This window comes from Tachypleus tridentatus, chromosome 13, assembly GCF_004210375.1.
Source record: "Tachypleus tridentatus isolate NWPU-2018 chromosome 13, ASM421037v1, whole genome shotgun sequence".
NCBI classification, from domain to species: Eukaryota; Metazoa; Arthropoda; class Merostomata; order Xiphosura; family Limulidae; genus Tachypleus; species Tachypleus tridentatus.
The window spans coordinates 152,710,126-152,829,514 of NC_134837.1; the positions used below are offsets into that span (position 1 = coordinate 152,710,126).

Sequence of the window (119,389 nt, forward strand, 5' to 3'; positions counted from 1 at the left end):
ATATATGCATGTATGCACGTACAACGTACAAACGTGTAACACCACACTTCTTCCTATCATGCAGTTTCAATCAAGTTACAGTTAATTTTTATCGGAATCATTTTAAACATACTTTGAGCACAATATAACGTATAAAAATTGCCACAATAGCCGAATGTGCCTGTGTTGGTGGAAAACTTCCAAAAGAACAGTATAGACGTGTGTTATATTTTAACCATGCCATAGTGTGAATTCACGACTAACATCAGCCATCATGGCGTTAATATATTTTTCTTAAATAAAGTAATATTTCAACACAAATCACAGCATTTGTTTTCTTTACATTAGTTACTTATTTAATTATAAAAACTATGATTAAACAGAAATATATATGTAAAAACGGCTCGTTTGGGTTGAGAAAATATTTTACGTAGAAGAGCGAACAACGTTTCGACCTTCTTTGGTCTTCTACGTAAAATATTTTCTCAAACCAAACGAGCCGTTTTTACATATATATTTCTCTACAAGTGGGTTTTCTCGACATCACTGATTATGATTAAACAGTGTAGGACACTTGCTGCGTTTACTTAACTAATAATCACTGTTTTATTTCAACACCATCTATTGGTAATTACCTACAATGTATTTCATCAAATTAATTTCGGCTCAGAAGATACGAGCAGGTCGATCGCTTGGTGTATTGAATTAGTTTGTTTCTTTGTAATTAGGCACAGAGCTACACAATGGGAATTCTGTGCTCTGCCCACCACGGGTATCAAAACCCGGTTTCTTGCGTTTTAAGTCCTCAGACATAGAAGTATGCCACTTGAAGGAGTACTGAATGGGGCTGTAACGATACGCTTACCTCAACATTCAATACGTATTGCATTTTTTTTCATAACATACAAATGACTGTTAAATTGTTAGTATAGCGAAAAACAAAATTATCAGTACTGCGCTTATGAATAAATATGAAATTTATTTCTTAAAATGTGACTGTTGATCATAACACTAAAAACCAAAAAGGTACATTTTGATTCATCTAGGCTGTACTAGTCACCAAATTAAATGAAACCAAAATAAAACTCAAACCCATGGGATATGGACAATGACTCACCAGGTTTGGGGTAAAAAAAAAGGGCAAAGTCTTACCCAAATATTTTTATATAGCCCACCTTTTTATTTATTTTTATTACTTCTTGTGAAGACATCTGAAAAGTTTGTTTGCTTCTAAATGAGAATCTAATTAGGTAAGTAATTTAGTAAGTATAGCTTGTATTTTTCACGATGGAAAATTACACATTGTTGCAAAAAATTGGCGTCTCATTAGAAAGAAATAGCTCTATTATCAAACACGTTTTTCAGTCGAATACAAGACACTAAAAATTTTCAAAAAATTATTGGAAAATACAAAAGCATACTTATAAGAGCATAACAAATCTATCTGAATACAAAAATATACCGATTCAATTCATGTAAAGAAAACTTAGAGCAACTGCACACAATTGAAACATCGTTCAAAACTTCTTAAATATTTATAAAAATTAGAGAAATCTTGGTGGCGAACTTCAGTATTATATAATTTTTATAATGTAAAATTTAAGAAATAAATAACCCAATAAAAACAATGTATTTCTGTAATTTTTTGCACCGGTGAGACATTATCCAAGATCCTAAACCAACCCTCATAATTCAAATATTTATCAAGCCGTCCATTTAACTACCTTAAATTAACGGAACAACATCTGAAAGAAACTCCTTCCAGAAGCCAGATATACCCTGTTAGAAAAATAAAGCTTCGCTGAATACGGCTTCTTCCCCTACAGAATTTATATCTATGTCCCTTAATCTCACCATTTTCACTATATAATATGGCAAAAAGAAAATTAAACATCAATTTATAACAAAGTGTATCAAACATCATTCTCATGTTTTTTATTCCATAAGTGTTGCCAAAATACAGACGAGACAAAAAGAACAAAGTTCAAACTAGAAGTTTATCTCGTTGGATAGTACTGAATTAGTTTGATCTAATGAAGTTTCAGCATAAGTTTATTTGCTTTCAGTTCGTTACTCGTGATAGATTTTCTGCGGAAAATCGAAACTACCCTTTTATCCGCCCTAGACCCCCAAGTGGCACAGCAGAATGTTTGTTGACTTAGAAGGCTAAAAACCAATTTTTGATACCCATGGTGGACAGAGTAGAGATAGTCTATTGCGTAGCTTTCTGTTTCACTACAACCATACCTGCTTTGAAAACATATACACTTCAAAAAAACGCAGGTGTTTCTGAAAAGCCACATTAACAGTGGGTGCAAAGAATTGCACACGGGGTGAGAATTTTGCCAATTTTACTGCACTGCAAACATTATTTGGACTATCAGCTTTATTAGATGGTTAAAGATTAAAGACACAGGCCTATTCACTACACCCTTTATCATTTATATAACATAAAGACTCATTTCCCATTTCTTTATAAACTGTCCAAGTAATATATCTTTCAGAAGGTCCCAGAGTTCATCCATCACTGGTAAAGTTAGCAGAAGGAGCACGTTTCAGTTCTGTAACAAGTTTTATAGGTCTGGAATTACTACTACACCAAAATGACCCTTTGCAAGAATCTTGTGTCTTGGTTCCAAAATCTAAATCAGTTCTAAAGCCAGGATTATATACCACTTAATATGGCCTCATGCTTTAAGCTATAAAGATTCCAAAAACTATTCTCTTTTGTTTCAGCTGAGGAGCACTATACCCTTTAGTGTACACACTGCATGAAGATTGTGAGAATTTACTTTTAATTTCCTTCATTTGGTAGAAAGTATGATTACATTTTCTGTTTTAGGAGGGTGGCCATACCTGACCTCCATCTCGAGTATTTTGCATACCGTTTTCCAACGATCAGTTTTTCTGACTTAGGATCCAAATCCTCAAATCTCAAAATATTTCCAAACAGCTGGTTGGAAGTAAGAAGATGTGTCCTGCATTTTATGATACTTAGGTTTACCTTTTACTGAATAATTTGATATGCAGTATTAATTAGAAATTTTCAAGTCTATTCAATTAACTGGAAATTTTAATTTGAGCTTAGTAGTTAATTAACTGTTAATATTTATTAAGTTTATACTATTTGTCAACATGACTGAGACACAATTTCAGTTTTTACACAAATATATTTTGTGTTGTTAAAAATAATAAAACCTGTATTTAGAACAATTATACAGTATATAAACTGCATGTGAAAAGCAAATTTGTAATTTATGCTATTTAAAAGCACTTGTTATCATATATCATGAAAGGAGATCCAGAAAAAAAGAAAAATTCAACAGAACAGCAATAAAAAAAAGAACCATGGTGGGTCGTTATAGCCGTAATACTTATTACCAAACTGTGAGAAGATGTTTGAACCAATTTCACTTGTTTTCTGTATTATGAATTGTTTACTTGACAAATGATGAGTCATGTTTGTACTAGCCAAAGGCTATCTTCATGTTTTACATATCTTTAACAAAACAACATTTCATAAACATCGTTCCATGTGTTTCCACTTAGGAAGGGACATTCCAATCTTAAATACATGTGACATTATTTTGTGATACGAATTTCAAACAATAATTATAAGTACCTTTGGTGACCATACCTGACCTCCACCTTGAGTTGTTTCACTTCTCTTTTTACCATTCTTGTAGGCTCATAATGTGGGTAATTTCTTACCAAATGTTTATTGGTCAGGTACATAATTAGTACAAGGGTTATTTCACCAAAAGCTTGTTGAGGAGTAAAACATGTCGAGTGTTGTTTCAATTCTGATACCTTACACTATGGTTCAAAATATGGAAAACCTTTTCAAACACTTATAGGTCAATCCCTTCTTGTCCCATTAGAAAAAAACAAAAAAATAACCAGTTTTGATAGTCATTAGCGTGGAAGAATAAGACTACTGATAAATTATGATTTTGCTTCATCCTGGCAGTAGTAATTTTTTCCCATATCCAAAGGAATCTTCTTAGTTCCTACAAAATCCATTTTTAAGCAATATTTGTCACTGTAAAAGTGAATATCAAAATAAAATTAAAAAAAATAATTCTAGGAGAATATAAAGTTCCAGATGGTGACAAACAATCACCAACTAAGCTAATTTGAAATAGTAATCCACAATTGTTTATGGAATCTTAGGCCTTGTAAACTATCGTATTATACTACAACTTCACGAACTTGTCATCACAGTAACCAATAAAATACAATTAATAAAAAGTAGTCTTCACGAAAGACTAATGATAGTATCGTAATGAGTGGCATATCTTATACATCAGCCCCTATCTTAATTACTAATTTTAATGTACTTACATTACGTGACAACATTACTAGCAATATGGATTTTCAAGACATCATTAAAATGGCTTATGTGAACACAAAAAATTACATATTTTCAACAATCACTCAAATAATACATTGTAACATGACCAGTGCCTTGCAAAAGTCTTCTTCTCCATGTGCTGGTAATCAAATTTAGGTATTTTCTTGTGAAAGACATAAATCAAATGGCAAAAGGTATTAATTATATTAAAGCTCAGATCAGTTTCTAAAGATTAAAAAGATCAAAGGGTACATTGTTACCCAGTTTAGTAATATAACACAACAAAGTTTTGAAAATACAGGTTGCAAATGTGTTCACCCCTTCATTTTTTACTATCATTGATTGATATATACATCACAACCTTACTAAAGTGAATACAAGTAGTTCTGTACAACTCTATCAGATCCCAAAATATATTATAAAACCATGTGAAAAAATACTTTAAGTCATACAGATCCATCTGAACTGATTTAACCAGAGTATTACAGAAGTTAAAATTTGGTTTACTGTTTCATATTGAATGGATTGAGAAAAGAACTCTCTACTGACCTTCAGGAAAAGATTCTTCAGAAGCACAATTCTGGAGAAACTTATAAATCAAAGTTTCGCAATTTGCCATTACGTACTGTAAAATATGTTGCAAAGAAACGAAAAGAACATTACACTACCTCAACCTTGCCAAGAACAGATTGTTTTACTAAAGTCTGTGCTCAAACAAGTAGACAAATCATCAAAGAAGTGACTGTCAAATCAACAGTGACACTAAAGAAGTTGTAGACTTCAATAACAGTAGTTGAAATTACTGTACACATTCCAACAGTATCATCCACCTTACACAAAAAAGGCTTGTGCTTATATGGTACAATGTCAAGAAAGAAACTACTGACAAAGATGCATCTTAGATCTCAAATGGACTATTCCAAAGATGTTGGAGGTAAACAATAAGAAGTTAGCTGAAAAACTAAAACTCAGTCAAAGATTTACATTTTAATAGGACAGTGACCCCAAAAACTGATAAAAGGCAAGCCAAGAATGGTCTCAGAGAAACAAAACTAAAGACTTTGAATGGCCAAGCCAAACCCTAGACTTAATTAAATCAACTTAAAAATTCCTGTGCATCAAAGACATCCTTTCATCTTAAAATAAATGTATATCTACAAGCAGGAGTGGATAAAAATATCTCCATCATATTGTGCAAAGCTTGTGAGGATTAACCAAAATGACTTTCAGATGTCATTGCTGTCAAAGGAACTTCAACCAAACTTAACTGCATAATCAGGTTAGGAGGTGAAGACTTTTGCATCATGTCTTCAATATTTTGTGTTACATCACTGAAGTGAGTAACAATGTACCTTGTGTTCTTTGTAATCATTAGAAACTGGTATGAAATTAACAAATATTCTTGCCCCTTTGAGTTATGTCTTTAACATGAAAATGACAAATTTATTACTAGCACTGTAGGAGAGATAAAGATTTTTGCAAAGCAGTGTATACATGACAATGGAGAAAACCTTTTTGCCTTTCAGGAAGTTAATGAAAACAAATGAAAATTACAAAATATGGTTTTCAATGCCTATCTAATCTTACAATTTTCAGACATATCATTTAACTAGAATATTCTTCTGTTAGAATTTTTTAGTTCTCAGTTATGATGAACTTCCCTTTATCCTACTTTAGTTAAGTAATCCTCACAAAATATTTTTGATTTAAAAAAGTCAGTGTGCATCTACCTCACAATACATGTTCAAGTGAGTATGGTTATTTAAAATTAAATACTTAGGTTACAAAATTTTAGTGTGTTCCACTCAGTTTCTAAGATATACCTGTACAACTGCATTTAAAAATACCTAATACTGATTACACTATATGTAGTTAGATGGATTAGTTTAGAAACCATTATTTCAACTGAGAAGACTTTACTTATGAAGCAAAAATGAAAAAGCTGAACCTTCCTGCAATAATTTGTCTGGAATATAAGCTCAGAATATTTTGAATGTGAAAAATAAAAATAAAATCATTAAGTACTGTGGTACTTAATAGTAGGGATTGTGAAGAAATAACATGGCAGCTGTAAAAATTGCCCATTTAAAACCACCTTTGAAATAACTATTATTTGTTTGTTTGTTTTGAATTTTGTGCAAAGCTACACGAAAGCTATCTGCGCTAGCTGTCCCTAATTTTGCAGTGTAAGACAAGAGGGAAGGCAACTAGTTATCACCACACACCACCAATTCTTGGGCTACTCTTTTACCATGTTATAATGCCCGATTGAAAGGGCAAGCATGTTTGGTGCAATGGAGATTCAAACTCGCGACCCTCAAATTACAAGTTGAACCCCTTAACCCACCTGGCGATGCCGGGCCATCTGAGTATTAACAGTGACTATTTCACAGTATTGGCTCAGCAAATCTAATGCTAACTAAACGTAAAAAAATGCTTAACTTTCTACATACATGTTTATGGACTGAAACAAAATTTCACAATTTCAATGAATTTTCATCAAAGTGACTTTTCCAGACAAGCATACAGAAAAATTATGAACCTTATTACTCTACATTCTTACAGTCTGGGGTCTTAATGATTCCTTTCTTATACCAAAAAAAACCTAATATGCATGTATAAGGTAATAAAAACACTACTTTGGGTATACAATTACTTCTGAGGGTAGGTAAGAAGAGATCCTGATAAGTAGTGATATTGAATTGGGCATACATGTACTGCATGCTTGATATTGATGAAATATAGCTTATTAAAATGAAACAAACAAGTATATATATTTTTTAATTTTATAAAGAAAAATAAGAATTAATATGTATGTAACCTAGCTAGCTATTGTTGCACAGAAAGTTTTAATGCTACAAAACTGCACTGCTTAAACTTTTTTATCCTTACTTTGGCTCATGCTAACATAATTACAGTGATACACTTTCTAATAATAATTTTTACAACATAACTTTTGGATTTCTGATGATACAAAGTCACCAATTAGCATTAGTAGCCTTTTAAGAGAAAATACAACTTGGCATCAAGCCAAATCCAGAAAAGCAACTTTTATAAAAATGATTTGAAAAAAAGAGACTGGAAGGTGCTACAAAAGTTGTTGTTCATCATAATTATTTTCTGTAAGAATAACATTTGATTTACAGTAACAAAGCTTATTAGCCTCTTTCAGTCTTTATGTCACGTAGTTTACTACATTGGCAGAACTAATCTTTGGATTATTGTGTAATATTTTCTACATTTTGAATAATAAATAATTGCACATGTGCTACAATCAGTTTTTATGATAACAGATAAAAGTATAAATGCTTACAATTAAAAAAAACATTTTTTGAACAAAAATGTTTATTTATTTCTGACCAAGGAAACAAAATATGCACCTTGTTATACATTAATGAGATACAAACTGTTTATATTCAGAGAAAATGAAATGCCTCACTTATTCTTCTTTTCTGCCAATAAACTGTTATGAATTTTACAAACTTCAGGCTCAAACAAGTCAAAGAGTAGGGTCCCATTTTCATCAAACCAGCAACTTATAGACTTAGAGAGCTTCGCATTACGAGTAGATTTTGTTTTGGCATCCGTAAACTCAAGTACCAAGTGATAAGTATCATCAAATCTGTAAAAAAAACATTGCAATCTACATGTTAATTACATTTACAAATACTTTTTTATGATAGTGATAAAAAATTAAATGTACGGCATTGCTCAATATTTCTATATTTAAAAAAAATTTAAGTAAATATTAATAGTTAAGCAAAGTACAAAATAATACAATGCATATGATTTTCTTGTAAATTACAAGAACCATTCACAATGTGTTCTTATATAACTATCAATTGCAAAAAATTAGAATTAAGTTTATACTATGATAACTTACATTGTGATAACTTCATACATGTGTGTTCTCTCTCTGTTTAATTTTATTACAACAACAATATTCAAAGTGTAAATAATCTTGTAAACAACCTATACATGAACTAACAAAACATTTACTAACAATAATAACCTTTTCAAGGAAGAGCTAGCAGTCCAAGTGTTGTCAGGATCAACTCCAGCTGGATCTTTCATTAAAGCAATCAGAAAAATGCCTTTCTCAAGGAATGTAGTGTAGAGAGTCAGCACCCCCATCAGTACAAAATATGTATGACAAATTAAGGGAAAAAAATCTTCAAAGTGTAACCACATGCAACTACAAGATTAAAAACATGAAAATTTTCAGTAATATTTACACCACCTACCAATTATTCAAACAAAAATAAATACTTCACCTCAGTTTGCACCTAGTAAAGAAATATCAAACTCAGAATTTCATTTATCATGCCAAAAATAACAGCTTATATTAATATATGTATCTTTACTGTCATATGTTCTTTATATCCCTAACCCAATACACCTGAAAACAATTCTTTTGTTTTTCTCTTACAAACTCAATTATTGGCAATAGTTGCTCTTTTATGTACATGTTTTAAGCACACAAGTTCATTATAAAACAAATGTACATATAATGAAACTTTAAAAACATATATATATATTTAACATCTAAAAAAAATCTAAACAATAATTGTCGATTATTAATATATATATATATGTTAACATCTAAGGAAAATCTAATGTATGATTAATATATATATATATATGTATTTAACAAATAAACAATGAAACTTTAAAAACATATATATATATGTATTTAACATCTAAGGAAAATCTAAACAATAATTGTGGATGATCTGTTTCCAATGCCAGTGTAAAACCTCCAAGGTTATAATGTCACTAAATTCTGTTGTTGGTATAAAATTAAACAAAATGAAACTGGAAAAACATTTTTCAACTACTTATTTAATGCATAGTAATTAACTTTCTTCTATTATGCAATAGTCATCAAAACATTGATAAAAACATACGTTTCCTACAGAATTTGTGATGTGTAAACAAATTCTGTAATAAATATTCAGTCATACACAAAACTTGAAAAAAACATAATAAAGCACATTCTCCTCCTTTTAACTCTAATCACACCAGGATGGTTGCAACTCACTTTGAGAGAAAAATTCAACTACTTAATGTGATAAAATTATAGAACAATTAACTTTTAGTAATCACACACATTTTCTAAAAGTTTGAGTTGAAACTGATTTAATAAAAGTTTAATATAATTAAATATACCCATGAATATTTGAATACCACGAATACTGAACTTGCATTGACTTCAGTGTCTCTAGTGAAAAAAAAAAATTAATATTTTTGAATTTCCTGAATTTTTTATAAGTCCAATAAATTTTTACCAAAACAGTATTAATTGTAACTTTGTAGTTTCATTACAAATGTAATTTTACAAATTTTAGCTAATAATCATTGCTTAAACTCGGTTGTTATTTAACTGTAAACTTTGAGATGCAACTGGTCTAAAGAAAGCTCTTTCCCCAGTTTTTTTTTAATTTCAAAATTTAATGTACTTGATTGCTACTGGGCATAGTTACTTTTGGAATTTCACAAATGGAGGATATAAAAAAAATTGTTTTCAGCTTTTATATATACAGTTGAATAACCACATAATCATGAATAACTATACTTATATCATAGTATTCTCTTGCAATTTATTAAGCTTAATAACTAAGATGTATTTAGATTTTTAAAAAATATGAAAGCTCAAGCATACTAAAGACACAACCTACCTCCTTGAAATCATGGGTCAAAAAAGGTGGTAGCCTTTTTACAGATTAAAACAGCTGAGAAAACCACTAGGGGACATTCTAAGTTGTCGACTGGTTGTTCATCTCATATTTTGAAGTGTATGTGTGTATATAAAAATGGAGAGAGATTAATAGGGCCACTGTATTTGATTCAGTACATAAGATATATCTCAGCAAAATAAAAGGACACAAGATTTTTATTCTAGCTTGGGTAATTTGAGTTTAATTTGAGTGAAACTATATATAAAGTAAAGAACTTTTCATGTCCAAAGATAATCTTTCAGTAATCATGAATTTACATAACCTCCACCCAGGATATAGGTACTCCAGCTAGCATTAGTAATTTGAGTTCCTAATTTGTGTGGAATTATAAACTTTATATTTTGACATAACAAACATCTAATTTTAAACAGTACTGCATTCAACATACCACATGACTCACTAAAATCTATATTTAGATGTGTTCTATTCATATTTGCTTTTAAATCAAGAAATTCCCTCACATATAATATTAAAAGTTTGAATTAATCTACATTTTGATTCCAAACTTCCCAAATTCATAAAATAGTAGTTCAATAAAATTTTGAATGCAAGTCAACAAACATGGCCTTTAACCCTCAACCCATAGCAAAAGAGTTAATCAAGTACAACCAATTAACTGACTGTTTCATGAAACCTAGGTAACAGAAGTAGGCAAACATAGTATTAACCAGAAACACTAACTTCCCTTAGTTGACTGTTTTGGTGAGTTATGGCACTAATTTATTAATTACAACAACCAGTAATTAACATAAAACAATAAATCATAGTGATAATATTTTGTTACTTGTACAGTTGAAATAACAAAATAAAGTAATAATCAGGATTACTAATTTCAATCAGTTGATTGTTTTCATGAAATTTATTTAACTGTAATCATGATCAACTAATTACTTTATATAACACTAGTTGGTGTCATTGATATCTATAAGTAACTGATTGTATCATTTAACAGTTGAGCTCTAGATTCCATGTGTGCATGGAAATCAACAAATAGTTCTTAATAAAACTCTAAACCTTTCTTTTACAAACGTTCAGAATATGATAAACTGTATTTATGTAAAGGAACAAAAATTTCCCACAAGAAGAAATGTTGTTTGTTGATCCAGTGAGTTTTCTAAAAAAAATTCAAGAAATTCAAAAACAAATTTATAAAACTCTATAAAAATAGCCTAAAATTAGTGACCAATAGCAAATCAAACTGCAGCACTCACAAGATAAAAAAAAAATCTGACTACTAAATGACATGATTAATAAACTTCAAACATAAGTAACAAGTAGAAAAGCATATTACACAATTAACAGTACTAGAAAGAATGTTTAGTACATTTAATTTTATTATACCTTTATTATTATTTGTTATTAAAATTAATATGTATATATTTATTTACAACTAGCCTACATTTTCAAAAGTAGCCAAATCTCACAAGATGTTATTTGTGGTTATAATCAAATGTTTCATTAACAGCAAGTGTACCCAACTGTTAAAATACTGTAATCTAATCACAGTAAGATCTTAATAAAAGATTTTTATAATTAACTATTCATATTACAAGGTTGAATTTATGTTGGACTTAACAGGTAACTTGCTTTATCAAATGTTAATCAGAAAGTAGTACAATGACAAATTACACTAAAATGTCCAGGAAATATTTTCAGTATAGTTGTGAAAACAAAAAAATTAGATCAACTACATTTAATCATAAAAAAATGTATAACTTTAGAGTTAAATATTAAACTTTACCCACTGTGACAAGCTATACAAAAACACTTTTTTTTCCCCAGAATGACATAATATAGATTTAAAAATTGAAGGCCACTAATCCAGTGCTAAAAACACAGCAAAACAAGCAAGCACTTAAAACAAGTTTTGAAGTCTCTTTTTCTATACCATCACATACTGGAGTCTAAACTTCTAACACAATGGAAAATTATTATTAAAATACGGCAAATGTCTTAAGTAATATTACAAGTACTGATTAAATAGAAACATAACTGGTAAACAAAGGGCAATCTTAAGGATAATATGTAGTCAAGGCACATGTAACAAGGAAATGTAAAATATTCGAAGTTATGTTACTAAAACAGAAAAATCCATAACAAAACAATAATGTGTTGATTCACAAGTAAAAAAATCTTAACATTCATATGGTCAAATGAAAGCTAAGGTGATACTAAAACCTTAACCCTTTAAATTGTCCAAATTTTAAGGTCTCTTAAATATTAAGTAGTATAAAACTGTAATTTCAACAAGCAACTGTGCTGATGGATCAATTACATGCTCAAACACAATTAAGTACTTAACTCAATTAAAAATAGGCATTTTTCCAAACCAAAAGATAATTATCTTAAAGGTGATGACATGCTTATTTCATGTTTAGTAAGAGTAACTCTGGAATTGCAGTGATACAATATTTTCCTGAAACATTTTTAGTTGTGAAACATACATATTATTACAGAAGTTTTATTTTAATGCCACATTTTCTGTATGAAGAAAAGTATATAAATGGATAAAACACATTAAACAAATGTTGAAGTAAAATATTCATATAACTTGTTTTTAAAAAGGATATGAAAGTACACAGCAAATTAAAATTGGGCGAGACTCAGGAAAAGGGTAGAGATAATCCCACAGCAGCACAAACATAGCTGCTCCAACAGCTACTGTACAGATTATTAACCGTCCATCCATTAACCAATGGTTCTCCACATATTTGTATTTTTCTGTAAAGACCTGTGAAATAAACAATGAAATGAACTAGAAATTCATTATTATTAAAAATCCATTACTTAATAGTACAATGCTTCAAGTCAGAATGTATTAGTAATATTTTATACTGTTGAACACATAATTCAGCATGAATTGGGTAGTGAAATTCAAAGTCAAACCAAAGACAAAAATTAAAGTTAAAAATGAAAGTTGATTACTTTATTACTTATATAAATTTTAAACACTTAAAAATTCAAATATGTCAGTCACCTAGTTGTTAGTATATTAATTACAGCTAATATGTACCTCATTCTGTTATGTCTAATTTATCTGCTGTTACTATACCTAGTATGTTTACAGGTAATTAAGTGTTATAAAAAAATATATAATAAAATGTAATAAATTATGTGAACTTTTATGCCATTTACTTCAATAATATATCAGCAACAAAGATACTTTACATATTCTGGAGACAAATGCATTGTCCAGTTTTTTTTAATTTCATTTTTTACACTTATACATCTCATGATAAATACCAGTACACCAGACAACTTATTATTATAATTTAATGTAATGTATATTAACTGGTAACTTCAAAATGCATCATGATGTATCCTACATTTACCTCTAAAACATTCCATGTTAACTAGTGGGCCTCACCCTTTCATGTTCTATAGATCGTTTTTTTATTCTTTTTTTTTACAGCTTTCCTTTGTTATGTTACTAACTGTACAAAATTTCAGTATTTCAAAAACATTACTAAGGTTGTGCTTTTTTCATCATACAAAATATATTAAATTTGTATTATCTAGTAAAACTTAAAACACTCTGTCTTAAGAAATTGTTACACAAAGTTTACATTTCACCAAAGAGTACAAGTTTTCATACTTTAAGTAATTTTCTAAGCTTACTTCCACAACACAGCCAAAAATCTGAAATTATCTTTCATGTCAACTTTTATAGTAATTAACCCACCCTGAACAACAACAACATAAATTTTGCTATTTATATATATATATATATTCTATATTATACACTTCTTTTAGTGTTCAAACTTGGGCACAAACTGATTCATGTGTGCACTGGGGAGAAGGAGAGTCTGTGTGAATAAGCTATCCAAACAAAATATTTTATCAGCTCTACAGTTTACTTGAAGGACTTGAAAAAATACAGAATGGCACACTTGTAGATGGCTTGATACACAAACACATTTGTATTTAGTCACCAAGTACAGTCACTATAAAATTAGAAAAGTACCCACTTCTCACACAACTAGTGTAAATGGTGACAAATTATTCTAGAAAATGATAATTATAACCCAGGTTTATAACTTAATGAATTTTCAGTGTCATTCTATAATTTTTCCCTTTCTGAAGATTAAATATATGATTATCTACAATTTGAATTTTATCTTATTCTGACACACTGTTATTTGCTTTAAAAGTAAACAATTCTTGATGCATCAAGTTAAAACAGACACTTTGAAAATTTTTGTACATTCACATAAATATGGTTGATTTTCTCCATTCATACATCTAAGTGCATTATTCCAGCTGATTAAAGTTAACTCACTTCTAGAATAACTGCTGTATTAAAAATGAAAGGACAGGTTTTTCTTCTATTTACTGCTGAACTGTCACTATTCCTGCTAGTACACGAACAAAGTTACAAAGTAAATTGCAAAACTACATTTGTTCATCACTGATAATATTTGATTTTTTGTATATGAAAAAACAGAACCTGCTTTGATAAACTACTTAGCAATCTGAAACTCACAACATGCTTTCAAAACGTCAGAAGGAATGGATTCGTTATAAATATCTTCAACACAGCTAATGAAAGTTGAGCAATGGGGAAGAGTTTGCTGATCAAACTTCATAACATACAAATGGCAATGTACTAGGATAGAGCAGTGAGACTAATGACACTGTTTTGCAAAATATTTTAATTCAATCTGCTTGCCTAATGCAAGAACTGAAACTATATTTAAAACTTATTTCAAAACTACATATAGATTAATTTACATCATCACAGTTCCCTATTTTGAAAAGCAGACCAATCCCAATTTATTCAAATAAAGGGTTGGCAGGGACAAACCAAAATCCCAGTCTGCTCTATTCATAAAATCCATGAATCATGGTCTGCCATTAATAATAACTAGAAACATATATAACACAAAGTATGCCACCAGTGGTCTTGCAGAAATACCCTAACTCTACAGTGAGCACTAGAGTGAAATCAGTAAATAATGTGGGTTTAGGGTGATACATACCTGTCAAGGCAGCACCTGCCACAGAGTGTGATCCCATTGCTCAAAATAAAAACATAAATGAAAGGAGGTGATAAGACTTACCTCAGTCAAAGACAAAAAGATTTGTACAATTGCCAAAAGAGGGAGATGTTATCCACCAGAGGAAGATACAGCTAACAAATGGTGAAGTTTAGTGCAAATGGTCCACATTCCAGCCTGGATGATTTCCTTTATAAAATGGTGAAGGCAAGAAGCAAAGATAGGGTGAAGTGACAATTATGATGAGAAGAAAAACTGTGAAGATGGCAACCTTCTACGAATAAATCCAAATATATCAGCCTAACGAGTTGATAAACCCAACCAGTTAATGTAACAGGGGATAGAACATGGGAAATGGAAGGGTTCCAGGAAATAAAAGTCTTGAACATGAATCCTAAAAGAAGGCAGGGTGTACCACCTATCTGAAGAAGCAAATTGTTCAATAAGCTCATCAAGATTGGAATGGGAGAATAAGTGGAAGATGGGAATTTAAGGAAATAGATATGAATGCCAAGCAGCCTTCTCAAGCAGCATATAGATCTGAGGGAGGAAGTACTGTTCAAGATACAGTATATAATAAGAATGATACGGGAAGTGGGTAACACTGAAGGTAGAAATATCTGACTAATGACACCTGCAAGCAAGAAAACAAAATAGCTCTTGAAGGAGAGATGGTAAATGAAATACAAAGACAAAGGTTCAAAAACAGAACAAGAAAGGCATAAGGACCACAATGAGATTCCAATAAGGAAATTCAAAAGAATGTGGAAGATGCATGACTCAAAAAGAGTATGGAAAAAAGGAGGGAAATGACAGAATAAATCAAAACCAGATGAAACCTGGAGAAACTAGAAATGTTTAACAAGGCTGCCCAATCACAAGACAAGGATGAACTTTTGTTAACCTGAAGATGACCTAGGAAGGCTGAAATGTTATTCAATGCTTATCAATAAAAGTGTTAAGACATGGTTTCTAGTAGCAAAATCATAAGAAAAGGAGCCAGGGCAAAGCTCAGCCCTATGAACAGGAAAGTAATACACACATCAGTGATGTGACAAACCAAAAAATAATAAGAATGATAATGTACATAGCTAAAAATGACAAAAAAAATATTATTCAGATAAAACAATGAAATATATATTACTAGTAGTGATGATATATGATGTACAACTTATCTAAGCCAACTGAGATAACAAAGTGCTCATAAATATCAAATAGACAAATCATCTAAATGCATGTAGCCCACAGGGTACGTAATAATAAAGAACATGTAATCCAACAAAAATTACCTAGAAAATGCATTGATCATTAATACGAAACTTATAACTCCTCAAAATTACCCTAGACAATAAAAGGCATGTTAAGTCCTAAATCTTACACTGATGAAAATTACAATAAGACACAATGATGAAAAAAACAATTACTCAAATGGAACAATGAATCAGATGTCACTAGTAATAATGATATGTAGCTTACAAACAACCTAAACATACCTGTGTAAAGTACTTGTTAATAACAAACTAACAAATCAAAATCTGCCAAGTCTGCAAAGCATGTAATATTAACAAACATGCAAAATGATTAAATGGACTGAAAATACAAAGTAATAATCAGCATCTAACTTATAATTCAACCAAAGTAATTTAGATGACAGATGACACACAAATATCTAACTACCCAAAGTCTGAGCACTGATAACACACAAATTGTGCAAAGCCACACAAAAGACATTTGAACCTTGCCTACTATGGGTATATCAACTAGGTGTGAAGAATAAATGTAGAAAAATTTACCATAGATCCCCGACAAGTGGAAGCAACAAGAAGAAATGAGAAGAACAATTCTTTACCAAGTAAATGACTACTGGTGGAAGGCAAAAATTCCTAAAGACATATATTGTGTAACATACCAAAATAAGATGCCAGAGAAAAGCAAATCTGTTGTCATGTCAAAGAAAAGAAGAAGAAATTATTGGCTGACCAAATGAAACTAACTTCCTGTGAATTAAAGCCTGTATTAGATAGCCAAACCAGATTCCCGGGAAATCATATCAGTAGCATTTTCAACTATAACAGGAATTTCTGTAATTGATACTTTTTTTTCTTGTAATTTAATAACAAAAAAAACTTTGAAGAAAGTGAATGCCAACATATAAAAGAAAACAGTTCAAAAATTTTGAAATGGCAAAGAAGCACGCTCATAAATGGTGGCCACATGCAAAAAAATACACATCTAAACAATGATGTGTCAGTCAAGAAAGAGAGAATTGAATGGAAATTGCAGAGGGAGCTAGCTCGCCAATAAAAGTGCTCAATACTATTAGCAGAGAGTAGTTACATGATATGTACATGTTCAAAAATGAGGTACACAGGATGGTACACTAATCCTAAAAATGTTTTAGTAATGCTTAGAAAACAGAAGATCAAGATGGCTTTGAATGAAGGAGGTAAGACCCCATCAGAACAGCATTTTCATCCTCTTTTCTAGTCTCTTATTATAAATATTATATGTACAGTATTTTTTTTCTTTATCATGTCAGCTATGTCATTTTACAATAACATTAAGAGTACATAAAAATAACTAACCTTTTTAACAGCATCATCTAAAGCATTTTTCACAGCAGATCCATCCCATTTGTCAACTTTAATTGGCTTCTCATCTTCCACCTGAAATGTATTTAGTTACTTTTATATATAAACTAAAAAAGCTTAAGCAAACACATACTGGACTTCACTTGTTAATTACAACACACAAGTTTTTATGTTCTTATACCTTTATAACATACAACCAATGTTACACAATCTTCAAAAAACAAAGTGGTATTCTTTTATAGACTGTTTAAACAGAAAATTTACAGTAAGTTATTACATATTATAATTAATCTTGGACAAGTCTCTGATTCATTACATATTTTAACATATTACAATTTCAAATTACAGAAAGTTTAGAAATTAATTAAATGTCAGTGTGTATTAAAGTTATGATATTTACCAACAAGACTGATACACACAATTTTCTTTACAACACGAATATATTTGAATATACAAATAATAATACAATTTATAATAATGGTTATTACAAATTATGTTTTTTTATATACAAGAGTTTTTCAAAGCAACATTACACTGAATCTTCTATCTGGTCTAGAATAGAATATTTTATCAATGATCATGAAGAGCAAATTAATTTTATGTTGATACACCAATATACTTCTTCTGACAGCTAGCTTCAAATGCCCAAGTTTTCACCGACAACAATATATAATGTCCTCACAAAAATGCTGATGTCCAAAGTTAATTCACTGAAGCTAAACAATTTGTAATGTTTGAAATATTCCTGGTCAAACACCTGTAATTTTCCAATTAATAAGTGTTTATCACAATTATAACTTCTAAAGCTTATAACACACTGGCTGTAGCAGACCTATATTATTCTAACACTGTCTCTTGGCATCTTGTGATGGTTAGTTTTTACACTTGTTAGGTTAGATTCTTGAAAGTTCAACAATCACAACAATATTCAAAGATATGCTAGTGTTCATAAAACATATTGTTGACTCTTACCCTCAAGAATTTTCTACAAATTCTGATAACAGGAGGGACTTGCATAATATGTATATAACAATATGTTACATGTATTAAACTGAAACAAACATAGATATTAAAATATATGTATAACAGTACATCTGTTACAGACTACATCGGAAATGGGCAGTAACTGCTTGTTGTAGAACAAAAGTTAAGAAGGTGATGTTTTTGAACTCTTCCATCTTTAGTCTTCAGGTTGTTGTCCATTCCAGTGTCATTAGATGAATTAGTCACTTTGACAGCCAGAAAATAATCTTTATATTAACTGTAAACAAGTCTTACTTAATACTTCTTAGTCCAAAATATAAATGTACCAATAAAACATAAAATATAAGAATATGACATGGAGAGTGACAAAACCACCTCATTTTTCTACACTTGGTAACTATGCTTATAAATAGTTATTTACAAATTAAATGTATATAAATTAGCTACCATTTCCCTTCAACTATCAGGATGATTCCAGAACTACTGTCAAGTAAATGCCCTGCACATAAAAGCAAACTGCATTGACCAGACTCGTAATGTGCCCCTAACATTTTACTACTGAAGAAAAACATTCATTTAGCAAGTGTTTAATACAACATTTTGAATGAATAGGTTTTCAATGTCCTCTACAGAAAGAAAAAAAGTGTGTGCAGTAATGTATTTAAGATAACAATGGGCTCTAAAACTATATTCCAGCATAATTAAGCAATTCCCTCATCCACAAAGTAAAGGCTATGGTCAAGAAAAAGAACTCTCTTTCATAAGGCCAATACAATGAGCCAGTAATAATATTTACTCATACCATTCATTAGTAAATAAACAATATACAATAATTTGAAATTGATAAACACTCAGACTAGAAGTTCAAAAGTTTCCAATCATGTTTCAAAAGTAGTGACTGCTTTCAGAAAAGAATACCTGTAGGAATTAAATTACATTTAATCTCTCCAACCATATACTTGTTGAGTCTCCTCCTATAGGTTCACTGACAAAACTTTTGAATTATTGAATCACAGAAGTGCAATTTTTTTTTAAATGGCCCCTATGAAAATGTTATAAAGGGTCAGTTGACATACAGTTTCCCCTGATAATAGTTAAGTATGTTCAGAAACAAATAAATTATAATACACCAGGAAATAATTTGCTTATGCTATTCAGCATAAAAATCTATGTTATGCAACTGTTACACATGTTAAAAGGATAACATTTAACTGTTTTTATGGTTATCTGGCACCTTAGTGTTGGTGAACTTGCATATTTTTTATCATTATTGAAATGTTAGAAATTCAAATAACATAACTTACTTTTCACAAATTTCAACATAGTTTGAATTAACAATATACCATAGTGACTACTTTCTAACATACTACAGTTAGACATGTATAACAAGTAATGACCTTCAAGACTTATCAGTAGATCAAATAACTCTTATCAATTATGAATTGAGATAATTGAATTGGGCTTTCACCTGCTTAAGTGTTCTTTAAATTGTTAGACAGACTAAGTGGATAGTTATATAAGAGGAATGGAAAATGTATTGATATAGCTGTTTTCCAGAGAGGCCTGATATGGAGGAACATCTCTGCATGACCATTGTTAAGAAGAAGAAGAAGAAATATACAGAGCATGAGAACCAAGGAAAATATGACCATCAGTACAAATATGTTAAACTTTTCACAGACAATTTTTCTTTCTTTTTTTCACAAATCTCAGTTCATTCAAACATTATACTTGCATTAATTGTAAGAAAAATGTTGAAATGGAATAAAAGATGTAATGCAAAGTTTGAGTTTTATTGGATAGTTATCACTGTTTCACTAAGGGAAAATCTTGCCACACAAATCATTTGTCATTCTTTGAAAAGGTTACTGTTTATGTAAATAAGTTACATTACATGTAACTTTTATTTTATTCACTCTTGCACTCCTTCCCTAAGGAAATACACTGAACTGTTGGAAAGAGTTCAGAGGAGGGTTGCTCAAATGGTGCCTAGGATCAAGAGGATGGCATCCGAGGAGAGACAATCTCTGAAATTGTTTTCACTTGAAAATACGAGTTAGGAAGGATCTGACTGTGTTTGAGATTGTAAAGGGAATTGATAGTGCTGATGCATCATCTTTTCATACTTAACAGCGAGAATAGTAGGCCTAGGGGTCACAAGCATATATTTGGCAAAGTATAAGCCATCTTTCACTGAGACTGTTTTATTTTCCTAACAGGGTGGTTAGCATCTGGAATGGACTGCTTGTAGATGTTATGAAGGCAGTAAACTTAAAGTGAGTTTAAGAGAAAGTGAGAAAGTGTGATAATTATATGAATCATAATGGCTAGCTTTAAGATTTGATTTTATTTATTTGATAGTTATAGTATAGTTTAGAGAATGAAGCAGCCGAGGTAGACCAATAACTCTCTCGTTGTCCCTAAACATTGGGTTAATTTGTAAGTTGTACTTTGCATTTGTAGTCAACATTTTAAATTTAAATATGGTAAAAATTAAATAAGAGGGATACTATTATGTTTGAGACTTGAAACTGATTTAGTAGATAAGCCTGTTATTTGAATAAACACAGCAAACCTGGGATATTGCCACTCACTACTGCTAGTGATAATATCACTGCCAATAGACCGAACGTAGTTAGTATTTGGCATCACTACTTTAACTTTATTAGCTAATACATTTTTACATCAGATACAAGATATTTTCAAGTCAATAAACTAAATTATTTTTGCCATTGCAGAGTATACTGAAATGAACGCATAAAAATACTTACTTTTGAAGAAGTACTATCGCCGGTAGAATCCACCTTTTTTGATGCCATATTAGAAATAATGATACGTCAGCATTCAGATCGGAAGTGGAACGTTGAAAAATACCTTTTGTTTTTTTTTACATTTATTTGTGTAAAACGTGTTTAAATAAATAAATAAATAAATAAAAATCAGCCAACTGCATTTATTTAAAGCAAAAAATAACCGTTTAATGAACTATGTCCACCAATAATAAATTTAGTTAAATAGTATGTAAACTAACAAAATTAGAGCCGCAAACTCTTCATGTTCATCAGGAATTTTCAAAGATTTCAAATATTTATATACTTGGTCAGGTGGGTTAAGGCGTGCGCCTCCTAATTCGAGAGTCGCGGGTTCGCATCCCCGTCGCGCCAAACATGCTCGCCCTTTTAGCCGTGGGGGTGTTATAATGTTACGGTCAATACCACTCTTCGTTGGTAAAAGAGTAGCCCAACAGTTGGTGACGACTAGCTGTCTTCCCTCTGGTCTTACACTACTAAATTACGGTGATAGAAATAAACATACACACATTCCTAAACATCATGTTTATAAAGGTAAATTTCTCTTTTACCTGACTGTTCTTATTTTTCAACGTACTTAATTATAGACTGTTCGTTTCTATGAAATTAAGCACAAAGCTACACAATGAATTATCTGTACTCTGCTCACCACGGGTATCGAAACCCCATCTCTAGCGGTGTGAGTCCGCAGACACACCACTGTGCCACTGGAGAAGACTGGCAAATGATTTTTGAAAAATGTGTCATTGTATCCTCGTATGATATTATATTCTAAATTAATTAGAACGTTAGATGTAGTATCGAATATAGTATATAATTTTAGTTTTCTGTTAAATAATAGCAATACTTAAATCATTTGATTTTGTCTAACGTTTGTTCGAGTTGTCCAAAATACATTAAATATTAGTTTATTTCTAATTCTTCACTTAATTAAGTCATTCTTATTGTACATTGAAGTACCCAGCATGTTACCCAAAGTTAAATATAGAAGAGCTGTAGTAAACACTTCTAATATAGAAAAAAAACATCACGAAATTACAACACATACTCTTCTTCATAACTAAGCTGTATTTCCATGATTACTTTGTCAATGGAACGTTATAAATTTTCACCAACACTACTACTCCATGTGTGATGTAAGAATAATAAGAGCACTTGTTAAAATATTCCATGAAATATAGCAGAATTAGTATCTTTATTAAGGGCTCCAATTACCATTATTCATTTTTCTCTTAGACTTTAGATGATCGTTATAACATATTTTTTTTATTGAATGAAACACTTATCTTATTAATTTAACATAAGTGATGGCCTTGTTAACTATCTTAACTTAAAAATCACATTAATTCGAACGCTTTATGATCCTTTAGGATCTCAGGTTCCACGCGAAAACTTTGAAGTCTGTTTCCTCAGGTCACAACTTTGTTCTTAAACGTAAAAAAAACTATTAATGTTTAAAAAACATAGTAAAATTGTGCATGCTAATCCAAGTTTACAAATATATCAATAAAACACGTACCAACATCCACATTCATCAGCATGAAACGTGTTATATATTACCTATCTACTATGTTCAAGACAACATGACTATTTTTGTTCCCTTTTTAAATCTTATGACAAACTAGTTGTTGTGACTATCTGTAATGCCAAAATTATAATAAAAAACTTCACTATATGAACTTAAAATTTCTGTACGGTATTCGTTCCTACATCTTGGAGTACAAAATTTACTTTCTGTTTATCATAATTTCAAATATAAAATATATATTACATTAACCTCCATCATTATTCTATCAATATTCAAGCAGATTTAGTATCGAAATATTTCATAAACTCTAATACTTTGCTTAAATTTATTGAGTGTGTGTTTTCCTATAGCAAAGCCACATCAGGCTACCTGTTGAGCTCACCGAGGCGAATCAAATCCCTTATTTTAGAGTTGTAAATACGTAGACTTACCGCTGTACCAGTGGGTGACTAAATTTATTGGAACACGAGAAAGTGGTCATTAGGCAGCGTTTATGCCCACTTCCGCATGTCTTCACCAGTTTAATTAAAGTATGATTTCATGTGACAACCAGACGATCATTTTGTGGTAAACTTTAAAAAAAGGCATGCAAAAGTATTAACGTTTATTATACTGTTAATCTGAGTGAGTAAATGGCAGAGTACTTTTTATTATAATGTGTGCGTGTTTTTTTCTTATAGCAAAGCCACCTCGGGGTATCTGCTGTGCCCACTGAGGGGAATCGAACCCCTGATTTTAGCGATGCAAATCCATGGACTTACCCCTGTACTAGCGGGGGGCTTTATTATAATAAATGAAAGATAATGCATGTGGGACATCACAATCTAATTTGAATTATGAGTATAATTTTGACAGAAATAATTTTAACACTGTTATAGAAGAAAAACTTCGTGTTACAGTTCATTACTTTTTAAATATATCCGAATAGCGTGCTGTTACAAGTAGCAGAAAAAATAAGATTTTTTTGCTGTATCTACAGAAATGCCAAATACAAGTGTTAAAAGGTTATAGTTTTATTGTATAAAGTATTGGTTAGGTCTCATTTTGGAATACTCTGTTCGGTCTTAAGCTTGTTACCTTAAACAAAATACTGAGTTGTTAAACCTCGGCATGGCCAGGTGGCTAAAGCACGCAACTCGTAATAGGAGGGTCGCGGGTTCGAATCCTCGTCACACCAAACATGCTCACCCTTTCAGCCGTAGGGGCATTATAATGTTCGGTCAATCCCACTATTCGTTGGTAAAAGAATTAGCGGTGGGTGGTAATGACTAGCTGTCTTTATTCTAGTCTTACACTGTTAAATTAGGGGCGGTTAGCGCGGATATCCCTCGTGTAACTTTGCGCGAAATTCAAAACAAACCAAACCAAATCCTCAGGTTGCGAGGGAAAACAAAATCTAGAGGGGATATTAGAGAGGCGTTTAAGTTAGATCAAGTCAGTTGATATTTCTTAGTTTTAACGGTATTTTATCATTTTCAGTTTACTTTGACCCCAGATTATGTTCAAATTTACTAGATTCTTGAATTAACATAAAATTAAGTAACAAAAAATTACATCGCATTGCAATGAAATTACTAATTTTAGCACAAAGTTCAACAAATGTTTGAAAGAAATTTCCTTGTTTTAGCAGTTTCATCCCAATTGTAAACTACTGGGGACTATTAAGGTGATATATTCAAGTAGAACTGAGTTAACCTTAAAGCAGGGTAATGGGACAGGTCTGCATGGTAACAAGAGGTCAAATAAGATATTTATTATGAAGTAGTACTAATTTTTTGAGTAATTGAGTTTGTAAGAATTAAATATAGAGACTAGGCCAAATATAAAGTATAAATAAACACTCTTTATTAAATCACCAGCTAAACATAAACACTGAATGTAAGACATAGAACAGTCACTTGTAGTGCACACCAATATTAAGGTATGACATGGGATAAAATTATCAAAAAACTGCATACAGCCATCTTATAACACCCATACTAAACTAATCCCACTAAAATATTATGTTAATATATTACTATTAAACTGTAGTAATTTAACCAAGATGATTTGCTGTTTGTCTATTTCAACAATATATATATTAAAAGATGTGGCAAAACCTTCCACTTGTATTTATTTTAGGTTTATTACAAATCAGTTAAATAAATTTTATTGACTTTAATATATTGAGAATAGGTACTGTCTGTAACACACCTGTGAGAAACAAAACCCCATCAAAGCTAGTGTGGGATCAACTATATTTATAATTTACGATACATGTAACCACTTTACTTACACAATAAATTTAAAATAATAATAGTTTCTTGGCAATTACAAATAATTATATTGACTATCTTTATAGAAGGTTACTTATTTATTGTAAATTATTATACACATGCAGTTATACTGCAGTACAGTGTAACCTCTCTAAAGCAGCCACCTTTAAGACTAAGACAAACTGGTCTGATTAGAGGGGTTCCACTGTACATAATTAGGGATTATGTAAACAAAAAAAGGGACTGTGATTGAATGACCACTTTCAAGGGGAGACCGAATTTGAGGGGTGGCCGCTTAGAAGGGTTCCACTGTATTTTCTTTTTTTATGCTATTTCACAGAACTCATTTACAATTTAAATAGCCCCTGCCTCTGGTAATTTCATTTTTACTGTGGTTTTTATGGGTCTGTTTTACTGCAAAGTACTGGAAATGTTTATTTTTAAGTTAGATAAATAATGAACTTTTTTGACATATTATTTATGATTGCACTTATTTTATCTATGATGTTCATATGTACTTATGAAATAAAATGTATGTCTTTAGCATTTTAAAAAAAATTACATATTCATATATAATATGTATATTTGTACCACGTAAGTATACATAATTTGCTTGATATAAAAATATTCAATCAAATTCAGTAATGCACTTTCTTTTTTTTATAATTTTTCTCAAGAACAAGGAGAGACCACAGTTATGGGTGGCTAGGAAGAGAAGAGAGAAATCCAAGACATCACACAACAGTAGTATGCTCTGTTTTCTTTGCAGACATACTATGACAAGTCTGGCCAAATTGTCAGACTGCAATCAGGGGCAGCACTAAAAATCTTGAACTTTTATCCAAATATACTGTAATAGTAACTTTTAGAGTAAGCAAGTTCTGATTTTAATAATTACAACATTCCAACCAGTAGTATTAAGTCATCATACTTGAAAGTTACAATATGTAAATTTTATCTTATGATGGCTTGATAATATGGCATAAAATGATGTAATAACTAAAATAAGAATTTTCTCACTGCAAAAATTGTTATTTTAGAAATAATTATTCAATTCAGTATGTTCTTCACTAAACATTAACCATATATGCATACTTGGTTATAATAGAAATAGTGATCCAAGTTGATTGTTACAAATATTGTCTTGCATATACTGATATTATGTTGTGACTACATACATTTCAAATAAATGTAAAATATTCCAGTTACATTTTTTTTATCAAATCTGAATTATAATTTGCTCAGTTTTCAAAAAACGAAAAATTATTTAAGTGTTCTTAATTGATTTATATAATACAATGCCATTACACATTATATGTATGCAATTTCAGAAAGCAGGCAGTTACAAACCACCTGCAACAAGACAAACTGCATAGCTATACAAAAATCCACCAAAAGCAAGATAAAGCTATCATCAAATTTAAGACATAAAAGTCAGTTGCAGACCATTAGTATTGCAAAGCAAGCATTCAAACAATGAAGAGAAAGCTTCATCAGATTGTGGGTGCATTTCAAGTCTTCAAAAAAAAACACCTAAAAATACTGAAGCTAGCTGAGCAGAAAACCAAGAGAGTACAGAAGAAAGAAGAATTTCTGGAAAACATTTTAGACCATATAAAGAGCTCAAACATGATTTCCAATTCATTTACAGACATGCTGGAAAAGACCTTTGCCAGAGTAATGATGAAGTGTATGTTAAGAGTTAATGACAAGACATCAAGTGAAGAATATCATACTATCCTAAGATCCTTTGTCTCAATACTCCTTCTTTAGTTATGTCCACAACACTTTCAACTTGAGACCGCTACATCCATCCACTATCAGGAAGTGGTATAACATGATTGATGGAAGTCCAGGATTATTTCATGAGATATTTCAATATCTGTTGTTCAAAGCCCATGAAGCCAAGAAGAATGGCAAAGAGGTGTCGTGTGCAATGATTCTGGATGAAATGGCTATCAGGAAGCATGTTGAGTGAGACAGTGAAAAGACAGTAGGCTAAGATGACATCAGTTCTGCCAGCTCAGATAATCCTGCACTACTGACAAGTAAGATTTGGTCTTGTTCATGATCACTGGAAGGTTACAGTTAGCTATTTTCTTATCAACAGCCCCTTAGGTGCTAAACAGGTTAATTTAATGTTTCAGGTATTTAATAAAATTCATGTCTAGAAATGTTTTATAAAAATTTATAAATATCTGGAGTTATAGGTTTAAAATGCTATCAAAAATTTAATACAAACCCTAAAACATTCATAAATCAAACACTTAATACTTTATCAATATGTGCACATCAAAACTACTTTTATATTCTGTTTCACATTTTATTTGTGTTTGTTTGAATAAAATGTGGATATTTATAAACGGTATAGATGGTGTTACTATAAATGAAAATTAGCAAGGAATAACATAATTACATACAATGAACAAAAGTTACATCTTCTGAAGTACATAAATACATTATCACTTTTATTTAAATTAATATATTACATAAAAATGTCACACAGCAGCAATTATTTTTTTCTTGAACGTCTAGGACATCTTTTCTCCAAAGAATTAGGATTCCTAGATCTCGTATAAAGTGTAATACCACTATCACCAAGGTGCAGACTATTCAGACTTTGGGCAAAGTACGTTAAAGAATTCCCCTTACGTAACTGTGGTTCCATATCCTAGAAACAGATTAAGCAAAACTGAGCATGAGTACAGTGATAATAATTTAATAACCACGTTAAATTTATACCAAACAAAATAATTTAAAAAAATCGTTATAAAATAATATTACCCTTTCAGTTCATTACTGTGAAAATCAAACATCTATTGATCAATCATATAATATAAATGTAAATGACCAATCTTTCTCTCTATGTTGTATAAAAACTGGTCTCACACTGTTTTTCAAATATCACTTGCATAACTTGAAGGTGCTTCACATTGTTCATAAGCTATGGATTGACCTCAAATAAAATATCTGGATGTTTGACTCATGTGGAGAGCCATTACTTAGATATATGGAAGTTGGTCAGATTACAGCAGATAGTTGGAAGATGAATACAAATGTTTAAAAGTGTCCTTTCATTTATTTAAAAACAAAACAGGCTAATTTCCACAATATAGACATACAATACAGACACATGATAGCTATATTTCAATTCTGGTTCATCCCAATCATAAAATACCTGCTCTGAGACTGAATTATATGTTCACAGCTTCATCTAGGTGGTGTGTCAATGTAGAGTGTTAGTAAAAATTTAGTCTGAATACCACACAATAAATGAGATACACTCTATTCATTGTAAAGAACAACAAAGGTATAACCATGGAGATCAATATTCTTTTTGTAGGTAAGTTGTACTTCACTTTGGAGACAGGTACTCATTTGTGTAAGAATATAGAACCACTTTAAACCTAATTTTTATAAATGAATAAATGTCGTATTTATGGTTGTGGTAAATAATGTATGGGCAAGAATAAGTATTGATAATCATACCAATTCCTGCATGCTGTTGAATAGTACTTTTAATAATATCGCAAACACTGGTGCAAATCACCCCCATGATTTTAACCTAAGAGATGATAAAACCCATTCCAACTTGTACTAAATTAGCCAACATAAGTCTTAAAAAAGAGAAGATTAAAAAATGGTTACTACTTACCAGATGTTTATCTCAACAATATGAACTTTTTGTACAATATTAAGAAATGAAATATCATAAACTTTATAAACAAAGACACCTTTACTGAATATCTATTTAGAAATATCAACTGAAAGATCAATCATTTGAATTTCAAATCTCGTAACAAATTAAGAATGTCTGATCTGGATAAAAACTGAATGATGGGATGATTCATAGTAATTTATAATAGTGGTTTAGTGATTTTGCTTTGTCATAGCTAATTCTAGTTATTCTTTAGTTACTTTAGAGAGTTAGTATAACAAATAAACAAATAACAAAACATAACAATTTACTCCACAGTTCATAAATTAAGAGTGAACTTACTGAAGAGAAGTTGAGGTCACAACAAGGTTTGTGACATGCTTTGATACTAACCATGTTTCTCCATGACAAATATTTTGATCCTTTTTCAAGTTTCTGCTGAGATTTACTAAGGCTCTGTTTAAGCTGATCAACCTCTGCCTCAAGTTCTTCTCTTCGAAATCTTTCTTTTGCTAACAAATTCTCTAATTCTGCACATTTTCTAAAATGTTATGATAAGAAAACAAAAATGTATTTAAAACATTTACAAGGTTTAAGAAACTTTGGATGTACAACTTTTTAAGTTCTAACCTTAAAAGCTACACTACTTGAGATATTTTCAAAATTATTTCAAACTGTAAACTGGTGTAGTAAAAAAATAATGTACACATATGTTAAGGATTCCTTTACTAATTATAAATAAAACTATTTTAATTAAGTTGTAAAACAAACTTGAGTACAAATTAAGTTACTCAATTGTCTATACACATTTATTTAGGGCTAGTCAAATTTGTGCGACCAGTAATATATACAACACCAGAAGCACAAGTTATTTTTAATGTCTTAACTTATAATACCATATTAAAAAATAGTGTATTTTTAAAGAAGAGAAGTGGTTTATTTATTTAGAAATGTTTACATACCATGCAGGTATTTTAGCAAGATAAAAAAAAAACAAATCAAAGGAATTCATACACATATATATATGTATTAAGAAAAACATTTCAATTTCCACATTCAAGTTTTTTTTTCTTCCCTCCTACAAGACTTGCATGACATAATAAGATTTTTAGATAAATTACCAATGTTAGGTAACATGTTACAAATGACTGTCTCAAAGGAAATAAATTTCACTAAAAGGGCACCAAGATTCATGAATTTTATCTAGAAAAATTTGATTCCATGGCACAGGATATTTCAAAAACTATTACAAAATTTATTTGTTATGTATGATTTCCTTCATTTTTAATGAAGCTACTTAAGCCAATACCTGTATTATTAATTCATCTTTATATTCTTATTTCTATATCTAATATCTATTTTTAGATCCTTAAAATTCCCTGGGTTATTTCGACAGGAATATTCTTTGAAGTGGGTAACAGTCATAAACTCAGTGATAAAATTATTAAATATTTTATTGGCCATTTTGCCTGAATAAATGCCTCATGATTTAGTCTTATATTGTCTGTTACAAGTTTTTTAATAAGGTTATTGATGTGAGGCTTTGCTTTGTTTCATTGGACTCTAAGTGTTCTTATAAACAAATGTGTAAAAAAGTGATTCAGTTATTTAGAATAATATAGTTTTGATGTTTGTTTGTTTTTTGGAATTTCGCACAAAGCAACTCGAGGGCTATCTGTGCTAGCTGTCCCTAATTTAGCAGTGTAAGACCAGAGGGAAGGCAGCTAGTCATCACCACCCACCGCCAACTCTTGGGCTACTCTTTTACCAACGAATAGTGGGATTGACCATAACATTATAACGCCCCCACGGCTGGGAGGGCGAGCATGTTTTGGCGCGACTCGGGTGCGAACCCGCGACCCTCAGATTACGAAGCGCACGCCTTAATGTGCTAGGCCATGCCAAATATAGTTTTGAAGCACCTTCTACTGTGTTCAGAGCCTCCTAAATAAATTTATGATTTTAACATGTTCCATATGAAATTTTGTTTCCCAGGATTAAGTAATTCTTAATATATAGTCATTTTTAAATATTTAATCAGGTAATCACCCAATATAAATACATATAGATTAAATTTTTTATAGCTAACAAAACATAAATGCATTAAAAAAGAGAGATGGTGAATGCCTACTATTGTTTTACATTCAAATTTGTTTTTACAGGGAAAATATATCACAACAGGTATTCTGCATCAGTCATTACTTTTTTCTATCACATTAATAAATTCATATATCCCCATAAAATTCATCCATTATAATGTTACTTTTCAATTATCTTTAAAGCTGAATTTCAAACTAAATAGTGAATTTATGACTGAAGAAAAAGTTAAATCACAGGTTTAAAAAAAGCTTTTTTTTACTCCTTACATTTTAGCAACCACTGGTAACCTTTTTCAAATGTATTCAGTGATATAATATGTAAATGTTCATCATACAGAAAATAAGATTATATAAATTACTAATTCTTTAAAATAAGAGATAACAAACCTTTGCTAAAATACTTTACCTTCACTATGCATTTGATTCAGTTAAATACATTATATAAAGTTTCTTGCATCTGGTTCTAATGTTTTCAAGCATTTTATAGCAAATTTAAAGTGAAATAATTATTCCACAACAGTTACGTTGATTGGTTTGTGAAGATGAGACCATTTCAATAACTAAACTGGCTAGAAGTTTATTTTTATTTTATTAAAAGTAATTAGATAAATGTTTAATAACATGTAGACTTTCCAAAGATCAAACTGTAAAGTAAATGTGATATATGTTACATTAGCTATAATTTGTTATGGGCATGAAATAACTCTTACTGTTTAACTTGTTCATTTTTATGCTTTTCTTTATCTTCTGGAGTTTCTCCTCCTAAATCTTGAAGATTTTTTATGGCAATTTCAAGCTGTCTTTGTACATCCTGAACTCGGGCAAATGCTACTTCTGAAACAGAGAATCGTAATAAGAACTATAATTAATAATGAAAATAGTTCATAGACTTATGAGATTATTGCATGCAATTATTCAGCATGTATAGCATCTTAGCAAGCTGCAATATGATTTTAAAAGTGGTGTAAACATGCTACAATAAAATGTTTGTTAGTTTTATGAAAAATAATACAGTAATTAAAGCATGAGAATAATTAAGTTTCATAAGTGTTGTGTTTTTAAAATTTTAAGATTCAACTATTAACAATAGTTTACATGTTTTAGGCATGTGATGCACATCTTTTAAGAGTTCATCAAACTATTGGAGAGAGAAAAAAAAATGATGATTTTGCAACAGTCCACAAAACTCAGAATAGTTACAAGAACACAGACATAAATTTTGACAGGGTAGGTAGGAGTCATCTTCAGTTAAGACAGCTTTATTTTTTCTGAGAGGATGGATGGCCTTTAGAATAGGTTACTTTCCAGTGTAATAAATGGTTACTTTAATGGAGTTAAGGAAAAGCTTGATTGATATCTGAATCTTTAAAATTAAGTTTTGAATTTTTAATAAACTAAAACAAAAGTGCACACAGTAAAATTATCTACTTTATGTCATTCTTAAAGAATATTCCAATTTGCAACAAACAAATTGCATCAAATTAATAGTATTTATAAAATAAAAGATGCCATTGAGTTACCATGATATAGTATTCACATTATTTATTTCACACTTATTTCAATCATTTGCAATAATAAAGAACTCTGAAATTAGGATAAGCAAGCCCTATTGAAAAATTCAGGAAATATTCATTTAATATTTGCTTTATAAAGCCAAAAACAAAACAATAACAAAAAACTAATATAATAATTTTTCAAACAAATCTGAATCACTTAAATACCATAGAAACAGTGAAACAGTGTTAAAGGACAACAAAGAACTTTTTGGTCCATCTAGACCACTCTATTCACTAAATTAAACTAAACCTTAAAAAAGACAAGCTATCCCCTATCATTTAAATTAACAGTATTTATCACATCTGAAGGAAACCCATTTCAAAGGCCTGTCAGAAAAAAACTCATTTACAACAGTCTTCTTCTTTCTTCCCTCTAGCCAGTTACCTATCAAATGAACCAGCCTAATCACATCACTTATATAAATATTTATTTTAACACGTTGGCTCCCACATGACCCACAGGTGAGTTGTGCTCTGTTTTCTTTTTAAAGGGCCACTTATTGACTGGGACACAACAGCTACTTATACAGATGAGAGTTGGATATCAGGACAACATTTCTTTTCTAAGTCCACCTATTTTTTAAGTTTTTTTATGTTTTATTAGCCTGATACTTGTATGCAGTATATAAAAATAGATTACACAAATAACTTTATTCAGATATAAATTAATACAACAAAATAAATTAATTTTTTTTAACAAAACTGTCATTTTGACATAGTGAATGTAAAAAAAAAATTTAAGGGAAATGTTATGTAAATTTTATAACATACTCTTTCCAAAAAGAGATTAAAAACAAATAAATCAGTTCACCATGAAAATAAAAATAATGAATAGTAAGAAAGCAATAAAAAGAGACAGTCATTATTATAGATATAATTTAAAGTTATATGACGTAATGTCTTTTACTGAAACAAATAATGCATAGAGCAGGGCTACCTTCACATTCATCACAGTATGTGCGAACTTTCTGGTCTTTCTGTCCGCTTCTTTTGAAATCATTGTCTTTCTTATTACACTGTAGCAGGCAATGCATCTTTTACAAATTATTCTGTTAGATTTGTCTATTTCAGTGTAAGTCTTCATAATGTGCTGTGTGTTTGCTCTTCCTGCTGTTTTCATTGGTGTTACTGCTGCTTGAGCTTTTACTTGACACAGTAATTCAATAATTGATTTTCAAAACTCATGCATTTGTATTTTTTTCTGGTGTGATTTATTGAATAATACCAAAACATTTACCATTGCTGTGTTTAGCAAACATTCAAAGGCAATCTTATGCTACCATTTAATACTCTTCCTTTGTGGTGAGAAATAACTGTACATTTGATTGAATATTTTATTTTATGATACTGTAATTGAGAACCATTTCTGGCTTTCTGACATCCACATTATTGATTCTTTATACAGTTTCCTTAATTGTGTTTCACTCACAACATAAGAACATCACGTTTGTCCTTCCATTTTGCAATCACAATTCCACCTTTTTGTTAGCAATCTACAATTTCTCCATTCTTTAATTTTGTACTTACAAGTTCCTTGGAATTAGTTACCATTTGTGTTTGCTTGTAATGTTCCCACAAGGTGGGTTTGATGCTCTTGCAGCTCTTTTGCTAAATTGATTAATGTATAGAAATTATCTGTAGCAATTGTGCTCTATGCATCTAGATAGCCTTATAACAAGATTAAGGACTATTTAAATTGCATGGGTAAATTCATCTAAGGGATGCCCTCACTGTTGCTGTGATTTATCTTTTCCAGCAAAAACACTGTTGATAAAGGTGTAACCTTGGGGATCATATAGTTTATACATTTTCAAACCATATTTATGTGTCTTCCCAGGATTGTATTGACAAAATACTAGACGACCTCATCATGGCACCATTGTTTCATCTACTTCAATGCATTCATTTGGAATATTAGCTCTTGTAAAATTTTTTTCAAGATTTCAAGTAACTTTCTAATTTTTCCTAAACAATCTCTTCCAATTGTTTAATTATCTGCAAAATGAACAAAATGAAGGAGTATTTGAAACCTATTTCTTGACATTATTTGTGATATGTAAGAATTCCTGTAGAAGAGATATTTCTGCCAATAGTAGGTAACCTTTGGGTATCTCACAAGTCCCGTGTACAAAATAAATCCAAGAAACTTTATTACTTAGTGTCTTTCCACATGCTTACCTTTGTGTTATCAGCTGCCTCGGTTTGATGATGATTGAGATTTGTTTGTTGAACTATAAGATAATAAATGTCATCATTGATCATGAGCTCAAACATGTCAAAAGGCATTACTATAGCATTTGTAGATGATCCTGGACATGGAGCAATAAATGAAAAAGTTTTTTGCATGGAACTGTTCACTAGGTGCCATCCATAAGATGGTGTGTGCTGCTGGGCATTATCATTAGTTTCAGCTTCAGTTTCAGACTCTGTATTAATTTTCAGATGTGAGGGCTTTTTCATCTTCTGAGTCAGAAGTTTCATTACTGGAAGGTTCATAATATGAATCTTCATAATCCTTTTTTACATTATCTGACTTTCCTCAATTTCCAAAGAATTTGATCTTGATTTTCTTTTTTAAAAGCATAAAAAATATCTATTGGCACATCAGATTGGTTGGAACTCATATTTCAACATATAAAAAAATGTTAAAAATATCTGAAAAAGGGAAAAAATAATTATTATACATAGATTCACAAACCAAAAAATTTATGCATATGAAATTTTGGCATAACTCAGAGGTTGGTTGTGTGGAACAGAAGACTAAATGGATTCTTAGGTCCCAAGTGAGCCACCTGTGGTTAGTGAGTGAAAAATGACCTTTACAATGTCTTTGATTCATACCTAACATGATACAAACATTTTACACTCTTCGTAAGATTTAAAATAAAGAGTAGCAAGTGGCTCACATATCCAATTTTTAATTCCTTTCACAACCTTATGTACATATTATCTGGTCCAGGAGCTTTATTATTCATTAAACTTCTCAATTTTCTCTTAAGTGGTCCAAAATTAATGTGATTATTTTGTTCAATCCTTTTTTTCATCTTGTATCTATTCAGAATGAGGAATACTGCATGAAACTTCACCAGTAAAAACTGAAGAAAAGTAGAATAACCCAGCTATTCAATAGTCGTTAGATATTAGCTTTCCTATATCATCCTTCAAAGGCCCTACTCCCATCCTAAGATTTTGCTTACCCTAAATGTATTTCAAGAAATCCTTATTATTAATTTTTTACATTTTCAGACAACTTTGCTTATTATACTTTTTTTATTTCCTATTTGACCAACCCTACTGATCTTCTATAATCCATCAAATCTCCCATCACTAGAGTTAGACTTCTTATATTAATAATGTTTTCTTTTAATCACTCTTTATACCTTTTCTGAGCTAACTTGGTTATTTTACATGCAGCCACTTTTTTGTCTATAAATAGCATGCCTATCCTAAATATTCAATAATTATTTTTAAAATCAGTATCTCTAACTAATTTAGTTGCCAGTTCGCAACAGGTAATTCTTGTGTCATTCCTTCTAAAGTTGCTTTTTTGAAATCTTGAAGTAAAACCTCATTATTTCTTATCTCCATGTGCAGCAAAACATCAAATTTAATTGAGTAATAATCACTTGCACCCAAATGTTGCACACTTTCCACTCTATCAACCATTTCTATATTAGAAGTAACTTAACAATAAATTTCAAATAACATTGTTCTTAGTAGATTGCCTAATCAACTGGTGAAAAAAAACAATCTGAACAATTTATACAAACCTGTCTCTTTCACAATATGACTTCAAAATTTTCAAATTCATATGCTTAAAATTAAAATCTCTCATAATTATAACTTCATAAGAGTTGAATCCTTTACCTCACTGTAAAGTTCCTCATTCATTTCATTAGTTTCTTTGGTGTCTGTAATAAATTCCAACTAGATGCCTTCTACCCTTATAATACTAACAGAACCCAAATAAATGTAAGCACCTTGGTATCAGTTTTATATTGTCAATTTTTGGTAAATTAAAAACACACATACACACACACACACATATTACATATATTTCACTCTGAATTAAAAATATTCCAATTGCCTTATTTAATTAGAATAACTAATATTAACTGACTATTTTGAAGAAACATCTTCATTAGAAAAAAAGGCAACTTCTAAAAGAGATTTAGTGTCAAAAAACTAACAATTAGTGCTTAATTATAAAATTCATAATCAATTCTTATGTAAAGTAGTTTCCAATATCTATTATTCAATTGGAGATAAACCACCAAAAGATTTCCCTATTACAGACAGATATTCACTAAAAGAGCTGTAAATCAACAGGTCTGACAAAAGCACAGACCTGATAAAGATTTATATGAATGTATGAATTGCCATTCTCTCTTATCAAAGTTCTCCAAACAAGTTGTCCATAAAAAAAACTTTTCAACAAATTCTGTCCTGCTAAGTGTGAAAGTCAAGTTATATTTTATTTTCAATTTGGTAAAGTTTTTGTTCACCTCTTCACAAGGCCCTGAATTTTATATCTACTAATTTATTTATTTTGATAAGTTTCAAATAAATTTTTTTTTCTTTTGACATACCACATGTGCTTTTGAAAGAAACTGTCATAAAGTTGATAACTGTTAATTATAATGAACACATAGCTTATCTCAAGGCTTACATAAATTGGTATGATCTGGTGGTTGCTAGTCAAGTCTTAACCACTTTTAAAAAATTTTTTCCAATAAACTAATCTTATAATAATAAGTATAATATGAAACACTAAAATAAATGTGACTATTTGATTTCAATTGAATAAGATATTCTGCTGTACCTCTGGCTTGTAATATATTTTCATTGTTTATGTAAGACTGTTCTTGTTCATCTTCATCAGACAATATAACATCTTCATCTGAATCTGAAACACAAAAATGACATTGGATTATGTGAAGTGATACTTTTTCAATAAGGACAAATAATTTTTGAGTACCTACATGGTGAATATATTTTACTGTAAGAGGTATTGCTATAACTCTTTTTTGTGAAAACTAAGAATTTATATAATTTAATACAATTAGTATGTAACAGCATTGTCTTGACAGAATGATACAGTGGAAAAAACTCTATTTCAGCAACTTCAATGGTAGCCATTAGAAGTTGAGTACACTTTAACAATTTTGTGGAAGTAAATCAGCAAATCATATGGCAACTACAGCTCATAGTCACAGTGGAACAGTATGTATCAGTACTACACTATAAATTGCTTGTCACTTTCTATATAATGACACCATAATTTATCACTTTTGGGAATGGTATGTAACAGTCCTTTCAAATGCAGAATATTCATACACTCAATTGATAAATATATGTTCACATTGGGTATTTAAAATTCTAAAATGAGAGTACTCCTTATAACCAATACATTGGAAAACAAAAAATATGGGTCAGCTCAAGGCATTAGGAATATGTAAAAGGTTATCTTGACCATGCGGTACCTCAAAGTGCACAATATCATAACAAGTTAGAATCAACAGTTCATAGTTCAGTGGCAAAAGCCATTCATGTACTCCAGGCAAAAATAAGCAACTTAATCAAGAAAAGATTACGAGCTAGCTCAAAAACCTTTGAGTCGTACCTGCCATTCAACCAGTGCATATCTCAAGGGACTGGAAAACGAAACAGGTATTCATGTTATTTCAAAAAAAAATATACCAGTCAAATTGTAAGAAACATAGTCTATGGATTTTTTTTTTGTGATTGAAATACAGAAACAAGAACTAAAAATCATTATTCTCATACAATAGATGGATTATAGAAAGCAGAGTGACAGTATGGTCTACTTCTGAATAGGATAGCCTTGTGATGGAGCTCTTTTGCAATGGAAACTATAATTCAAAGTTATTGTCAAGATGCACAGTTATCAAATAAAGCATGATCAGACTTAGCAACATGAACTGTAATGACATGGTGACTGTTAAAATGTGGTGAAATATAATGTATATGTAGATGTTTTTTTTTAAGGGTCATGAAAAATCTTTACATCTTTTTTCCCCCATGATCTGAGTAAGAAAATGATCAGTATAGTTTTTGTAATACTGAAAAATTCATCCCAGAGAAGTTATAAATTTTTGTTGCATTTATCTTCTTCTTTTAAAAGATAGAATAAACACTACTTTGTGAGCTATCAAACTCTAAGTTAGCAATTCAAAGTCAATTACAGAATTTTTTAATAACCCTTTCTCTATGGGATCAGTATAATATACACAAGTTTGTCTACATATTTGCAGACATTAAGTATTTACACTATAACTTTTTATAAAGTATATGAATCTTGACAAAATGTGGTACACTTTTAGTAAAGATTACAAGTAATTTGTATTCAAAAAATTAGATTTTCTAATCAAATATTTTTACTAAAGATTTGTTTGTGAAAATAAGAGTTTGTTTTGTTACTAGTCTGAGTGCAAAGTGATTTCATGTTATGAATAAAAAACTATTCTTCATCCTCAAAATCTCGTACATTACTTGTGTAATCTCTAAAACCACCTAAATATATTTCCAACACATGTTTTGAGTGAGACTAGATATATATCATGTTTTCTATACTCTATGTTTGCAAGGTCTGTCACTTAAGCAATCTCATAACCATCATAAAAAACTATGAAATAAATATCAATTGCTTTGTTGTGTTAGAATAACTATAGTATAACATGAAAATACAAATGTTTAGTCTAAGTAGCTTAAGTCTCATAATGCTATATATTTACATATATATTTATTATTTTTCCTTATACTAACCCATCCAGTATTTGTAATATACAGCCACATTTCAATTATTATGTTATATAGCTCTAGAGATTATTACTATTTAGAAATAAATTAACTTTTTTTTTAAATATAGAAGAATAAATTAAAAAGGTAGAGCAAACAATTAATTCTTCTCACTACAGCCTTTGTACTCAGTTGTTGCTGGACATTAGTTGCTGAGCCTTTTAAAACTTCACACATGGAGGATGTTAAGCAAAATTTCTTTAATGTTTTATTTATATTTACAGTTGAATAACCAAAAATCATAAATAACTACACTGATACCATAGAATTCCACTATAATTTATTAAGCTTAGTAACTAAGATGTATTTAGATTTTAAAAAGTGTGAAACTTCAAGCAGACTAAACACACAACCTACCTCATCGAAAACTTGGATAGAATGAAGTAGCCTTTTCACAGATTAAAATGGCTGAGAAAACCACTCTGGGGACATTCTAAGCTGTTGGTTGGTTATTAATATCATATACTGAAGTAAGTGTATATAAGGGATCAATTCATAAATGAAAACAGGTAAATGGGGTGACTATGTTTGATTCAGTATATAAGCCATATCTTATAATATAAAATAAGAACCTCGTATCTTTTTATTTTGCTGAGATATGGCTTATTTACTAAATCAAACACAGAGACCCCATTTATATGCTGCATTCAACATACCATTTGATTCACTAAAATTTATATTTAGATGTGTTCTTTCAATATTTACTTTTAAATAAAGAAATTAACTCATGTATAATATTTAAGTTTGAATTATAATCTACAGATTGATCCCAAACTTATTAGCATAAATTCATAAAATAATAGTTCAATAAAATTCTGAATGAAAATTAACAAATGTTATGACATGGCCTTTGACCCGTGACATCTCACAAAGGGGCAAAACAAAAATACCACAATGTTTAATTCAGTAAACATAAATATATGTCACTTACAAAGAAATAAGAAAGAGAAAATAGTATTCATAAACTTACTTACAATTTTAACAAATATATGTATACTTGATATCCATGATTAAGATTGATGGTTTTTCAGCTTCCAAGACTTTACTGAGTCATGCAGTATGTCTATGGACTTACAATGCTAAAAACCATGTTTTGATACCTGTGGTGGGCAAACCACAGACAGCCCTTCATGCTTAATTAAAACACAAAAAAACAAACTACCAACTTACTTCGAGTTACTGCTGTATATATATATATATATATATTTTTATGTTGAAAATATTTACTGCTTGGATGCACAGATATATATGTAAACACATAGAAGAGAATAAACCTATAGTTAAAACTGTTTTGTTTTTTTATGTTCTTAAAATCAACACATTGTTAAACTGTCAGACTAACACTTGCCAGTTTTATTCAAAATAAAATCATTAGGTTACAGTTGGTTGGTTGATTTGATGTTTTATGGTGCAAAAGTAACTAGGCTATCTGCACCAAACATCCAGTAAAAAGTTACAATTAAAGTCAAATTATTAAAATTCATAAAAGGAAATTACGAAAATAAGGCAAAGTTTAATTTTTGAATTTAAAATATAAATAGCATGAAATCCAATTTTTACATCTAATTTACAGCAGTAAGAGAACAGCTGCAGTAATATAAGTTGCAAAGGACTTTCTTTAGCATGATTGTGTTTATCATAATTTGTCAGGATGACTAGCAGATCAGTCCAAAAATCAGTGTTAGTCACCTGAAGTTCGCCTTTCCAGTTCTGATTTTGAGTTATTTGATGTTATGGCCATTTTCAGAAAGTAAAGTAATACAAGTTTTAAAAGACTTGTAGCAAACTTTTAATTATTATAACTTGCCAGGATGACTAACGGGTATTTCACACAGCAGCATTAGTCACCTGAAGTTGGCCTTTCTATTCTAGTCCTGGTTTCAAGTTATTTTACATTACAGCATTTTCTAATTTCAAATTGAACTAGATGTACTTTGATTCTTAAAATTGAGTCACATTAAAAAAAGGTCTAATGTATATGTTAAAAAACTTAAATAGCATTAAAAAGATTAAAAAACTAAAAACATTTCTAAGTTGGACAGTGTCACCATCACCAATAACACTGTCTAATGTTACAATAAACCTTTGGACAAAACATGTTTAAAATTGTGCAGTTGTTGAGAGTCATAACAGCAGCAAGACAGTAAAATATGGCTTACACAGACAACACATTGGTGCATCAGTCCCAGATAAATGAAAATGATGAGTTAAAAAACTGTGACTGATGCTAAGTCTAGTTAGAACAACTTTCTCTTTCAGATCCTTATGGAAACAAAATGGTCAAAGTCCAACAGAGGGTTTTATTTTTAGAAAAGCCTTGTTTTCACATTGCTCACTCCAAGTCAACTGCCAACTGGCACAGAGCTGAGCCTTGAATACAGGACCATAGCCCATGCATGGAACAGGCACAGCAGTGATAGTGCCAAAACAGACAAATTTAGCTGCAGTGTCACGAGCCAGTTCCCACGAGTACCAACATGGCCTGGTATGCAGAAAAACTGGATAGAAGTAGATGTTAAAGAGAAATGGGCCAGTTGGTTCTGAATATTGGCAAGAACTAGTGTGAAGCAATTCCAGGACCATAGAACTAAGTGAATCAGTATAAATAGTGCAATTTGAGTACTGCTTAGCTTCTATGTGATCCAGGGCAAGAGAAATGACATACAGTTCAGCAGTAAACACAAAAGCTGTAGAGGGAATTTTGTGCGCAACCACCAAACCACAACAAATCATGGCACAGCCCACACAGTCACCTGATTTCAAACCATCCGTATAAATAGGAATGAAAGGATGATTCGAATGATGTTCAGCAAACAACAGACAGTATTTCCAATCAGGAGTGTCTGCTCTTCTCAGATGACTTAAAGACAGGTCACATTTGGAGACTGTAACAAGCCATGGTGGGATAGGCTCACCAGTAGATACAGCAATGTTATCCAAGGATAGACCCAATTCATCCAACTGCTCCTGGATACAAAGGCCAAAAGGGGCAATGGTAGATTGTATGTTTTGAAAAAGCATGGCCCACTGAGGAAGGAAAACACAACCCAGGTGGGATGCTTTGGTAAGGAACAAAGTTTCGAAACATACAGTAAAGACATTTGCAAATGGCAGAGGTGCAAAGGAGGTTCATGAGACTCTGTGTATAAGCTCTGAACTGGGGATGTGTGGAAAGCCCCAGTGCAGAGCTGAAGTCCCTGATGATGAAGGGGGTCCAGCATCTTTAAGCCCGAGGTCCTGGCAGAGCTATAGACCAGTGATCCATAGTCTAGCTTTGATCAAATAAGAGCATGATATATCTTTAGCACAGAACATCAATCCGATCCCCAAATGGTAGAAGAAAGGACACAGAAAATGTTCAGTGCTCTTGAACATTTGACTCATAGCTGCTTCATGTGTGGTATAAAGGTCAGCTTACGGTCAAAAATAAGCCCCAAGAACTTTGTCTCAGGGACCACAGATAGCACAAAGTCACCAACACGAAGTTCAAGATCAGCGTGAATACCCCATTGGTGGTAAAAGTGCATGGACATGGTTTTAGAGCGAGAGAAGTTAAATCCGTTTGCTATGGTCCACTTCAATAAACGATTGGGGGCAGTCTGTAGCTGCTGCTCAATACACCTCATTTTCGACAACTGACATGATATGAAAGTCGTCAACATAGAGCCCATTTGCAACAGCAAGAGGGAGTTGTTCAGTGACAGTATTAATCTTTATACTGAAAAGTGTGACACTCAAAAGACAGCCCTGGGGGACTCCAAGTTCCTGTAGAAAAGAAAGTGTCAAAGCACAAGAACTTGGAATCACCTGTCCATTAAAATTTTCTTAATAAAAATGCCTTACTTCCATGTTGTATCATAAGCTTTCTCAAGGTCAAAGAATATTGATACAAGATATTGTCGTTTGAGAAAGTCTTCTCTGATTGATGTTTCAAGTTGATTCAGGTGGTCCATGGTGGAGAGCTGTCATCGGAACCCACATTGGGTCGGCAAGAGGAGGTTGTTTGATTCAAGAAACCAAACAAGGTGAACATTAACCATCCTCTCTAAGGTCTTACAGAGAGAGCTCATCAAAGCAACTGGATGGTAGTTTGAAAGAATCTTGAGATCCTTCCTAGACTTAGAGAAAGGAAGAACAATAGCCTGGCACCAGGCATCAGGAAAAACATTCTCCTGCCAGATCTGGTTAAAAACAATCAGAGGAACAGCAAGAGAAGCAGGAGATAGATTGTGCAGCATTTCATTGTGTAGTTCATCAGATCTGACTGATGTACTACCAGACCAATGAAGGACCAGTGTGAGTTCCACCAGTGTAACTGAACAATTACAGTCACAGAGAAATCAGCTCTAAAGGAAAGAGATAATTGCTCTGTCTGAGTCTTGATGGCTAAGAAGGTAGAAGCAAAAGTGCTAGATACCCGGCAAAAGCTTTCACCTGGAGTATTGGCAATGCTCTGGGTACCAGCTACTTCCTGGTCATCAGAGAGCAAGATCGAGAGGGGGCCAGAATTATTTTGCCCACTGACCTTTCAAATCTTGTCCCATATGACTTTGGAACTGTTGGTAGAAGATATCTGGTTGTGAACTTAATCCAAGAGACTTTCTAATTTTGATGTCTTACCTACCAAACATGTGCATGGGCCTCCTGGAAAGCAATGCAGTGTGAGAGTGTGGGATACCTATAAAAAGTATCCCAGGTCTGTTTTTGAACCTTCCGTGCCATGTGGCAGGCAGGATTCCACCACAGACGAGGACATCATGAAAAATGCGTCAAGGTTTTAGGAATACATTCAGCAGCTGCCTGTATAATACAGTCAGTTACTTCTGCCACACAGTCTTCAATTCATGGCTTACAGGTGATGGCAGGATCAAGTTCTGCGAGAGCAGTGAAATAGGGCCAGTTTGCTTGATCCAGCTTCCACAGGGGCACGTGAGTCAGGTGGCATCAACCATGGCCAGTCTCTTTCAAAATTATAGGAAAATGATCACTGCCTCATGGATTATTGTCAACCATCCATGAAAAGTGGGAAAATAATGAAGGGTAGCAAATTGAGAGGTCAATAGCAATAAAGAACAGACAAGGTACATGAAAATAAGTTTAAAACCACTATCAAGAAGAGAAAGGTTGTGATCAGAGAGCATATGCTTTATGGAGTAACCTTTCCTATCAATATCAGCACTTACCTGGAGGGGATGATGTCCATTAAAGCCACCCAGGAAAAAAAGGGAGACAGCAGCTGTTCAATGAGAGAATCAAGGTCTGATTGATCACAGGTCTCTCCAGGCAAAAGATAGAAAGAATAAACAGTAATGGTACGACCCAAGAAAATACAGATGGGTACAGCTTCCAAGGGTGTGTTGAGTGGCAAAGACAGGGTTGGGTCCATGCTGATCAACCAACAGTGCTACCCCTTCATGCACTCGTCCATTACACAGCCTGTCATTTCTTTGTAAAGAAAACCACCAAAAGGTGACTGTGTCAGCAGGTTTCAGAAATGTTTACTGTTAGGAAAGACATACAGGATGGTAGGAAACAATCAGTGCTTCGATATCACCCAGATTAGAATGTAAACCTCAACAGTTCCATTGCATCAAGGTGGTTATATTTATTTATGTGTAGGCGAATTGGGTGGAGAGCCCTTCTGTTTACTACCACATCTTTTTTCTTTATTGTCTTTATTTGAGGGAGGTCTGTCAACCACTGTGGATCCTGCCCTGGTTCAAATGGGCAGGTCTTTGCTGTTGAAAGAGGATTCCAGTGACTGAGGACATCACAGAATGATCGTTTTGCACCTTGGGATGGGGAAAGAAGATGTGCCTGAGGAAATGCCCATACCCAGAACCAAAGGAAGTGGATCTTAGGGTTTGCTGGAATGTATGTTAGGGACAGAGATGGGTCTTGAAGATAATTCATCAACTTTTTTAACCATGGAGGTCAAAAGACTTTTCATTAGGTTTGAGAACGATTCTCTTGAAGGCAGAGAGAAATCCATCTGCACTCCAACTGTAGTAGTGGAATGAAGTGCAGCAGCATACATCCAAAATGAAGTGGTGAATAACAACTTTCGAGCCTCAAGGTAAGTAATGTTTTGAATCCTTTTCAAATGCTGCACCTCTTTTTCTTCCAACCATTTAGGGCAAGAACAAAAGTAGGATCGGTGAGAGCCATTGCAACTGATGCAATGAGGATCCATTTCACACTCACAGGCATCATGGTTCCTTGACATGTGCTCATTGCAGTGACCAAACAGTTGACACTAGAAACATCTGAGAAGGTTTGGAATGTATGGCCATACCTTGCAATTTAGATAAACTGACTTGATGATGGCAGGTGGACATGGTGATGTAAATGTCAGAATGAGGACATTGGTCGGCATCATAATTTCATCTTTGCAAGTGGAGATACACATCACTGCAGAAACTCCTCGGGTGGAGAAACCATTCAGAATCTCTGATTCAGGGATGTTATTCAAATCCCTCTCAACAATAACTCCTCCTGACAAATCCAAAGTAGCATGAGGTGTAACTGCAATAGGTATATCCCTAATCGCCTTTGAATGCAAGAGGAGTTCACTGTGTTGAGATGTGGATGTTTCCACCAATATGTTACCAGAGCGAAGCTTCTTTACCAACTCTGAAGAGCCAGCAACTCTAGTCCAATGTAAATGTTTGTCTGAAAGAGAACACAGTGTATAAAAAAGAGGTATAGGTGTTACAGATGTTGAAGATCGCTGCTCAGAATCTTCAAGATGTAATCATTTACTTATGGACTGTTTTTTCACTATTTTATTTAACTTTTTATTTGGAGGATCCATTATAAAAAAAAAGAAATTTCAGTGCCCAATGACCCCACCCACCATGGAGCCCTATGATAGCACACACTACAATGCCAAACAAAGCCACTGCAGCAATGCCAGGGTTTTGTGAGCACTATACCCAAACACCAGCATCAGTTACAATGTCCACAACACCTGTTGAGAACACCCAACACTGGTACTTTGTTGACCCTAGTCCAAGTGGACCAGCCAACTGAACCTAGGAGGGCCATGCCAAGGCTGCCCATCTACAGGAATTCAAGGCCAAAGTGGTGTGTTAGGGTTGGACCTCTCAACTGCCAGGATCCTCTCTTCCCTTCACTGGTCACCATGCATGGCAAACACATGGGTAGATGTTCAGATCCCAAAGGAGGTAAACTACAGGAATAGAATCTTCCCTGGAAGGTCCCTCACTACGCACAGGAATCCACACCAAGGGGCATTAGGTTATAGAGTGGATGCCTTTTTCATTTTACTTTTGGCCACTTAAGAATAAATAAATATGTCTATATATTTAAATTTGTATAAAGTACCTCTTATCAGTCTTCTTAAATGGTCTTTTTATTAAAATGGTTATTTCTCAAACCAAAGCTGACTGCCAGAAAATAAACATCTCAGTAACTTCTAAAATCCATAACAGAAACAAAATAAACTATTGAATTCAAAACACCACAAGTCATCTACAAATTATTATAAATTTCCTGATTTTCTGCACTGAATGAAGTAAACAACTTATTAACATTTCATGGTGATAAAAAAACCAGAAATTTTTGCATGTGAAGAATTATAAAATGATTTTCCTCCAACCTATTAAAAACAAAGTCACAGCATATACAGGTATCAGAAGTAAGTTGTACTTTAATTTATTAGAAAACATGCTGCATGGCTATGTTAAATGTGTGGTAAACATACCTATGGGTACACCAAGAAGCCTTGCACACTTCCACTGAGCAAATCTTACAGCGATGTCTTGTGGTGTGTCTCCTGCATTGTTAACTGCTCTGAGATCAGCTCCTTTTTCTACCAACCAATGTAAACAATCTTCATGTCCTTGTCCAGCAGCTGTAAAATAGAATGATTTAAAAAAAAGACATTATATAAAGCTTCTCACTTATTCTTATAATCTTATTTTAATGAAGCACAGTTTAATATAATATTTTGATATAGAATTCAAAATAGCTGTATCATTTATGTAATGTTCAAACAGTGAGTAACTATCAAAATTTCAGTAACTGTGTGCTACAAAAAAATAATATCCCTTGGTTAAACTACAATGGAAACTGAAACCTCAAGATATTTTATAAAAGTACCTGCAAAATAAAACACAACCCTGTTTAATATTAATCATTAACTTAGTGATAAAACTCATTTGAAACTGTGTACAGAGTATTTAATGGCAAAAAGTTCAGTCTAATTCTTGATCATAATTATTTGTGTGTTAGCTTATAAACATTTTATTATAATTTAACTAGAATGCAGAAAATAACGTTTTAGTTCAGAATTAATGTATGCAAGCAGAATGCAATCATGCAGACTTTTAAATATATACATAGTGTACAATTTTATCTACAAATAACAAGTAAAAATTTATAACACTTCTTATTCAAGGTGTTTGTTATTTATGTAAAAGAAATCTTGAGAAAGTGAAAGTCAATGAAACATTGACATTTTTAAAGACATTTTAAAAGTCTTCCACCTTTTGTCTTCAAGTCAGTGTGTGTTAGCTGGAAGACTTGGTAGTTATTTTAGGTATATTAGAAATCTTGTAGGTGCTCAGAAATTAATGTTATTTCTTTTTGTCCTTTTCTCATTTTCGATAACTTTGATGAGTTAATAATGGTTTCTTTGGTTTTTCAGTTGATTTTTCATAGTTCAGGCATGATGAAAAATGGTGAAGAAGGTCAAAAGAGCAGTTGTTTCTTTGACGGTGATTTGACAAGAAGTGTTTTGGAGCTTCTAATCTGACAATTAATTAACTAGTCATTAACAGCAGATCTAGACACCAAAAGGCCCAGACCATGTAGACCAGTACACCTCGTCCTAAGTCAGTGTGTGTATGGTATAGTCAGTTTTTATATTATTCTGGTGGAATGTAAAGAGCATGTTAAGATTGGTTTGTTTATCCATTTCTGATTGGTGGAGAGGCTTCCTGTGGATTTAAACAATGGTAGCCACAGGATACTCACCTCTAATCAAGAATCTCTGTTTAGTGAAGGTTTTATTGTGTTAACATAAAATGATTCTTTAATTTTTCTTATTTCCCAGAATTTGTTTGTGTCAATGATTCCAGCTTATTTCTCAGTTTATGTGTCCAGTTAGCAGTGTGTTCTGCAATGGCTGAATTTTGTGTTTTTATCAGTCTTTTACTGTTTTTATGTTCTTTTATTCTTGTCATGAGTTTTCTTCCTGTTTCTCCTGTGTATGTTTCATTGCTAGGACACAGAATTTCATAAATTACGTTTTTGTGTTTCTCACCGATAGGTTTCTGGCTGAATTTACAATAAATCATTTCACCAACAGATATAAACCAACTAATCACAACACATTCTCCACAATCCACCAGAATAATATAAAGACAGTCTACACCCTATACACACTGATTTGAAGGCAGAAAAATTTCAAAACATTGCCCTATACATTTGTGTTTCTAGAACAGGCAATTCCCATCTATTCAAATAAGTTTCATTAAGTATGATGTATATTACAAAAACAAAGATTATTTACACTATGTTCTCTAACTTAATGTACAACCATTTCACTTTATCTCTATAAAACAGAAAAGTAAGGGCAATCAAGTTTAAAACATTTCTTTCTTTGTTGAATCCTAGTCTGTCTTAATAATCACAGATAAAAATACAGTTCTCCACACTTCTGTCTGTTCCACAGTTGACCATGGAATAAAACTGTGATGAACTTTTATTAGAAGGATAAACCAAAACATATTAATATAAGAATTTTTATCCTACCCTTATGTGCAGGAGTTGAACCCCATTTATCTCTTTCGTCAACCTCATAAATGCCTTGTTCAATTAACAACTTTAATCTTTGAAGGTCACCTTGGTATGCAGCATCATGAGCTGGGTATGGTGGATCTGTAAAAACAAACTCTTTTCCAAACCCAAATCAATCCCAAATTATTTAAATATTTTCACACTTCTGATACTTAAAATTACTTTTAATAATTTTTTTCTAATTCTAATATACGATATAAATAATTTTATTGAAATTAAAAATACCTCCTGTATTTTCATATACCAGTTATTAAAACAATTTATGTATATACCTGTATGAATGAGTTGTACAATTGTTTTCAGTTAAATATGTAAAAAAAGATTTTAAAAATGTTTCTTAGATGATTTAAACATGTATATACATAGTCATGTGAATGGAAGAAACGCTTGGGAATGAAAAACAGAATTCTCAGTATATGTTCAATCAATGTATGAATTACAACCTATTCACGTTCACCACCATCAATATTTTTTAAAGCAGCAATTATTTAAGGAAATATACTGTACTGCATAGATAAATAAAACAGATATTCTGACTCTATAAAAAAAACAAAAATAAAATAACAATATACTGCACACGAATTAATTTGTCTGTGATCAACAGGTTTATCCAAGATTTTTTTCCCTAGTATACTTGTAAAAAGAAATATTTTACAGAAATCTTAAACACTCTAAACAAATAACACAAACTTCCTCATCCAATACACTTTTGTACTGCAAATGATCTGTAACTAAAACTACATGAAGACTGTATATGCATCACATAGATTGGTTACTAGACTGAATGCAAAAACAAACAAAAAAAATCTGTTCAGCATACAGACTAATGAAACAGCTTTGATTCATTTATGTACCATGAACTTCACAAAGTGTTTTTTCCTTATTTGCTTCCATTTCTATTGCACATTCAACAATATTTCTTCTGTAAAACTTTTCTGCCAACATTTGTGGTGTGAGTCCTACGACATTTCTTGCTTTTAATGGATGTTGTGACATACTGGTTTTCAGCAGGTTCTTGACAAGAAAGCGAAAGCATTCCACATGACCTTCCATGGCTGCTAGATGGACTGTGAACATTAAATTAAAAAATGTACCAAATGTATTTATCAAAATTACTTGATCATATTCTCCAGTAGCACAAAAACTATACTAAAATATATACATTCCAAGTAGCATTATTTACACCTTTTATTTTTATTAACTTTCATCAAGATCTTAGTTCTCACACCTGCAGAACCAAATTTATTTCAGTGAATAATCTATTTTTTACCTAAAGAGCATGTATGGGGTTAAAACCATTGAAAGTTAAACACAAAGATAAATTCAAATTTTACATATCATTATTAGATAAATATTTTTTATACTTCATACATTGTGGTGAGAAGCTGATGCTCAAAATTAATGATGTGACTTAAAGTAATACATTTTAATAAAGCATAGATACAATGCCTTAAATAATCTTTCTAACCAATTGTTCACCTTTCCTCATAATAAGTAAGAAGCAGAGATGCAGTATACAGAAACCTACCACTGGAATGCTTTGAATCTGAACCTTATCAACTTTACATGCATAATAAAGTCCAAAAATAACAATGAAGTTCTACTCACTGAAACCTTTACACCATTCATAAATAAATAAAATGAGTGAGTTGCTAATTTTTGCCCAAATATTTCCTGAAAATGACTTAAAGAATATAATACACTAACACAAATTCCACCCACAGCAGGTGTTCAGTTAGGACCTCGACAAGCTTCTTTGTCACAAAACTGTTCCTGATTGATTCTAACTGTATTGTAGTGAGCAATTTGATGTGCTTTTGTATTTGGGGGGGAGGTTGTTCATGGTTTCTTCTCATTGGATTTATGCTTCATAACTTGGTAAGCAAGCCTAACTTTCCTTTTGTAACTTGCATCCTGATATTTCATTGCCTTTCTTAAAAGTTTCAGACTTCTGTGATAAATCACTTTTCCATTTAGCCATTTTTGGCTTTATGGTTTTTGATGTTTTTCACTATTTTACACTTACACTGAAGAACAAATAATACTTGTGTATCTTATAATGATCGAGTTACTACAAAATTATTGTAAATATATATGTTACAAACCCCATGAGAAAGATGCGATTCTTTTGGTCACAGAACAATTCAATTCATAGTGTATCCTTGGACTCTCTGGAAGAAAAAGTCACTTTTCTTCTGAAATATCACAATGATTCTCAACTTGGGAAATTCACTTTTAATTCTGCATTAAATTAATTTTACCACAGTTGTAAAAATGTTATTGAAAAAATGATTTCATTCTCAATAATAAATGTAAAAAATTAATGTACATTATTAAAAAAAGAAACAAGTATCATTTCTTCATTAAGAAAAAAATGTTATAAAAATAAAGTCCTATTATTTTTTTAACTGTAACGAGGGTCCATTTCATAACATTTTTTATTTTGGTGCAATATAAAATTGACTTATTTCTTAAAAAAGTGGGCACAAGTACTAACTAAACTTTGTTAAAAAGAGACCCAATTGTATGCTAGGAACTTCCTCTTATGACATGAAAAATTATAAGAAGTTTCGTATGAACTGAACTTTAAGTGCAGGAGAAGTTTTGAAGGCAGATGAACATTAGCCTCTTATATGTATAATATAGTTGATTGGTGGTAACAGTAAAGAGTAATTTTTTCTGTAAAACATGTTTGTGTGAAAACATATTTCTCCTTGTGCACTAGCTTACTGTCTTTTTAAAACAAATCAGTATTAGGAATATTTATTTCAGGCATATTTGAAATAGAGAAAAGCTTGAAAAATAAGACTAGTATTGGCATTTTAAAGCTATTGTACAAAATTCCACATAAATTAAGATATTTCAATACTTTTACTGCTATATTATGTTAATAGTAATAAATATACACCTACGTACAATGATAGCATTAAATTATGTTTCCAAAAAACAACCAGGGGCACAGCTAAGTATTAGCACACTTAATCCATGCCCCAAATTCCCATTTGCTGTCTTGAAAGATCAATATCATACCAAAATGCTAAATATTTCCAAAAGCTATTGGCCAAAGTCCCAAATATTTTAACATGTCGGCTGCCATGTGACCCATTGGCGAGTCACAACAGACTTTTAGTTATGGACTACACAACACACTGGTGGGTCACAGACAATTATGTTTCAAAGCCAAATTTATCCTATGGCATATTAGTTTGGAACACTGTGACTGCTAACATGTTAAGTACATAGTTACGCCTCTGAATACCACATCACCTTTAACCATGTTGTTCAAATGAGGTCTGCAAGTATACAGATATAAACATAAGACCTTATATTGTAGCTAGTTCTCTTTTTCATCAGTCATACTAAATCCAACAAATTTATTTTTTTGTTTTGAATATTTTACTCTACTTGCTGACCTCTGTTAATCAAAAATGATGATGGTTACTCACACGTGAATTTCAATGAACGTTTTGGACTGTATTATCATTTATCATAGTGCTAGTACATGTTTTTAAATATATTTTCTTTTTGGGTATTAATTGAAAAGAGATTTAATTTCTAAATAAAAAAAGTTAAAACCAATATAGACAGGTGGGATAAAAGAATATACATCCAGTTTAGGAAGAAAATACAGATTCATATTTTGAATTGTAAGACAAGATAAGAGGCACATAGGAGTATTGTTCTCTTGAAGCTATGGGATATGTTTTGAAATGGTCCTTTGCAGCATTAAATATTTTATGGGCTTATAATGTGTTACACTGACAAGCATCAAATACTAAATAGCCAAGAATAGGAATCATTAATTAAGATATCAATTATTTAATCACTTCAACAGACTTATGCCTGTGATCTTACCTTTATAAACAAAATGTACTTATTTCAGAAAGGTATCAGCCACTAACTATAAGTAAATGGTCTTCAGTCACCATATAAGAGAGAATCTTTATATTATAGCACAAATGTTTCAGAGAAATTTCCAACTCATTGTCGAAATACATTTGATAACATTTTAGACAAATGTTTTATAGCTATGTATCACTAGTTTGTAGTTGTTTTAGGTACAACAGAAAAACAAAATAAAATTCACCTGCAGTATTGCCTTCTTTGTCAAGGCTATTAAAATATGCACCCCATTTGTAGAGAGCCTGTAAACATGGGTATCGCCCATGAAATGCAGCAGTATGTACTGGTGTCCATCCCCTTTCATTCTGGGTCTTATGACTCTGTCATGGGTAAAAATTAGTTGTGTTTTTAAAATTAAAAACATTTATTACCAATACTTCTATAGCAAGTTATAGAACCACTGCTCTTGTAAACAAATGATTAAATAGTGGGAGAGAAAAACTCTGTATGAATGTCTTAAATGATATACTTCTCAGGCAATTAATGTTACACGCATTTTTGTTTGTGCATAAATGGCCACATTAACATTACGATGCACAAATTAACCAGCATGTGTTTTTAAGAAACTCTTTATAATATTCATGTAATTATCTTACAAGAACATCTGACTACTGATGAATTTTTTAACTATCTGCTGTTTTAATTGGTATTACTATGTTGTGGTTATATTCTTATTATAAAAGTTAACATTTTCCTTACTTAAAATGTATTTCAGATGAATACTCATTTTTCCATAGAGCAGATAGCTAATATGTGACGACAAGAAACTCACTTGAAGTAAAAATGTATCTCAAGATGACTGGTATGGGTATTAACACTTTTACTAAAATAAAATAGAAAAAAATGTTAACAAAGAAGATGACCTAATAAGGTTGAAACATTGTTCTCTACTTTATTGTAATAAAAGTTTTAATACCCATACCAGCCATCTTGAGATATAGATAGCCAATACCTTGCACCATTGCTGAAAAGTTTTTGGACATTTCAAGTGCCTGAATAAATCTTCCACCTCTACACAGTTAACATGTACCATGCTATTCTATGATGCAATCAGCAATAGACTATAACTCTCTACCAAATAAAAGGGCAACACATCCTCCATGTGCATTACTTCCCTTGTGCTCTTTGTGTAATAGCAAATGGTCATTGTTGACAAGTAAGAAGAGGAATGCCGCAAATGGCAAAGAGATACGAGTGGATAGATGAGTACCTTTTTAAAACATATTTTCAGATAAGAAAATGTTAAATTCAGAAATGCTTTCTATCTTTCTACAGAACAAACAGCTAGAACTTTACAATGAGAAGATGGAGAAGGGAATGAAGAAGAAATTAAAAAAATGAACTTCTTTCCAAGGGTGTTGTCACAAATACAGAAGTGAAAGGTCCATAATGTCAGACAAAGTAGAGATACAACAGTAAATAAATCATAAATGTGCATGTCACTCCACTGTAGCAACACTCTTATATACATTACACATAAAAAAGAAAACACTTGCCAGAAAAAAAAATACTTTTAAAATTTTTGCTTTTGAATTTTAGTTTATTTTTGTCTTGTTTTTCTTGTACATACATGAGCTAAATCATATATTGCCTCTCCAGTTTAAAAAGTGAGTTAGTAGTGGCCACCTAGCAGAGGTAAACATGTTTCATTGTGAGATTATAGCAACATAAAAACACAGAAATTCATAAATTATGTCATAGGTCCCCCGCTGGTACAGCAGTAAGTCTATGGATTTACAACATTAAAATCAAGGGTTTGATTCCCCTCGGAGGACTCAGCAGATAGCACTGATGTGACTTTGCTCTAAGACAACACACATACACAAACCACATACTTGGCAGATTAAACTGGAGGAAGGAGCTTTCAGGAAATAAAATCAACCAATGTAGGTGGTAAGTAAAGGAGGCTTTCATAATCAAAATATTTAAGATCAGAGACAAAGAGAAAAGAAGATACATCTTTATAGAAAAATTGTACAAGAAACAGTGACAAAAGATACAAATGGAGGATTTATCAGAGCTTTAAGAAATAAACAGAGGTTTCAGTGAAGAAGATGAACTTGACGACAAAACCAATTGGATTTATAAGAACTGAAGAAATAAAAGAACAGTCAGGAAAACGATGGAAGATCTTTGGAAAAGCCTCTTTTTAATTATTAATAGTAAAAACAGATGACTACTCTTAAATAGTCAGGTTAAAAAACGAAGAGGAAGAGTCTAATGTCCTTGAGGAAGAGAGTAGAGCAAGAGGATCAACATCAACAAACCATCTGCTACTGGTGATAAATTTCAAAGATGGATGGCTGACAAAAGAAAGCCAGAAAAAAGACTACTTTGTAAGAAAAACCCATCTGTCTCACAAAGGACAAGAAAATAAAGGACAGAGGACTGAGCTTGACAATAAAAGAAGTTGGTGAAACTCATACAAAAACACTCAGCAGAACCTACAGAAGTGAGAGTTCATGAGTCTTAAGTATGAGATAAAGAATGTAAGATAAAATCAACCATGTGATTTGCAATGGAAGTGACACTACTCATCATCAGAGCAACTCCAGCAGCATTTAAAGAAAACAAGACAATGCCTGTGGAGAAAAGACTGGATCTCTGTGGGTTTGAGAAATGTCCTTATGAGAAGTTTCTCTATAATAAGTTAGAAAACTGAATTTAAGAAAAATACTGATATTATTATTATTTCTACATCCATAATGACAAGAAAACCCACTTGTAGAGAAAAATATATATATAAAAACGGCTGGTATGGGTTGAGAAAATTTTTTGTGTAGAAGGTTGAAATGTTGTTCGCTCCTCTACATAAAAAATATTCTCAACCCATACCAGCCATTTTTACATATATTATTTCTACATGTTTTTTCAGTAGTGTAATGGTCTAAAATGAAAATACTGCCACAATCAAGGTTCAACAACAAAAAACATTTTTTTTCAACAATGCCAAGTCTTAGAAATAAAAGAAATAAATTCAACACTTACCAAAACATAATTAACAAACAAGTGCCTGGTCAGGACTTCACACAATATTAATAAACAATATATCAAATATATTAATAATATCAATATTATTTAAATTATGAAATTGTGAAGAAATAAGTATTAAATGAGTGCAAGAAGAAAAACAGCCACTCTCTACTATTAGAATATTCACTTCAAGACAATTATAAATCTGATTACCATTCCACATCTCAATAGAGTCAATACACAATTAAGCCGTCCATGGGTGACTGCCAGATGTAGAGGACTGTTTCCATGATTATCCAGTTTTTCCAGCAGAACTCCAAAATTATTCAAGATCTAGATGTTTCAGACATTAACAAAATTTACTATACATCTAAATGAAGAAATTATATTGTTAATTTCTTATGACAAATATAATTAATTATAACTCAACATGGCTACAAACACCTTATTCTTAGTCAGAATAATCAGTGATGACAAGAAAACCCACTTGTAGAGAAAAATATATATGTAAAACGGCTGGTGTTGGTTGAGATTTTTTTATTTATTTAAAGTCAGAATGTTTATAACAGGTCAGTTTTTTTTTTATACATGCATCTGAAAGCTTAAAGCTTTTATCAGTAACCACATATAAATCTCTCTCCTTTTCCACAAGATCAATATGCTACTCACTGAAGAAATATGTTCTTTTCAAGTTTGCATGCCTCAAATACATCATTTTATACATTTTGATGTTAATTTTTCATGTTGGTTTTTCACATCCTTCTAAATACAAAAATGTCAAAAGTATTGACCCTTACAAGTATTTAAGTATCATCAAAAAATTCAGAAAAAATACTTTCAGGAAGATAACTAAATTGATAGCATATACAATGAACAAAAAAGCCCCAAAAGATATGCCTTAGGGATACCACATACCTTATTTTTTATGTATTTGTAAGTCTTATCATCAATTTCATAATAATATGGTTTACCAATTACACTTCTGTACAATACCTTATAAAAGGTATTCTGAAAGTTAAATATACCATCACTACAAGTAAGCTGACAAACAGCTTATGATGGACTTTGTTTATTAAATTCTAGTTTTCCAAATTTGTTTCTCAATGAATTTTTTATGTTGATTCTAGCATTTTGCTAATAACACAAATAAAGACAGATCTATATTTTTCTTGGTGTTACTTAGTATTTTTTCTTCAAGTTTAATGGACATCACAATGGTAATTTTTTATCCATTAAATTACCCTGTGTCAAGTACAATCCTTACCATCTTCATACTATAAGTTTTTAAAGATTTAGAATAAATTTCCTTTCCTTTTTTTTCAAAATATTTTTGTCTTTAACAAAACATGGTTAGAGAAATGGCTTTTAATGAAACAAACATGTTTATCTATCCTTTAATTTAATTAAAGATTCTCATTATATATATTTATATGCATGTTATAAATTAGTTGGACTATTGTTATAAAGGCAGGTTGTGCACAATAATGCATATCTGTGAAAGGATAAAAACATTATATTAATTATTTTTACAATAATATGCAAATATGCAATCTAGTTTTACCTCAAGTACAAGGTGATGACCGTTGATAGCAGCAATGTGTGCAGGGGTCCATCCTTGTGAACTACTAACTGAAGGATCAATTTTGGACCATAAGAGCCATTGAACACTCTAACATGAGATGTATGAGCAGTGTATATATACATATATCAACATATAAATCATTATAACAGTCAACTGTTTTATTATATCAAGTACAACAAAAAAATTTAAATTATTAGAAAAAGTCCCAAATTAATCTCACAAAATTTGCTGATATAGCATTATTAAATCTGAAAATGTCAAAAGTACTGCAAATATTAAATATGTGATTTATGATAATTCGTACATCATATATCAGAGTTCAAAGTTAAACAAAATCCTTAGAGATCCCCAGCTCCTAACGTTTTGTAATTTGGTAAACAGTTAAAAATATACAGACCAACTAAAGCATTATTAAATTCTACAACTCCAATTATGCATTAATGTGTTCCACTTATATTAAAACTGGTACAATTGACTTACTAATAAAAAGAATAAACTTATGTTGAGTCTTAAAAAATACAAAACATCTATTTTTGATGGAGGCTTAAAAAAATTAAACTAGAATAAAAACTTGATCACCCCTCTTTTCCTTTTTGGATATAATGAAGTTTGGAATGTCTTCTATAACAAACAAGAGGTATACACAAAGTTAAACTACAATAAGTATGACAATCCAATGCCAAATAGCTATTATCAGATTAATTTTTGTTGGAGTATTTATTTGAATTTATTTCTAAATATTTTTACATCAATCTCAATAATCTATATATATTAGAAACTTACTAGAATTTTAAACCTATAGAAAACAGCTAAATAGATAATTTTACAAAATAGTTTTATTCAAAGTCAAAAACTAAGATTTTTTAAGCTCATGGATCATTTAATCAGGCTAAACAGAACATTAGGATATTAAAAAAAAAAGAGTATATGAAGATAAAATGTTGACTGAAACTGTTAAAATTAACACTAATGAATTCTTTTTAATATATTAAGGGTATGTAAAATGTTATGATGGGAATGGGGCCTCAGAGGTTTGATAAAAAAGTTCATTATTGATGATTACAAGATAGCTGGGTTATCAAGTTTTATTTTTTCTTCACTTTTCACTAACTAAAATTTAAGCACAATACTTCATACTGAGCATTTTTCCAATAGAAACAAGATCAAACAAAATTAACACCTTCATTTTCAGTTTGTTAAAAGAAATTTAGAAAGATTAAAAATGATAAGGTTTCTGGACCAGATGATACGTCCCTAAACATTTTGAACAAAGTTAATAATTTAATATGTGAAATGCCACTATTTTCTTGCAGGTCCTGGAATAGTGAGTAGATACCAAAAATTAGAAGTTGACTAATGTTGTTTTGTTTTTGTTTTTGAAAGCCTGATAAGAGACATTTTGCAAAGGCATTTAATGCAGTTTAAAATTTTGTTGGATAGCCAACATGGTTCACTATGGAAATATCTTGCCTTACTAATTTTTTGATGATATTTTGAAAAGTTACTGCTTATGTAAATGAGGGTAAGGGTGTGGATTTGGTGTATCTGATAAAGTGCCATATAAAAGGCTTTAGAAAGATGGTGCAGATAATAAATTGACTATTTTTTAGAAAAGTAGTTGGGTGAAAGTATGCAAAATATTGTTACAAATGGGATTCAGTTTGAATGAATTAATGTCACAAGTGGGATACGACAGGGCTCAGTGGTAAGACCTTTGTTCTTTTTAGTTTAAATCAATGACAATAATGAAAGACTTACAAATATGTTACTTAAATTTGCTGATGATATTAAGGTCTTGAGCATTGCTAGATATGGAGAGGATGCTGTTGCTGTACAAAAATATATAGCTTATTTGATGAGTTGGGCAAAATGAGATACTGTTTTTAATTGCAATAAATGCAAGATAAAGCATGTGGGTTATCATAATTTGGGTTATAATTTTGATGGGAATAGCATTATCAGTGTTAAGAATGGATCTTAGTGTTCTAGTCAATCAGTTTCTTAAGCTATCCAAAGCAGTACAGTTTTGCTAATTGTAGGGTGAATAGGATTTTAGGTTGTATCTACAAAATGGTTGAATAAAAGGTGAAGAAGTTTAGACCATATTTTCAGTATTGTGTTCATTCTTGGGTTCCTTGTCTTAGGAAAAACATTGATTCATTAGAAATGGCCCAAAAAAGGATGATACCTGGGGCGTAAAAGTTGTCTGATGAAAACTGGTTAAAATTTCTTGAAATTGTTTTATTTCAAAAAACCAAAAATTAGAAAGTATCTTATTGAGAGTTTTAAGGCTCTTAAAGGAGATATGAGTGTTGAAGCATCATCTGTTTTTAAAACACAATAATGGGAATAGCAGGACTAGGAGACACAAATATAACATTTGAAAGAGTAGAATTCATCTTCATATAAGAATTTGAAACAGTTTTATCTTTCTAGCAAGGTAGTTGGCCTTTTTAATGGATTGTCTTCAGACATGGTGGAGGCAACAAATTTAAGTAAGTTTAAGGAAAGGCTTGACAAATATTTGAATGACAAGGATTAGTTGTCAGTTATTCATTTCTTTTTAGCTTGGTTCAGTTTAGATAATGGGATAGTCTAGATAGATGAACAGGTCCAAAAGTATCATAAAAGCACAGTACAATGTTATATAACACATTATGCCTTATTTCATAAACCACTAGGACCTGCACGACCAGGTGGTTAAGGCACTCAACTTGTAATCCGAGGGTCAAGGGTTCATATCCCTGTAATATTAAACATGCTCGCCCTTTCAGCCATGGGGCATTATAATGTGACAGTCAATCCCACTATTTGTTGGTAAAAGAGTAGCCCGAAAGTTGTCAGTGGATGGTGATGACTAGCTACCTTCCCTCTAGTCTTACACTGCTAAATTAGGAATGGTTAGCACAGATAGCCCTCGTGTAGCTTTGTGCAAAATTAAAAAAACAAAAACAAACATATTATATACATATATATATATATATATACAATAATTCTATACATTTGTAAATGCAGCATATTTTGCTTGCGAGAACTAGGTTACTGTGCTCATCCATCATCCTACAACTTTCAGGTATGATGTTCCTGGATAAAATGATATATAAATCAAGATGCTGTAAGGTTCAGTTTAAAAAAACTAATACTGTGTATTTAACATACCTTTAACTGTCCATATAAAGATGCCCAATGAAGTGCAGTGAAACTGTTCTGCTTTGCCTGTTCATTAATATTGTGTCCAGCCTTTAGTATAATATTCAACGCTACAAGATCTCCGGAAGCCGCTGCTTTGTGAAAATCACTAAGTAGAAGAGGCATGACTAAATGTATGAGCAAATTTTCTTCACAACAATCCACGGAAGGTATCTGCTATCAATAAAGTATTATAAACCTGAAAAATTATATGTGCAAGCAACGTGAACAGAATATATACATACACATGCATGTTGTTTAAATCAATTTTATTTAATAGCATTTTCTAAATTAACACCTAATTTTTTCCTACTTTGAATTCCTAGTTATTACTTTTATCTCAGAAAATATTTTTAAATTTGTTTTGAAAGCTCCAATACAGAAATCTGGCATCAGATTTAAATATACGTACTTTTTTAGCTTTCCTGTAAGTTGTAATGTATTGCAGTGAAAATAATTATACTTATTCTTCCGTGTATTTGTATCTATTTTATATTATATCTGAAAATAAAAAGTTAAAATACCCTAGGCCTAATGAAGTAATTTTGAAACATCATACTTCTTAATATTTCCAAATAAAATTCAAGAACTATCCACTTATCGCAGGTTTTACAAAAAAAATAAAATTATACTGAAAAAATTTCAAAATATTTTATAATTGAATTAACATTAAGGTTTAGACACTATATTAAAATACATTTCCAAATTAATTTAGAGTTACCGCCCAATTCAGTTTGCCTCTCATCAAGTAATCCACCAAACGTTGGCTTATTCTTTCTATATTGTTTTCTTTTACTTGTTTATTTTTAACTTACCGAAGTCCAAAGATGTTATAATTTCATTGTATAGGAAAGACATTGAATTGGTAGATAAAGTTCAGAGGAGTTCAGGTTGTTATATGAGGAGGGATTAAGATTCTTAAGTATTTTTTTTAAAAAAGCAGAACTAGAGGGAATCTGTTTGAAGTGTTTGGAATTATAAACGGAATTGATAATATTGATACATCAACATTTTTCGTACTTAACAGCGAGAATTATGGAACTAAGTGACACAAGTATAGATTAAGGCAAGGTAGAAGCCGTTTTCAGCTATGACAATTTTATTTTTCGAATAAGGAGGTTGGTCTATGGAACAGGTTACCTTCGGGTGTTGTGGTGGTAGTAAATTTGAGTGAGTTTATAAGAAAGCTTGATAGATATATGAATGATAAGAGCTGATTTAAAATTTTAAAATAATTTTAATTTGGCTTAAAGGATGGAACAGCCAAGATAAACCACCAGTTTATCTTGTTGTCCTACAATCTTTTTCTACAAATCACACAACCTTATGAATTTTACACATTTTGCTCCGACAAAAGCAATGCCGCTGTTATTGCTTTATTATTTCTTTTTTAATTTCGCGCAAAGCTACATGACGGCTATTTGCGCTAGTTGTTCCTAATTTAGCAGTGTAAGACAAGAGGAAAAGCAGCTAGTCATCACCACCCACCGCCAAAGAATAGTGGAATTGGCCATCTTATTGTAACGCTCCCACAGCTGAAAGGGCGATCATGTTTGATGCGACAGAGATTCAAACCCGCGGCTCTCGAATTACGTGTCGATCGCCTTAACCACCTAGCCACGATGGGCCGGAGAACTGCTTTGAATTGTAAAAATTCATCCTAAAATCAATTTGGAATTGTAATGTTTTTAAGCCAATATCTTTTTAAATAATTATTTTAAGTTTAAAGTCAATGTTCAGAAAATGCATTACTTTTACGTCTTCTGTAAATTTACGAATCCAAATTATAGCCACGACATTGAGCTCAAGGATTAAGGAGCCTGCACAAAATACTCTATACAATCAGAGTAACTTTCTTCCTGCTGTGCAAGAAAACTTCAGTATTGAGGAAAGCGCCTGAAGTGAAAAAATGAGAACAATGAAAATTATACAGTCTACCGACTTGCCCTTTCCATAGTTATGCAACTTTTCCATGAATCATCCGAAAGTAGCTCGCGAACCACAACCATTATTCTGTAGATCACACCCTGACCTGTGGAAGCCAAGTGGTGCTGCACAATCTGTTAAATATGGATTCGATTCAACAAAGATGCGTCGTGTTGCATCTCTGCAATGAACATGGATTTTATCTCAAAATATGAAGAAATTACAGTTTTGTGTTGCTTTCATTGCGAGGTTTACTGAAATCCAATTTAGATAAAAAAGATTCTCCAAAAGACATGAATATCTCACAGAGAGACACTTCGCCAAATATTGGCCATAATATACATATAATGAAAAAAGGCAGCTTTAAGGTATTTTTAAACAATAACAATAATGTTTCCACCTCAAAGTGTATATCTACTGAGGGAAATCCAAAGAACATTGAAGACTACACTCTTGTTTGCACTTTGAAAATGTTACCTACTTTGAATAAAAATGTTTGTTTTTTATTTCTCGTTTAAATTGGTTTTAACCTTCGTTCTCACCCGGCCATTTTCGTTTCTTAATGTCTTATAAATAATATAAATAGTTTTTCAATTACTATTAAGTATGTCGTATCCAAGTCGACTTGAAAATCCTGATATTGAGGGGAAAGATCTCGTCGGTACTGGATATAACAGTTATTATATAGTTAACTTGTTACTATACATCTTGTTTATTTCCGCTTAGAAATTATTTTTATAATTATTGTGAGTTTTAAGTTAGAGTATTCGTAAAAGTCGCTAGATGGCCGATGAATGGTTAGCTCTTAAAATTTTGTCAGGATTAAATTACACAACAGTGAACTCATCCCACGTTGAAAATTTGCAGATTTTAGTCGCCAGACTTCAGTGTTTATCCCACCATCATTTTCAAGAAACTTTACAAATTCTGATAATTTAGATATTTATTTTCAATTTAACCATAACTTCTTTTACCTTGAATATGACCAAATTTTGCTTTTAATGTCAAAGATGGCGTTAATGATTTTCTTCTGCTGAATTTTGTACTTCGTGATGCATGATTTCACAATTTTCAACTCATTTAAACGAAAATTAATGTAAATGTTGGTTATTTATTTGGTTTATAAGTCATAATACAAAATGAATTTCTTGTTTTTGTATTGCAACAAATAGCATACAAAATATAATATTGAATGTCTTATAAAAATGTGAGGTTTTTTATAACAAGTTTAAAATACTGATTTCGTATAAAGTCACGCTGTGGGGACTCTTTGATTTGCTCTGTGAGATAAATGAGTTATCGTCCTTAAAAACCGCATGGTTTAATATATTTATCATGGGTTAGTTTCTTTGTCAGGAGTTTTTTGGTGCTTTCTCACGGTTGGAATTAGATCGTGGTAAACCTACATTCTTATGTGAATTATTGTCTTAGTGAGGAGTTTGGGAAAAATATAGGCATATTTAGCAAATATCTTGTTGCAAACTCGTAATACTATATAATTGTATTATTGCAAATAATTCTTTAATTACTTTTAGTGTTTATTTATTCACACTCAAGAAGTATCATAATTTGATAGTAGCTGAATAACCTTTCTAAAGAGGATGATTTAGATTTTATTTTAGCACAGAGCGGTTTCTATACCAAGTTTTTATGTTATAATTGTACACCTTCAGTGAACGCCATTGTTTTTTACGGAAAGCCTATTTCAAAATGTTCATCCTACATGTTCGTACTCATAACAATTGTATAATAAAAATATTTTAAAAGTATTCTACATCCATTTGTCACTTTTACCCATACTTAAAGACGCGTACATGTCTTTCACACTATTTTACTATATATTTAACAAATTCATTATGATAATATTTTATGGTTTTGTATTACAAATATTAAAATTTATAATTCTTGCATTGATATAAAACATTCATGGCGATATATATAGCCGTATCTTAATACACTTCAGGCTCTGCAGCGTTCTAGTTTTAAATACTGTCAATAAATAGTATGTTGTGGAAGTTCAGAATTGTAAACATACTGCTGGGTATTTTCCTGCTTTAAAAATCCGTATATTGTAAACATATTGTTATGCTTACCTGGATTTTTTCATAACAACACAAAATGCTGCTTTTACTCGTGAGAACAAAGAAAAAATTGATACACTAAATTACAAGATTGGTAACAAAGCACATTAAAAAAGTACAAGTTACTTGGACTGATGCTGACAAATATAAGACTGAGAAAATAGCATATACACGTATGTCTCAGCGAAGTTTAAATGCCACCATAGCGATTGCGTTGTTGAATTAGGCTTACCATGCAACAACTTTGTAAAACTATTTATACATGTACATGCATATATAAACATCATTTTAATGGATATACATCTATTACATGATAATATGGTGTAATATTTTTATCTGTAGTTAACATATTCTTTTTTCCGGTTTCATGTTATTACAAATTACAAGTAAATAACATTTAAGACAAAGGAGAGAAGGATATCTCCACTTTAGAAATATTTTGTTTAATTTCCTCTATGTTTATCGGATCTTCAGGCAAAAGTAAACTTCAAACAAGGCCCATATCAGTATTGTAATAAATAGTAATGACTAAAACCATTGTTTTTACTCTTTTCATTAACTTTTGAAATTATGCTGAAGATGGCGCTAATAAAGTGCTCCTCTTTTTAAACGCTAATAATAGCAAGTAACAACTAATTTTTTTAGTACACTCCAGTGACCCATTTTTACACGTATCGCGACTCTTGATATACTGTTACAGTTGTTTTAGATTAAGTACACCATTGCTTTCATACAGATCACGTGTTTCCTTGAAAAAAGAAGAAATATTTAGGTTGTAGACTATCCAATGTCATTAGACATAAGGACGATAAAATGATTTGTTTGTGAAAACACGTATGTGTCACAAATTTTGACGAAGACGTAATCAAACATTATTGAAAGCGAAATATTGAAGGTTTTGTAAAAACATATTTATAACTTATAGGCACTGCATGATTAGTCTATTAGCATAAATAGCAAATTGCTTTAACGTGTTTCTATACGAGTGTTGAAAATGTGTTTTGTTTTTTAAAATAGTTTTTGTTGTTGTTACTTTTCATTACCCAAAATAAACAAACTGGCGTAACAAATTACTATAATGTTTGGAAATATTCATGATATCAGAAAAAACACGTAGGTTCAAGAAGTCTTGACACTAAATGATAAACCTCTATAACCCGAGCGATTGTATAACACTTTGACCATGAAAAAGAAAGGTCCACCTTTCGAAAGTGCTCAGTTTATATGTTTTATAGTATTTTGTATCTCAAGAAGGACATATCGTTACAAAAAAATGTACTTATACATTATAATGAGTAGCTCTCTCTTTTTCCTTCCAGTACCAATGTTTTTTCAACTATTTTATGAAATAAAAAGTAATATTTACTGCCTAACGTGAATAAAATCAAAGCTTTTAACTGAAGTTAAGAACCAAGACAGTGTCGAGTTATAACTATGACTTACTTTTACTTTTAATGTTGAACAGAACTATTTTTAACATCAAAAACGGTAGTGAAATTGCTGTATAACGTCGAAGATTCAAACTTTTGGTTGAAAATTACAAAAAGATGACATCAACTTTAATAACTCACTCTTATCTGATTAAACAATATAAGCTTCTAGTATGGAGGTTACATTTATATCAGCGTATTTCTTGTTCCTACAGTTCGTTTTATTAGTACGATTAAGGTCTTCTATTGGGTCAGTTAAAATATAAATATTAAATACCATTGACACTTCTACAGGTAGCGTAGGGATCAAGGAACCTCAAATGATATACAACAGTACAATAACCTAATAAATTACCTATTATTAATTGGCCTAACTTATAAAATGTTAAGTAGGTGCTAGGTGCTTTGATAGGGTTACTTGACTTATGTAATGTTCTATGACACCTCTGTTTTTATAATGAGGGTTAATCATTTCACATGAAACCATATAATACTTGATTCAATGTAACAACTTATCCTAAGTACCTCTTTTTGTAACATTGTGGGAAAACTGGGTAATTTCTACACTTCTTCCTGGTGTAAGTAAGATGGAACTAACCTGTGCCATTTAACTTGTACGTCTCGCAATTAACTATAACATATGTTTTTAATAATCTAAAACACGTAATACTATAAAAATGTTGAAATTAAGGTTTCTTCTTTTTTATTTTGTTTGTAAGCAAAGCTTGTGAATTATATTACTTTACCTAGAGTTACAAAGCTTTTAAAAGTATCCTGAATGAAGTATAATTATGGTTTGGTTTGTTTTGAATTTTGCGCAAAGCTACAATAGAACTATCTGCGCTAGCTATCCCTAATTTAACAGAGTAAGACTTGAGGGAAGGCAGCTAGTCATCACCACCCACCACCAACTCTTGGGCTACTCTTTTACCAAAGAATAGTGGGATTGACCGTCACTTTATAACGTCTCTACGGTTGAAAGTGCGAGCATGTTTGGTGTGACGGAGATTCGAACCCGCGTCCACAAGGTATAATTATGTTTTAATGTTTTTTTCATTCTTATAACACGTGCTATAAGTCTTAATACAAAATTTACATTATGTGTAAATCAAAGAAAATATTCAAAATATATTTATTCACAAACTTATAATAGAACTTATGATTGAACCTGTTTTTGATAAACTACTTTTTATTTAATCTTTAAAATGTATTTTGAATATTTTTGTTATTTCTAACTATGAGCTTTTGTTGTTTGTTTGTTTTTGTTTTTTTTATCCAAGAAAAATAAAGTGAAAAATATTTTATGTTTTGGAGTACCTGTAAACCTCATTTTGAAGGAAAATTTTTTTCAACCCTGAAAACTTTTACAGCAACATTTTATTTCAAATAAACACATGAGAACAAATAATACATTAAAACCAGAAAGCGTACTTTATGAACATCATACATATGACGATATGAAATATTGAAACCATACAAGCAGCATTTCTTTCAGAGAAAATAATGAGACGTCCCCGGTGAACAAACGATAACCTTGAGGACTTATAATGCTAAAAATCGGGGTTTAATACCCGCGGTGGGCACAGCGCAAATAACTTATTTTGCACTTGAAAACAAATAATGAAACACGTGAGAAGCAACTTAAGTACGACCATGTCACACAGCAGTCCAGTCTGGTAAACACAGTACTGTGTTATCTCTCTATGAGCAACCTTTTACACATTTTATATAGTATGTACCATCAAAAATTTGTATTTTTTTTTCATAAAATATCAGGTACCTCTACTAATGGGGTAACATAAAAAGTTAGTTTGATCGTGATAAGTGTTTCACGAGTTATGGTAAGAAAGAATACTTTCACTTTTTTCTCTTATTTATTGATTAGAAACATTTAAATCGGCTGTATTTTTTTTCTATCTATACCTTGAATTTATCTTCCTTTACAAAGGCGTTAATTTACAAGAAATGTAATGCAACACTATTTGTTTTCGTTAAGTGAATAAAACGTTTTTAACTCATCTCACTGGTTGCCAACGTAGTAATATATTATATTAATTAAAAACTACCATTAAGAAACCTAACTGCATTGTTAGTTTCACAAAAAAAAATTGGCAAAACATTCTGGCTCATTCACAGTGATCAACAATCAAATTTTTAAACAGTTTCCATTAGAAGAAAGTAAAACGTTTATATTTAATTGTTAAGAATTCACAACAATTCACATCTGCAAACATATATTCACAAAATACGTGAAAGGTGATAGGAACCAGCCTAGCACCGAGTTCTATTTTATTCTGTTTCCACGTGTAAAGTTTTAATAACATTTTGTTGGAAATTTTTTATGCCTTAAACTAGTCGATTTTCTAACGAAGTGACAAATTTGCAAAACGTATTTCAGGCCTTTTTCTTCACAGTAAATAAATTCAGTTATCGTACATGAAAAGAAAGGTTTGAGTTTCAGTGATGCATTTAGTCTAATAAAAATAGTTAGATTTATCTCTTTCTCAACTTAATTTTGTGCTTTATAATGAAGAATAAAACACACATTACTGTAAGTTCATTTCACACAAGTTCATTAAAAAGGAGTGAACTTGGACTTGGACTAACACACTAATATCTAGTGAACAAAAGTTTTGAAAGTTTTGTTCTAAAACCTATAATCAAATTTATCTTAGTCAGTTATTCAAAGAAATAGCTCAAATAATCAAATAATAATAAAAGTAACTTTGAAATAACGTAAAATAAACAATAACGACATATTTTTATATCGATGGTTGCCTGAACTACAAAGTACACAATCAGTGTCAGCTTCTTTCACACGTACTGTAACAATTTCAACTCTACCCCATTTAGATTAAAGCACATATATAAAGAAATTAACACTAAACAATAGTATGCAATACTCATCGATAGTTATCATTTTAATTAGATTCATGTTTATTTCACACCTTTATCTACAAAGTCAAATGCTTGAAATGTATTGTATGTTTTTCGAAGACAAGAATATTGTTTACTGAAAATGCCATTTTATATAAAATAAATATTAGTCACTTATTACTCTTGATCTACAAATAAACTGAGCTTAGTATTCTATAATATATATATATACTGTTTGAAATGTTTTTAGATTTATCGGTATGTGCGTTAAATGTTATTGGAAATAATTAGTAACATATAATTTTCGATCAAAAACAAATGTTAATATTTAATCCTCGATCAACAATTTCAAAATCAACTAAAAGAATAACAAAAAATGTAACTTTTTTTTTCTTCAAGCTGAGTTGATGGTAAAAGGGAATTTACATGTTTGCTTGTGTTCCTTGCACTTTAACTGCACAAAATGGAGTGAAGTTTAAGTATCCTTTAGAATTTCTGAAATTATCTGAATTAACCTAGTTAGGTACTTCTTAAATGTAATTAGGGAAGCATCCAAGTGGTTTCTGTAAGGAAGGCCATGAAAGAAAATCATGTCAAAGTCAACGTCTCAAACTCACTCAAAATGTATCTTCTAAATCTAAGGCACTAAACTAAATAATTTCATGAAATTCACCAAAAAAATGTTCATGCACGCATCAACTGGATGTTAGGTCAGACTTTTGTTTTTAACGATTCTTAGAGTATTTCTCAAAATCTTTACAAAATAAAAACTCTTCGTTTCTGGTACACCCCAGAACGAGACTTAAATCCTAAATACAAGTTTCGGTTTTCGGTGAGATATCTCTAAAATCAACCACCATTACAGTGACGTTATCAACGGATCCCCGCAAATAAGCTTGCATCACGAGACTTTTGGCACCCAAATAAGGTTCGTCGAGATGATTAGAAATGAATAAGACAGCTTCTTCATTTGTAAAAGCATCCCACAATCCATCGGTAGCTAGAATCATAAACTGAGGTGTGATTTCCTTAAGGTTGAAGGTGAGAATATCAGGTTCTGCTGTGATAAGTTTCCTATCTTTTAAAGGGTAATCTCCTAGAGCTCGCGATGTTGCAAGTATACCAGCAACCCTCCACACGCCGTTAAACGTGATGAAACCGCCAGCTTCCTTAATTCTTTTGTGTTCTTCTAGCTAGAGAGAAACAACAACTGTGGTGTTACACAACTTATAGAAGTACTGTAGAAACACAGTTCTTTGTTGTAAACTTCTGGGAACTGAAATTACAAACAAGAGAAAAAAAGAATAATGCTCCATAAAGTCGATCGAATTAAACACGTTATGGTATGCGACTTGAATGTTATCAGTATTATAAATAGTGGCGCCACAATAAAGGATAATAAGAAGCCAGCATAAGTATCTATACTGGATCAGCGCCAAAAACTATTCATACAAAACCTCCTTGTGGCATAAACTTCCCAATGCTCTACAAGTACTCCTTATGATATAGGTTTTTACCATAAGTTGTTTCCAAAATTACAAATATATGTTTGTAGTCTCCCGACGAGACAACGATTAGTTTACGGACTTACAAGGCTAAAATCCAGGGTTTGATTCCCTACCATCGACACAACTTTGAAAATCTAAAATCAAGTAAAGTTTTTCATTTGCAATGTACATTAATAGTTTTAGAACATTATTGTAATTTTTAACTTGAATGCAGACAAAAGAATCGAATACAATAAAATTCGTTCATAGTTAGTGTTTATATATTTTCACAAGCAAGATGGAAACATAATTTAGTTCGTTCATATTTTAGGTCTAACTTTTCTCAATTTGTTTTCGATAATTTAATATCTTATTTTACATAAAACTGATTGAATTATAGTATTAATTAAGATGGAGAGATAGTCTGACAAACAAACTGAATATTTAATAAAAAAATAGACCATTCGTTTCCATAAAAAAGTGCCCTCCCAAGGATTACAGCAGTATGTTTGAAGGCTTATAACATTAAAAACCGGGTTTCGATATTAGTAGTTGATACAGCAGAGATGTCCCACTGCATAATTTTGCTTTTAATAACAAACAAACCGACGTTACTGTTACATACAATTTTGTTATTATACCTGATCAAGACAGATGATGAGGCCCGGCATGGCCAAGCGTGTTAAGGCGTGCGAGTCGTAATCTGAGGGTCGCGGGTTCGCATCCCCATCGCGCCAAACATGCTCGCCATTTCAGCCGTGGGGGCGTTATAATGTGACGGTCAATCCCACTATTCGTTGATAAAAGGGTAGCCCAAGAGTTGGCGGTGGGTGGTGATGACTAGCTGCCTTCCCTCTAGTCTTACACTGCTAAATTAGGGACGGCTAGCACAGATAGCCCTCGAGTAGCTTTGTGCGAAATTCCAAAACAAACAAAGAAACAGATGATGAAGTTTTTGGTGAAACATGTAAATGTAATAACTAAAATGAAAAAATAGTTGTGTTTTTTTGTTTTGTTTTTTTACTTTACAGTATTAAGTACAAAATGTATACCGCTATAAGACAAGGTGTTATTTTGTTGTCTATTGTGATGTTAACGTTGATAGCTCCCAGTTTCTAACTTGGTTCATGTCATTCATTATCGGTGGAGTCCACATGTTGAGTAATTTGTGTTTCTTGCCTGCAACAATACTCATTATAAAGACATGACCAAAAGTTGGGGATAAAATTACTCATTGTGTTTGTAAAATATATAGGTTTTGTTTGTTTGTTTGTTTTCTCGTATAGCAAAGTCACAACAGGCTATCTGCTGAATCCACCAAGGGAAATCGAACCGTTGATTTTAGCATTGTAAATCCACAGACTTACGCCAGTACCAGCGGGGAACAAAATGTATAGGAATTGAGATTACTACACACTGTAATTTAGTAATGTGATTAACTCTATTGTACACTAATGTACAGGTATACAGTCTACCTTTGTTATTTAATACACAAACGTGTACTTCAGTTCTGTGGTTGAGTGTTCTTATCTCCAGATAACAATCTAAATACGCCACGGAATTATACCCGTTAGTTCCTCAACTAACGATGTCACTTGTAAGTGACACACCCATTTATAATTTATTAAAATGTATTTCACAAATATATTTCTTGAGCAATATAAATCAAAGAAAACATTGTTCCAAGTGTTTTGATAGTGTGTGCAATAGAAGGTTAATTGCAATGTTATCAGTACTTTATTTATTTTTCTTTGCATGACTCGTATGGTATTAGATATCCTATCCTATGAAGAACAAAGTCGTGAATCCATATTTGTTCAGGTACATAAATCCAAGTATTTTCCAAAACAAGTCATGCCTCGCTACGTGAACTTGAAGAAAGTTTGTTCAAATGTAAACTGAAAATTCAAATCACCATAATTTTGTTTGCTTCTATACGTTATTAAATTAGTCAATACATAAATGAGGATTTTCTATTTAACAGTTTAATTTCCTCAATAATGCTTGGGCAATGCCAAAGGTTATAAACTGTAAAATAGAAGAGTGTAATCCACCTTCTCTTTTTGTTACTTAATGTAGAAAAGTAACTGCTTCATTGAGCCGTGTTTGACTTTATTTCTATACATATACCTGCTGAGGTTTGTGATCAAATGTGGCTGGTATTGTTACTTCTTCGCTGTCACAGAGCACACCTCGGGAATCTCCAACGTTTGCTACAATCAGTTGCTGGTTGTGTACCAATGCAACGACTGCTGTTGTGCCTGTGAAAAAAGAGATACAGTACATTTTAATGTTTATTTTAACCATAGAGAGGTTTTATTATTCTGTTTAGAGGGAAGAGTATAAGTCAATCTGAACATCAGTTTGTTGTAGATGGATGGATAGATGAACATTGTATAAAATAGCTTACAAAGTTTGAACGTTCTAATGCTCAAAAACATAAAAGATTCATACCTTTTATTTTCTATTTTCAATAATAATCTATATAAATGCATTGTGTTACGAAAATGTTGTATTTTATACCTTGAGAACTAAAGAAGAAATATGTATCTTTCCATCTGGTAATATACTCTGTTATACATTCAGTTTTGTTGAAAAACTTCAGGATGTCCAGACTTTTTCTACAGTAATTGTATGGTTTTATTGACAGATGTGAGCTGGTAAAGTGTGTATTTCAGTTTCAGAGCAGAATGATGCTTTTTATGCGTGGTGTGTTTCAGAGCAGAATGAAGTTTTTTATGTGTGGTGTGTTTCAGAGCAGAATAATGCTTTGTGTGTGTGGCGTGTTTCAGAGCATAATGATGCTTTATGCGCGTGTGGTGTGTTTCAGAGCAGAACGATGCTTTGTATGTGTGTAGCGTGTTTCAGAGCAGAATAATGCTCTTTATGTGTGGTGTGCTTTGCTTTTTAAAAGCATGAAGCTAAACAATGGGATATCTGTGATTTGCCTACAGAGAGTATCAAAACCTGATTTTTAGTGTCTTAAGCTCGCTGACTTACAATTGAGCCACCAAAGGGCGCGTGGTATATAATTTATAAGTTTAACTTTACACATGTCTTTATTCATTTATTATGATTCCACTAAGGCCTAAACTTATTCTTCTAAAATAAAAGTGATGTTTAACTTAATTAAGGGCGCCAACTAAACGAATTCTAGACGTACCGTGTTTCTCCGAAAATAAGACAGGGCTTATATTAATTTTCACTCCAAAATATGACACTAGGGCTTATTTTCGGGGGATGTCTTATTTTGATATATTAAAAAAATGAAGTTACAAAGTAAAACTATTAAACTAACTGATTAATACTTAAACAAACTAATTAACTAACTATTAAACTAGGGTAGGGCTTATATTAAAACTATCCCCAAAAATCACACTAGGTCTTATTTTATGGGTAGGTCTTATTATCGGAGAAACACGGTAGTTGTAGTGTAGCCATATCAATTGTAGTTTTACTGAGTTGCTTTACTTTACCATTGACTTTGGAATAAGTTGAGTCAAGGTGAAACTGCTATGTCCACAAGTATTAACAGTAAAATATATTCGAATACATCCCACCCCAATAAAAGTGTACATAAAAATAAGGTCACTGAAGAATCACAAAACAAATTAATGTGTCTAAAAACAGCGAGGTTTTTTTCTGGTTAAATCGTCTAAGAATTTTACAACAGGGATACTGAAATTGCTGGAGTCAGAATCTGGCTAGAGTTCAATTATTTTAGTTCAGTGACGGGAGAAAATAAACACTGCTCGCACTTAGTAACAAAGTCATTAAACTTCTGGATGTTATCCCAACCAACAGCTCTCAAGAGGTTCTTCAAGCATTCATAATGTCCAACAGCAACAGCTGCGCCTAAACTAAAAACATTCTTTATATGTAAATATATATTACCAAGGCAAATAAGGGTTGTGGCGAAACTACATCCAAATGAATTATTTCACTCTTGAACTTTATTTCGAATAATATAAGAAGACACATAATGAAAACGTCGAAGATATAAAGAGAAATGGGAGAAAAATTAGTGCACGTAAAGGAATAGTTGTCGCTATTTTAACAGATAACATTTTAAAAATTAACAAATATTTCTGACAAGGTTTATAGAGATGGACAACATCCTGCGTTTTCCTCCAGGTTCAAACTGCAAGCCTCATATAATTAATTGAGCTTCAAGCTTGAAATAAATAATACAATCTATTACCACGGAAAATCCTTTTAAGAACAGTTTTGAAGTGTTGTCCACATATCGTTTCCACCAAGAATCAACAAGCTGTCTATGAGCTTCGTTAAAGAAGAAAACAATCATCAATCCATACTTCTATTGTCCCTTTTTGTTTGCGAAACTTTTATCCATTCTCTGTTTATTATAAAGTACATAGTACAGTTTAGAAGTAGGTGTTGATTTACCATTGCTTTATCTTACTACAGTGGATATAATGTGATATTCAAGGATTTGGTAAAGTGAATGGAAAGGTTAGTTAATAAACATAACAGGATACTTATGGAGATAGCCTTTAGTGATATTGAAGATGTAGCGAACGAGTTAGGTGATGTTTGTTTAATGTGATAATCGAAAATATTTAACTATTAGAAGGGCTGTATAACAACATAATGTGATGGTTTATATGCTATTTAATCTTTTAATGTGACATTTAAGGTAGTTTAACGAAAAATGAAGTGTTATGTTTTCGGATTAAGGATATTAAGTATTATGTTTGTGTATTAAGATATGAATAATACTGCTGCAAATAAAATAATTTTATTCAATGGAAACGTCACTATAAATTCTGTGGATAAATCGTAATCCTAAATAAGGTATAATTGATATAATACTATCATTACGCATCAAGAAGTTTATACCAGTCAGCCTCCCTATATAATGATTGTATGGCCTAGAAGTTCAATACGCTAGACCACAAAAATAATACTGAAGAAATTCCAGCTACTAAAATATAAGTTAATATTCCTTAAACAGCTTGGGGAGAATTTAATTAAACATGTGAACAATTAAAAAAAAAGTTTGCTTGTATTGAATTTCTCACAAAGCTACACAAGGGCTATCTGTGTTAGCCGTCCCTAATTTAGCAGTGTAAAACTAGAGAGAAGGCAGCTAGTCATCACCACCCTCGGTCAATTTTGGGGGGTGGAATTGACTCTCACATTGTAACGCCACCATGGCTGAAAGGGAAAGCATGTTTGGTTGCGTTTGTCAACTCTCTACGGGATTTATATTTAGTATTCGAATGATGAAAGTGTAATAAAATTGCATCTCAAAATGTTAGTGTCGTGAATCCTGTTCTACTCTACACCGTGAAAGCCAGGTGGGTTAAGGCGTTCGACTCGCAATCTGAGGATCGCGGGTTCGAATCCCCGTCGGACCAAACATGCTCGCCCTTTCAGTCGTGGGGGCGTTATAATGTGAGGTCAATTCCACTATTCGTTGGTAAAAGAGTAGCTCAAAAGTTGGTGGTGGGTGATAATGACCAGCTGCCTTCCCTCTAGTCTCAAACTGCTAAATTAGAGACAGCTAGGGCAAATAGCCCTCGTGTAGCTTTGTGCGAAATTCAAAAACAAACTATATTGTAAATGCTCTATCGGATTGAATAAAAAATGAGTTTTTTTCTTTTTTGATCTACGTCTGACGAGTATATGTTGTGACTTTTTATTCTGCTTTATATTATAAAAGTTGATTTGAGTGCAGAAAGTAATTTTATTGTTTTATTTTTGGGAAATATATTGACATGTGTTATTAAAGTATACATTTTAAGGCGAAGTCCACGTCTTGCAACACTAAATAGGAACCGAACATAAGACAGGTTTTGATTTATTTTTTTATTTTTTAGGCTTTCGTGCAAAAGAATACAAGAGCTATCTGCGTGTGGTCGTCTCTACTTTCGAACCGACAATTAGAGGAAAGACAGCTAGCCAATTCTTGCAGTACTGTCTCTGATTTAATATTAGAATTTCACCGTCACTCTTATAGCGTAGCCATGACCTCCAAGAATGGCATGTGTTTTGCATAAACGGACTGAGAACCCTAAATCTTTGGATTCACAGTCTATCACGCTAAAGGCTAGCCCACGCTCGGCCATATACAGGCATATAGCTTAGATAGCCAATATATGCATCATGTACTGTATTTCTAAAAATCAGTAGTTGTAATAAATGTGTTATTTGCAAACTCTTACAAATACAACTTCCATCTACTCAAGAGCCGGGCGTAACCCAACGGTTATGTTTGGCGGAATGTTGCCACAAGATTGTGCTCCTCAGTTTGGGGGCGATTAGTGTGCTATAAGAGTGACAGTAAAACCAAGTTTTTTGTTTTTAATGGTCCAATAGCTGGTGGTTGATTCTGTTGACTAACTGCTTTTCCTCCAGTCTGTCAGTTCAAAACCATAGACGACTATATAGATAGCTCATTGTGTAGTTTTGTGCCAGAATTCTGAAACAACACATCTTGATCCGGCATGGCCAGATGGTTAAGGCACTCAACTCGTAATCTGAGGGTCGCAGGTTCGAATCCTCGTCACATCAAATATGCTCACCCTTTCAACCGAGGGGGCATTATAATGTGACGGCCAATCTCACTATTCATTGGTAAAAGAGTACCCCAAGAGTAGGTGGTGGGTGGTGATGACTAGCTGCCTTCTCTCTAGTCTTACACTGCTTAATTAGGGACGGCTAGCGTATATAGTCCTCGTGGAGCTTTGTGCGAAATTCAAAAACAAACCAAACAAAGCATCTCCAGGGGATGTTTAGTTTGTTTCTAACGAACTTTAACGACTTTTCAATATACTGCAAACAGGAGTTTGTACTATTCGGGATGATGGCGACTATGGCATAAAGTTAGAAGACAAATATCACTAAAATATTCAAAGTCGTCGTTTATGAACTAACGTGGTTTTAGTCTTTGTATCTAAGAAAGTTTGGAATTTACTGGAAGGAAGTAATTTCGAAGTTCAGTAGATTGTTATTGCAAGATTCTGGACTCCAAAAATAATTCTGAGTTAAAAATAACTATCCAGAAAATATTTCTGCCTTATAACACCAGTCTTAAAAGTGTTGACTTTTTGTGTGTTTATGGTTTTGTCAACAAGGATAAAAAAGATGCTTTTCACTGGACATCCTTATGGAAAGTGTTTTCTTACGCTCACCTGGCCCGATACCTTGTTGTTCCATCTCTAGTAAATCATATTTTGCCGAACGTGGTCTATTGGTGAGAATTCAAAGCTGTGGATCTAAAGATCTAACTGTGGGTGCGTTATAATAGTGACAGTTATTTCCATTATTCGGTTCAAAGATAAACAAAGGTATTGCGGAGAAGGGCGCTGCTGACTAGTCAATTGTTCAAAATTAAGCATATTTATATTAGGGATTTCTGACCTGGTCGCTTAACTCTTGTTCACGTAAGTTCTATTGAAGCTGAAATTGCCAGAACTAGGAATTCGTACCGAAATCTTGGTATCATGATAGGTATGAAAACAGTAAGTGTACATATACAAAATCTGAATAGTTTTTTATCATGATAGGTATGAAAACAGTAAATGTACATATACAAAATCTAAATAGTTTTTTTATCATGATAGGCATGAAAACAGTAAGTGTACATATACAAAATCTGAATAGTTTTTTATCATGATAGGTATGAAAACAGTAAGTGTACATATACAAAATCTGAATAGTTTTTTATCATGATAGGTATGAAAACAGTAAGTGTACATATACAAAATCTGAATAGTTTTTTATCATGATAGGTATGAAAACGGTAAGTGTACATATACAAAATCTGAATAGTTTTTTATCATGATAGGTATGAAAACAGTAAGTGTACATATACAAAATCTGAATAGTTTTTTATCATGATAGGTATGAAAACAGTAAGTGCACATATACAAACTCTCAATAGCTTTTTTCTTCTCCTCTCTCTGTCTAAATATATTCATAGAGTATTCGCAATGGCGTTTTTACTTTTGAAATTGCCCGGCATAATCGGATGGTTAAGGAGCTTGACTCGTAATCCAAGGGTCACGAGTTAGAATCCCCGTCACACCAAATATGCTCGTCCTTTCAGCCGTGGAGGCGTTATAATGTGTGGCCAATCTCACTATTTGTTGGTAAATGAGTAGCCCAAGAGTTGGCGGTGGGAGGTGATGACTAGCTGCCTTTCCTCTAGTCTTACACTGCTAAATTAGGGACGACTAGCGTAGATAGCCCTCGTGTAGCTTTTCGCGAAATTCCAAAACAAGCAAACAATTTAAAAATTTAGTTAAACGCTTTTCTGATGGTGTGTGTTATAACGTACTTTAGTTTTAAATTTGAGATGAAAGCGTTAATAATGCGCATTCAGTTAAGAAGTAATCATTAAAGTTAACACTGCACTCTACTATTAAAAATGCTGATATTTAAAAACGATCATTAACTCACAATTATAGAATAACAGCTTCTACATGCGTGGATGTAGGCGTGTATATACATCCATAAAAGCAGACATGTAACGGCAGTGAACAAAAACAAAACATTCTCAAATAGATTCTTTAGGCAGAGTATTCACGATAAAACTTTGTAGAATGTACAGCAACTGCTTGTTGTAAAGACACAAGTGTAGAGGACGGCGTATGGCCTGGCATGGCCGAGCGCGTAAGGCGTGCGACTCGTAATCCGAGGGTCGCGGGTTCGCGCCCGCGTCGCGCTAAACATGCTTGCCCTCCCAGCCGTGGGGGCGTTATAATTTGACGGTCAATCCCACTATTCGTTGATAAAAGAGTAGCCCACGAGTTGGCGGTGGGCGGTGATGACTAGCTGCCTTCCCTCTAGTCTTACACTGTTAAATTAGGGACGGCTAGCACAGATAGCTCTCGAATAGCTTTGTGCGAAATTGCAAAAAATAAACAAACAGAGGACGGCGTTTCTAAAATCTTCCGCCTTTCGTCTCACCTGAAGACGAAAGACTCTCAAAATGTCGTCCTCTACACTTGTGTCTCCACAACAGACAGTTGCCGTCCTTTCTACAAAGTTTAATAAAAAACGAAACAATTTAATTAACAGTAAAGAAAAATGCGTTCTTTCAATGTGACAATCTTAAACATAAAACTTATATTCATTAATTTATTTTTACTTCTTAATTGAAAAGTAAGATAAGTAAGTAAGATATGTCAGATACAGAGAAAAAGAAACTCTTAACCTGCCACATCCCCAGATGACTTAGCTTCAACAATCAACTCTTTATCCAATGTTAAAATCTCTTCAGTTAATAATCTGGTGAGCTCATCTACTTTAGAGTTAGAAGGAATTGGGTCTAAATTCTCTTTCAAGCCTTCTGGTATATTCTCTTCTTTATCCCTGGCTTGTTCTGGTTTATGCAACTCAGGCTGGTTTAAAATGTCTTGAAGTTTAGGTAGAAGGTTCTTAAATAGGTGTTGTTCGGCATATTTTGCTGCAAACTAAAAAATATAAGACATAAAAGTGTTAAGTTTAGTCTTATTATTGTGTAGACTTAAATAAACATTAACTTAAGTTCTCTCTCTTTCTGTTTATCCAACGTTAACCTGAGCAATCTATTTTATAAAGTACACCAAATACCATAAATACGAAAGTGTTCTCTAAATTTTAAAAACTTTAAGGGCATCAATCACTCTCTAATGTTGAAAGTTACCCACTGTTTTTTTATTGAAGTTTTATTTCTTATAATAGAAAAATAAATAGGACACTGACTGAGTTTCTTTAAGCAGGTCACATCTTGTCAGATGGAGTATTTTTACTCTGTTGAGATATGGTGAGAGAAAGGGTTTCTAAACTGTCTGTCGGTATGCTTACTATAAGAAGACAACTCCTTAACACTCAATTACCGACAAACATTCTGTTCTGACGTATTTTATTTTCTGATGTAGTGATAGGTCTGTAGATTCTTCCTTGCAAGCACGAACCAAAACATAAACCATTCCTTGCATTATGGTACGCAATAAATTACTTCATCTACGTAACTCACAGAATACTGAAGATAGAAGCCTAAATAGTCTATAATGAATCTCTTATCCAGTAACAACTGAAGACAGAAACCAAAAAAAAAAATGAGGTAAATATTTCTAAACAATGGCAATGAAAGATACTGTGTAGTACGCTTAAAGAATGAATGTTGTATTCAAGCAAAACTTTTAATTAGTTATTACAGCACGAAGCTACACAATCTGCAATCCTTTTGCCTTGGAGCATGAACCTCAGATTTTAGCATTTTAAGTCTGTAAGGTTGTTGCTAACCTATCGGGGACACCTGATCATTTACTGGAAAAGTTTAACAACTAAAGCATGAAATAGGCTCTTAGGGAATACATCAGTTGGATTTGTCTATGTTTGAGGTTATAAAACCAAGATATAAATAAATATTCAAAATTAATAACTTTTTGCTGTAGCTCATCGATAACTGAGGGTTTATAATGCTAAAATTTGGGATTCAATCCCTGACAAAAATAAAATTAATAGATTAAGGGAATGTACAGATAAAGTATTTTAAATCAGTTTCAACAAGCTATTGTAGCCAAACTGAAAACAGGAAAATAGGCAGATGGATAATATCATAAGGCAAAACAATCTTTACATAATTGTTTTCATTTATAGGTTTTTGTACAAAAATGGTAGATGTTTAATAAACAATATGATACAGAGAAACGTACTAATAAATATATGATAAATTACTATAACAAATAGTTTTATAGCCTACAAATTGAAACCAATCATTTAATACGATATATTATTCCTATAAAAAAAACTGAAATATTTTTCTGCTAATGTGTGCATGAAAAAAGAAAATTATGACTACATATGATGCCAGTTGTTTCCTTTTAACTCCAGTTGTGCGATCATATCGCTATTGTTAAGCATGAAGCTACACAATGGACTACTTTTGTTCTATCCACCTCGAGCATCGACTTTTTTGCGTTATACGCCCTCTGACTTATCGCCATTGGGAGACATGTAACAGTTATAAGGTAAATTAACTTTCGGCACTTATATATTTATAGTAATTGATGGATTACCTGTACATTTTAAACGGATAATTTTTAGTTGCGGTTTTTAATTTCTCCGGCTTTACTATTGTTTATAATTGTGGCTGAATTTGAAAAGTTTAACAAAAGTTCTTATAAGAAATAAAACTACGTTGTGTTATTGTGTGTAAATATAACAAATTATTAGATATTACTGCACAAACTTCCCTGTCCGATAATAAATTATTTATCTTTCATAGCGCATTGAAATTAACCTTGCACTTAATTTTTTTTTTTTTTTTGCATGGTAGATATTTTATTATTTTGTCATAGTTTCACAGAAATATGTCCAATACTTTTTTAAGTTACATAAGTACTGCTTCTAAGGTAAACAATTTAGCTTCATTCCAGAGCCAATAACTAAATCTCCTTAACTATTCCATTACTGTTAAAAGTAGCAAATATTAAGAAACAATTAATTGGCATTAACTTCTGAGAATTTACGAAGGCGTTATTGCGCCATTTTCCGCGGTAATGCTATCTAACTCTGAAGCTCCCAAGTTTACAAGAGCTTATTAACAGCTTTGAAATGCGACCAACGGGAAATTACGTTTCTATACTTAGAAATTCCCAGTCACCTCGTAGGTTACACTATTCACGCGCTGCTTCTTAACTCTGTACATGTGTAAAAGTGGGTCGCCCTCTAAATTCACCTTACTCGGGTTTCCTTGTTGCACACACTCTTTATTGATAACAATATAAAAAAAATCGAGCGATTAAAACAACAAACATAAATCTAATTACTTAGTTGTGAAGTAAGTTAGTTTATAATAACTTTTGTGACGTGTGCTTATATTGAAAATTGAATTAAAGCTATGCTTTCTCAATGACTCCAAAAAGAAGTCTATATTGGTGGGGCAGGGAACCACTTTTACTTTATGTAATTTTATTTTTCACACGTGTTTCCCACTTTGTGTGTTACTAAAGAAAAAGTAATTACCTCTTTTCTACGTTACAATATAAATATTACGGGGGACGAGTTTCCGAGCAACTTAATTCTGTTTATGTGTGTGTGTATGTGTTTCCTTATAGCAAAGCCACATTGGGCTATCAGCTGTGTCCGCAATTCTGTTTATATAACGCAAAATATTCGCTATGAATTTGTACTTTTTATGTTGACTTCTGATCATAAATGATTAGAAATAAAAAGGATAAAAACTGAAAGTGTATAGTAGCGTCAAATTAAGGAACCTATTTTCGTCATGTACTTATATATATTACACGTGTGTTTCATTTAACCCAGTTTATAAGCCTATTAAGTTCATAGATGTGTGTGTAATATTTATCTTACAATGAGCACACCAGCATACAACTTTACAAAGAACAGTCGCAGCGCTATTGCTTACTTAAAACTCCTTCTTGACTGTCAAGGATTATTTATGAGACATAGCATCATTTAATACTAAATATATTCATAACAAGTTATACGAAAAACTTTTTCAGATACATTATTTTGGTCTGGTACATTGTGGTTTTTTCCTTTCATTTCATCTTTGTAATCTAAAGACCAGCTACTAATTTAGAGTTAACAGTATAGACATAACTCTAATGCTCACAACTACGACTAAATAGGTAATACAACTGTATGTTCTGGTTTGTTATCATATAACATAAACTTTCAAGTATTATCGCAAGAGTTATATATACACATATATGTAATCACAGTTTATATCATGATTAAATTTTAAGAGCAACATGACTTTAGTACTACTAATCCTATGAAGATGAGAATCGGATGGAATTGTTTCACGTGCCTCATAATCACTCTTGACTTTTATTTAATTAATTAGATTTCTACTTATCTAAAGCCAGAGCCGTAGATGGATGTTTTCTACAAACATTTGAGAAATATGGATCCAAATTCAAGTTATCCTTATGTAGCATTAATGGTATTTTTGTGTACATTTCATATTTGTGTGATTCATACATTATTTGTATTTGTTTTGGTTTAGACTGTTGTTAAGCACAAATCTACACAATGGGCTATCCGTACTCTGCTCACCACAAGTATCTAAACCTGATTTTTTAGCGTTGTAAGCCTACAGACGTGCTAATAAGCCACTGGGGATGGGGGCTCTTTATTAGGAACCCTATTGGTTAAAAGTCATGGACCATCAATAATTTGGTGTAGAAATAATTCAGACAACCTTCTTTAGAAATCCAAATGTTCAGTGATTACTCTTTTTTGTATGTCACACAAAATTGTTCCAAATGAAACATTTTTACTATCACAAAGTCAAGACATTTTAAACTCAAGAAAATCAACAAAATTAATTTGTTTCTGGACACTTTGCACAGTGTCCAGAAATTATGTTAACAAATTTAATCATATCTATTCCAAAATATGTTGAAGTTCCTGTCGACCCAGTGTCATGCCGCCACGATATCTCACACATGCTACAGTGTAGGGCTATTTGTCTACCGGAACATATAGAACTCCTGTTGAGTCCTTGTCGCTCCGCCACGATATCTCACACATGTTACAGTATATCACTGTTTGTCTAATTGTAGTTGTGAAAGACTTTCACCTCTGTAGCACACGTAAACGTACTATTTTATTAACATAATTTCTGCGCTATTTGAAAGAAAACTCTAAAATCAAGTCTAAAAAACGACGTGACTTAACATTATTTGAACTATTAGCGTTCGCCAATAGACTATTCACAGAAAAACACATATTACAACAACGTCTCAAATAAATAAAATGCAAAATGTTCCTTTACATAAATATACATCACATGATTTTACATTGTTTGGAACATGTTTTTACTGTCTGTGTTTGGAACATGTTTTTACTGTCTGTGTTTGGAACATGTTTTTACTGTCTGTGTTTCGAACTTGTTTCTACTGTCTATGCCTGTCAGATATTTCTGATATTATTATTTTTTAAACGTCCTGGGATTCAATGTGTTTAGCGTTTATTATTGAAACTTTGATTACTACTGTAAAGTCACCCGCTGGTACAGCAGTAGGTCTACGGATTTACAACGCTAAAATCAGGGGGTTCGATTCCCTTCGGTGGACTCAGCAGATAGCCCGATGTGGCTTTGCTATAAAAAAACGCACGCAACTAGATAACTGCTGTAAAACATCCCTTTCTGTAAGCTGCAGGGTATTAGACTCCGAGGATACATAAACAATTATCGTTGATTTAGGTCGATTTATTATAATATAAATGACAGTTACAATTTGAATTTGATCAATATTAATTAGGCTCAATTAATTATAAAATAAGACATAATATTATTGAAAAACATGTATATATATCTCATGCAAAACAAAGGAGTATTTGTGTCTGGTGCCAAAATACAGGTTTGGCATAGAACTCGTATAAAACTTGAGTATGTAGCGTGATATGAGTCCAATATGCTTTAAACGGAGTATTAACTGGTCACGCGGAATAGTCACAGTTTTGGCAGCATAACAATGAACTCTTTACTGAAGACTTCCTGCTCACATCTCAGTTTGAATTAGGGCCGGCATGCCAACACTTTAATTAGCTAAGCAACCTAGTAAATATACTTCTTGCTTCTACACTGTCTGAACCGCACGTTAATCATGCTAATCTATATTATAAATTAATGTTGTTGTTTTTTGTTGCAAGATTAAAAAAACAATCTTACTTTTTATCATTGTGGGTTGGGTACAAAATACCAAAATAGATAAAAGTGAAAATATTTATTTTTCCCATGATATATGCAACAAAGGCAAATAGTTTCCATAACAAAAAACAGAATATCACTTTGCGGTGTAAACAAGAACAACGAATTACTTTAAACCTAGGCCCGGCATGGCCTAGCGCGTAAGGCGTGCTACTCGTAATCCGAGGGTCGCGCTAAACATGCTCGCCCTCCCAGCCGTGGGGGTGTATAATGTGACGGTCAATCCCACTATTCGTTGGTAAAGAGTAGCCCAAGAGTTGGCGGTGGGTGGTGATGACTAGCTGCCTTCCCTCTAGTCTTACACTGCTAAATTAGGGACGGCTAGCACAGATAGCCCTCGAGTAGCTTTGTGCGAAATTTCCAAACAAACAAACAAACAAACTTTAAACCTTACACGTACCCCAACGGTAAGTATGCGGACTTGTAGCAAAACTCCGTAATTACAGTAAGTAGCTGGGTTAAACATGTAAATAATACAACTGATACTTGAAACTGTCAGTACCTGTGAAACTCCATAACTACAGTAAGTAACTGGGTTAAGCATGTAAATAATATAACTGATACTTGAAACCGTCAGTACCTGTGAAACTCCATAACTACAGTAAGTAACTGGGTTAAGCATGTAAATAATATAACTGATACTTGAAACCGTCAGTACCTGTGAAACTCCATAATTACAGAATTGAGGGAAAACAAGACAATTGTACGTTTCACAAATACATCGTTTGTTGCGACCATGTCTTCGCTTCTACCTGTTGATGTCTTTATTGGCGATACCATGGTCGTAATAAATTATGTAATGTAAATAATATTTTCAATTACTTTGAGAAAGTTGAAACTCGTGTTACAAATATACAAGAAATAAAAAGATATTTTAACCAAAGTATATAGTTTGTACAGTAGTAAAGATAACATATTTGTTAGAAGAAACATTTATCATGATATCAAGTTCATTCGATTATTTCAAAAAAGATGTCTATCTTACCCGATACTTCCTTGTTCCGTAAAACTAAAACTGCACATTAAATAAGCTATATTTATTATGCTGGTAGAAAATAACTTGTTACTTTCTTACAATATGCATGTCGATTATTTAAGAAAGACTGTGAATTTCATTGATAATTCTAATGTTTCTATTGAACATTCACCATAAATGTAGATGAAATACTTTGAATAACTGAGCTGAGCACAAAATTAAACAGAGCTCATCTTACAAAATGTACACCTTTAACGTTGTATCTCAGAAGATATCTATCTAGACAGAGTGTAGATAGATCAGTGCTTCCAAAACCTTTCGAGTCTACGTCACACTTTTAATGTTCCAAATTTCCTACGAAACATGTAAATAAGTCCATATGATAAACCAACTGGCACACCTCTGACTAAGACAGACAGAAATTACTGTCATGCTGCGTATCAAACACAAAATAAATCAAACTTGAAATTTTATAAACTTATTAAACTGATAACAGATTTGCATTACTTAACTGTAAAAATTTACAGCATACAGTGTGGTAAGTACTGTCGTAGATTTGCGCTAAAAGAAAAACAACAACCTCTGACGGTTGGAAGAAATAGTTATTTTGAAAGTAGAGATAGCACGCAATTTGTAAAACACAACTATTTTAATAAGCAAGAAACATGATGCATCAAATATTGTTTCATTGTGAAGTATACAGGTGTGCAGACAAAAATTACAACAGTTTTTTTATAGGTCATGGTAGGGTCATTGCTACCTAGTATGAGTTATATTTCGATTAGTTAAAGCTGAATTTAATTTGGTGAGCGTGTCCAAACACTTGGCAAATTACATATAGTTGCAGATCTAAAGCCTTATAATTTTAATTCCAAACAAAATAAATTAGTACACACGGAAATCAAAATAACAGAGATATTAAGAGCGAATTTAGGTCATTATTTTGGCCGTTCTGGAACGTCTTATCTCTTATATGTAGCGTAACAATGTTCACAACGTATACGTTTTGCTATTCGAGTTCAGAAATCCTTTTTCGAACATGCATTAAGACACATATTTTCTTATTTTAATTTTTTTCTATGCAATTTTATTACTTTTTGTTTGTTATTTGTTAATAAGCACAAAACTATGCCCGCCATGAGTATCAAAACCCGATTTTCAGCTGTATGTGGCTTCTGATTTACGGCTGGACCACTAGATGGCATTTTGTTAATGCTAAATTGTATTTATCTACATCTAAATTGTTGTAATGGTTTGTTCGTTCATCGACAAAAACAAAACTACACTATGAGCTATCTGTGCTCTGTCCACTGGTGGAAGTTGAGCATCATAAACCCTCAGACTTTCTGCTGAGCCACTATCCGATGGGGGAAGGAGTTATAATGATCAAATGAAATCATACAAGATTATGTAAACTTTAAAAGGTTTCCCAAAATTTTGTTGCATGTTTAAAGGTTTAATGTTTGACAAAACTACAAACCGTATAAAGAGATGTTAGCTCATTTATGGAATTTTATATGGACACTACAAAAAATGGTAAATCAAAAATACTACCATACAATCATAATAACAGGATGTGTCCGTGTACAGACATTTGGAGTTTTGCTAAACCAGAGTAGAACGCGATCTAGTTTTGAACTTCTATCAGAGGTTCTAGAGTTCGAGACAAGAAACAACTAAACAGGTTCCTGACGACCATACAATCGTGATAAGGATGATTTTATATTTAAAGCCCTTAACAAACAGGTTTAACGTTTCACGTAGCGTCTGCTTATCTTCCATCCCAATAGTTTCAAGCATGAATTCTTAATCATGAGCCTCCAGACTTTCTGACTTAATAATGATAGCTCTAAACCTAAGACGTGAGATAAAACTATTGTAAGTCTAGCAGGTCACTTCCGAATTTCTAATAGAGAGATGTATCTACAATATATCGACTTTCACAACCTCATAAATCTAGCAGGTGCCAGTAAAAAATATTGAAAAAGTCACGACACAGCAACAATCCTTATTAAGTTTACACACAAATAATATATCGTTCAACATCAAAGAGCGATTAATCTTATATACTAAAAAATCGAATTTTAAATGAATATACCTGTTATTTGCCAACTACAAAACCATGGCCTTGTATTAATTATGCCTAGACTAGGTACCCAAGGATTTTGAGTTCGAGACGTGGTGCTACCAGATATACTCCGTACTTTCACCTGTGAGTGTGTTATAAGAGTAACAGTGACTCCTTCTAACCAGTGAAGAGTAGCCTCTTCTGGTATCGGAAGTTGCTGGCTGGCTGTTCTCTATCATGGCTGTTTAGCTCATTATGTGCATAAGAAGTTGTTCACATGAACAAACAAACTAGTTTGATAAGTCCACCTAATTATATTTGTATTTATTGTCAATACTACTAAGGATATCTACTGGTATGGATTTTAAAGCTTTTATTACAATAAAGTAGGGAACAACGTTTCGACATTTCTAGATTATTTTCAGGTTAACAAAAAAAGTTTGCCACTGACCGTTGCCGGGCACATGTCTTAAGGACGAGAGTGTAAACGGGTACGGGATTGTAGGGGGCGTTACGGTATGTGTTAGGTTATTAATTAATAAAGGTATAAAGGTGTTCCTTTATATTGGTTTAATGTGGATTTAAGTTGTATAAGTAGGGCTTCTATAATTTTGCGTTTGTTTATCTACTTAGTGTCTGGGTGTTTTTCATAATTATGTTGTGTTTATTTAAATTTCAGTGTTCCAAAACGTGTGAAGGTGTTTTGTGTTATTTGAATCTGGTTTCCAATTTTCTGCTTATTTCTCCAATATAAAAGTCGTGGCAGTTGTTCCATTGTATTTTATAAATAATGTTGGTGTTGTGTTTGTCAGTGTAGTTTTTACATAGTGTAGACTTCAGTTTTGTACCTGATTTTTGAATAAAGTTGGTGTTTACTGGAATGTTGTGTTTTGTTATAAGTTTTTTTCCAGATTTATTTTTCGCTGATATCAGGAATATATTGTATGCAGCAGTGTAAAGTTTTGTAGTTTGTTGTTTCCTGGAATTTATTATTTTGACTTGTATCAATTAATCTCGCGTCCCCCGGTGAGACAGTGGTAAGTCTTCAGATTTATAACCCTAAAATCAGGAGTTCGCTTCCTCTCAGTGGTCATAGAAGGTGGTCCTATGTGGCTTTGGTATAGGAAAGAAAAACACGAACTAAATTTGTTCGAAAAAATTATGAAGGAAGGGGCGTTTATATGGTGCTGCTTTAATATCTAAATTGAGTAACTTGTTTCTTAGTAAAACTACAAGTTAATGAAACCAGTCGAATTATTAACAGTTCTTAAATAGCAAGCGCTAAATATTGATTGAGAAAAAAATAGAGACCAATTAAAAATTGCCAAATTACAATAAAGTGGCGAATATCTTTATAATGACCAATGTTAGTGTATCTGCATTATTTTTTAGATCCACATTTATTAGGATCGAAAATTTATACATTTCACTAAAGGTATAAAGGACACTAAATCACTAATTCAGTGAATTAGACAGAAAAACTTACTTAATAAACTAATTGCGAAAATTCACCTTTAATATAAATTTAAAATGATAACATAAAACATTTTTACCTACCTTGTAGCAATGGCAAATGTTAATACTTTTCATTGACAATAAAGTGATTTTAAAATGTCTTGTTAACTGATATAAGCTTTGCAATATGAAATCGTAAATTAAATATAACTAACTCTTCAACTTAAAATACAACTTAAAATATAGCTCTGAAACATATAATAACAATTTTGCCACTTCGTTTTGCTTTGTCTAGGCAGTTTTCAGGTAAAAAATAATTTACTAGAGAGAGATACAGTCCGCAGTAGCTGAGTGCTTCAACTCTAAGCCCATTGTTCAGCTCTACGATTAAAACATACAAACGAAAGATGCCAAAAATAACACAAAACCAGACCATATTTAAGTTTTTGTTTGCATGTTAGTTTCAGAGACAACAGAAACAAATGTTGAATTGTGCAAGTCACTGATAATTCATTTCTTCATTTTTTGTGACTAATGTTGATGGAACATTACAACCTTACAAAAAACTGGGAAAAGTTTAAGAACACTGTTCAATTTGTTGAATGGCAGAGTGATTAGACAAAAAGTATTTATCCAAAATACGACACGTGGTTATTGTTTAAGATCACTACATATCGTGATTTAACGAGAACTGTATTGTACAAAAAAAATATGTCTGGTTTATGGCTTACAAAATGTTCCGACGGTTTTAACCCCTTTCATGATCAACTCAGTAGTGATCACTGACTAACTGTGTCCGTGTATGTGATAATGTTTCACGCTGTGTGTTTTAATTTTCTTTAGTAATTGAATGAAGCGTTTAAATAAAGTTTCCACAGTAAATAAAAGTCGTTAACTTAATAAACAGTCCACTATGTAGGTAACTGACCATTCATTCAGATTTATTAACCAGTGATAACATAAAATCTCATTTGGTTAGAACCGATCATAAGTGAGCTCATTTAATAACCCACAAGTAAAATAAATTCGAAAACACTTAAGAGACCAACATTTGCAGGCGAAGGTAACATATCTCTGGCTTGCAATCTCAACATGGCTAACTTTGACACCAGGAAAATAATAAAGAAAACGTAGACAAATCGAAACTCTATGTATCACTGATTTGGACCTGAAGTTAGGTATATTGTATCACTGATTTGGACCTGAAGTTAGGTATATTTCTATCAAATTCCACGTAAGTTAGTTGACATAACCTAAATATTCTCGAAAATTTCAAATTGTACTTTCCTCGCTGAAAAATTGACCAAAAGATAAAATTTCTAAAATTGTCTTTATCTCTATTTGGGACCTGCAAGGAGTATCTTTATACCAAATTCTATATAAATTGATCGAAAGAAGGATTAGTAATTGACCAAAATCCCTGAAACAGCTTTTGACTTCCCTTAAAGGACCAAAATTGGCATATCCCACATTTTTGTAAATATATGTATGAGATCTGTAAAAAAGTATTTTTATACCAGACCCATGTAAATTGATCAAAATACGATGGAATAATTGTCAATAAAACCGTAAAACTATGTTTTAGTTCTATCTTGATCTCTCTATAATTATTAAAAATAGGCAAGTCCAGTATTTTTATTTATCAATATGTGGAACCTGGGGAAAAGTATCAACATATCAAATCCCATGTAAAATGGTTAAAATACAGGTGAGTAATTCACTAAACACCCCACAATTATGCTTTTTGTGAATTCTGATACAAACATCCCCATAAAAAAACTCAGAATGGGCAAAAACAATATTTTTGTGTGTCAATTTATTGGACTTATGAAATTCATACTTGTGCCAATTTTCGTCTTAGTTACTCTAAATATGACCATTACAAAATATACATTTTTGAATTGTTTCACTTTTGACCCATAGAAACTTTAAGAAGCTTACATTTAAATAAAAATGTCTGGACATATCAGATCAAGTTTCAATTTAATCTGCCAAGTGTGTGGTTTGTGTGTGTAAGTTCTTATAGCAAAGTTACATCGGGCTATCTGCTGAGCTCACCGAGGAAATCGAACCCCTGATCTTAGCGTTGTAAATCCGTAGACTTATCGCTGTACTAGCGGGGTGCAATCTACCAAGAAATGAAGGAATGATGATCGATTGAACATCGTTTGCAAAAAGATTCTGTTTGTTTGTAATTAAGCACAAAGCCACACAATGGGCTATTTATGCTCTGCCTATCACGGGTATTGACATCCGGTTTCTAGAAGTGTAAATCCGCAGGCATTCTGCTGTGTCACTGGGGAGCTCGGAAGAAGAAAAAAACGATAGAAAAACAGCGTGTCTCTGTATGGATACATAAAAATAGCAGATTTCTTTTAGTTCACCTTTAATATATAGTCATTTAGATAAGATATGGTATGAACATTATTTTGAAATAGTACCTATTCGAATGGTTTATCACGTTTTATAAAAAATATCTGCATAAGAAGGTAATATCCACCACTGATGTATCGCCTTAAATGTAAACCATTTATCATAGACAACATACTTGGTATCGCTTTCGACTGTGCAATACAACTATAGATAGAATGTTGGCTAAAGGATGGTGTAGCAACCATTTTCATAGAAGAATATTAATATACCAAGATTAAGTAAAGCCAAATGATGCATTTCCAAACGGAAAGTTTCGACATAATCAACGGAAACAGGAGAACTCGCTCAGAAGAACGTCTAAGACATCAATCGACTCTGAAACGACGCCTCGAGTTCATCGGAGCAGATTTTCATCCGATAAAGATGAGATGTTAACAAGGATTTGAAAATAACGAAAGGTCAAAAGCGAAATTTTAAATACAAACCACAAATGAAAACCAATGGTTATTTTTACGAGAAAGATACGACCATGTGCCTATCAAATTATATGATGCAGTTGTAATGGACTTTTGTGTCTTTGAAGAGCTTCATAAACCGACCTCCGTGTGTCGTAGACTCTGTGGAAAAAAGTTTTTAGGTTTTGTGATGTAAGGTTAAATTCACTGTCCTTGGACATAGCTACAATGCGTAATTTTGACCATTAACCTTAGGACGATTAACGATGAAGTAAGTAATTCGAAGAGCAAAACTAGATTCAGAGCATCGACTCAGTGCAGTACAAACAAGGCATCGCTTTGTTCTTTTTTCTTGACTTCGTGTAAAACTACTCGAGGGCTATCTAGGCTAGCCGTTCCTAATTTACAAGCGATAGACTAGACAAAAATTAAATAATCAACACCGCTAACTTTTAACCTATTCTTTACCAAAGAACTGTGGAATTGACAATTACATTATAATGCTCCTACGGCTGAAAGTGTGAGCTTGTTCGGCGACTGGATTTTAACCCACGACCACAAGAAAGCGAGTCAACTATGCTAAGCCAGGCATGGTCATTCAAAAGCAAGCCTCATTGGTAGTAACTAATTCATTTAAAAGTCTGTTATATAGTATATTACTGCAGTACATACGAAATTAATTACATGTAATATTCTCGAAAACAAGCTTTCTTTTCTCAATAAACTCTAAATCGCGAAAGAAAACAGAATTATATTCTGACATTAATATAGGCTTGGATCCCCGTCACACCAAACATGCTTGCCCTTTCAGCTATGGGGCGTTATAATGTGACGATCAGTCCCACTATTCGTTGGTAAAAAGAGTAATCCAAGAGTTGGCGGTGGATGGTGATAACTAGCTGCCTTCCATCTAGTCTTACACTGCTAAATTAGGGACGGCTAGCGCAGATAACCCTCTTGTAGCTTTGCGTGAAATAAAAAAAACGAACAAACAAAACATTAATATAATCTTCTAACATCACATCTTGACCTCAATCTTTTATCTACGCAAGAGTTTATCAGGCCCGGTTCGACTCGTAATCTGAAGGTGAAGGGTTCGAATCCAGGTCGCACCAAACATGATCGCCCTTTCAGCCGTGGGGCGTTATAATGTTACGATTAATCCCACTATTCGTTGATAAAAGAGTAGCCCACGAGTTGGCGGTGGGTGGTGATGACTAGCTGCCTTCCCTCTAATCTTACACTGTTAAATTAGGGACGGCTAGCACAGATAGCCTTCGAGTAGCTTTGTGCGAAATTCAAAAAACAAACAAACAAGAGTTTATCTCACTTCTTAGCGCATAAAAATAAGATTATAATTTCATGAAAACTCATTTAATAAGTCGTATTTTTCAATTATTAAATATCCAAAAATGATATTCTTAAGTAAATCTCTACAACATTGTGCTCCAATTATGTCACTTATAATAACGCGCTATTCAAATATTTCAACCCTATTTACATTTTCGTTTCCTGTTTGCTACGTTTGAGAGTAACACTAGAAAGGCTTGGTATCGGTCCGGTCCTGGTTCGAATCTGTACTCTTTTGCTACATAGTTAAACAAACTTTTTATACAATTAATGAAGGGCACTATTTTGTGTGTGTTTGAATTAAAATAGAAGGATACAAATTGAAAGCCATTTCGAACCGAAAGCAATTTACCGACTTTTAAGTGTCAAAACAAACAAGTTTACATTTCGCTGTAAAACAACGGAAATTTGAGAAGACTAAAGTAAATGTCAGTACACATATTAAAAAAAAATTACATCTCCAATATTTCTATCATTTGCATGCCTTTGCTACTTTTTGATAAATATCCAGCTATCAGACATTAATATTATAAAACCGTGATATAAAGTGAGATGCCTAATATCGGATAATACAATTAAATATTAAATTATTGGGAATTATATATTACGCAACTTCCATTGCTACACCTTGACACTTAAATGAAACGAAAAGAAAATTCCTGAAACACATGCACTGTCGAGGAAGTTGGCCCCATTATTCTGCTCTACTGCTGGGTGTTAACTTACTTTTCAAATGTACGTTTTTCAAAGATTTAGACATGTATATATATATAATCATCACATGTCTCAATGTATCTGAATGCCAAGTATAAAAACTGGACCGAAACCTACTTTTAGTATCAAGTCGGTTTTCGGCTTTCTTATTTTTTGTGTTTTAAGTAAAATTAATCTTTTAATTTTGGTAATTTTCATGTTCTTCTAAAAGAGAAAATAACTTAATTTGTCGTCTATAAACAAAATTTAGAAAAAATAAGTTCGTAGCAAAACCAAACAGATTTCGAGCAGGACCGAAAGACTGATTTTTAAGTGGGTTACTTAAACTGAAACCTACTTTTAGTGTTACCTTTCGTTTGAAGTGAAAGATTTGTAACTAAAATTAAAGATGTCTCAAGCAGTAAGAAAGTTTTCGTGGCATTTAAGCGTACGTAGCACGGGAACGTCTAACCGGAAATTGGCGCATTAACTCCGACTGCACGAAGTCTATTTTAAAAATGGTGACGCACTTAACTATACTGGAAGGAATAAACATTTAAAGAAATATATTAATATGTAAGTCTTTATGCAACAACAGTCGTCATTGCTAATTTTAACAAAGATCATTTCTCAAGTGTATCTTACCAGATCAAATACTTAACGCAATGCACTGATTAATGTGATGAAAGTGTGAGCGAGTTAAATATACTGTTACGATTTTTAGTAGGCACGAATGGCTTTACGGCTTGTTGAACAACGTCGTAATAAACAAACCAGATTCTTTAAAGACAATTATAGTGTATACAATGTGCTAAGCGTCTAGATCAGAGATCTCTGTGGTCCGGACATAGCTTATTCTGATATTAAACTGAGTACCAAAAGAAAGGCAACAAGTCGCCAACACCCACCATCTGAAGAGCCAATTTTAACCAAATAACGGTATTGATTGTCACACTTATAATACACTCATGACTAAAATTGCGAAGCGTATTTGGTTTTAGAACACCTTGAACCCAAGACCCTTGGATTCCCATTTCAGTACATCAAACAGAGATCTAAGATATAGAGCACAATATATATAGCACTAAATTCCCAATACATCAAACAGAGATCTAAGGTATAGAGCACAATATAAATAGCACTGAATTCCCAATACGTCAAACAAAGATCTAAGGTATAGAGCACAATATAAATAACACTGAACCGTTATTTAAAATGTCGTGTAACTTCACAAGAAATACACATGAAAATCATGAAATATTGTAGCTTGAATTAGAGAAAATAGGAACTATAAAGTTTCGCTCCCTAGAATGTGGTTAAGGCGCTCGACTCGTAATCTGAGAGTCGCAGGTTCGAATCCCCGTCACACCAAACATGCTCGCCCTTTCAGCCTTGGGGACGTTATAATGTCACGACCAATCTCACTATTCATTAGTAAAAGAGTAGCCCAAGAGTAGGCGGTGGATAGTGATGACTAGCTGCCTTCCCTCTTGTCTTACACTGCTAAATTATGGATGGCTAGTGCAGATAGCCCTCGAGTAGCTTTGCGCGAAATTTAAAACAAACCAAACCCTAGAATGTGTTGGATTTATAACTTGATCTGTAACTTTCAAACATTATTCGATTTTAATATTGGTTTTACGCATTGGAAATAAGTATGTGTTGTTTCCTGCTTTTCATTTTCTAATCTATAAATGCTACAAATGAATGATTTAGTTCTTGTTATTATCCGCTCTCATGTTAACCGAGGGTATCGAAACCTAAATTTTAGTATTTTATGTCTTTAGACTTACAGCTGAGCGAGCGGAAGACTACTTAAAATAACGCCTGATTTATGAAAAAAACTAATAAAGAGATAAAACCATTCACACGATTTCCATATACGCCTATGTGGGGTTGAGTCTTAGAAGGTCTTGTTTGTGAATATAGTTTAACTGGATTTTGATAAAAATTTGATCTTCCTTCTTATTAAAAATTTTGAGGAAACGCCAAAACTTTAACGCTGAAACAGCCTCTCTTCATGTGTATGCCGGCGCCATTTTATTATTAATTATTTTTTTTAGTTATTTCGAGTATTTTAGTTACAAAGAAGTATGCATATCAAAGGATAAACATACTTCGCCCTCTCATAACAAACAGAATAATCATGTGAGAACACAATATCTCGCATTGCATTGAACTCGCGTATTATTAACGAATATCATATTTTATTTGGGATTTAATAGTTGTAAATAACTGTAATAAATGTAAGGTATATGCCATATAGTTCATTATTTACAAAATGCATTTTTTATTTTTTTTGTGTTATTAATTGACATTTTCTATGTATAAAATGAAATTAGATGTGTTTATACCAAAATGGAACATTTTATATTAAGCATAACCACGCCTAATATTTATAAGTCAGACAAGTGAACTTCCTTTTTAAAACTATATAGAAAAAATATTCCAGGACATCCAATTAAAATCTTTATTTTACTAAAAGAAATAAAATAAGAAATATAGTGTACAAATAAAAATAATATTTCGCTAGAGTTCGCTTGGTATGAATAATCTAAACTAACGAGAGTCATGTTTGACGACGTATTTTTTACGTTTACATCCATTGAAGAGTGTGTCTAGTGATTAGCATGCTGAACTATTGATCAAAGATTCCGTGTTTCATTCCCTTTTAACGCCAACAACAACAAATAATAAAAAACATGTTCTCCACGTTTTGTGGCTGTGGATGCATTATAACAGTAATAGTCAAGTCCAACTATTCTATTAAACAGTCCACAAGTTGGTGGACTATTCCTCCAATTTTTCATTTCTAATTAGAGTTAGTACCTTTGTGTGAAATTCGACAGAACAAATTCTGTTGAAAATTTGGATAACACCTACCTCAATTACCGCCATCTATTATCAAAAGTATTTGCTTTGATCAAACAAGTCTGGGCAACATTTGAGAAGCTCGATCAATCCAAACATTCATTAAATACTAATATCGACAGGGTACTAAGTTTTTGGCTTACCTGTCGATTTCATGCAAACACTCAACAACAAAAGAAAATACGAATATTTCTTGCATTTTTTTAAAGAAAATCATGAAAGTGTATTATTGCTCAAAACGTGAACATGTTATTTTGAATGAAATGTTTGTATTTAACGCAAATAAATTTATTCAATAGGTGAGGAAAGTGCGTGTGGGTGTGTTTTCTTATAGCAAAGCCACATCGGGCTATCTACTGAGTCCATCGAGGGGAATTGAACCCCTTGGTTTTAGCGGTGTAAATCGTTAGACTTAGCGCTGTAATAGCGAGGGACAGGTGTAGAAAGAGTTAGAAATACGCTGAATAACTGTGCCGCAGGGTTTAAAGGAATAAATATAAGTTTCTTATTTAAAACTTTGACCCTTATCTTTTATAACCAAGTCAATATATAGACACAAAAAAATAAGTCTTTAGGTGTTATGAGGGTTGCTGATTCCTAGGTTTATGAAGTAAATGAGCGAACTTGAAGGCAATTTGAAAGAACAGAATAATGTTAGTGAATGTTTTGTTTAATTGTATTGTTTTGTCCACAAAAGGAAAACATTAACGCCTAGAATTTACGTATTATGTGTTTGCTGCTAGTGACCAAATTAACACGTTGGGATTCCCATTCTCAGTATTGATTTAAGGCTTGCGTTTTTGGGTAATTTTGGCTACTAGGTGTTTTGAAAGAAAGTTCCTTGTAATTAAATATCTAAACTACCAGTTAGAAGAGCTACTGGAGAAAGCAGAAAGTCCACATTTGTTTGTTTATTTTATAAATTTCGTGCAAAACTACACAAGGGCTATCCGCGTTAGAAGTCCCTAATTTAGCAGTGTAAGACTAGAAGGAAGGCAGCTAGTCATCACCACCCCTACTATTTTATCAACGAATAGTGGGATTGGCCGTCACATTATAGCACCCTACAGCTGAAACAACGAGCATGTTTGATGTGACGGGGATTCGAACCCACCACCCTGAGATTATGAGGCGAACGTTATATCGGAGCAACCATAGTTCTATTTTACATGGATAATATAATTATTCTAACTCAGTTTATTATATGTAGAAAAACGGATAAGTATATCGGTTTCGTATTATTTCTGTAACTCCACTATAAGATAAACTATTTTGTTTGATATCATGTCTGTAAATTAGAATGTTAATACTCTTTGTACAACTAGATGTTTTAAAACATAACTTGACTTACCTCGCCTCCGTGTCCATCAAACACACCATATAAGGCAATGTCGTTTTTTCTATCAATCATTAGACTAAAGCGATCTTCCATTTGAGGCCTCCTGCCTTGTAGAGCATATACGTTAGCATTACCCTCTCTTAGCTCCCATGTTCTGAAGTCATGTTTACCTGATGGAGCAGTGAAAACCCCGAATCCTTCAGCTAAACTAGTAGAATACTGAAGTCGGGTTATCACAGATTTATACCATAACTGTACCGACTGGAAAAAGAAATACAACCCCAAAAGCAGTAAGCAAATCGCTAGTATTTCAGGTTTAAGAACGTAACATTGAAAGAATGTGGTAATAGCTGACATTATCGTAGACAAAGAAGGGAAATTAAAGACTACGTGTGAATAGTCCTTCATCTGGGAAATATATGTTAAACACAAGAACTCGCTAGTCCTACCGTCTCCCATCTCTCAATTCCCAATAGCAGTAAGTAGACTCCATCTGCTGTAGTCAAAACGCACGTTACAACATTTCGCTGAGACGCGGGGGCAGAGAAGCGTGAACTTTAATGCGCAGTGCAGTATCTATGCACGTGCTAAACGCGCAGGAAGAGTGTGGTTCCTGATTGCTTCTTATACAATCCAATAAAAACGTAATTAATGAAAAATAATTATTGTACTAAGAATACAAATTACACAAACAGTACTCTATTTTAGTCGTTTGTTTATATATACATAGTGTTTATTTTAAAAACTATTTTTGCCTCTTTATTAACTTATTACAAAGTTAGGTTATTCTAAAATAATAAATTCTGAGAGACGATTATATTCTTAAGATGATTACACATTCTTATCAAATGATACAAATCATAAATAAGGATTTTTATACGGAAATCAAAAATTAGGCTTAGAGTGAAATAAATATCTTCAGATTGTGAAAGCATTTATTAAGTATTTACTAACACTGTGTAAAATGTCTTGATTAAAGAGTAATTAAAAGTTAGGCCTGTATATGTGTATATATATATAAAGCGTTTCCAATGTATTTACATTTCAATATAAAAATAAAAATGCTTACAACCCCTAGAGACTCGTTAACTCCACGTAATCGTCTCTTCTTTTGTGTAATGACGTTTCACCAGTGGCTATTATTACGTTCTTTTGTGAGGAATAGAGGAGTTTTTTCATTAAGTTCTTTAGTTTGCTTTCATCACATCTGTATGTGAAAATTAACTCACGTTAGAAAATAAAATAAAGATTGATTATAGTATTTAAAAAAAAAAGTTACTGTTTGTTTTTGTTTTTGAATTTCGCGCAAAGCTACTTGGAGGGCTATCTGCGCTAGCCGTCCCAAACTTAGCAGTGTAAGACTAGAGGAAAGGCAGCTAGTCATCACCACCCACCGCCAACTCTTGGGTTACTCTTTTACCAACGAATAGTGGGATTGACTGTCACATTGTAACGCTAAAAGGGCGAGCATGTTTGGCGCGACGGGGATGCGAACCCGTGACCCTTAGATTACGAGTCAAAAAGTTACTATATTTAAGGTTTGTTGTTGTTGATTTTTCATTATTTTATTTATCCCTCGCTGGTACAGCGGTAAGTCTACGGATTTACACTGCTAAAATCAGGGGTCCGAGTCCCCTCGGTGGACTCAGCAGATAGCACGATGTGAATTTGCTATAAGCTAATACACACACGTGTATTAACCACTGTAATAAGTGTATTTTTTGTACTCATATTTTAGTTCCTCTTGGTGGACTCAGCAGATAGCCTGATGTGGCTTTGCTGTATGAAAAAAACTCAAACACACATTATCTTATTTATTAAAAAAATATTTCTTGTTATATTGAAACAACACCACACGTCATTAAAACTTTGAAAAATTCTACTAACTTTAAAACTTCACGAGCTTATTTCATTTCTTTTATACGATGAAACAGTAAGTATTGAGATTTACAGCGCTAAAATCCTGGGTTCGATTTTCCAGCGATGGACAAAGATAGCCCAGTGTTGTTTTGCTTTAGAACAAACAATCTATTTCATTTCTGAATGTTGATTGGTTCTTTATAGTTTAGCAACAATTGGTTATCTGTACTCTGTCCAACACGGATATTAAAACCCGGTTTCTAGAATTGTAACTTCGCAGATCCGCCGCTGTGCCATGGAGAGGCATTTCTATATGTAGTGGCCTTTATGTATTTAATCAAAACAATGTTCTTTAATAAAAATTAATACGATTATTTGAATAAAATCCGTAATTATGTATTACTTTATAGAAAGACGAGCAAAATATAAGAGTAAAACATTGCATTTTTCTTAACTTAAATTATCAATTTGTTTTTATACCGTTCGCTATCGGTGAGGTTCACCTACTTCATCATATTGAGTAATTTTATGTTTCATAGTTGTTAGAGAACTCTGTTAAAAAAACTGACCAAAAAAGGTGAAATCAATACTTTTCTAAGTAAAATCTAAAATAGACAAGGAACCCCAGCTGTAAGTAGCAGGATTAACTGTAATATTGAAGCTGTTTTTGTTTAGATTTTCATATGTTATTAGATATTATAATCAATAAAATTATGGACCCTATAAGACATTTGGTGAAAAGAAAAACCCGATGGTGTCTGCAATTCCAATGAGTAGCTTTAGGATTAAACAAACATTGTTTGTATCAATATTGCCAACGTACAGTTCTGTAGTGACAAATGAAAGACATTTCACAAACATGTCTTTGTTTTTTCATTTTATTTATTACGAGTAATATAAAATTTGATAAAACTATGATTAAAACAAGATACTGTCTAATAATTACATTTCACCATTAGTGATCGTTAAAAAGTGTATATGTGTGTGTGAATCAAACCTTTGATTTTAGCTTTGTAATTCCGTAGACTTACCGCTGTACCAGCGCGAGACTCGTCAAAAAGTAGAAACTCTCTCTGCTTTTTCCATTATTTGCAATCAGGCTTTATGAATATACATCATATTGGTGTTACCTTCCGAAGGTTCGCTTATACCAGCGACTATTTATTGTTTCGCCCACTAATGTTATTTAACATTGTCATTCTAATTTTTTTTTTCAAATTTGATGTTTACATTTTCAAACGGTAAATCACAAAGAACGATAGCTATCTATAATTTTAGTAAAGTCGAGTTCGAAAAATTCTCTCTTCTAAATTTATTAATATTTGCAACACTCTACGTTTGATATGTGTTTTTACTTCTTATAAATGTGTCAACTTTCATGAAACTATGCGAAACAAAATTCTAGGGGATAACAGACAAAGCGTAAAACATTTGTTTTTTTACTGTTTCCTTCTGAAAGATAATAGATAGTGAATTATTAAGGTTTTGCTTTCTATAGTTACATAATCAAAGAAAATCCAACTGTAATTATAAACGAAATCTTTTTCAATGAGTAATACCAATGGATATTGAATTGTACGTGATCATGGATTAACTGTTTAAATTTTATATCTACAACAAGATCTTGTTTTATAAATATTATATACAGAAAAACTCTCAAGTTATGATAGCCATCATATCACTTTATTTCATGACACCTGTTGCAAGTTAAAGGTGTTATCACACCAAAGCTTTACACCTATCAAAGCACCCCAGTGGCTCAGTGGCATGTCTGCGGACTTGCAGCGCTAAAAACCGGGTTTCGATACCCGTAGTGGGCAGAGCACAGATAGCCCATTGTGTAGCTTTGTGCTTAATTTAAAACAGCAACAACCTATTAAAGTACGAAAATGTACAAAAATTTCACCAAAACACACCAACTCTTCCGCTAGGTGTAATTCAAGTAAACATCTTGCCAATAGATCAATTCGTTACCAGGATGTTAAAAATCTCAAAAAAACCATCATATCTTTCTAATGATATTAAAAGCGCATAATTTAATTCCCATGGTCTTTAAAGTACATCAAACCATTGTCAGATTGTTAAATTATTCGAACTATATTAAAATCACGTTACATTGTTCCAAGGATGTTAAACTTCATCAACTTGTTCTTAGAGTGTTAAAAGCACATCTGATCAATTCCATGATATTAAAAGTACAATGAATATTTCTCAAAATGTCAAAAACTCATCAGATTGTTCCCTGGATGTTAAAAGTACGTCAAATCATCTCCAGAACATTGGAAGCATATTGAGTGGTTCTCAAGGTGCCAAAAGTAAGTAAAAATCTCACCAAATGACACAGAAGAATATCGAAAAATTCTCCAACGGTTAAAAGTGAGATACCTTCTGCCTGAGATATCATATCTTCTAATTAGGTGAAAAAAGTACATAAGCGAAATAAGGTAAACAGATATATGCCAGCTGCTTGTTCACTATAAAAACAACGGTCGTATGAATATTGGACATTGTGTTAAACTCTAGGGCTTTAAAATTAGTTGTATCAATATAACATTAACTTTGTGTCATTCAAGCAACATTAATCATAAATATTAGTTACTTTAGATACCATAGCTGTAGTCCTACAAACTGATATGAGAGACAGGAAAGGAAGTCACGTGGAAATACCATCACGTTATTTTTTACAATATTTTAACACGGGGTAGTTCCAGTAAAACGTCACTTACAAGTCGACACAGCGCTCTCTAGTGAAAGTGAGTTCATCTCATCGTACCACACGTTATAGTTCTTTACGCAAAATTATTTATTTTCTAGCTTTCATGCTTCTGTAGATCGTAGGAGGTGACAACTGAATATTTTTTCTGACATAGGATTTGATCTGCAATGAGAACAGAAGCCAATAATAACAGTTTAAAAAAAGAAATTTTAGTTTCATAGTATTCCAAAAATATCCGCTGAGCTGTATATTTAACAATCGGCTCTTAAAACAAATACATTTCTAAAGTTCTCAAGAAGTTATAACTTATTCAAAACGAGCTGATATACCAAATACCGTTTGACATTCCCATTTACAAGTACAAAGTTGGGCATAATTATAGTCCCGTCCAAATAGTCTCCGATTTGGACAACAGATAGATATGTTATTTCTACAGGCATATAAATGGAAGTCTCGTGTAAGTCTTTTGAACTCTTGTGATACACACGTCTTGACCAATAGCAGGTATACTGATACTGCAGCTGCAGGTAAAATTCGTCGCCATCTTGAATCTTACTAGGATATTTTTCAAAAGTATTATACAATTTAAAAATAAAGATGTTATATGGTGACTAAGTAAAATATACAATTACATATATGGAAACTGTTGATAAAACACTTTCTTTAGAATTAATAAAGATTGAAGACATTAAAAGAGGAGATTCAAGGAATGGCTTCACTTTCAATGATAAAAAAATTAATTAATTCTTCTTGAATCTTATTTAGGCAATTAACGTTAAAGCAAGATGAAACGCAGCAACGTGCCACTGTTCTTTTCTTATACGAGGTGATCGGTTGATCTAATATGAATAATTAAGTAAAGGTTAAGTGTTTTAGTACAAGATAACTGTAAATAACTCTAGAGATTTATAGTCGAAAAAAAAGACAAAGATGGACAGTTGATAGTTACGCCTTCATTACGGAAAATATTTGAGTAATAAAAAGGAATAATCCTGAATGAATTAAAAAAAACTTTAATTTTTACAACCCTACTTTAGTTACTTTAGCCTTGTCTGTTCTGCTTTTTTGTTTTTGAATTTCGCGCAAAGTTATCTGTGGATCATCTATTTTAGAAAATCATTGTCTTGTTTATTCCAACTTATAAATATTTGTGATCATGATTTTGTTTAGCATGAGATACAAATGAGTTTTTGATAACACACGTACTATAGTGCAGAGTTTGTGTTCAACAGGAAAATGACGACATTGTAGTCCAAGCTGAGTGTATTTAAATATTAATATATGACTTATATTAACTTTTCAAAGCACGCCTCATTTCATTGTGTTGTTTGTTTGTTTTTATACAACGCGTAAATGTAGAAAGGGAAAATAATAGTGCAACTGTTTTATAACTTATTATTTAGTTGTCGAAAAGATGATAAAATAAGTTAACAAAATCAGACTCGAACATACACTCGCAGGTATTAAGACCACAATAACAGTTATAAATGCATACGTTTTTATTGCTGTTTGTTAAATTACTGTTTGCAAAATTTGTTCTCATCCGTAATCTTAGTGATGTTTTACCAAAAGTAGGTTGTTCTTTTATATTAACAAGTGCTCTCTGTCTTAACAATATGAAAATACAATAGCTTTGTAACTGGGTTAAAGTTCCCGCGAAATCCACAAAAAACATGAATAAAATATGTGGAAAGGTAAAGTACGATCTGCCAAGCATTGCGGAAGGGTTGAAGAGTGTAAAGTTACACCTTGATAAAAACGAGCTGCTTTGGGTGTTGGTCATCAATTAAGCCAACATGAAAATCAGGATGCTAACACTATTTCATCTTTTAGTAATTAGGGACCTCGTCTGGAATCTGTTTAAAATATACAGTAGGTATGTTGATGTTCTTCTTCTGGCCTTATATTTCCATAATCATCTGTTCCGAATTAAGCTTATATTTCCTCGGCTGGTTCTTTCGGTCAAAAGTGTCCTGCCGTAATCACATACACACGGGCTGGCATGGCCAGGTGGTTAAGGCGCTCGGCTCGTATTCTGAGGGTCGCGGGTTCGAATCCACGTCATACCAAACATGTTCACATAAAAGAGTAGCTTAAGAGTTGGCGATCGGTGGTGATGGCTAGTTGCCTTCTCTCTAGTCTCACACTGCTAATTTAGGGACGGCTCTCGTAAGATTTGCGCAAAATTAAAAGAAAAAGAAAAACACATCCACTCCTGCCACAGTGATAACATTCCAAGCGCCTGACGACCTGACTCTGGAAACTGATGCCTTTGAGATTTATTTGTATGGAATTCTGAACTACTGGTATAAGTACTTTTGAAGACAAGCAGCATTTTCTTACTGAAAATGCATTAGAAAACAAATGGTGACTAGAAACCGGTTTCCAGCGGAAAATCGCTACCACTAACCCTACAAAAATAATAGTATATTTATAAGTACTTATCTCTACATTATTCGGTTCGCTGAGCTGAATTCTGACAGCTTGCAGCATATACATGAAAACATCGGACTTCACAAGTTAAAGGTAGTTCATTTAAACACATTTTGGTCAAGCCATGGATGGCTTGTTGAAATATCAAAACATTTCCCGTTTGTGACTTTTTAAGCATCATTGTCGTGATATGTTTTTTTAATTTCAAAGCTCACAAGAAACAGTTTATGTTTTTTCAAGAACTACATACTGAACGTTTTTAGATATTTGTGTAGTTTGAACGTCCATATCGAGTTTTCTTTTTTAACTTTGCGTTAGACTATATATACTTACTATATACACCAACAGGTAAAAGCTGAATCCAGACCTGCGCTTTGCGTTTCATTAGTAATTTTGTTAAAACGATAGATTCAAAGTGGCTTCTGTCCTGTTATCATGGTACTCAGAGGTGTTGATGCATTTTTCTTATACATATGTATATCTTACCTATTCTTAAATAGTACTTTACTATCGCCATCTGCTTTTTTTTTTAAAGAAATCTAGAGCTGGTAAGTTTGAAAAAACAAAATATAGCAGATTGAAAACTGTCTTCCTAATTTGCCGCTATATCTTTCTTAGCTGCAAGTTTTTGATTTGTTAATACGTTTTTGTATGAACTGTAATTATGATATTAGATTTTCACACATCGAGACTCATCCTCGAAACTTTATTGGTCACCATTTTATGAAAAATTTGACATGGCCTGGTGGTCAGAGCTCTCGAATTGCAATTTACAGGTTCAAATCTGTCACCCAACATTTTCGCCCTTTCAGATGCTGGGCGTTTTGATGAGACTATCAGTTGTACTCTATGATTAGAGTAGCTCATAAATTGGTCGTGGGTAGTGATGACTAGATACTTTCCGTCTAGTCTGGGCCCAGCATGGCCAGGTGGGTTAAGACGTTCGATTCGTAATCCGAGGGTCGCGGGTTCAAATCCCGGTCGCAAGAAACATGCTCGTGCTTTCCGCAGTAGTTTTGTTGTATAGTGACGGTCAATCTCACTATTCGTTGGTAAAAGAGTAGCCCAAGAGTTGTCAGTGGGTGGTGGTGACTAGCTGCCTTCCCTCTAGTCTTACACTTCTAAATTGGGGACGGCTAGCACAGGTAGCCCTGGAGTAACTTTGCACGAAATTCAAAACAAACAAGCAAACCGTCTAGTCTGTAACGCCTAAATTATGTACAGCTAGCTCAGATGACTCTCCAGTAGTTATGCATAAAGTTATACAAACAAACCGTTTTCTGAAGACCTACTAAGCTAAGCAGCAACATAAACAATTAAGATACATAACAAACCTCACGCAATAACAACGAGTATAACATTTTTTAAACAGACTTATGCATTTCGATATGTTTATTTTCAGGAACTGCATAGATTGTTTTTATTCTGCTGGCTATTTTATAATGACGTTTCTATCTAATAATTACACCACTGCCTTAATTATTCAGACTGAATCTCGAATAAATAAAAATGCTTTTTATAAACATGGTTTAGTGTTCTATTTTTCACATTTTTGTCTTATCATTTTTATAAGTATAACAAAGCCTAAAATGTGAAAATAAGGTATCTAGTAAGATATAGGGAAGATGTTATAAGAGAGTTAATGAACTGCTATAATTACTTTTAATCATATTAGAAAGGACACAAACATGATCCAATTGTTGACGTGTCCAACCATGGATCGCATCCCCTTACCATCACCCCTCTAAAAATTGTTTCGAAATTTTGGATTATGGATGTGTTTTAAGAGTATCGATCCAGTTGAACTATTCAGTTAGAATAGCCCACGAGCTGGCCATGAGAGGCTTTAACTAGTTGCCTTCCCTTTAGTTTAACACTTTAGAATCAGGAACGGCTAGCGCAAGTAGTCCTGGAGTAGTTAGTTCTCTATGAAATTCAATAAAGATCAACAAGTGACAAAAAAGGCCAAATGAACGTTCCACATTTCTCAGGAAAGGGGTGTTTTTTGTGATCAAGTTCTTTTATAATGCCGTAGAAATGTATAATAAGTGGAGCAATAATCCATAAATCTTAATTAAAAAAGTTTCCTCATCTTATAAACACAGGAATAACTCTAGACACATTAAAAAAATATTTACAGCTATGAAGTGTCCTACGACAAGTTTTACGAGGTGTTCATTGAAATGCTTATGTAATAAAAACAACCTAATTGAAGCAAGTGTAATTTTAAAGTTATTTTGTACTTTGACAAGATATATCATAAATACATATTAAATGACTTGTTTGTCTGAAATTAAGCACAGAGTTACACAATGGACTATTTGTGCTCTGCCTACCACGAGTATCGAAAGCCGGTTGCCAGAGATATGAGTCCACAGACATACTACTATCCACTTACAGACAATATTAAAGGAATGCAATTAGCAGTATGTTACTATTATGGAACGAGCAAGCATCTCTTGAGAACACATACAGAAAGTGAAGGACACGAACAGTATCACTATATATAACACTAATATGTTACTCTGTTTCTTTACCGTTAAGTACGGACCGTGGTGAAATAAAATGGCAACCATGGATTAAATCAAAACTCCACTATTTCAAATAATTTTTATCTAAGTTAGTGAGTAAATTACTTTTCCAGACAAACCATATTGCGTTTAAAAAGCGTCGAGTACAAAACGCACATGAATATCACATATATTATGAATTTAAAGCCACGCAATTAAATTTGCAATGAAAAAACTCATAGCTTATGAATATTTTCAGCGTTTCATATAGTATATCCATCTAGGTTTTGATGCAAAATACCCAAACAAATTTTTGTCGACTTGTGAAACAAACATATGAATAATAATACTAAAATTCGCATTCCGCTCATATTTTCAGTGAAGTACAAAAATAAGTAGAGTAAATCACCATTTACGACAGCAGAGAAATCTACTATGGTAATTATTTACTGTTAGAGAACTCACTGAAGTAGTTGGATTAAATAACATAGAAACAGAATTCAATGGCTATCATGAGAAATGATGAATCCTCAATGTAGTATTTTCTAATTAATTAATTAATGTGTTGTAAATTGTACACATTATTTTTCAGTTAATGTGCATTAGTAAACCACCACAGACTCCCCTCACTAGTACAGCGGTATGTCTACGGACTTGCAACGCTATAATGAGGCGTTCGATTCCCTTCGGTGGGCTCGGCAGATAGAAAACACACACAAACCATCATATTTTTTTTTTCAATGACAGAAAATAAAAGGCTTAAAGAAATTCTTTAGAGCGAACAAACGAAAGTGCTTGGATTAGTTTTAAAACTACAATATGACATTCAATACTGTGTTCATTAATATCATTCAGGATTAAATAAAATATTTGTAATCGTTATTTTTTCTATAACGGCTTGTAGAACTATAATCAATAAGAAGCAAAAGATTGAAGACACTGTTATAACTATACACGTTGTTTAATGAAAGGAAGCATTTCCAACTTGTATAAAACAGAACATTTTAATTAGCACAACAGTACTTAAATAGTTTCTATATATTTGCGATGCATGAATGGCATCGAAGAGCTTTTGTTGGTCATTAAGAAGAATTTAGAAAATTTTAGAGTGTGGAAATCTCGACTGTCAAGAATCAATTTAAAAATAGCCTCACAGTCTTCTCAGGAGTTTATTTAGTAGTTGTGCATAGATTTAAGCGCAGTACATCTAGTCGTTTTTGTTGAAGACTTTGGTGCTTGAATAGCCTCAAAAAAAAACTTGGCCAGTAACGTTAGAAAAAACTGATAAATTTTCTCTTTCTCTTTCAAGAATCAACATAAAAATAGTCCTATAACCTGTTCAGTTGTGTTTTAGTAGATTTTTGCAGGTTTGAGTAAAATATCCCTAGCTGTTTCTTTTTGTAAGCTCGTGAAACAAGAATAATATGAGTAATACTGATATGAAAAAACAAATGACTAAATGTTTAATTTTGTTTAACAAGCGGAAAATAACCTTTTTTGCTATTACCAATATTGTATAAGTCTTAGCTTTTAAGATAGAAGGTTTTGAGTGTTGTTTCAAGAAAAAGCCTGCCTTTTAAGATTTTTTGTTTTTGTCTTTTTTGTCTGTATGTTCTATTAGAGCTTTTGTAAAGTTCCTGGTGATCTTTATTATAAACCACTGTCGTGGTTTATGATATAAACTTTTAACGTTGCTAAAAGTAATGAAACTACAAAGTCAAACTACAAAAATTGAGTCACTTAATTAAAAAACAAATTATCCCCAATCTGATCCAAACTAACATAATTAAAATGACTGGCCAAATTAGGAATAAAATGTTATAAATTTTAAGTAGCTTAGTTTTTATAGTATTTATTTCTTGGTTCAATACTTTTAATAGCATTAAAACCTTTTGTATTACTACAGCTAACTAGGTTATGTATATATCGATCCCTGCCTCTCTTTATAAAATCTAAAATGTTTGCATTATACTTGTTATAATGGCCAGTCAGTAACTACAGAAAATAAAAATAAATTAAGCATTTATTTCACTTGGTTCGTTTTATTAAATCTTTTGTGCAAAGGACCAGAATGACTATCTGAGCATAGCTGTCTCTTATTCTGAACAACAGACTAGAAGGAAGAAAGATAGATCTTCATCTAACCGAATAGAGATCTGAACGTCACTTGGGAGGTCGTCTTCGTGGCAACGAGATGCGAATCATGAATCATTGGATTCATAATTCGTCCAGGCTAAACAGGAGACAACGCCCAGTAACTGTATTTTCCTTATTACCGCTGTCTTCATATAGCACCCATTCACTCTTTATATATTATTTTTAGTTATTTAGAATGTTAGACTAGTTGTGACAAAATGAATAATGGTGAATACGAAAATATACAAAGGAGCTATTAATAAGCAGTTTATAAAATACTTTTTCATTCAGGAAAAGTTTTATGTAGTGTGTCGATGACAGTTCAGTCAGTAGCTACAATAGAATAAAAGAAATACTTTAAATGCGAGAATGTAATGTTTTGTGACAGAGCTGTGTAAGTGTTAAGATATATTGATTTTTCTTGCAAAAATAACCTATACAACGTAAAGCTGAAAAATGCGTGCAGAGAAAGATAGGTTGAAAAATTATGCACTGCAAGAGTGTATTGATTAGTAACGCATTTATATACCACTCGGTTAACCGATTACTCGATTAACTATTCTGTATATATCTTTACCACAGAATAGTTTCTGAAAACATGATATGTAGGTTACAAAAAATATTACATTTCTTTTTCACAGTAAACACCCTTTTAACATAAATATTCATGTCCTGAAAACATACTATGGAGGTTATGCAAAATAAAACTTTTTTTTTTTCATAGCAGACGCCATTTTAACCTAAAATTCATATTCTTAAAACATTTTATGTAAGGTATGCTGTTGTTTTCTTAGTGCAAAGCTACGTGATTGACTATTTACACTCTGTCCAATGCAGGGACTTGAGCCCCGGATTAGAGCATGGTAAAATCGTAAATTTACTGTTAACTCACTGGGGATAAATTTATTGTTAGCCACCTATACAGGAGACGAGAGATTCTTGATAAAATTGTTTCATAATTCTCGACTTTTGGTGTAGTGTTACAACAGTTTAAACAAATAAAGAATGTCTCACTGGGACTTTTGGTGTAGTGTTACAACAGTTTAAACAAATAAAGAATGTCTCACTGGGACTTTTGGTGTAGTGTTACAACAGTTTAAACAAATAAAGAATGTCTCACTGTCAAACAGATTTGAAGATCATACATGAAATTTATTAAAATGTGGGGATTAACACTCATGGACGTAAAGTGCAATATACGTGCAGACAGGCACATACACGTGAATATATCACAGCGATGAGAGGCAGGGTATTGCTCGAATCAGTAATTACGTGAACACTTACAGAATCAGGAAGTTTCTCAGTAACATGTTTCAATCATTACGTTCGTCACTTTGCTCAGACCTTTTTAACAACAAACGTAGAACAGAGTGATATTATTTATTCAACGGGTAAACCAACTTTGTTTGTCTAATGTAATTAAAACAAATGTCTAACGGTTTGCCTCAACAAGTGATCAGCTGTATCCTTGGAGTAGCAGTGCGTGAATATACTTTATGGTATAATAAATATTATATATCACGTGGCATATATGTGTGCTATAGAATGCCAAGAAATGCTTCTGGACTTGTATTCAGTAAGATACGCATTTAAATAAAGAGCGCCAAAGAGTGTCCCTAGACTTGTGGTTAGCAAAATACACGCGCTTTATTAAAAAATGTCAAACAGTGTCCCAGGGCTACTGGTTGATAAACATACACATGTTTTTAATTAAAAGTGTCACCAGTACCCCAGGATTTGTGGTTATTAGGAGACGTACGTTTTAATAAAGAAAGTTAAACAGTGTTCCTGGGCTTATTGCTTGAATAGATGATGCTCATGTTTATGAAAAAGACAAGCAATAGTAGTTAACCGTCCTATAAGGCGTCAAAAAGACCACCTCAAGCTGATTGGCTGTCCCAAAAGATGAGGAAGGAGAAAGAACAGAATGTCATGTGACATCAGAATTCCACGAAGTGTCACACTAGTTCCATTATAGGTTACCAGTTAGCGTGGTGCTAGAAATGGAAAATGAAGGATCAGAGTGAAGGATGAAAAGGTTACCATGGTGTACTGGTAGATTGTTCTTGAACGAACCACCAACAGGTGTTGTAGATCAACAGATATTAGCATTCGATTATGTCATACTGAACATTTTTTCTGAGAATTTTCATTATTTATGTATCACGAATCCGTGTAGAGGTCTGCCTTTGCGGAAATTCTAGACATGAAAATTAACAGTCTACGTAATTCTGAAAAGGACTATGTCATGTTGCTTTATGATTAGAACATTCAAATTCTAGATATATAACATAAATATCACATTGCATAAACAAAATCTACTATTTCATACTGTTTAGTTCTTAACATTAAGTATTATCGTGATGTTCAACTTTGGAGTTTCACTTTAATAAACAAAACATTTGATTACTTAAAAACTGATAACTGGCTGAATATAATTTTATTATTTCTCTAGTACCGCTCATAAATATTCATATAACGGTTTACAATCTGCATAGACGCCTAGTTTTCTTTTTAAAATAGCGTATCCATACACTACATTAATTTAAACATTATTAAACTTTGTAGAAAATGATTGAGGTTCAACTAGACATGGGCCCGACATGGCCAGGTGGTTAAGGCGCTCGACTTGTAATCTGAAGGTCGCAGGTTTGAATCCCCGTTATATCAAGCATGGTCGCCCTTTCAGCCGTGGGGTCGTTATAATGTGACGGTCAATCCCACTATTCGTTTGTAAAAGAGTAGCCTAAGAGTTGGCGATGGGTGGTGATGAATAGCTGCCTTCGCTCTTGTCTTACACTGCTAAATTAGGGACGGCTAGCGCAGATAGCCCTCGTGTAGCTTTACAAGAAATTCAAAAACAAACAACCAGACATAGTAATATTTTTATTGTACTTTGTCAAATGCTTTTATAGATCACTCTTGTGTGGCATAACACACAGTTTCAAGTACATATAATATTCCAAAAAACAATTCAACCCCAGACTTACTATAGAACAAAATCAAATCACTTATGTAAACTTTACGATCATAGAAACTAAGCAACATAGTAACACTTGTCATTTTATCGCTCCTAATTTCTGTATAACGTTCACTTCGAAGTAAGAGCGCTGAGGCAGTTTTTAAGTAAATATATTTTTGTAACACAAGAAACCCATGACATAAGTTTCAAATTATTAAACTATTATTATTTTAAAGTGAAATCTGTTTGATATAAAACTATCAATAGGTATGAGTAAAATAAAATAAACTATGTACACATAAAATCAACCAGTTCATTTCACGCAAGGACTGCAAACGTTAGTTTAACTTAATTATCGATTGATGAATCCATATCACAGTTCACGGAGTCATTCCAGGAAACAGTGCCATCACAGATAAGGTGTTTTTTGGAAAATAATAAATCTAAACAACAGAAGTTATAGTTTTTAGTATTAATAGCTCGAAATGTTTATGCATATACAATTTACGTTTGTTTATACTACGTTGTATACAGTGTTAACTTTTGTTTACATATAATAAATTTCATTTACAATTGATCAACGGACTCAACAAAAGCTATATAACGTGAGTTATTTTTTAATGTTTCTTTTTACAGCTCAAGATGGACTGTCATTTATATTAGAATAATTCGACCTAAATCAACGATAATTGTTTATATATCCTCGGAGTCTAATACCCTGCAGCTTACAGAAAGGGATGTTTTACAGCAGTTATCTATTTGCGTGTGTAATTTTTATACCAAAGCCACATCGAGCTATCTGCTGAGTCCACCGAAGGGAATCGAGCCCTCTGATTTTAGCGTTGTAAATCCGTAGGCTTAACGCTGTGCTAGCGGGAGGTTGGATAGGCATTAACAATACTCATTTACATGATTGTTGTCAAATCCAACGGGAAGTGCTAACACTCAGTCTGAAAACAAAACTTTTCTCCATCATCAGGCTGTTCTTTTCCTGAAAATGTTGTGAATATTGTGGTGAATTTGTATTAATACAAAATGTATGTAGTATGCAACTTATCAAAGGATTGTTTAAACATTTTCATGATTATTTACAGTCTGGCTGGGTTTGTTTTGAATTTCGCGCAAAGCTATACGAGGGCTGACTGCGCTAGCCGTCCCTAGTTCTAGTTTAGCAGTGTAAGACTAAAAGGAAGACAGCTAGTCACCATCATCCACCGCCAACTCTTGGGCTACTCTTTTACAAACGAATAAAGGGATTGGCCATCACTTTATAACGCCCTCACGGGTGATAAGGCGAGCATATTTGGTGTGACGAGGATTCAAACCCCCAACTCTCAGATTACAAGTCAAGTGCCTTAACAACCTGGACATGCAGGGCCTATTTACAGTCTGAAAAACCAACTATTTTTATCATTTATGACTTTATTAGTGAAACTGAAGAAAACAGACCCGTATCTCTTTTTTTTTTTTTCATACATAGAAGTGACCATTTGAATTTATTAGTGTGTTATATTGTATGGAATACATTTCATCAGGATAGAGAAATGGATAATATAAGTCCAAATTCTCAATATATTATGGTGTTCAGGAACGTCATAGACAAAACTCAGGTGAATTCTTCAGCAAGATAAATGTTTTTGACTTTGAAGGAGCTTATCGAGATGTAACATAGCAGAGTTATTTACTCATTGATTAGAAACCTCAACTCCGCTGAAAGACAGTAACTGTTTCTCGTGATAAAATTGCGAAATATGTTCTACACAAGTAAAACAACAACTGAAACTTCACTGAACGTATACTTATTGACTAACCTGACTATTGTTGCAATAAAACTGAAAGGATTTTACCTCAAGCACAAACCTTATGTAATTAAAGAACATACATTCAAATGTTTAGCCATTGAAAATATAGGTGTGTTTCTTATCAAGCCACCATTTTATATTGTTCACGTTTAGGATACAAAACGCCACCACTGTAAATGGGTTACATGATAGATTCTACTATCCCTACTCATGGAGTGTGACCAGAATGCCGAGAGAGAACTTCACCATAGTCTACAGCCTGATGAACATTCCATGCTTCAGTTTGGAGCTAAGTGTGTGTATAAATGTTAATTAAGTTCCAACACCAACTCTATCTTCTCCATATCACACAAGCAAACAAAATCATTGTAATGTGAAAGAGTAGATGGCCTATTTATCTTAATATGTATTATTGTATCAATAAACAGTTTTTATATATCGTACTTGCATACATAATTATTTTAATTATTATGACTCTCAGAGTTAAAGAACATCAAGGGTCGCTACAGATATTACCTAAAGAAACGTGTAAACAGGTTAAAGAAATAAGTGAGAGCTAAAAAAATGATTTCGTTACATGTATTCGTGAATGAGCTTTAAATGTTTAAAGGGTAAAATTCCCATGATGAACAGTAACTTAATTGTAACGTGTCATTGTTGGGATAACTGATATATTAAAAAAAGCCTTAGTTTAGAAGGAAAGAAACGTATTACTATAGAAAGACAGTTTCTAAAATTACTTGTAATTCCTTTACTTTCACTATTTGGTAGCTTGGGAGGACGAACAATTGTAAAAGCTGTAAGGATTTGAAAAAAAAATTACTCTAAACTAATTACTTTTGTTCCTGAAGAATTGGTACTCGTATACTCACTTTATCAACTTAAGGTTTATGAAAGACAAGAACGTAAAGTATTAAACTTAATACATCAAGACACGTCATTCATGAAGTGATAAATTGGTTGCAAAAACGTCATTAAACTTTACACTCACAAGCCATGGAACCCATTAAAATCAAAATGGGTTCTCCAAATCATGAATTGGAATCATCGGGGAGAATTAGTGATTAATGAAAAATTCGTCTTTGAAAGTAACATAATCGATCTAATCAAACATGTACAAAGTAAGCTCAAGACTTTTAACCATACTTAATGGATAGAATCTGCTGAACGTTTATCAAATATTAATATTCCTCAATAATTTGTGAGAAAAATTGAGAAGTAAGAATATATAAAGCACAGAGATTAAACAACAGCCAAAAGACCCAAGTGGGTTGTCTCCAAATAAGCCCATCTTTAGTGATATATTACTGTGTTTTTTGTTTATTTGTGTCTTGATGTTAACCCGTTAAGCATAGTAAGATTTTGAATTCAGTAAGTTGTTGTTATTGTTTGTAATTAAGCAAAAAGCTACACAATGGGCTACATGTGCTCTGTCCATCCCGGATACCGAAGCCCGGTTTCTAGGGTTGTAAGTCCGAAGACATGCCGCTGTGCCACTAGTAAGCAAATTTCGCTTAAAATAATTAAAAAATTTTAGAACAGGATCACTCAAACTATTGGTTAAGTTCATCTAAGTTCCAAGAACAGGATCATCCAAACTGTTGGTTAAGTTAATTTAAGATCCAAGAATAGGATCATCCAAACTATTGGTTAAGTCATTTAAGTTCCAAGAATAGGATCATCCAAACTATTGGTTAAGTTCATTTAAGTTCCAAGAATAGGATCATCCAAACTGTTGGTTAAGTTCATTTAAGTTCCAAGAATAGGATCACCCAAACTGTTGGTTTAGTTCATTTAAGATCCAAGAATAGGATCATCCAAACTACTGGCTAAGTTCATTTAAGTTCCAAGAATAGGATCATCCAAACTATTGGTTAAGTTTATTTAAGTTCCAAGAATAGGATCACCAAAACTGTTGGTTAAGTTAATTTAAGCTACAAGAATAGGATCATCCAAACTGTTGGTTAAGTTCATTTAAGCTCCAAGAACAGGATCATCCTAACTATTGGTTAGGTTCATCTAAGTCCCGAGAACGTGATCATCCAAAAATACACTTGCATGTGGTGTGTAGGTTGTCCATTAGAATCTATGTCACCGAACGTGTTCGCACTGTCCGTCATAGGAGAGTAAAAGTACAGAGGTCAACTACACTATTTGTTAGTTATAGAGGAACACAAAAGTAAGTAAGGGTAGTATTGACCATCTACATCCCCTTTAATCTTTTACTGCTAAATTAAGGATGGAGAAAAGATATGTGCCACCAGGTACATCAGCATATAAATAGGTATAAAAAGTACATAAAGAAGTGTTTATTCTCTAATAAACTAATATATTGTTAAAGATATGTTTATAGGAACGTATAAAGAACGTACACGAAGAAATGTCTATTCTCTAGTAACCCAATATATTGTCAAAGACAAGTTTATAAGTACGTATAAAGAACGCATGTGAATAAATGTGTATTGTCTGGCAGCCTAAAATATCAATGAAGACATACCAAATTTTCTGTTAAGCAGTTAAGTGATTTATAACACAAAGCAGAAAACAAAGTGAAAAGTGAGTGTAGAAGTCGTTTTGAGTGAAATTCTGGAAAAAATCCCGCAATACGGTGACAACTTCAAAATTTAAGACTTGTTTTTTCATACACTATTAATTAGCCTTAAACTTGTCTACCTCCTTCTTTTTGTACCCAAACTATTCTATCTATTATTCACCCACTTGCCTATCAGCCTGTCTATGTATATTTATAAGTTAACAAGTATATACGTAACACCATCACGATTACATCTTACAATATATAATGTAGATATTTAATATTTTCGCATTATTTCACAAAACCAATTTTTTCATACTTTTAACAATTCTATTACAATGTTATAGTCGTTAATATGTACTGAGGATTTTAATTTTCACATAGGTAGTACTTTTTTAATATTATGTGCTGATTTCTTGATAATACTTATAAAATGCATATTATTATCGTGCAGTCACATAATATCTGGCTCCAGTTTAGCACAGTTTTTGTAAAGTGTGGTGATCAATTCGTTCTTCCGTATACGGAGTGGATAAACACACGTTTTCTAAGCTCCCTTAGTGATTACAAGTTTCCTTGGTAAATATGTACAAGCAAATGCGTTTTTTGTCGAGTTTTATATTGCTCTCCAGGTGTCATAATGTATTACACACTGTGAGATAACACCACATGCACGTAACCTTAGAAACGGGCTGTATTATTATATGAACTACAGAACTAAAGACGCCATTTCGGATGGACGTTAAAGTTTTTATTTATGTAGCATTGATTTATAATTACAAGCTTTCTACTTTTTTCATGCATATAACTGGAAATTAGATTCATACTGACTATAAATTAATGTAGCACAACAAGAATAAAAAAGCAGTTACGTAGAAAATGTAAGTTTTATTTAATGTTTAGAACGTAATATTGCAGGTTACTTTCACTGTCATAATTACACACTTTGATTAGATTTATGTTTCACGACGATTCAACTTTGTAATCTTTGTACTTAAAAAAAATCTTTAAAATGTCTTTTTTTTTTCTTAGCACTATATAAAGTGAAACGTTAAATTCGTCAAGATAAATTTACAGGATTATTTTGTGTACTATTTTGTGAAAGTAACTAAAACAGTATAATTTCTGTAGTTGTTTTGTTTTGTGCTGTCTACTATTCTTACTATTTTCTTTGTAACCAAGAGAGTCAGAGAGAAATAGTAATTTACATTTGTTCTTTTAGTAACGTTAATCATTTGGGAAACATTATAAGTCGCTTTAGGCACGTAAATCTTTCAAAGAAAGCAGCCAAAAACATTAAAAACTGTATTAGTAAATAAATAGCAGAATATTAAAATATTGTTATAAGTAGTAACAGCGAGAGTATAAATAAACGCATAAGGACAGCATGTTTAATTAGCCATACTCATTATCAGGTTTATTTATAGATTTAATATACGTAGATAGTTTACTTTGATCAGAAATCAATACTAGCTGCACTTCTTATATCCTGAAGAGAAAGTATTACATTTT

General features: G+C 32.3%; 3 protein-coding genes across 11 annotated transcripts; all 3 read right to left on the reverse strand.

The window, feature by feature from the left end:
- Nucleotides 1-7,660: 7,660 nt before the first annotated feature.
- On the reverse strand, nucleotides 7,661-21,557 carry Spase25 (Signal peptidase complex subunit Spase25). Its single transcript, XM_076477153.1, has 5 exons — nucleotides 21,415-21,557; nucleotides 17,654-17,734; nucleotides 12,638-12,802; nucleotides 8,346-8,476; nucleotides 7,661-7,955 (listed from the first exon to the last, which is right to left on the reverse strand). Exons 1-5 carry the CDS (start codon nucleotides 21,460-21,462, stop codon nucleotides 7,769-7,771), a joined length of 612 nt encoding a protein of 203 aa, XP_076333268.1. The 5' UTR covers nucleotides 21,463-21,557; the 3' UTR covers nucleotides 7,661-7,768.
- A 3,993-nt stretch (nucleotides 21,558-25,550) lies between these two features.
- On the reverse strand, nucleotides 25,551-61,855 carry LOC143238301 (ankyrin repeat domain-containing protein 42-like). 9 transcript variants are annotated; one of them, XM_076478398.1, is made up of 12 exons: nucleotides 61,656-61,855; nucleotides 60,811-61,014; nucleotides 57,631-57,738; nucleotides 56,283-56,402; nucleotides 53,281-53,416; nucleotides 50,048-50,260; nucleotides 49,149-49,289; nucleotides 47,095-47,244; nucleotides 37,372-37,455; nucleotides 31,704-31,827; nucleotides 29,288-29,435; nucleotides 25,551-27,907 (listed from the first exon to the last, which is right to left on the reverse strand). In XM_076478398.1, exons 2-12 carry the CDS (start codon nucleotides 60,964-60,966, stop codon nucleotides 27,749-27,751), a joined length of 1,539 nt encoding a protein of 512 aa, XP_076334513.1. In that variant the 5' UTR covers nucleotides 60,967-61,014; nucleotides 61,656-61,855; the 3' UTR covers nucleotides 25,551-27,748. The 9 variants fall into 9 exon arrangements, with proteins under 9 accessions (XP_076334513.1, XP_076334509.1, XP_076334511.1 ...); XM_076478394.1 differs by having other exon boundaries at nucleotides 60,811-61,017; XM_076478396.1 differs by having other exon boundaries at nucleotides 60,811-61,039.
- A 5,781-nt stretch (nucleotides 61,856-67,636) lies between these two features.
- Nucleotides 67,637-99,524, reverse strand: LOC143238303 (protein phosphatase 1L-like). The gene is made up of 4 exons (XM_076478401.1): nucleotides 98,938-99,524; nucleotides 79,826-80,084; nucleotides 72,772-72,902; nucleotides 67,637-70,347 (listed from the first exon to the last, which is right to left on the reverse strand). Exons 1-4 carry the CDS (start codon nucleotides 99,382-99,384, stop codon nucleotides 69,964-69,966), a joined length of 1,221 nt encoding a protein of 406 aa, XP_076334516.1. The 5' UTR covers nucleotides 99,385-99,524; the 3' UTR covers nucleotides 67,637-69,963.
- Between the last annotated feature and the right edge of the window lie 19,865 nt (nucleotides 99,525-119,389).

Bases quoted from the DNA above. Each gene is read 5' to 3' on its own strand.
- LOC143238303 (XM_076478401.1), bottom strand. From the start codon at position 99,384: ATGGGAGACGGTAGGACTAGCGAGTTCTTGTGTTTAACATATATTTCC. The intron at 72,903-79,825 runs GTTAAGAGTTTC...CTTTTTTCACAG, and splicing joins GTCATCTGGGGATGTGGCAG to GCACAACAGCAGTCGTTGCA. The intron at 70,348-72,771 runs GTATATGTATAG...GTTTCTCTCTAG, and splicing joins TTGATCACAAACCTCAGCAG to CTAGAAGAACACAAAAGAAT.
- LOC143238301 (XM_076478391.1), bottom strand. From the start codon at position 61,585: ATGAGAGGCAAACTGAATTGGGCG. The intron at 61,015-61,561 runs GTAACTCTAAAT...TATTGATAGCAG, and splicing joins GAGGCAAACTGAATTGGGCG to ATACCTTCCGTGGATTGTTG. The intron at 49,290-50,047 runs GTACATAAATGA...GGTTTGGAAAAG, and splicing joins AACACTTTGTGAAGTTCATG to AGTTTGTTTTTACAGATCCA.
- Spase25 (XM_076477153.1), bottom strand. From the start codon at position 21,462: ATGGCATCAAAAAAGGTGGATTCTACCGGCGATAGTACTTCTTCAAAA. The intron at 17,735-21,414 runs GTAAGTATTTTT...AATACATTTCAG, and splicing joins GCGATAGTACTTCTTCAAAA to GTGGAAGATGAGAAGCCAAT. The intron at 12,803-17,653 runs GTTAGTTATTTT...TTTATTTCACAG, and splicing joins TAGATGATGCTGTTAAAAAG to GTCTTTACAGAAAAATACAA.